Raw genomic sequence first — 144,179 nt, forward strand, 5'->3', positions numbered from 1 at the left:
ACTGAAAAATATCACCTTCACGGAAGCGACTGCCAGCAGGGTGTTTTTTACTCACCGCTGCAATTCATCACACCTTCATGTGTGTGGGAATGTGTCTAATTAGTGTTTATATGTCATGTGTACATTGGTGTGTTTACGTTAGAGTTTTGCCACTAAGCCCAAAGGGTCCTGACAAAGAATCACATTTCATGTCGAGTTTGTGCCTTTTTGTTGTCCAGGTCTGGTTATTTCCAAAGTGCTTTGAAACTTGTTTCCAATGCATTACATTTGTCAATAATGGATGAAATAAAGACAAAACTTTGAAAATGCTTCTTAAAATCCCCTAGTTATTCAGGAAAGGCTTCATTATTGGCATTATTAATATGCATCTCTTCTGGACTGTTTAAACCGTCAGGTAGAGGTGGGAAAGAATTTACCAACCACTTTATCTGGCCAATATTCAGAAACGGTGAAGCAGAGCTTGATATTGACTGACAGGTGAGTCAGATGGTTTATTATTATGAAACCCTATAGCATCATGCTGGTAATTAAGTATTAATGTTAATAAACATTAATAGTGTACATGAACAGATATTTGTAGCTGTTTGCATTTTTGTGAGTATGTGTGTGTGTGTATGTGTGTGTGTGTGTCACTGCGATCCACCATTGGCGGGCAGTAAAGTGGTGTTGCTGTATCGCAGTAGGCTGTTCAGCCTGCCCACTGAGGTGTGAGCAAGATGTCCGATGTTTTAACCTAGGATGGTTTATCTCTCTTAGCCAAGGTCACTTCTGGTCAGCCAGATGATGACGTGACCACCAGGAGTGACCTCCAGCTTTAGGGGAAAAAAAGACCTAAATTGCATTAGATTTCGTTGGAAACTATAATCTCAGTTATCCACAACTTGTATGTTATACTGTAACAGAGTGTAATGGCAAGAGCAATTAGTAGAAATAACTAAATCATTTTGCATAATACAATATATTCGTTTAATTCTATTAATATGATGGGAGAAACTGGAAATCTCTGCACTAAAAAAGACAGTGAATGTAAAAAGGACATTTGAGGCACACTGACAGAGTGAATGTAGGTAACAACTATGATCCCTTATTGTAAATGTATACCTATTACAAAGAAAGCGATGTATGGATTAAGGCAGCAATGATGAGTTAGAGGAAGTGTGTAAAGCTTTGAGATGGTTGAGACTAGATTCAGTATGAAGGGCTGCAACTCACTATCAGTCTTCAATATTTTGTACATGCAGTGTAGTAATAAAGATTAAAGGACAGCACCTAGCACCTACATGCTGTCATATTATATTTACTGGTTCATATATTCAAGAATTCAACACCCACTTCCTTTGAACTGAATTACAGTGTGTTGTTTTTACAATTATTACATTTAGTGTAGCAAATATACAATATAAAAAAAGTGTGGAAGAGTGATTCTTCATACCTTTCATACCAGTTCTTCTTGATTATAAAGAATTATAATAATAACTGTTAACCCTTTATTTATGGTGTGAATTTATATCCCTAAATAATATGTGGACATTTCTGTATGCATAGTCATGCATGTCTGTATACTGTATGTGCCATGTGTAAAATATAATATTTGTGAGTGTACCTGTGATACTGCGCCTGGAGGAACTGGAATTCCTCCTTGATGCGGTCCAGAGTTTCCAGGACTGTGAACTTGAAAGACTGGCCAGGCTGCAAGGGGACCTGCACCAGAAAAAAGAGAGAGAGGAGGAGAGAAAGAAAGGATGAAAAACGGATACTGAGGTGTGTGTGTGTGTGTGTGTGTGTGTGTGTGTGTGTGTGTGTGTGTGTGTGTGCCTGCTCAAGTGAAGAGATTGTATGCATGGTGCCTGTAATGTATTTGTGTAGGCACATGTACACCTGCATGCGCCATACATTTGAGTGTGTGTGCAGGCAAGCATGTGTGTGTGTGAGCCTCTGCACATGCGTGTGTCTGGGAGCAAGGCAAGGGGAGAAAAAAGCCAAGATGAAAGTGAGAGGGAAGGTCACTTCCTCTTCCCACACATCATAAAGCAGTGTCCTCTCTCTCTCTCTCTCTCTGTTCTCCTCCTCCTCTAATGACTCTGCCTCCTTCCCTCCACTGCCCCCATCCTTTCTTCCTCTCCTCTCCCTCTCCCTCTCTTCCACATTAGCATCCTCTCCACTCTGCCAGGTTGCTAATGTATTCCAGCCTACAAAGAGCTGAGAAGGGAGGAAACGTCAAATGAATAACTTATAGGGAATCACGGCACCGTCTCTCACCTGCTAAAAGCTAAAGAAGGCCCAACAAAACAAGCACCTCCCAGGGGTCCAACCACCCCCGCCCCCACCCCCACCCTCACCTCACTTCACCTCACCTCACCTCCACCTCCACCACCACCACCACCACCAACCCTCCACGTCTGTCTGAAGCACTTTCGACAGCCACCCTCCTTCTCCATGGTCTTCAGGAAGTTTTAGAAACAAGGGCAATGTGGATGTTTTTTGATGCTGCGGTTGTTTATGTTTGGGGATGGGGCTTAGTTTGTAGTCAGTAAAATCTACAGTAGAAAAAAAAGTGGCTGTGGGGTTGTTTTTTTGATATTATGGATTCTCAGAGGAGATTTTTATGTAAGAAGAAACCATCTTTTTTTTTGCCTTCTTCTCCCTTTTTCTACCAATTTGGACGGGCTGCTTTTCCCTGCACAGTGGGGCTCCCGCTGTTAGCCTGGGGAGGATGCAGACTGCCAGGTGTCTCTGACACATCTTATCACCTGTCAGTGATCAGCCTCAACAGGAGTATTGAGGTTCACACTATCCCACCTAGATCCCACCAACCTCTGCACTGCTAGTTCAGAAACGGACACCTCATCAGCATCCCACCCTACAAATGCTGCCCGCTGCATTGATAAGTGCATCCAGCCAAACCTGAAGCACCACAGCTGGGGACTGAACCCTGTGCCACCCTACACCCAACCTACACCAGTCTTTTCAGCCTGAATTACAAACTGATGCAGCAAGCTGAATAAACTGGGCTAATCTTACCCTGTTCAAGGTTACTGATGTCATAATACCTATTCTTGGCTACTGTGGTCCTCGAAATTAAGCTTCCTTTCACTGTGATTTGGCACTGGCAAACAGCCAAGACACAAAATGCAGCTTTTACATGAGCTAGGATAAAACTTCTCAAACAATGGAGGATGTGTTTTGGTTGGTATGGATGTACTCTGGTACCCAAGCTAACTATGAATCCATCCATCCACCCATTTGTTCATCTGTTCACATGTCCATCCATCCATACAAACTGAGCAGCACAGTGCAGTCGCTACAGTGCATCTGGGTGGCTATCGGCCCGCAGCTACGGCTAAAAGATTGGCGGTTTCAGTGGCGGGGCTTCATTAGTCTAGACAAGCACAATTCAATTAGATTTCAATTAGTCCGACGGTGGAGGTCAGAGACGCGGTGGGTTCCCTAGTAATTAATCCACGGAGCAGAGCTGAGCTGAGCTGAGCTAAACTGAGCTGAGACAGGCATAGCACGGCCATCTAGATGGCTGAATGGGCACAAACCCTCTGGGTGTGTGTGTGGGAGGGACGGATGCGGGGGGGTGGAGGGGGTGTCTGCCAACAGATCCCCACTGACCTTGATTCACACCACACACACTCAGTGGGGGAGGGGAGGAGGGGGGATAGCCAGTGATCTGGCACATGTAGATAGACACACACACGCCCACGTAGCCATGAGCGCATTGAAAAACACACAAACAAGCAAACACACACTATTGCACATGCAGATCCACACTTAAAGTACACACAAGCACACAGTGGGAGGGAGAGCAGGGATGGATGGAGGGATGGATTGACGAGGGGGAAAAAGAGAGATAGATACCTATCTGACAGACAGAGGGATGGATGGACTGAGGGATGGAGGGAGTGATAGACTAGGCTGACATCCTTACAGAGGAATGAAAGAACGAGCAGAGAGACAGATGATGAAAGAGCCGCGTGGCTGCTGACTGAGAGAGATAGCCAGCCATTCATCCGCCTGACACCGAGGGGATGGGAAGAAGACGAAGAGAAACAGAGAGAGAGAGAGAGAGAAACAGAGAGAGAGAGAGAGAGCGAGTCATGCTGTCTTTGGTGTAGTCAACACAGCCTGGTCGCTCTGCCCAGTGCACTGTCCATCGGTCTGTGGTAATACTGCTCCCACCATCTGCTGCCATGAACACATGAACACACAGACACATACTCATGCGGATGCACACAGACAAAGTGCTGCTGGCGGGTTACATCAGCAGCACTAAGTCATATAACAAAGCCCATAGTCACAGATCAGGATTATACAAGAGATCTGCGAGTGACAACCGTCAGTGTCAACATGACGTCCTCTGTAGTGTGCTGATGACAGAGACTTGAATTTCTTTCATCTGTCGGACAAAAACTCCAAAATGTCTTTCTTTTGATTTGCCCGTTGCACCTTTTTGAATGAGTTTCATGGACCCTGGAGCTATAAAACTTCTTATGAGCAAAAAGGAAATGAAAAATACACACACACAAAAAAAAGTTATAAAAAGGTCCTCAGGCAAAAGGAGAAATATTCCCTGTCAAGCTCTGTCAGGATAAAGAGACACGTATGGAGAGCCGGTATCAAATTACTTCATGCTTGTTATTAACAAGAGGAGACTCAGTAAAACTGAGCTATAAGTTATATAAGGGGATAAATGCATCCTTCTGCAGTGTTTACAAAGATGGAGGCATCATCAACTCATGCCGTATGTACACCAGAACAAACATTTGTTGTTGGAGTGTGTGTGTGTGTGTGTGTGTGTTTGGTCTCTCCTGTATTGTGACAGATGGCAGCCCAGACTGTTAGGGGTTCAATAGCGCGTCACGAAGGGCCAAAAAACAGCCTACCGCCTGTGTTATCGTGTGTGTAGATGTGTGTATATGTGTGTGTGAGCACCGTAGCAGCCAGCATAGGGGATCCTGAAACCCAAAACTGATCCGGTTAATCTAGGAGGGGGAGGTGGAGGAGGGGGGTAGGACGGGAGGAAAGGGTCACTTGTGCACAAACAAACACACACACACACACATAGACACCATGTGGGACGGCAGTCAATCACAATTTGGTCGAGCTGGCACGGGCAAGCAGAGAATTAGGAAGGATTATCTATTGGGGGGAGGGAGGGAAGCGAGGGGAGGAGTGGCGCGTGAAGCCCGTCGCGCTGTATCACATAACCCACTGGCCGTCACCATCACCTGTCTGTCAGTGTCTGTCTGCCTGACTGTCACAAGTGTGATTGTACATGTGATGAACTAGCAGTATAAGTGATGTGATCACATGAAAGCACATTGATATGATAAAAGGATAAAATGACATTAGATCAAAAATCAGCCACTGCCATCACCAGAATCTCATGTGGCTTTTACAAACTGTCATTCAGCAGCTGTAGCTTAGTTTCCATCCAAATGTAGCGCAAATCAGGAAAAAGCTAAATGAATGTACAAAATGAATGTTTCCATTCGCTACCAATAGGAGTTGGTTCGTTGGGAGAAACAGCTGTCTAGTCTAGTCTAAACCATTGCAGAAGAAGAGGGCACAACAAGATTATGTCATTAAATGAGCATCAGTCGACCATCAAACAGTGAAAAACAATCAAGAAAACACTATGAAGACATTGCATTTATGTTTATTTCATGTATTAATTTGAAGAATGTTACAGTCTCGTCGTCGCTCCATACAGAACTGATGTTTTTGTCTGGAACAGAAGCTTCAGGGGATGTTAAAGTCACATGCTTCATGTGCGACATTTTTTATTAGTCTGTTTCCATTACACTTTGGCACATTTTGTTTTTATCAATAAATCAACTTTTCCACCTAAGCCAAACGTACATTTTTTTTGCAATATTTTGAGATTTTTTTGAATTTTCTGCATTTCCATGCAGGCTTTTTTTTACTTGAAAATACACATAAAACAGGTGGATGGAAACCCACCTTGTGACTAGTCAGTGTCATTGGTCCTTAAATAGAACCAAACCGATACTGGATTTTGAAGCTGATAAAGATACTGACATTTGAGAGTTTAAAAAAATCAGATAACGATGTACTGGCTGATATTAATTTTTCAACATAAACACATAAATAAGCATTTTTGATGAGGAATTTGATTATTAAAGACCAGATATGTACTGCGTGGGACATTTTACAAAAGAAAAGTAAACTTGTCAGAGCTCTGCGGTGCACAACTATGTTATTACATATATGTTTGGTATTTCTGTATGGCAATTTCTTATTAGACTTTTATTAGGGAAGGCAAATTTATAGCATTAGGCTGGTATGGTATTTGGTTATGTATACCTAATTAACTGGCAACTGGGTGTATAAGCCAATAACAATATATTTGCAATAAGCTAACATCAGATTTATCAGTTGGGATCTAGTCACAACACTTGTATAGACATTAAAAGATATGCCCGGAGAGCACCCTGCTTCAAACTAAACTACTTGCTTAACACACATTTCTTGCACAAGTTGAAAAATTTGAAAAATGTAACCTTGAGAATTCGCCTCCTCGCCTCAATTAGCACCTCCAAGTGTCCAACAATTTTGTAGAATGACTTCATCCAGTGGCTTACGTTACTTATTTTCAGTCCCACTTCAGTTATTTTCCCCCCATCCTGTCTGGATATGAGGTCAGTCTGGTTCTATCTGTCTCTCCGTCAGCCTCTCTGCCTGCCTGCCTGCCTGCCTGCCTCTCTGCCTCTCTGCCTGTCTGTCTGTCTGTCACATGGAAGTCTTCTGTTCAAGCAGCTGCCTGTTTTTCCACCACTGGCAGCGGCTGCATGAGAGAGACAGCAACTGTGAAACAGATGCAGGTCTGGGAGTGATTGGGAAAGAAATGATTCTATCTGTCTGCTTGTCTTCTCCGTCTATCTGTTTAGCCCCTGGCACTCTTTCCACCAACACATGTGCATTCACACGGTATAAGCAGGCATGCCTATGCATGGATGCATTCATTTGAACAAAACACCCACAAACAAAACATTTTCTCTTTCTTGTGCCCTTCCTCTTGCTGCTCCGTCTCCTTCCCCCTCCCTTTTTCACTCCTTTCGTACTTTACTTCTCCCCCTTAGCCCCTTTGTTCTTCCTTTTGCCTGTGTGTCTCTGAGACATGCAGAGACACATTCAGAAAGTGCATGAAATAATAATTGGCTGGTGAAATATTTAGGTAAAAGGCACATGAATAGATGAGAAATACCAAGTGTGGCAGAGGAGTGTCAGTGCCCCTTGTGTACATGCTTGTGTGTGTGTGTGTGTGTGTGTGTCTGCTGAAATGAGCAGCAATGAACATAAGCAACAGCTCATTGGTTTGGACTGCGCCTGGATGACAGACTGAAGATGAGCTGCAGGGAAGAATGAGAATGTAACTTAAATATCAGCCATCTTTTTATGACGTCCTCACATTTTCCTCTTTCTTTCGACAGTTTTGTCTGCATTTCCGCAGACCACTCCAAAGGTTTTGATAGCGTAGAGAGCCAAACTGCCAGATTCCCGATAATATAAGCTCGTTTAGAGTTAGTGGCCCTCTCGTTGTGCTGAGAACCAGTAAATCTTTACCGCTCACACATTCTGCCATATAGTCAGTCAGTCAGCTGGCCAATCAGCCAGCAAACCAAAAGTCAGACAGTCAGTCAGTCCACTAGTTGACCAGTCAGCAAGTCTACCAGTCAGTCATTCAGAGAGCTAGTCAGTTAATGCTGCAGCTCACCAGTCAGCCACTAAGCCAGCGGTGGATTACAAATCAGGGAAAGATTGGCAGCCAGAAGAGTCTCTGGACTCCACCCAAGCCTCACTCTGATCATGTCTTTTAATGACAAAGAAAAGAACACAGAACGCAGGATTTGAAGAGAGAAAATAACCCTTTTTTTTTTTTTTGGATCAGAGTGCAGACTTTATCTGGGTGGCTGCTGATGTCTGACTAGAAGCTGTTGGTTGCTTGTACGACTTTTTGCTTGTTCTGCCGGTCGTCTCACTGCAGCTGTATTGTTGTTTCTTGACTTTTTGCCATTTTACGGGGTTGCCTTTGAAATGCTGAATGAAATTAAATGTAAACAAGATGAGGACAAAGGAAAGCAGGGGAGAATGTCATCCGTGGGAGGTGACAGAAATCCGCTGCGCTGTTTACCGTACATGGCTTTCATTACAGCCACAAATGTTGGGGAAAAACAAACAGCTAGATGCCACAAAAAAAAGGTCCAATGTGAAAGAAAGCAAATAGTGCACAGATGCATATCCAAAAATCTCTATATATACAAATTTGCAAGCCCTTACACAATTCAACACACAGTAATAAGACATTAAACATGTTCTGCCACTGCAACTACAAAATTAACTCACAAACCCCATCTCATGCAAATTAACACACAGACGCACATCAAAATCCAACTTTAAGACTCACACAAACACTCTTACAGTGGCTCTGCCCTCATTAATGGAGCATATGTGATTTATGCGGCCACATATTTGGCATGAGTTTGTTTACTTGGCCGTAAAAGTAAAGTGTTACCCTACTCATGGCCGAAGGAGAAGAAAGCCCTCCCCATGCACACTGTAACACACACACACACACACACACACAGATGATTATACATTTTGGTTGCAAAGATTTTCCAACAGTTACTTAGATTGTACCACACACACTGGCACACTTGTGTTCTCATTTCTTATTCTCTTTGTCCCCCAACACACGCATGCACACACACCGATAATAATTCAACAGATGCTTTGTCATGACATATATCCACAAAGCAGAAAGTGACTGAATGATGTAATGATAACGATCAGAGCAGATTTGATTATGTATCCACAGTGACATTTTGTCACATAGTACTGTTGCAACTGAGGGACACCAATCCACACCTTCAGCAGCTACACTGGAGCCAAGTCCAGCTTTCCCTCTCTTTCTCTTTCACACTCGCGCCGTCTCTCTTAGTCATACGCTTGCAGAATAAACTCTGTCTGATCTTCATCCTGTAGACCACAGCCACCACAACTCCTAGAGTTGGGGAAAATGTTGTAGTATACACAAAAACACACACACAGTGTCACACAACGACCAAACCTGTCTAGATCCTTGATTTTTAAGTAAATGTGCCAAGAGTACAACAGAAACCTGCATGTTTGAAAGGAGTTGTGTTTGCTTGTCAGGGTGTTAACACTTGAATGTATGTGTAAAATGATGTAAAATACGCATGTATGAGTGTGAGTCTTAGATTTGATCAGTCCTGTTTGCAGGCTAGCAGCTATAGACATCTTTCTTAACCATGAAAACACACAGTAAATCCTGTCTCTCACTCTCTCTCTCTCTCTCTCTCTGGGGTGTGGCAGCCAATCAAGGGCTTGTACATTCACAGCAACAGTCGAGGTCGGACTGGAACATTATTTATTGTTATTGTTGTTGGCTTCTCCCAGATCCAAACACACACAAGCACTTTTACAGGAACACAAGGACAAACACAAAAACGTGCATGGTACACACAAACACACACCAAGACATACATACACTTCTCACACACAAGGACACTTAACACTTAAGAGAAAATATACACATAAAACAAAACTGAACCTCATGCAGGAGATGAGCACACGGGCACACGCACACTTACACATATCTAAGTTAGCAAACAAGGCAACACACACTGTTGATACAAAAATGTATACACTCACAAAAGCACTAAAGAAACACATGCACATACAAATAAAATCACACACACGGCAAAAGCACGCACATTAACACACCTCCCTAATATCCACACACACACGCGCGTGCGCACATTCACATACTTCTGATAACGCTTGCCACAAAAATCCAGTGGAACCAATTACAGCTCTGCTCGACTGGCAAATCAGCCCTCAGTTTTTAACCTTTTCCTGCCAGAGAGCAACAAAGTCTGACTTCTTCTCTGATAAAAAAAAAAAAAAAAACAGCTCGAGCCTTGGATGTACATTTTATCTATTTATACTGAGGACACCTTCCTTATCGTTTCCAAAAAAAGGGACACAGAGGGGTTGGAAAGAGCGGCATTCGAGGAAGCTCTGTCCTCTCTGGCTGTCTGTCACTGACAGGAAGTAGACCATGATGTTTGACTGACACCAGAAATGATACATCAAGCCTGTTTACTGGGAAGTCACTTAAGTAACAGGTGTGTAGTTGTGTACTTACACAGTTCAATCAAAACGCTGTGAGAGATTGACTACAAATCACATATATTTGACATTACTGCTGATCATTTTTTAAGCTGATTTAAGCCAGTCAACTCGATTATGGTATGAAGATCAACTTGAAGAAACAAGTTGACAATCTATAACAACAATGAATGTGAACAATTCATCACTCCTGCTTTTCTGTTAAAGTCATAATCTTGTGTAAATGCAGTTGCAGGAAGAAACTTTTTTAAAGCATCATCAAGTCCACTGCTGAAAAGCACAATGCAACAAAGCCCATATTGCCTTTTTCGCAATGTCCAGGTGTGCAACATACATCAGCTCTAACATGCAATGCTTTCTAGCAGCCACCAATGTTTTTTGAAATATTGGATTTTCCTCGAATGCACCAGCAAGGAGAGTTTTGACAGAGGTTATACTCCAGCTGTGCTTAGTAAAGCAGATAGACTGAAAAAAAACTGGATGAACTGCATATTTTACAAGTAACCCTGTTCTGAATTTGAGGACAAATACACGCATGTGTCTGTAAATGTACATGCAGACATACGTACATACACAGTCTGTAACCACAAACACACACATGCATGCACACACACACACACACACACACACACATACACACATACAACTGTTCTTTGCGCCCTCACACCTCTCCACAGATCACATTTCATAGCAACACCAGAAATAAAGTTCCACTGGCAAAGGAGGGCCGCAGAGGAAGAGAGAAAAAAGACAGAGAGGGAGAAAAACAGAAGGAGAGAGATAGAGGCTATCGATCGGTTGGAGTTGGCTCAATCTGGCATTGAACTTTATCACAAACGCAGAACATCGCAGCAGGAAGCTCTCTGATATGCCTCTAAAGGAGAGAACAGAGGAATGTTCACACTCTATTCTTCCTTTGCATCTCTCATTCATTTTCATTTCTCTTTCCACCCCCGGCCGAGCCTTTTTAAAGAATTCTTTCTCTCTCTAGCTTTTTTTTTTTCTTTCTTTCTTGGCTCTTACATCTTTCACTTTCTCCCTTTGTTTTTCACTTCTCTCTTGTTTCTCTCAGCGTCTCTCTCTCTCCCTCCTATTCCAGCGGCTGGCTTATTAGCATTCTCTCTGTACATATAATTGATTCCTCATGCCTTCCTCTTGTGAAAATGTCATTCATAATTCTGTGTGATAGCTAGCTGGCTGGCTTGCCGGCTGACTGAGTGGTTGGCTGGCTGGCTGGCTGCGAGGCAAAGTGGCCACTGACCCATTTGTAGCAGATACAAAGAGACTGACAACCAAATCTGATTATAGCAACCGGACCAGGGCCCCTGTGAAACGAATGGCCTAAGCCCGACTGAGCCTAAGCTGCCATTCATCCTTCTGTGCTTTTTACTCTATGTGTTTAACCTTTATTTTACCCAGCCAGGTAAATTAACAGCAAATTCTCACTGATGATGAAGGGTGAAACTGAAGGAGGGAAGGGACTTTAAGGAGGTATTAAAGGGGAAGTGCTTGTGCACTCATGGCCTATCTTAGTAGTAATGGAAATGAATTAAGTGGAATTTAACTATTAATTAAAAGGTCTGTGTGTGTGCAAGTGTTTGCTTAGCAACAGAAATTAACCAATGGACAGCTGACAGTTGCACTGACCAATTTACACACACATTAATACAGACAGATGTCTTCTCACACGCATGCCACCGTGCACACAGTGTCACATACACACACACCCAGAGAAAACTAAACACTAATGGACACACACACACACAAGCTGAGAAGTGCAGATTCAGTTATATGCCACCAACACAGCTAACCATCATCAAGATCTCAAAGGCACCTGGTTGCAGCTGACAGGGAGGGAGGTGGTGTATGTGTGTGTGTGTGTGTGTGTGTGTGTGTGTGTGTGTGTGTACATAACAGGGAATCTCTTAGCCCAAACACCCTACTCCCCCCACGTCTCCCTCCTCATGTTACAGTACAGTACCTATAACTAAAACAAGAGAGAGGGACAACAGAGACGGGCTGAAAAAGACAGAAAGAAGGACAGAAAGACAAGAGATGAGAAAAGGCTTGAGCATAGACCTAAAAGCAGAGGGATATAAGGAGAGACCGAGAGGAAGTAAAAAGGAGGAAAAGCACAGGATAAGACAAGCAGAGACAAATGAGGAGACAGACAGCAAAAAGAGGACAGAGGGAGATATAAAGTGACAGGGTGAATCTGAGACATAAAAAGCGACAGAGAGATTGGAGTTGAGAGACGAACATGAGGAGAGACAGATAGAAGAAGAGTCAGACAGACAGGAGAAAGAGACATAAGGAGGTACTTACCGGATGCCTGCCCTGAGGGTACATGATCCCAGGAGAGGAGAGGCTGCCAGTCCGTTTGATGGCCAGGTTAGTCCCCTGGCCCTCCACTCCTCTGCCCTCCACCGGTTACACAGCCACACAAACACACACACACAAACCCCCACACACACACTCGGTAAGTCCAGTCCCTGCTCCTTAGCTGGGCTGAACACAGCAGTCTTTACTCTTCCAGAGTCTCTCTCCTGCTTTTCTTCCTAGCTCTCCCTCTCTCTCTGTCTTCTAAGGCGAATTCCTGTTGACACACAACTGAAGAGCGCTCAATCCGTTGGTTCGTTTATCCAACTATGTCATGATAAAACGGAGCACCAGACTTTACCTCCTTCTTCTCCTCCTTCTTCCTCTTTTCCCAGTAAAACCAAAGTCTCAGTTTCTCCTCCTCCTCTGTCTTTCTCTCCACCTCCTTGTCTTCCTCTCAGTGTCTCTCTTCCTTTTCCTCAACCTGTGATCAGTCAAGGTCCGCACGTAGTGACATGACACAGAGAATTTCATCCAGGCAGCCTCCCCTCTTCTTCTCTTCCTCCTCCTCCAACTCTGCTCCTCGTGCCCCTTCACCCAGCCGTCCAATGGCGAAACACACAAACATAAACACACACTCAGCTCTGTCCAAATAGTCTTCTACTGTGCTTTTTCCTCCTCTTCACCCTCTCTCTGACACACTGAAGCCTCTGCCTTGACTGCTGCCGCAGAAAAGAAGAAGAAGGATAAGGAGGAGGAGAAGAAGAAGGAGGAGGGAAGGGAGTAGGGAGAGAGAGAAAGAGAGAGAGAGAGAGAGTGAGAGCTTTGTTTTTAATCTAAATGTGGAAAAAAACGCGAGAGGAAAGCAGGAAAGAACAGCAGGTCAGTAGAGGATCCAGCGGGCTTTTCAGCAGCAAGCCCTAGACTGTAATATATTGTGCCTGTTGGCTTCAACACAAACACGACAGGCTGCTAAAGCTCCTCTTAAGGTGGAACTGAGTAGATAGAGACACCCAGTCACACAGACAGAGCGGGAGAGAGGCAGAGGGAGGAGAGAGAGGCAGAAGAGAGAGATGGATCCCTTTTCAGTTGTGGTCAGACAGACAAAGCAATCAGTCATGCACAAAGACTCAGGCTCAAACTGATATGAATCGAGATTCACACACACAAACGCTCCGACACTCATACACAAATTCATGACAGCGATGTGGACACACTTGTTACGCAGCACAAACACACACACACACACAGTTGCACATACACACATAATAGTTACTCAGAGTGATAAGTTTATTACCCACTTTACACGTTGCATTAAAAGGTGTCTTGGATGATTGGATAGCTTTCCAATCATGCTTAATCGCATATAAATCCAGGTGTAAACACACTTAGGATGCACTGACGAATGCTACTAATGCGATTGCTCAAACCTCCTCAGGAAGTGGTCTGAGACACATCGCATCCAGATGTTTGTCAAGTTTAAATGCATAGCCATGTCAAACCACGTATGTCAACTCGTAACTCCTCCCAAACAGAGAGATGCAACAGAGAAGTAACATCAGTCCCAGCTAATCCGGTTGTCTACATGACACATCAGCAGCACAACATAGGAGAAAGAAAATGGAGGCACATAATTGTGTTTGGGGTCGGTTTGCATGTTTTGCACAGATTACTTAAACTAAAACTCTAATCCACATCATACAGTTGTTTCTGTATAAAAACACCACAACGCATCCAGTTCATTGTGTGACCTTTCTGGTGCATGCACACACTGAAAACACTAAAACAAATCAGATGCACATGGCACAATTATTGGAAACATTGACAAATACATGGGTCTGTTAACCAGATGATGCTCCTTCAGATTGTGACCTGAATTCGGCTCATATAAACCAGTAACGAGTAAGAAACACTTCTTCCTGAACATCTCACAAGATTTCAGAGCGAGACTTCTGTTTCTGGTTAAACAATAAGGATCTTACTCTTTAACAAAAAGGTCTGTCTCTGTAGGGATACTTTCCATAATGTTGCCAGACAGAATAACAATCTGAGCCTGTCACTGACAAGAGCAAGTACTCATGTTGCAGCCATTGCAGCCCGTTCTACTGGACCAATTCCAAAACGTTTTGTACCCCAACATTTGTAAAACAAAATCAGGAACACTGACACATAGCTGTTGATCACACTTTTAACATAGGACAGTCTCTCTAAACAGTAGACTCTTCACCATCTTATACACACATATCCTAAACAAATGAGATACTTCCCAATATACTGAACCAAATGATACCAATACACAGTAAAAGTATTCATGATACATTTAAGTAAATACTAATGTTTTTTCTTGCTGCTCTCTATTGCCAGGTGATATGATACTACATTGATTTAACTCGTACCCTGCTCAGCTTTTACATTTGCTATTCTAACCGTCTGTTGGTAGGTGGTCTTTTAGGGGGAAACCACTTGACACACAGGAAGTGACTCATTTTACTTTTCCTTTAGCAGAAACAGTGGTTTGTTTGGTATAAACAGAGGAAACTGGGACGTCCTTCAACAGCCACCATATTGACATTAAAGTAGGGGCCACACATTGTGTAGTGATATCTGGCAAAACTGCAGTGCAGAAACACCACAGCAACGTCCACTTACCACCAAAGATGTCATCAAAATCAATAAGTCGAGTATCTTGAGGATTACCACCGCAACACCCCACAAATATCCCCACTACAGCAAGATAAAAATGTCTGCCTGCCTACTTTTGACTGCTGGCTCCGGTGCACATGTTATTTACAGGACTGCCCAGAATGGATCTGGACCAACTAAGACCTGGTATTTAAAGCCTTTCCATGTACAGTACACCAGTCTGGCCCGGCCGTCTTTTGGCGCTGTTTATAATGAGTTTATCCAGGGCAGCTCTGCCTTTGAACTTGATCAAACAGCCATTAATCCGACACTGTAAAATCGGACACAGTCAGTCTTGGCATCCGTGGAGGGTTTCCAGTAAGACAGAAACGGCATTTGATAACAAGCGGGTTAGCCAGAGGGCAGCCCCAAAGCCTCAATTAAGGTCACATACAGACATCCTATTATCCAATGCAGTCTATTACAAAACACTATAGATCCTTTTGGGGAAACCTGATGCTGGCTTATGTTAACCAATTAAAACTCCACAAAGTTTGTTTGAAATTTGTGACATATTTTAGCAATTTTCCCCCAATATCTGATCTGATGGTGCGTAACAATTGTTCTACTCTATGTATGTCAAACTTTGTCTGGATATTAGAGGCGAAGGGCGAGGGTGAGTAATTTTGGTTCATCTGGTACGCACATAAGTAATGTATACAATACTATATCACCTTGAGGTTGCGATGACAGTGATGAAGGCCTTGTATTAACAGCATCAGGTCACTGACACTAAGCAGGTTGAAACTATTACCCAGCAAGCAGGATTTTCATGAAACTACGGCGTACTACAGGAGGAGTAAGAGGCCGTCACATCCGAGAGTCAAGCACCTCCAGCTGGTGAGGATAGCACTATGCCAGGGACAACTGGTGGTGCCGTAAATGAGCGAATGAGTAAATGAAGGGCGTTGGACGGCAACGGGCCCCAGTGCATTCTGGTTGTTGTAGGTTTTCTACCTTTTGAGCAAAAGGGAATACGACAGCCCCTTTTCTCTCTTTTCTCTGGTCATGTAGCACCACTTTCAAATATAATTGTGTCTTTCTACGACATAAACAGCCCAGTTTTACAAAAAGACCAGACTTTCCAGCTGTGACTTCCAGACTACCACTACTATAGCAATTATTTTGCTGTGTAAAACATGTCACGTCGTCAGTTCACTCACTTTAAGATTTTTCTTCTTGTGCTGTCACACTGCATTCAAAGAAGTAGTCAAAAAGTTTGAGACATAGTGGAAATCATGTGTGGAGTCAGAAGCCAACAGCTGCCAAATATTAGTAGTAAATAGTACCACCATCTGCCTAAAATATCCGCTTACAAACATTGATCATCCAAACCATTTAGGGGTCATACAGGGCTAGAGCCTGCCTGAGCACACACTGGTCGAGAGGTGGACCCTGAACAGCCCACCAGAGCACCTTCACACAAGCAGTTTACGAGTTTGTAAGTTATCTGACCTGCATGTCTTCCGACTGTGGAAAGACATCCTCACAGACAGGGAGTGAACATGCTATCTTCTCAAAGAAAGGCACAGACTGTCCAAGATTCAAACCCAGGGGCTTCATGCTGTGAGGCAACAGTGCTAACAGTCACTTGCTCAAAAGAACCATTACAGCCTAATGGTGAGGAGATGTGCTTCCCAGTGGATGAATCTTTTCCATTGTGGACACTCTAAAAGACACACTTTTCACTTTGTCTCTCTCTCCCTCTTTCCTGCTCTTCTTCCCATCTGCTTTCATTGAAAACCTCTCTTTCTCACACGCGCGCACACCTACAGTCAACAGCGCCCCCACCACCAACCCCACCATTCCCCACGTATCCCATTGTACTAATCAGCATTATCTAATCGTCTAGAATGGATTATGCAGGTAATTATTCCCCTGACTACTCACACTGGGTTTCAGAGAGACAGATGGGCTGGCATACAAACACGCAGACAGACACACCAACATCAACACAGTCCAGAAGTTACATAGGTTCAAACTAATCCTACATATTATATTTACCACTAGCACTTGATCTATAGCATGTTTCCACAGCAACACAGTATGCGGTGAGCGGGTTTGTCAGGTCACACCTGCCCAAGTTGACTGTGTATTCAAGTAAAGTTTTTTTAGTATAGTACCTTTCACAGAGAACGGTCATAGCAAGCTTCACAATAATAAAATTGTTAAAAAATCAATATACAATAAAACATAAGCAACAACAGACACAAAATTACAAACACTGGACAGCACGAGGTGAGACAAAGGCCAGTTTGAATAAATTAGTCTTCGGCTGCTTTTCAAAAGGCGCCAACAGAGACCGCAGATCATATGTCCATGTCTTCAAAAGCACGACCGCCTTTTGTTTTCAGTCGAGCGCGAGGGACAACCACTCAGCTCTGGTCAGAAGACCTAGGTGACCTACTGGTGATAAAAGGATGAAGCATGTACACTGGCGACTGTCCATGCCGAGCTCTATGTGTGAAAACAGGAACCTTAAAACGAATCCTGAACTTGATGGGAAGCCAGGGTAAAGAAGATAATTTGTAGACGGCCCAGAGACGACTTGCTGAGGTAGGTGAAAAGGGAATTGCAGAAATGTGAATGCCAACTTCATCACCTGGTCCATCAACTATGTTTTCATTCATGTTTTATTTTCATAACCAACAGCAACAAGGTGACACCACTCCATTTTCCCCAAGAGATGCACAAAATCAGCAAATAAACTGCACTTTCTCTATAGCTTTTGAATGCATCAAAAAGATTGCCTTTTACTGACCTCTGCCTTGGTAATACATGAGGAGATTCAGGGTTACAGGCTGAGGGGATCCACAGAGGCGAGTCAGCACCTTCAGAGTGATGGTCAGCATCTAACACACAGAGGGACAGAATCGGCTGCCAGACAGTAAAGACACTGATCTCAGCTCTCATGGCCCTAAATAGCAGTACCAGATGAAATTAGCTTACTACTACAAAAAAAATAATACACAACAGCTAAAAACAGTGGTTAACATTTCTAGCAGAATATCAGCTCTCATTTGTGTCAGCAGTCAGGTCACATAACAAGTAGGCTAAATAACCCCAACTGGTCTTCATCAGGTGACAAGAACCATATTATATATTTGAGCAGCTCACATTGGTAACAGTTGCCAAACTGAGGAACGGGCTTACTATGAAAGGCCGTAGGCTGTAGGTTATTAAAAAATGGTTTACCAAAAGGGACTGCAGGTCTCATGTTTGACTGGGTCCATAAATGATAACTGGCAACCCTTGTTTAGTAGAGTTCACAAAAGGTCATGATAATTTTGTCAATTTTTGTCGTAAACTAAACTCACAGTACAGTAGCCTATTCTATTGTTTGTTTCCTAAACTTAGCCTACAGAATGAAATCCTTTAAGCTGACTGGTTTATAGACGAAATAAAAACAAAAACAAGAGATAAAGACAACCAGAGCAGCAACCTTAAAACAAGAAAGTAACGGTCACCGGAGGGACGACGTAACTTACGTTCAAACCAGGTCACCTGTCAGTTAGGTAACTGCGCGAGCATTTGTAGCCTACTTTTTCTTACAACAACAACAGGCTCTAAATAGGAGGGAAACTCAAGTTTAATGCGTACACATCTCAATTTAGACTGTTGAAAAGGGATACCAGCAACTCTTCGGTTCCACCTTAAAAGCTCTTCCTTGTCTGAGAGCTGTCTCTGCATTCTGATTGGCCGAAGGGATGCTTTGGTCTAACCAATCGTTCTAAGGGTACCCCACGTTGGGTCCTGATGTCAGGGGGGAATCAGGCCAATCGCGGGCCGACCCGGCCGCTGAATGGGTGTGGGCGGCGGCGGGGAGCTGAGGAGTCTGTGGGGATTGTGGGCATTGAAGTCCCAATTATTCTGCACACACACACACACACACACACACACACACAAGACACACACACACAAACAAACACACCCGCGCGCGCCCACGCACGCTGTCAGTCACGCTACATAAATGCTCAGTAAATTCCGCCGTTAATTTCAATCCCGCTAGTTCTACTGCGTGCACACTCACGCACACGCACATGCTACAGTACACACACACACACACACACACACAGGCTACAGTATACACGCACACACACACACACACACACACACACACACACAGTGGGTAAACACCTCACTTGTGAGTGAAGTCCAGATCGCAATTAAAGATTTTTTTTTTCTTTATTCTACTTCAAACACTGAAGTCAAAATAAGTAAATGGGTGGCCTTCACATGCCAAAATTAAAATAATGAGGCATATGGAACAACATAAATCATAACCTACAGGGATATAAGAAGTCAACTGTGACATGCAACCTGCAGTGTCTGCGTTTCTGTTTTGAAATGCTGCAGTCGATTTACTCCTGCTATTTACTTTTTTTCACATCTTTTCTTTCTTTTCTTTCTTTCATCCTTTCTTTGTCCGCAGCTCTGAATACACAGATACAAACTGCACACACACTCACAGTCAGAAACACACAAGCAATTGATTGTTCTGAAAGTCGTATACTTCATGTCTGCCTGTGTTCCCCTCTTTCTCAGTTTTTCTAGATGTAACACAAACACACACACTCTTCCTTGCTTGTTGCCTGCATCTCATTTCAGGGTGATAATGCGCATCGCCATGATAGTTCCCTCCATGAAGCACATTTTATAACACCGCTGCTGCTGCAGAATAAAAATAAAAACCTGCTGTCTTTACTTGTGTGAAAGGCTGATGTAAAGCTTTGTGGACAGGGTGCATGTACTTCCTATCCTCACAGAGGATACTGTCATATTCATGAATGTATGGTTGTGGAATGCAATATGCATGGTGGGGGAAGAGGTCCTGACTGTATCTACTTATGAAAGGAAACATCCATGCCGGGGCACGGTGAGATCATCGCAGACTGCGATGTTCAGCGTATGAATACGTAATTGGTATTTTCTGTGTACTGGTTCCTCCTCAACCTACCTCACCTGCCTTAAGAGCCCCTTGATGGTGATCATTGTAAGCACGAGTGTTTTTGACCCGAGAAGAAGTGAGTCTTTCACTGTGCTTAAACCACGTGTGGCTACGTTGCCTGCACGGTCTGTTGAGGCTGCTGTTAATGGAGAAACTAGCATTTCTGCCTCTTCTGCAGAAGGTTTTTCCCTGTTTGTTGTCTGGAAACAATCACTTGCTCTCTAACTGAAAAAGTCTGGCACCAAAACCACTGTTGTTTTAGATTCATGTAATATAAAAGTGCTTTGTAGCTTTGCATGACATTGAAGTTCTTTAGTTGTTTTGTTTGAAATGTTTCATATAAAAGCATACAGTCACACCGGACACTGACTCTATTGATTGTATTTATATGCCAATTAACTTTCCCTGTATCTTATGTTAAAATGAATCCTCTTGAATTCAGCTCTATTTTCTCCTGCCTTGTTGTATTTTATTCTATTCAATTGAGCGTGAAAGTGCATTTCTGACTTTGGAAATAGTTGTTTGAGAAAAACAGGTCCACTTGCTCGCTTTATCTGGACCTTTCAACCACATCTCATTGACGTTTGCGCAGTTGTAATTATTGATTGGATAAGTTGGTAAGGGTCAAAAGAAAGGTCAAGGAGGCCAAGCACATCTGCTGATGAAGACTGTGAGATGCGGTGGGGAAAAGCTAGTAAGTGGTTCTTGAGTTCAGCTTTATTAGACAAAAGATCTCTACTCTACTCTATTGTTGTCTTCTGCTTTGTTCTGTTCAGTTCAAGGAGATATGGACAGAAATCCATCACCAACTGACCTCCTCACACACACACACACACACACACACACACACACACAGTTGTCACTCAGTGGTCAGTCAGTAATAGGAAACAGCAGAGAGGGAAACCCTATCCCTATGATGTGGGACTCTGGATAAACTCTGGTCTGGTTTGATGCTGAATAAATAGACGCCTATTCACACAAACACAACTATACGCACACACATGCAGGCAAGCAAACACACACACACACACACACAGGGCGAATAAAACTGCCATGTGTATGTACCTGCGGTGTGTTACAAGTCCCTGAGCGCCTGCAAACACATGTGATCTCCTGACCTTGTAGTGCAAACATTTGGCTATTCTGTGTATGGATATATGTGCCTGTGTGTGTTTTCTTTTGTGTGCGTGTGTGTGTGTGTGTGTGTGTGTGTGCTTGTGCATGCTTTGACGTGTCTGGGTGTGATTGTGTATGTCTCTGCACCATCAGTGTGACATCCTGGCTGCGTGTGTAGTGGGTCCGTATGTGTGGGACATGTGCAGAAACACTCTGTGCCATATTTAGCTTCATCCAACTTATTTCCTGCTTCTGGCTGCAGTAAAGAACTGTGTCAGTCTTGTGCATATGTGTGTGGACACTACAGTGACATATTTCTGTGGTTTTGGCTCTGTATTCAGGCAGTGAACAGCATACGACTTGCAACTATATAAAAAAAATGTCGGAATTGAACGTAACAATTACAACTATTTTTTATATCCAATGCCAACGTTTGTAAAATAGTATATTTGCGCATGGCAACTGCAGTATGGGTTACATAACGGAAATATTGTTGTCATGGAAAATAGGCTTGGGCAACTAAAACAGTTGTTTAGGTTAGAAAAGATAATGGCTACTGTTACTAAAGGTTGGGTTAGCATTAATGTTTCGCAGGTCTGTGAGCGGAGGCAAACTTTGGTCTCCTGCATGAAAGTGACATCTGCTGCATGCCCATCGACCACCGCAACCCCCACACCCTCACTCTCCTCCTTGCTACATGAAGGGCACGCCATTTCTTGCATTGGACGTAAAACTGGGAGGTGCCAAATTGTGCAAAATGGACTTAATTCTAAGGATTGCACTTGTTGAAGACCAGACTGAAGGCATAAAGTGCCTAAAACAGGCAGGAAATGAAGTTGGCTTCAGCTCAGACCTGACAGAGGATCACTAGAGAACACACACAGTGTCTGCTGATGTATATGGATGCAAATAATCTTGCTTGTGCTACCAACTAGTGGGGACTACATGCTCTTTCTACACACAGTGGAGCTGTGTTGCACTATACTACACAAGTGCAACAGACCACACCTGTGATCATGCACATGGTCAGATGTTCAACAGGCCTATACCACTCAACCCATAGAGGTCAGTGCAGCGATGCTTTTCCTCCATACAATATCTAGTGTGGAGTTACTCTTAATTATTGTTAATTTGTCAAGTTAAGTTTGGCACCCTAAAACAAAAAGGGCTGCAATTTCTCAACTGTTAACCAGACGTGGATGTAAAAGCCCTTAAATTAGAGCTAACAGATAACACTGTAAGCTCATAGTCACATTGTTTGATTCCAAGTCCAATGTGTTGGAGTATGGAGCCACCAGAAAATGTGGTCCCATTCTGCTATTAATGAACTGTGACACATTGAGATTGAATCTTCAGGAAATAAGGCAAGTGTCCAACTGAGCATAATGAAGTCAGCGTCAGTCACTGTCTTGTCCCGACAGTAAAAGATGGGCGGGAAGAGAGAGAGAGAAACAGCTGCATGTTTGGTGCATGTGCATCCCAGTAGACTTGGCAATGGCATTTCTTTGTATGTGTGTTTACTGTGTATATGTGTGTTTGTGTTTTTTTCCTATATGTGATCTTGCACATAGAGCTCAACAGGTTCTTAAGTGCATATGGATGCCTGTACAGTATCTGTAAATGTACATCTGATGAGCTGTATTGTGTGTATTTGTATAAACTATAAATACATTGTAATCATTTTTCTACTTTTTTCTATTAGTTTTCTATACGTATCTTAGTATTAGTAAATTCATGTATTTTGTACTCTATGATATTCATGGTACCTTATAGAAATATATTTGCACTCATCCAATCTGTGGTATTGGAGATGGAATAGCCAGATTTTGTATGCAGACATTAATTGTATCTCATTATCTTATGGAAATGTAATATAATGTTGTCCGGTAGAATTATAGTTGTTTTTGAAGTGCATTTGTATTGAAGAACGTGAACCTGCTGGATTCTCTGCGAATCAGCACCTGCTTATACAGAGGTACACCCCATGGCAATTAAGCACAGAGCGAATCTGATGAAGCAACATGCAAAACACGTAGCTCGTTCTCTTCTTGTTTTTAATGTAACCTGTCAATAAAATAGTGTCCAGTATCCCGGTGTGAGCTGAAATATATTGTATACTTTTTGGTTTACTGTGGTTTGCCCTGCACCAGCTTCAGCCTTATGAATACATTGTATTGTGTTGTGCTGTGCACACTATGTTCGTGAGTAAATGAGGGTGAGTGTGTAAGTATGTGAGGATATGGTGTACGTAAACGTGTGTGTCATGAGTAAGTATTTGTGTGTGATGTATATTAGTATGAAAGTATGAGCTATTCTGTGTGCAGATACATGTACATGTGTGTGTGTGTGTACAGTACAGTATATATATGTGTGTGCAATTTCATGTGCATAATTTATGTGTGTGTGTGTGTGTGTGTGTGTGTGTGTGTGTGTGTGTGTGTGTGTGTGTAGAGTCCCTCCAGGCTGTCGTAGACTATGCTCAGCCTGCTTGGCACAAGCCAGTTGTATGACTAATTGGGACTGAGGCAGACTGCAGTGAATAAAACCTCCTCCTCTTCAATAACCATCATCATCATCTTCATCATCATCATCTCTCCCCCTCTCTCTGCTTGTATCTCTCTTGAATGAATATAACAATATTTAATTATTCACAAATACACATTCATGAACACACAAAGAGCATTAATATTTTCATTTGTCATTTATTATTAGTGCTGTGTTTTCAAAGTCAACAGCAAAAAACAGAAACCTACTGAGCTAATACTTTCAGCAGAACAACCACATTTAGTGTGTGTGTGTGTGTGTGTGTGTGTGTGTGTGTGTGAGCGAGAGTGAGAGAGAGAGACCTCATGTGCTACTTCATTTGTGCCTCAGTGTTTTTCTTTTCTTGATCATTTCCTCTGAAACCAGGCAAATAAATCCATGCAGCTCTTTTACTTTGTGATAGCCGGTCATTTATCCAGCGGCAGCCGCACACCACACAGTCGCTGTGTTTTGTTTTTCATCCCTGCATGTTGCTCTATACATCCCGCATACCAAACGCTTTCCCTCGATTTCTCTGACTTGCACTCTTCATCCGACTCTCAGGTCTTTCTCGAATTCAATACGCCTCATTGAAACTTGGAAGAAATGGCTTTATCAATATTACTAATCAAACAGGAATATCAATATCTTTCTGTGCCTCCTCCGCCCCTCACTTTGCTTTTTCTTTTTCCTTTCTTTTCCCTCCTCCTCCCTCTACCTGTCTCTCTTTTTAAACATTTTGACAGTCGAATGCATTATGTAAGTGTAAAATGTACTGGCAGAGGTTCTTGCGACCAGATGCAGAGTGCTCAGAAACACACAGAGGGGAAGAGAGAGAGGTGAGACAGACTGAAAGAGAGCAGATGCATGTATGCGTGTGAGGAATGCCGGATTGGTGTGTGTGTGTGTGTGTGTGTATGTGTATGTGTGTGTGTGTGTGTGTGTGTTGGCCAAGGTGCAGATGGCGGATGTCAGTGTTGAAAAATTCATGATGCCATGTTTGGAGATTCCTTGGGGATATCTTCCTGTTCAACTGGCCTTACAGAGCAGGCATGCACTGCAAACACACACACACACACACACACACACACACACACACACACACAAACACACTGGACTGTGAGTCCTGTTTCTGACTTAGCCTACCTTTGGGGACACATTTCAGACTAAAGACTAGTTAATTGGGGACGGCTTGTCCAACTGGGGACAAAAGCTGCATCCCCAACTGGGAAAAAGTTGTTAAGGTTAAGGTTGGGGTTATGGTAAGTGAATCCAGGAAATGAATGAAAGTCTATGTAATGTCCCCAAAAGTGCCCTAAGTAAACTTGTGTGTGTGCCTTAAAAGATATGGAATCAAAGAAAGCGTTAGATGGTAGAGAGACATGGAGACACACCGATGTAGATGCAGAGAAATGAAACATCTTTTTGTTATTTTGATTTTTGCTATCTGTTTTTTTCTTTTTCTTTTTGGAGATGTTTTCCTCTCTCGGGGATTTCTTTGTCTCACAGAGTTACCAGATCCATCTAACTGCCGAGTGAATATTTCGCAAAATTTTGTTATGTACATTTCCAACAGTTACAAATACATTGACCATTTTAACTTCAAACACAATCTATTCCCACAAAAGATCAGATCAAAAACATCAAGAGCAGCCAGGAGTTTATTAGTAATGGGGCAGTTGATCTTTCAGCTAATGTCGGTTATGTTTCATCCAGCACAAGGAAGTGACAGTAGGTATGACGTGTTTCATATTTCATAATCAAATTTCATAATGTTTAAAGTACCTTTTACAGCTGGAGTATACCACTGGAATAATTGCAGAATTATATGCTATATAAGTTGAATTATTAATTATATTTAAATCAGACTGTATCTCCATCCCGTAGCATGTTTTTATCAACAAGAAATGTTTTGAAATTCACTTTGAATGAGAGTAAACATTTTGAAATATCAGGAAATTAATTAACTAAATTAATCAAAGTGCGCCATATCCAGTCATCAACAAAGAGTCAACAGCCATGGTAGCTGCTCTGTGAGGCTGCACCTGCTAACATGTTCACAGTGACCAAGCTAACAGACTGAAAATCTGGACCTGCCTCTACATATACTACCTCAGTATTACTTATTCATAAATTTGTCAGTGCTATACATACATATATATTGCTGTTGTATATATTTTTTACTTATATTTTTCACTTAAATATTGTAAATGTGTATATTTTTATTTTCTATTTCTTATTTTTATATTTTGTACATACTTTTATTAATTTCTTTAATTTATGCTGCTTTCTAATCTTGAATGGGAGCACCAGTACTGTACAATTTCCCCCCGGGGATCAATAAAGTATTTCTGATTCTGATTCTGATTCTGAACATGCTGATGTTTTGCAGATATGATGTTTATCGTGTACATCTTAGTTTAGCATGTAAGCATGCGAAGATTTGCTAATTAGCATTCAATACAAAGTAAAGCCAAGTATTGGACAAATTTAAATTTTGACCTGATGATGGTGATAGATGAAAAATTCAGAGTATCACCAAAGTGATTACAACTCATCCACATTTTCCTGAAACCTGTGGTGCTAGAGTATGGTGACCAGACGTCCCGGTTTGTCTGGGATTTTCCCAGTTTCAAGCTGGGTGTCATGAGTCCCGACAAATATGTGCAAAACACCAAAATGTCCTGGTTTTCAACATTCACTACCAAATTGTCCCAGTTCTCATCAGAATTAAAATAATAATAATCATTATATTGTACTTGTTTTCAGAGCTTAGATAGACGTTTATAATGTTCTGTCCCACTAGTAATTACCTAACCCAATATAAAAACATAAATCATGCGTCTGATTTGTGTCAATCAATCAATGTGTTGTTGTCAAGGCTGTTGCTAAGCTATGAGTCATAGTTTGCTGCTCTTTCTGACAGAACCAGTATGCTGTCAGTGTGCTAACGGTTCATGCTGAAGAGAAAGTCGGTCTTTTCTAAAGAGTTCCAGGAGGCTTACTCCTTCCTTTGTAAAATAACCGGCAACGAAAATGCTGCGTTCATGGTGTCCACGGTTTTGAAAGGTGTGCTCAGAGGGTGTATTTAGCGCTGAAATACATGTGCCCGATCCTGATGAAAAGTCCTTTTATGGTAACCGCATACACGTGCGGTATATTTAAGGGTCCCGGTTTGGAGTTTGAAAATATGGTCACGCCGATGCTAGAGCAAAAGTCAGGGGATCACCAAAGTGAGTAGAATTCATCCTCGGGGCACCGTGAATGTCTGCACAAAATTTCATAGCAATCAATTGAGTAGTTGTTTAGAAATGTCAGTCTGGACCAAAGTGGTGGACCGACATTTCCATCACTAGAGCCGTGCTGCTAGCGTGGCTGAAAAGCTGCAAACAAACAAAGAAGGTACAGAGACAGAAATAGAGTGGAGCAAAAGCAAGACAGAGATGCTTTTCTTGCATAATGTAGAGGCTCAACGACTTTGAGCAATTTCTCATGACGTTTCAATGTTAGCAACATTTTTTTCCCCTCATGTGCAATGTTTGTATTTATATGCATGTAAAAGATAGAGAGCCAGTGAGAGAGAGAGCGATGGAAGCTGTGAGAACAGTGTACATGCTTTCCTTGTGTATGAACAAAGTGATCCTAAGTCCCCATTACACACATTACTCCATGGCTGCTCCCCTGACAGTGTTTGTTGAGTGAGGTGTACTACACATTAGCGTGCCAAGACCATTTGAGCAAACAGAGCACTCCAAGCCCAAGTGGGGCGGGTTCGGACTCTAGGTAATGGAAACTGGCAGCGACTGGCGTGACAAACCCAGAGCTCACACAGAGCTGAATATGAGCCCGAGTTCTCATTACAGCCCCATTTTACACTCTACTTCTACTTTTCTTAGTGAGCCACTGCAGCTGTGTGTGTTTAGACAGAGTTGTTTACAACAAGATGGCTCAATAGTACCATACAGAGGACAACATAATGTCTTTGGATCGAATGTGTCTTCTTGACTTCTTTATCTTGGTTCTCAATTCACAGATCATGATCAAGATCTTACATTCAACTGTTGTTTTACTTGCTTTAAGTTTAGTTTTTCAAAATGTACATTGGAGGTTCAGCAGGATGTTTTGTTTTGGTGTGAATCTATAAAAAGGCATTTTTATGATGATGTTTTGTCTTGGAAAAGAGAGGTGGGAATACTTGCTCACTTGTTTGGGGTTCTGGGATAAAAACTCCTCTAGAAATCAAGTCCGTCTGCCTCTCTCTGTTTTCTGTGCTGCCAGTGGAGGACAGTAACAGTCAGTACAGTAGCTAACAGTCTCAGTACCCTGTTTACAGGCACTGACACATCACCATTTCAGCTGACTTGCATACTGGGATCTCTCTGATCACCAGATCATTGCTGTGTTAAAGGCCTAATCCACTGTCTCTGTCCACAATCATTACAGTTCATGTGGTCTGCAATGCAGCTGAGTGTCGATGTCCATTTTTGAATGTCGGGGTGTGAGGGGCACAGTACACGCATCACAAATAGGGCTTTCAACCAAGCTGCCTCACCACATCTCATTCACACTTAAAAAGGAGACAAAACTGCCGCTGTGTGTCCTGTGACATCTTAAGTGGCATCCTGAAAGTTGAGTTTGTGTACATGTAAACATCTCTGTGAACCTAAGCAGAGAACACTATCCACAACACCCTTCTTGCAGAGCGGCCGACGTGCACACCTCCACATCTCAACAACACATTGTGCAGACCTGCGCATCAAGCAAGTTGACTGGTTGACCCAAATACTGTCAGGAGGCGGGTTTGTTGCAGAGAGGAAAAAAGTGTAAAACATTAGACATGTTGTACATACAAGTATCAAAGAAAACAGCCACACGAACACCTCAGATCGGCGCGTGTGCACTGGAGAAGTATATTTCAGCCTTTGGCCAATTCTGAAGCTCTTTTATACTTATTATCATTTTCTTTATGTGCAGAAACGTTCAAGCTCTCCTGCAGAGATAAAGACGTCAGATATTGTTCCTACTTGTGCTGCCTAGTGCCTTGATATACTCTGTCATGCATGTCTGCGCACACGGAGGCACACATAAGTGATCTACATGTATACACACAAACTCGCAGCACATATATGTGAATTTGCATACCTGCACACACACTAATACATGCACTTTACATATGCAAATAGAGGCACAAACACGTGCACTTGCAGACATGAAGACATATCTTTGTCATTGCAGGCAAATGTGCACACATCATTACACACATGAACTCACACACACACACACACACACACTTGGCACATTGCCTGGGCCATGTCATGCCAATTAGGTTCAGAAACTACAAGCGTTCCACCTGGGATTTCCACCCCAACCCACATTATTAACCCTGTCCTGAACTGAGACCAAACACACACACACATACACACACACAGTTTAACCCGCCAACAGAGTGACCTTAGCAACACTAACCATCTGACAGACAGATCCACACCATGCAAACTCACACAACTTACCTCCCCAAACACTAACCTAGTTTCTTTACAGATACCCCCCCCACACACCCTCCCACCACCCCGCCTCTCCTTCCTCACTCGCACCTCCCCTCCAACATTTCTGTTCTCCGTGGCAACCGTATCTGTGACAGGATGAAGTGAAAGGAGGAAATGGCATCATCAGGAGCTAACAGATATGACCTGAAAGGAACACGAACACAGAGGAGAAGGAGGTAGTCGGAGGTGAGAGGGGAAGGATGGTGACGGGGAGTGCAGGAGTTGAAAGGAAACGCTGGATGTTCAGTTTTCAGTTGACAGTGAGGTTTGTGGATTATCCAGAGCAACTGGGAATTTGTTTGTGGAAAGACACAGGCCTGTTTCTTTCCACAGCGTTGAGGATGAAATACTTTTGATAATTTGGGTGAAGTAACCCTTTAAATAACTTGTTAGAATTGACATTTTTTGAGGCAAGTGGAGCAGAGCAACCTTGTCTGGCCAAATGACACCATCTGGCAGGAAGCTGGGACAACACTGTCAGCCAGGGAATGTATGTGTGTGTGTGTGTGTGTGTGTCTGCATTATAAAAAGTGTGTCTGAAAGAGAAACAAGGTTAAGAAAGAGAGTTTATGTGTTAAAAAAGTGCATGTAAACATATATGTGTTTTTAAATGTGTGTGTGTGCGCATGTGACTTTGACAGAAAGCGATGCTGTGTGTCTGGCTGGATGAGTTTCTGGCAGCAGACGAGGGACATCCAGCTAAAGAAAAATGGTTGTGCAATATGTTCCACATCCATCACTTTGAAAAGGGAAACTATTAACAGATCTTAAAAGAGACGTAAACTTTGGATTTTGCTTTCAAATTGACTGGTAGCTTCTAGATTAAATCCACAGATAAAACATTACAACATACAGTATTATATTGTATTAATGTGTACGTGTACTATACAGCGTAAACTAGCAAAAAATTTGCCTCCATTTTATGACACATCGTCCTCAGTGACAGCAGCCTTCCCTGGGAGAGTAAATGTCATAGTGACATTGAGCGAGCATCAAGCCAGTCTGGGCTGTATGTGTGAGTGTGTGTGTGTGTGTGACCTAGTCTGAGTGTCCCCTGGGCCTGGAGCTGGCTGGCTGACTGTTCCCAAGCTGTCACCAGACATTGACTCAGAACGCTATACACTCACCATCGACACACTGACTCACCGAGCTCCATCCATCCATCTATCCATCAAAAACGTAAATACATTCAGAGGAACTTTGAATCCCGCACTGACCTGAATTGAATTGTTAGAAAGCAATATTTTTCAAATCTCTTACTTGTTACGCCTGGAATTGGATTTGTTTTCCAGAAATATTTGCTTATTGAACTCTCTACCAGGAAGCATTTGGTCCTATTAAGGTTTCAATGATTTCACTGGCAACATTGTGCATTCAAGCCACACTGCAGCACTGCTGTTCTCTCTGCCTGTTGTACTCATAGGGTTTCAGGGTAGAAGGGATGTTGTGTAACTCATACTAACTGTACTACAAACACTCATCATTAACAGCTAATATGCCCCAGATTCCGCTTTTTTTTCAGCCTCCTGTATGGCCTCTTGTTTTTATGTGGCAGTTCAGTTTTGTATAATTTCCCCCCGGAGATCAATAAAGTATTTCTGATTCTGATTCTGATTCTGTGAGTGACTGTGAGGGCCTCAGTATGCTTCAAATGAAGTGCTTGTTAGATTGTCTACAGGGTTCAGTATGCTTGAAATTACCTAGTTCGTACATTGGTCATCCAACCATGTCTAGAAAGCAAAATGGCTGCACTCGAAGGCGGAGTGAAAATCCATCCGGCTGGGGCTCAGGAAAATAGGGATAAGGGTACACACGGACTATTTTTCTCAAAAGCATTCATGGTAGTTTCACCTCCGCACACCCGGCCAATCACTGAGTAAAACTTGATGGTTTCGGAAAGTTTGAGAAATTGTCAGGGGGTTTTAGACACTGTTCGAGCTACTTTATGCTTCAAACAAAGTTCTTGTCGGATCGGCTAACAGCATACCAAGAACACCTTTGAAGAGATATTGTCTGAGAAGATGCGCCATTATCCCCATTTGAGCAATTCACTGTGTCAAGACAATAAAGACATACAGGAGACACAGAGCTCTGGGAGGGAGATGCAGCCTGTAGGAGGCTATGACAGCAGGTCTTTCACCCTGCCTTCAAATGTGGCTGTTCAGAACAGCAGTATACACATTTGCCTTTCAGACATGGTCAGATGACACTTAAGGAGTAATTTATTGTAGATAATCCAACGAGCACTTGGTTTGAAGAATACTGAGGCCCCCAGGGGCCTTTCAGAGGTTCATTTCAGTCCACTGTATTTAAAACTAAATGGGATATTTATATCACTTGGTGCACATTTCACTTGTCTATCACTGTACACAAAACTGCTGGACTTCTTACTACATAGTGTGTGTTTAAGTGTGAGCACCGAGTTCAAGGAGCAAACCAGGGACACGTGGATTCATTTGGTATCAGTGGCAATGGATAAAAACCATGAAACTGACAAACAGGGCCAATCTCCCCAAAAACTTGGGTGTATCCTTTTTAAAAGTGCTTTTCAGAGCCTAATCCCAGGCCTCCCGTTCTCCCAGAGATCTGTGTCGGTGTTGTTAAAACTCGGCAGACAGCACTGTACAAATATAGCTGAGTAACTAGGCCTACTGCAAATAGAACAGAACTGAATTTAATCAAATCAACACAGCATGCTCTATGTTCCAACATTCACCCTCTGGCTGCACCCCTCCTCCTGCTTCCTCTTCCTCTCTCCCTCTCTCCCTCTCTGTCTGCTCTCTGTCTGACTCGGTTTCTCCCTCTTGCCTCCTTGCACACGGCATGCACAAACACACACTTAAGCACAAAACATTACCTTATTACAGCACTTTTCCCCCCTGTCTTGCCCCAAAAACCTCTTACACTAACTTTCTTTCTTTCTGGATATAGTTGTTTCATTTCTTTGTTTCCTTCCTCTCTTTCTGCCTCCTTTTCCGTTGATCTCCTCTCCTTCTGTTCATTAATCGCTTCACCGTATGCAGATCTACCTGTCTAATAGCTACATGCAGCTAAACACACACTCTTACCCGCATAGACACTGACTGCGCCTTCAGCCTCTTACAAATATATCATGGTTCCCTTCAGCCAGACTAACACATGAAGTACCGTGAGTCACCACGTTAATCATTCTCAGCTTTATCACTGACCAGATTTCTGCAGGTTGCAATTATCGGATGATAAATGTTGTTTGGTTGTGAGTATTTAGACAACAGGGAGCATTAAGATGGAAACAGAGCAGCGACGGGACACTGATGGCTGGCCTGTGTTTCCAGTGACACACAAGGATAGTTTATGACAGGCTTGTGGTAGCGGTAGTGTGTATATGTGTGTGCATGCATTTGCGCTACCGCCTCAATTACGCAGCAGTCAGTCAGTCAACCATCCGGCCGGGCCTGCCAGGCAGCCAGCCTGGTCCAGACAGGGTGAAGCAGCAGGCTGGTAAGCAAAATGAACCGCAGCGGCAGTGCAAACAGACCACAGTCAGGCCACATCACAACCACACAGCACCCTGCCATTTACAGCGCTGCATATGGCTGTCTGCAGGGAGGGAGAGGAAGCAGTGAATAAAGATGGAAAGAAAGGAAGGAAGAGATTACAGCATGGAAGGGAAGGAGGACTGGTGGGATCGTGGTGGCGAAGGGCACAAGGTTGGTAGGAAGGGAGACAAAGTCAGGGAGGGAGGACAAGAGGTGGAGAGCTGGTGAGAGGGATGAAGTGGTGTTAAGAAGGTAAGAAGACTGTCCAGGGAGAAAAAAAGAAGGAAAGACAAGCAGAAACGCAAAGACAAAGACAAATGTTTTTACAGTCCAAGAGCCCAATTTAGACATTTTCAAAAAATGTAGCTTTCGATATTCATCCCGTCTGTGTGAAACCTGAAATATATTTACTACTGACAACTGAGTAATTCAGCTGACGGAGGGTTCACTGTGGATATTTATTCTAATAGCCACCTACATGCAGTCCTTACTGTTATATAGCGCAGGTAACCAGAGACAGCTAGCCACATGGGCATGCTACCAGTACATTCATTTTAGGATTTTCTCCTTTGGTCTCACATTGAAACTGTTTCAGGGAACACAAAAGAACCAAAAAGCGTTTTAGATTTGTTTTTTTATGGGTTTGTTTCTCTCCTGTGTATCTTTATTTAAATGAATCTTGAACTAGTTCTGTTCCAGTAATAAGAAAACCTCATTTAAAATGTAAAATTATATTCACATTTGTAACAATTCAAATTTCTATAAATCCAGCCATGGAAGATAATCTTACCAAACAGTGTGTCGATAACTTCACTCTGTTTGTGTTCTGCTCTGTTGTGTTAGATAAGGATATTACATTTTCATGAAAATGCAATGTCGTTATGTATTATATAATATTTCTGTTTTTAGCTCATTTTAACAAACACCATTTCCACTCTTTGACTAGTTCAGACATGGGAGTAACAGAGCACAGAAGGTTGACTGGTGTAAATGTATTTTTTGAAGAAGAGCTGTCAGCTGAAAAGTAATAAAGATGTAAATGGATATCATAGATAAGGGAAAACCCATAGACTGTATAAAAGAAGTGGACGTAGCCACTGTGACGTCACCCATTGGTTTGTGGGCTACCGTTTTGAAGGCTTGAGTTTGGCATTTTGACCATCGCCATGTTGGTTGGTAGAAGTGACCATATTTGGACGGGTGGACACTATGGCCTATGTGCCTCAACCAATAGATCACAGGGACGCCCAAAAAGTCAGGGGAACACCAAAGTTATATAATTCATCCTTTGGGCACCGTGGATATCTACAAACTTTCATGGCGATCCATCTAAGAGTTGTTGGATCAACCGACTGACCAACAGACAGACGTTGACATCCCTAGAGCCATGCCGTCAGCGGGGATAAAAACCAGTGTGAACAGACTCAAATGGATTTCTAACTGTTGGGATGTGGGCTGGCAAGTTAACACTGGGTAGCATGTCACAGATGACAGCTGAAAACACTTGTATCACAGAAGAATCAGCATTCCAGTAAAACCTAACATTTTACAGCCTGACAACCATGTATTTATGAAGTCATATAAAAGACTTCCCACAGACCATAACTGGCAAAAAAATATTCAAAAAACATTGAAAAGAAAATCTCCACATGTCTAAGTCTAAGTCTAAAAATCCAAACATGACTAAATGCCTTCCACTGCATGAGCAGCGGTTCAGTCTGTTTGTTACCTTGATCCCTGTGCAACAGCGCTGGAGAACAGTCATATAAATTTTTAATATGAACAACAAAGGAAAAAATAGAAAACCAACAAAATTAGAATTCTGAAGTACATGTTGGCAGGAATGTATTTGTGAAGCACCCAGATTTGCTGAGAGGATCTAACATTAGCATTACTGTGTTTAGGAGAGAAACTACAAACAGACCATTATCTTGTCATTGGCACTCATGATAATGCTTGCTTTTAGGGGCCAGGAGGATAAATGCGGCTAGAAAAGAAAAGCACAGAGGGAGGGAAAAAAGAAAGAGGTAAAAGAAAAGCAGAAAACAGAAACAGAGACACGCGATGAAGAGAAATTGAAGGAAAGAAGTGAGATAGAAGGATTTTTCTTTCAGGTGTATCAGAGGAAAAGAAAAGAAGCAGAGTGGGTTTCATGGCGTGAGGAGGAAGCCAGGCCACTATTGTAGTGAGTTAGCCCGAGGTGTTTTCATACTTGAGCTAGCGCTGATGGATGGAGGTCATAAGCGGATGAATTAGTGATGAGGATCAGGATGAAAGTGCTTTCCAGAAACTACAGGGCCGGCCAGACAGAGCCGAGGCACGTGGGATGGGTCCGCCCCGGGTGTGAGGCTGGAGTGATAGACGGGACAGGCCCGGCCGTGAACCCATGAACTGTCAGCGCATATCATACATGCCAACAACACTTCAGGACGATCTGTAGAGCTGTCAGCGTGAATGCTAGCTCATTTTAGTGCAATCTGTATTTCAGCTGCAATTTTTCCTTTCTTATGCTATCATATTCCTCGATTTAAGTTTTTCCTCCAAAGTTTTCAGCTTGATACTGGCAGTTTGGTGCTTTTGACAGTAGAGAAAACAAGTGAACCAAGCTCTAATGAATTAGTTGTAGTAGTGGCAGTGGCATGAAGGTGAGACATTGAATGCATGTAAAAAATAGAATCAATAAAAAATGCTAATGTAAAAACTCAAATCCTGGAATGAGTTTTAGAAGTGAAAAGTGCTCCTCGAGCAGGTCGTTCAAAAGAGCCCTGATGATGGCCTCTGGTTTTTAATCTTCAGTTTGGGGCTGGCAACCTGACCAGAGAGTCCTATCAGCCTCGCAGGGGCCCAAGAAAATAAACCCTTCTCCCAATTGTGCCTGATCTGACCATTGATGAGTTATGAGAGAGACAGAAATACAGAGAGATGAGTGTGAAGATACAGATACCAAAATATCTGTAATTTTACATGGAAGTTTAAAGCAAATATCCTTTATAATCTGTAACTATCACCAGATAGTCTGTAATATTATAACAATATCATTTGTGACTTTCAGATGATTCCAGGAGTTATTTTGGGATGAATATTTTGGTGTACTTCCTATGTTTCACAGAACACCCACAGACCAGACGAGAAGGTTCCTGCAAACTTGTTCTGGTGTGCATTTATCGCAGTTTTCTCAAAATGTATGAGGCTACATTGTGTTCTGCCTCTTCTATGATAAGTTCTCTTTGTATGATTGTTAAATATCGGCATCGACTGATGAGTTTTGACCTTGCTCATTGACTGTGCTCAGAGTCTGAGGTTTACTGTTGACGTTTCAGGCAGCTGAAAAGAAATTTGCTGTCAGACTTTGTAGCCACACTGGAAACGTGTGAAGGGGAGGTGTTGTTGTCTACACTCAGCCAGATATCTGCAAACAAAAGAAAAATGTAATATTACAGCAGCAACAAAAAAGGACCCGAGATGTTTTTTGCGTAATAATTGTTACACGTATAATTAATTTTATTCAGGTTTTTATTTTTATTTTTTTTACAGGTCCCCAATGGCAACATTTGCAGCAGCAAGACATAATAGGTTACTTCAAAGAACAAAAGGATATTTAAAGAGAACATAGATTATGGATGGTACAAAAATGCTCATTTCACAACTCACAAAATTTAGCTGGAGATATATTAATGAAAATGAGCAAACACACACCAACAAGCTAATGAATAATAACAAATCAAGAATCATATCACATGTAGCTGTGGTTGTATTTGTAGGAGCAGGACGCACTGAGGCAGTCTGCATTCATAAAGCACATTTTACAAACAGCACCAGTTGATCAAAGTGCATCACAATTTTCGAGGCTAAAAATCTGCTGCTGTGTAAGAAGCACAGATACACAACACACACTGAGACATAGCATGTAGTTATGCAGGTGCACAAGCCAAAGAATAAACATGGCTTTCATTGTGTGTGTGAAACAACTGCATAGTGTACAATAATACAAGGTATGCGGGAGTATAAATACATTTATCTACCTTGACAAACTCAAGGTCCTCTTACTTGCCTTTTTATGGAGCTCTCAACCACATCTCAGTGGAAAGAGTTTGCTCAGATGCAATAACGTAACCAAAATACATACATCCATGATAAGTGAGCAAACTCCATCCGTTGAGCAAGACCATGAGACACAGTTGAAAGCCTCAGATTTTGCTCGTAAGTACTTGAGTTATGATCTTTTACTGTTTCCAAGGTCAACAATGAACCTTCACACTCACTTTATTATATATAGTATATGTGTGTGTGTTTGAGTAAGAATTGTTTCATGTAACTGTCAGAAATACAGAGAGAAAAAAGAGTGGAAAGCAAAGAAAAAAGACAGAGAAAGATATAAACATGTGAGAGAAGCCAGGAGACGAAGAGGAAGAGGAAGAGGAGGAGGAGGGGAGGAGGGGGAGCAGTGTGGCAGGCTGCAAATAGAGCTGGAGAGAGAGAGAGAGAGAGAGAGAGAGAGAGAGAGAGAGAGAGAGAGAGCGCTAAATGAATTTGGCTTTCAGCAATGGGGAGTCTACTCCACTGCTGTGTTGGTAATGTGTGTGTGTGTGTGTGTGCAGGCATATGTGCTTGTATGTTCATATCCTCACATGTACCCATGTATGACTGCCAGCGTGTGTTGTTCAAGTGTTGCCTCTGAGTGTGTGTGTGTGTGTGTGTGTGTGTGTGTGTCTGTCTCCCTGCATGTGTGTCATCATCTACAGCTGTGTGTGTGCCTCTGTATGTCTGTGTGTGTATTTGTGTGTGTATCTTAATACACAAATGGTTTTGCAAGTATGTGCGTGAAAAACATTAGCGTGCGTGTTTATGCATATCTTTTGGACAGGCGACTGCATAATGTTCCTAAACGATGGTGTGTCAGAAAAAGACAAGGCAAGGGTGTGTGTGTGTGTGTGTGTGTGTGTGTGTGTGTGTGTGTGTGTGTGTGTGTGTGTTGTCACCAGGATTGGAAGTGACAGGCAGGAAGTATCAGAGGCAGCTGGGTAACAGCCCACTAACCACACAGGGGAGGGCTCTACACTGAACAACATTACCAGTGGGGGTAGAGAGACTATGGAGAGAGAGGGGGAGGGGGAGACAGAGAGAGAGAGAGAGAGAGAGAGAGAGAGAGAGAGAGAGAGAGAGAGAGAGAGAGAGAGAGAGAGAGAGAGAGAGAGAGAGAGATCAAAAATAAAATCAAATAGAAAGAAAAAAAGAGGATAGAGGAGTACAAAGGAAATTTGTTTTGCTGTTATAAAACCAACAGATCAGATCATCCAAACATGTTCTTAATACAGGACTGTTGGGTTAAAGGAGTAGTTAGAATGAACTGACTCTTTTAAAGATACCTTTTATTTATTTGACATGTTTGGAAATACGTCTGTAAGGTAAATATTAGGCTGAAGCCACCAGCCAGTTGGCAAGTTTTGGTACCATTGTGCCTGTACGGTCACCAAAACCAAGCACCTGTGCTCATCAACTGTATCTGACAATCCATGCTACAGCGGGAGATGCTACACAGACGTACAGGGCGGAAGGATAAACCAGAAACTATTGTCTTTTCATTTCTGTTCATGTACAGGTTAAACCAACAAGACGTTAAGTCAATTTTAAAGATGCTCGCAGGTGTATTTTTTTTTACTTTGAAGAGAGCGAGGCTAGCTGTTTCTTCCTGTTTTTCATCTTTATGCTAAGCTAAGCTACGCTAGGCTAAACATGCCTTGGCTCCAGTTCCATGCTTAAAGCACGGATATGAGGGTGGTATCGATCGTCTCATCTTACTCTCGGAGAGAAATCGAATATACGTATGTCTCAATCGATTGATCAATTCTTCTACCAAGATTTTCTAAGCCAATGCTCAAGAAAGAAAGAAAGAAAGAAAAGGAAAGCGATGAGGCATTGGTTGAAGAAGGCAAAGTCATTAGGCAGCAGAACAAGAAAGATTCAGAGACAGAAACAAGTGACAGAGATAGATGGTGAGTAATAGCGATAAGGCGAGAGCTGTTATGAGTCAAACATGAAGACGGGACGGGAGATGAAAAGACAAAACTAAAAAGGAGGAGGGAGAGGAATGGGGTGATGATGAAGAGAATAAAAAATGAGGGAGGAGGAGAGAGAAGACGAGCAAAGAGGAGGGAGAACAGAGGAGAGACAGAAGGTTAGAGCGAATAAAAAAAAAAAGACGATGAAAATATCAGAGGACAGGGAGAGAAAGAGAGACGGAGGGAGATGAGGAAGGTCAGCGAAGGAGAGAAGAGGACAGACAGAACGTGAAGGAGGGAGAGAGAGGCTGTTTGTATCTCATATGACTCCATTAAAGTTTGAATAGTTCTCATCTCTCTTTCTGTTTCCTGCTGCTGGAGGAAACCAGCTGCACACACACACACACACACACACACACACACACACACACACACACACACACACACACACACACACACACACACACACACACACACACACACACACACACACACACACACACACACACACACACACACACACACACACACACACAGGGGTATCTACATGCCCACACACAAACGTTCAAATACAAAATGCACAAGTTTTCACACACGTGCACACGCAAGCATGCATGCACACATACATGCATATGCCTCACAAACACATAAACAAACACACACTGAGGATGACATGTGAGTGTTCATGTGTGTGTGTGTGTGTGTGTGTGTGTGTCCAATGGGGGAGCTGCATGGAGAGAAGACGAGATTAGAAAAGCAGGCCAAGAGACAGTTTCCCATGGTGCATCTCTGGAAGCATCTGTATTAAACCGGGTTGTGTCAACACTGACTGCTCCTCCAGCTGAGGCCGAGAGAGAGGGAGAGAGACACAGAAGCAGACAGAGACAGAGAGAGAGAGAGAGAGAGAGAGAGAGAGAGAGAGAGAGAGAGAGAGAGAGAGAGAGAGAGAATGGGAAGTAAAATTTGTATGTTTGCTTTTTTCTCCCATTTCTGTGAGTGTGGCTGACAGACACACAGGGAACGACAGATCACTCTGAATTGCAGAGGAGGAAAAAGATGAATAGAGGAAGCATTTAAACAGAGAACGAGAGAAAATGTATATATAAAAGAGTCTCAAAGAGGCAGGAACGGGTGAGACAGAGAGGAAAAAGAGGAAGGAGATTAAAAAAGAGTGACAGTGATGGATGGGAGAGATAGATGGATGGATGGAGGGATAGATGAAGGGACGGGCGGTGGGTTAGAGGATGGAGAGGCGGCAGACGGAGATTGACAGCCTCCTTTCCTGGGGACGGATGAATAAACGGGCGCAGCGGGCGGGGAGGGGGTGGTGGTGGTGGGGGGCGACGGAAGGAGAGAGAGAGAGAAAAGATGGAGAAAGGGAGTGAGGGATGGAGGAGGGGAGGTAATGAGAGATAGAGTACGTCTCCGTAATCAAGCCATAAAGGAGAGCGGGAGCGAGGGAGCGAGGGGTAAAAGACGAGTGGGCTCTGAATGAGTCAATCATGATTAATCAAGACGCTTCTCGCTCTCCGTCGCTCTCTCCCTCCCTCTCTTTTTGCTCAGACTCATCATCATCACCATCACACACAAAACCTTGTTTCCCGGTGCAGCCCCCCTGTGCATTCCTATCAGGACTGTGTACACATACTCTGTGCACATGCATTCATGTATTTTCAGTGTCTTTAAAGCAGTGGTTTGTTGCCTTGTAGTCCTTTAAAATGAGGTACAATCAGCCAGCTCACATTGAATGGGTTGTGATATTATAGTAGAATATGTAGAGCATTGATATTTGGTGTCTAGGCTCTGACCTCACCGCTACCCACAAGGAAGCAGCAGCCTCGGCACAGCAGGGAGTGGGGAGTGACAATAACACTCAGAGCCGACAGGTGGATGGATGCTGCTGGGAGCGTTGACAGCAAGTGACAGCATGGCTTTCAGGTGAGTGGTGTGAAGTGCATGGTGGGAAAAGAGTGAGCAGAGTGCACACCGCCGTTATTAAAAGGGGAGAGTGAGGAGAATAGGCCGTGTGAGGGTGGAGGCTGACTCAAGTTGACTGCCTGAACTAGATTTTGAGGCCCGAAGAAGTTATAGATATTATCAGAGAGATTTTTAGAAAGATTTTTTCTTTCTTATCAGTTTAATCATCTGGTGACTCAGATTTATCTTGTTGTACCTTGTCTCAGAGGATAGGGCTGGCCTTACTTTTTATTAATAATGTTCAAAGTTCAATTTATTCGTCCATAAAAACATGGAAATTACAGCACTCCCATCCTGATCAACCAACGTTCATTACCTAAATAAAGGAAAAAAATACCCATAAAATTACACCATACATAAAAACAACATAAGACTATTACTATGACAACAAAACCCACAAAAAGAGCAAAACCAACAATGTGTCAGTCCGTCTCTCAGATATGTATTCTTACTCAAGACGTCAATCTTTAAAAATTAGTCACAGACATATACTTTAATTTAAAAAATAGTAAATAAGTAGTTTCCTGAAACAGGTGGGCACTGTAGTTTTTAGCAAATGTTAGTATGGCAGGATGGTGTACGCAAGACTGACTCAATATAAACTACAGTGCCCACATTCATAGGATTAATTCATATGTGAGGTTTGGTCTTTTCATGGGATTTGTTGACAATAAGACAAATACATAATATCATCAGCGTTATCCTTTAAGGTACCAAATTAAACAACTTGAGTGCAATTGAGGCACTATATTTTTTTCCCCACAGGCTCTGATGTGCTCCATAGAAAAAGACTGGAAGAGAGAAAGCCTCCTCTCTGCTGCCTCTGCGCCGCAGCTTGTGAGGAGTACGTGAATCCTCAGACAGAAAGAGATAAAATAGGGCACTTTCATATTTATTCAAGTGTCAGATCCAGAGCTGTCTGTAGGGAGGGAGGAAGAGAGAGGAAGGGAGGAAGAGAGGAAGGAGGGCTGCAACCACAGGAACTCTGAGGTTTCACAAGCCTTCCTCTTTCTCTTTTCTATCTCTGAAGACACACACACACACACACACACACACACACACACACACACACAGTCAGGCATGCACACTCATCTGCCTGCATGGACACACAGGGGGGAAAGGCAAACAGAAGGAGGGAGTGACGGGGAGGGGAAGAAAAAGAAAGTGAGAGGGAGATAAAGGAGGAAGTTTAGAAGAAAAGCAAGGATGTGCTGTCATTCACACACACAAAAAACACCCACTGCATGTGCATCAAGCTGCCAGCTATATGTGTGTGTGAATGAGGAGGAGCTGTGAATGCAACAAACCAAGTTATGTCTCATGGTTTAATAGACAGGGTATCTAAATGAAGATTATGCGCAGGTGCCAAACAGGCCGTGATCCGCCGTCTCCGAGATGTCACATCAATTCTGGGTACATGTGGCGCTGAATATATAAACCTTCATCAACGCAGCCAAAAGAACAGGAAGCTCCCCGTCCAACGTGACACAAACACCGAAGCACATGTGAGAATACCTCAGAGCAATTACCTGCTGGTGTCACCTCAGCCGCTAAACGTAAATCAACACTTCCTCCTGGTGGATCTGCTGTGAACTACAGGAACCCTCAGGCAGGCAGAAGGCAGCAGATCCTGTCTGACTTTCAGTATCTATTAAATAAAAACAGTGAAATCATGGCAACTCTGTCCTTTATAATATGTTATTTGTTGGGTGTTGCGTCCTAAAGAAGGTGGACTAACAGATGTAGGATGGGGATACTCAGTCAGCAAGAATCCAAGTACGATCCAATGCCACTTCTTGCATCTTGCAAACTCATGTTTATGCTCTAAGATTTAAGAAAATCAGACTTATAAATCAGTCTTCAGTATCATGCTGTGATTTTAATGTCTGTCAGTGGTTTTGCATGTTTTACATCACCAACTACAAACGGTACCGACCATTTTCAAAAGTATACTTTAAACTGAGATTAAAGTTACTTCTTCCAGCATGGACGAGAAGCCCTTAAAGTGCTAAGAAAAACAAAACATCTCCTACCCTCCGGGCAGCCTTTGGTTTCCAGTCATTTGGGATTTTTGTCAAAGCTGATCCTGAAATGGATAAGCAGGCATAAATAACGACTGGTAGTACGTAGTAGTTGTTGTATGGTGATTCAATCGTTTTGCAAAACTAAAACAAAACATTACAAGCAAACATGGGTGAAGAGAGAAGGACAATGTGAATTTGGTTGTTTCCAGCATTACTGAGGCGGCCAGCCAACTCTATCTAAGATGTTGGACTGTCTTGAACACACTGACATAGAAAGTTTCCCTGCTGTCTCTGCTAAAAACTAAATCACCATGCGCTTACTATCCACTGCATTAAGATCCTGCAACTTCGACAAGAAAGGAACAATAATAAATGCTTACTGCGATCGCTGAGCTCAATCAAGTTTTAGATCTCTGCAAGTTGATTTTCACACCTTGATGAGATGAACTGGAATCAATGACGACCTTAAAGGTATGATATTTAATAAAATCTTATTTGGCCCACTTTGGAAAAAATATAAATGAGTTAAGACATGCAGAGGCAGTCACGCTCGGGCCTGGGCCTTCTGCTTGGACAATCACCCGAATAAAGTTCACCATAGTAACTTTAAATGAATCACTGGACAAAAAAACGCTGTTGTTTCATTATTCAGTCACAGTAAAGGCTTTCTCACCACCAAGCCATCCCCCCCAATCAAGAGACAATCTGAAGTTTGTCAAATTAAAGATTTACACACGGAGATATTCAAAAACAGTCAGAGAAGAGCAGGAACGTTTCTTATGATTGACTTTATTTGTAAGGCACCAGAAGTCCTTCCTTACTGCAGAACATTTCATATTATTTATAGTAAATGTTGTACTTTTTTTATAGTTTCTTTTTTTTTTGTTTCAATGAAGCTATGATTTCAGACACAAAACTTTTTTTTTTGCCAAAGTACACACTTTCAGGTTTTACATTATGCACAAAATAAGTATTTAAAAAAAGACCTTTACAAAGCTCAAAACGCTTACAATGCTTCACGCTATGGGGGCAAAAAGTTGGGAAGGTAGGATATGGCAAGGGACTAAAGGGGACTGGGTGGGGGGCAGAGAAGAAGAAAGGGGTCAAAGGGCAAAAGGTCAATGTACTGCAGTTTCCCCCCTGGTGTCACATCAGTTTTGTAACACAATAGCACAAGAATCATCCAGGACAGACAAGAAAGATGCAGCTATATACACATAAAGCTTTCTATGTATAACTGTATACAGAGGCAAGCGCCTCCAACTACTTTAACAAATACATAGAATTTCATTTGTATGTTTATAACGTCAGCTTTGTAATTCTCGCTCTAGTTCATATCGATTAATATTCAAAAACAAAGAAAAATAAACAAACAAGTGCATTGATCACAGAAAGTTTGGACCAAACAGAAAGAAATCAATCTCGGTTCCCCCGCAGACATGCATGCATTGATGTGTGTGTGTGTGTGTGTGTGTGTGTGTGTGTGTGTGTGTGTGTGTGTGTGTGTGTGTGTGTGTCTCGCTTTGTCTACACGCTCTGCATATCACTACGACAAGTACAGTATGTAGCTAGATACATACAGTATGTGGCTAGATGGGAGGACGATGTGCTGCGAGCTTAATTCACAAGCAGGATAGCATGTTAGCTTCAGTTGCAGTAAGAACGGGAACGCATCTCAAATCTGTGGTTTATCGTCGACGACCAAACCTGTACAACTGTTTATACACACCTTGTTTATGTATCCACGTACATACACAACAATGGGCATCACTGAAGGAGTCACCAACAGCACGTCAGCAGTTTATACTTTTACTTTCTGAATGACTCCAAATTAACTTAATTCCAATTCATTCTCACAGTGTGGCCATTAAAACAGAGAGAGGAGGCTAAGAAAGCGTGCGTGTGTGTGTGTGTGTGTGTGTGTCTATGTGTGTGGGGTTTGTATAAAACAATTTCATACACGGGCTGTCTTCAAATTAACACTCAGACAAACACAGGCCGCTACCATCGACTTGTAGTCGATCAAATCATCTCTGTGGACCGACAGTGCCTCTGCTGGAAACCTGTGTGACATTTAAAAAGGGGCCATTTTGGCTGCTACTAGACCCGTTGAAGCAACACACGTAGTCCACCCACACTGGTGTTTTCACTAATGTTGCCCGGTTAGACCTCTTCTTAGGACTGAGTACAAACTGTGCTTGACTGACATCTCCCACACTCTTCTAGTGGTAATTAGGATTGGGAAGCTCAAAGCTCTGATTTATCTGACTCGGCCCTTAATAACACATTAGTGCCTGAAAGCCAAGCGAACATGAATGCCTCACGTCAGCCAAAGTTCATCATTAAGTAATTAAACCCCAGGAATTAAATGGGGCATTAGCCTGCAACAAACTGGGGGCGTTTCTACCACTGAGCCACCAGGACGCCCTGAATTTGGTGACATCACATTATTCGAAGCATAGTTTCACCCAACTTCCACCTGACTAGAGGTCTAATCGGACAAGGTAAATGAAAACAGTAGTTTTCGGTGTGCAGGGCCTGTGAAGCTGCGGGGGAGTTTGGGTTTTTTTTACTCGTCAGAGCAGCTGTGGAGGCCACTTGTGCTTCATCTGTGTGATCTGCACTGATTTAAACTTTGTTAGGTCATGGAGATTTCCCACTCAGTGTTGTATGTAGGTGTTAAATCATATGTATGATGTAGTGTTAGCCCGACCTGTATATGTACAGTGAATCAAAATGTACAGTATTTAAATCTGAATTTACAGACAGGATCAAAAGCACAGGGTCCATTTGTGTTTCTGTCTCACGCTTCCTTAAAATAGACCAAGGACCATTTCTCAAGAACTGGATCATGACAGAGACCGGGACTGACTGCATGCAGAGATTAATGTCACCAGTCTAGTCTCTGTATATTAAGTTTGTTCACACAGAGTGGATAAAAAAGCCATTCCCCTTGTGACACAGCCTGCACTCTGTCAATGTCCTGCCCTTGTTTTTGCTCAGGCCTGAACCCAGTGAGGAGGGATTCCTCAAAGACACACACTGCCCTCTGCTGTCAAACACACAACATGCACACTTCTCTCCCCCTCTGTGCCTGCTCTAATATTAATGCACTGTTAAAGATGAAAAAGGTGGTGGGAGGGTGCAGGAGTCAAATGGCATCTCTGTTAACTCTCTCATTTAACTACTGATGAAAACCTTTCAGTTAAGGTGCTGGGCGGATTTATCTAACGTACCTCACAGGGTCAGGCAAGGATCGTAAGTAGGGGGGGATTACTTACTAAGATGGGTTTGTTATCCAGTCTGACAGCCCTCAGCATGAAGTTTGCTCTAAGAAGGTGCTTTTCCTTTCTCCATATAAATTTAGGATTATACACAACATCTAGTTTGTCTTCTCATTACAATGACTCTGCAGCTGGTAAGGATGTGTGTGTAGCTTCAGGGACGTTTCTCTCTTTAGCCGGGGCATGAGGGCACTAAAGACTTGATCTGCTCTGATCCATAACAATCCACCGTTTAAACTCGAAGCCAAACTTTTCGCTTGGAATGAATGCATGCAATCTGAACTGCCAAAAAATATCAACGCTACTGATCTCTGGCAAGTCCTCTTTCTTAGGAAAATTACGTTTGTAGGAATCCTGTGTTGTGTCTGACAAGTTTCGCAGCCTGCCAAAGAATCCCTGTGTTTAACATTTAACCTGTTAAACGCGCCATACCTACAGTACGGTGCGTTCAGTCTCACAGATCAGTCCTGCATAACAAGGACCCGCTTAGAAACAGAGGCGAGAGGTGGAAGGAAGAGAGGAATGGAGGAGGGGGAAAAAAACAGAAACTAAACAGGAATAAGAGCTGAGAGACAGAACGACAGGGAGGCAGGAAGGAACAGAAATAGAAAGTAGTCCTGATAAAAAAATAAACACAAAAAAAACTGAAGCTTAATCACATACAAAAAGAGACAGTATCTGAAGAAGAGACACAGGATACAGAAGAGAGAGGATAAAGAAACAACCCAAGTATGGTAAATATGAAGAGATCAGGACTAGTCTGACATGAGGGGCAGGTGTCAAAGCTCTCCTAATAATGGGAGTTGGTAGGGGGTCGGTAGCTGGAGCTGTGGTGATGGGATTGAAGCCCATGTTAGCTAAGGTCAGAGAGAGGGAGACCAGGGGAGAGGCTGTAGGCCAAAGGGGGCTCAGATCTGGGGATTCAGGTCTCTGGATAAAAACAGAGCTGAATGGGGACACCATCTAATCAGACTTGTCTCCGTCCTCCTCGCGGTGGCTGTCAACTCCGTCACGTGATGCTTTCTCCTCCTTGGCCAGCTGGGCTTGGGAGGCCAGCAGGGAGGAGAGGGAGAAGAGACCGGAGGAGGTGGTGACGGCGGGGAGGGTTGGCTGGCTCAGGCCCAGCGGCAGAGGGGTCATGGGCAGGGCCAGGCCCTGGAGCTGAGACAGCTGGTGAGCCTGGAGCTGCTGCTGCATGGAAGACAACCAGACACAACTTAGACACAGCAGGATAGAGCCAGCACACAAATCACTGCAAAACACTGAGGAAAATGCAAAATCTGCAATGCATAGCCTATTATACATCGCAAAGGATGTTTAATATATAACCCCTGAGGCACAGTGCTAATAGCTCAGGCACAATAGGATAGATGGAGGGCACATATCATAGCTAAAATACATGCTCGGAAGGAGATGGAAAATCTGCAGCACACATAACTTATTTATAACAGATGCAGTTTTCAATACATACAACCCCAAGAAAACTAGCAAGAGGGGAGAACAAAATAATGCAACAATGGAAGAACTGTCTTACAGGGGACAGACGTGGTCCAAAATAAAACCTAAAAAATACCATGGGATACACATACATTTAATTTGAATGTATAGAAGGACAAATAGTAACAACCAAGACTGTGGATTTTTCATCACTCCATGCTGCTCACACACTCAACATGATGACACATCAGTGGGTTGATTTTATGACAATCTGACTTCTCATAAACAGCGCTGCTTTACATTCACAACCAGAGCTTAAATGTCCTTTAAGTATAAATGATGTATAAAGTATGATATTAGTGGCTATCAAAGTTAGATACTGATCATCAGAAAATGGACCAAATTGTGTGGGTCCCTGGTCCAGTCCTAAAAACAGGCCTGTGTAGACCAGTGTCCCCTGTATCTAAAGCAGTAGACACTAAGACAAAGGCAAAGCTCCTCTTTGAATCATGCATCACAGTGATGGAGTGGCTAAGCTAGCTAACACTAGACCCATGGTAGAATGATGGAGTGGCTCGTCTAGCTAATACTAAACCTCTGGTAAAATGATGGAGTAGCTAAGCTAGCTAGTACAGGGGCTTATAATGATAAAGTGTAGCTGGCTAACATTAAAGCCACAGAGATGAAGGATTGCGGCTAGCTGGCTAATGCCCCATCCATATTGATTCAGTATTTTAGCAAGCTAGCTAATCTTACTATTCTAATTATCAAAATTGTGCCCATGTAGGGGAGGGTGGAGGGTATCGTTCCATCTATCCCATAGATGGGAGTAATTACTACTTTGACACTCAATAATAACTTAAAAACAACAAAACAAAAGAAATTTAAAGAGGCAGTATACTTATTTTACACATGAAAACCAGCACTACTATAATGTCTTCTGTGGGTCTGGAGGAAAATAACCCTGATGATGTCATTTTGTTGTGGGTTTTTTCAATATTGCATTGTTTATAAAAAAAAAAACTGAAGATTGTACCCACCTTTTAATTAACCACTAAATTAATGATTATAGCTAAAGAAGCAGGGTAAACTTAATTTGTATAGCCAATTTATTTTTATGAAAACGCTAATATATATAAAGCCAATAAATAATGGCAATTAGAGGAAACTAGAATTAATGATAATGATCAATAATTGCGCTTTCTAGCCATCACAAGACCCTCAGGCGGGGCTGGGGGCTGGAACATCATACCCTTATGATGGAGTTCATCTCTGGGGGGGTGACCTGCTTGGCCCTCTCTATGGCCGCCAGGACCTGCTGCTGGTGCTGGAGAGGGTGAGTGAGGGGTGAGGGGTGGGGGGTGGGGGTGGGGGCGGGGGGGGGTGAAGACGAGGGAAGGAAAGTGAGAGAGACAATAAAAGCGAGACATAAACAAGGGGAGGAGAGTTTGGGGAGAGAGAGGTGGAGAGGTTAGATCAATATCAATAGTCCCAGCAGAGACCTGACAACCCTCTCTGGTGATGCACCCCCCCCTCTGGCCATCCAGCTATTCATCCAGTCATATTCTCACACACACACACACACACACACACACACACACACACACACACACACACACACACACACACACACACACACACACACACACACACACACACAAAAGCCTTGTGTGACACTCGGTGAATGGATGGTTGGCTGGTGTGCTGTAATGGGTGGAGGTCAACGCCCTGGTGGGCAGATAAGAGCATGGCTTATCTGAATCACACAACCATTTATTACGCTGACACACACACACACACACACACATATATATATATATATATATATATAAAAGGAAAAGAGGAGTGGGATGGAGGAGGGAGGGATGAAGGGATGAAAGGAAGCAGGGGAGTGTAGGAGGGGGAGGGAAAGCTGGGAGGACAGATTGAATATGGCAGGAGGAGAGTGGGGGAGGGAGGGATGAAGCGAAAGTGAGGTGGAAAAGGAACACGGGAAGTGAGTGATGATGAACGACAGGAGGAGGGAAGTGGAGAGGAGAGGAGAGGAGGGAGGGATGCTGAGCGAGGGGTCACCGAGGTGGAGAGGTAATGAGGCGGGAATGAGGGTGATCTCATTCCAGGATGTAAGGAATAAGGCTGAGGGTCAGAGGGGCAGTGACGTCTTTGTGTCAGTGTGTGTGTGTGTGTGTGTGTGTGTGTGCTTACCTCCTGAGACAGATAGGGGAGGACTTGTGCGCAGATCCCGTTCAATCTCTTCACTATCTCAGCCTGCGGATGGAGAGAGAGTTTTTAGTTAAAGCATAATACTATATTCAGAAATGAATGAATACACCTTTGGTGTTACAGCAGCAGGACGATGTACGAGGGACTGACTCAAAATAAACTGCAGTGCCCATGTTTTCACTGATGTTCCCTGATGAGACCTCATCTCAGGACTACGTGGGTGTGCACAGACTGTGCTTGATTGACGACCCCCTCACTCTCTTGTAAGATTTGTTGCACCATTATCACTGAGGGTGGGGAAAAACCAACGACATGCCACATTAAGAAAAGCACGCGCTTTGGCCACATTGACTTGTTAGTGGATCAATTCGTTGTTGGTTTTGGTCTTTAGGTGGGATTTGTTGGAGGAAAAGAAATATAGAATACCACCAGAGTTATCCTTTAAAGCCTTGTGATTCTAACCACACTCTCATCGGTATGGGAAACATCTGCTACGACCTTCCAAAACTGGGGCACACATGCAGTATCTTACATCTCACACACACACACACACACATACATATCAGCTCCCTTTATTCACCTCATTAATTAAGTTGCTTGTACTTAATACTCTCTGAAAACTCTTGGACACACATGCAATTACACACACGGTAACAATCACCCCATGCATCTCTCACTCACACACACACACACACACACACACACACACACACACACACACACACACACACACACACACACACACACACACACACACACACACACAACCTTTCCTCTTCCTCGTCATGCACATTCCCTATCTTTCTCACATACAGGTCTATTATCACATTTGGTTGGTAATCATCCAATCCATCTGAGATATGCAAAGCAGCAGTAATTGTGTTAGAGCCTAATTCGTGGCGCGATGAGGAGAGAGGGGCCCTCCTAACAGTCATTAGGCATGCAGAGCACAGCTCCCCATCAAGCGCTGCACTCCTATCCGCTCATCATTACACATACACACTCCCTGACATATCTAAAATGTCTCTGCGGGACTCGCTCCATGCTAACTATGGCTCTTCCTCTTTTTCTGTGCCCTTTATGCCATTTCTCTCCCTCTTTTTTTTTTCCCCAACCAAGCTTCTGTCTCGTCTTTTATCTGTGCTCTCTATTATCCTCCTCTCTGTGTCTGTCCCTTGGCTTTTTTCTATCTGAACGCTTCTTTCTCTCTTTTGTCCTCTCTTTACGTTTCACTCACTCTTTCTAGCTTTCCTCAAGTGCTACTGGAGCACACATTCACTGACAAGAGCCCTGTACGTGTGCAAATAAAACATACGTAATATAAAACTGGGCTAGGACACTGGACAAACACATCAAGGATCTACAACAGACTGGATTCATTGCTGTTGGAGATGTCTTTGCTGCTTTTTGCCAATTTAAATAAGCTTTATCTTTTGTAATTTGAAAATGTAGACGCAAAAGGGAAAGCAAACACAGTGACAAAAATGTATTCAAGTTGATTTAAAATGTGCTTCAAGGAAGCATGGAAGGCAGCCTAAACAAACCGAACATTTCACAGACTTCCTCAGGGTGTCCTGCTTTTGTCCCCGAATGAGCTTCACTATTTGAGTGTCTTGTATTACTGCTTTTTGCCAGGAATACAACTGGACATGACAGAATCAAGTCTGACACAAATCTGACAAGCAGTGCTAGAAATTAATCATGTACATTTACTCAAGTACTGTTCTTAAGGTCAGTTACTTGAAGTATTTACTTTTTGTGCTCCTTTATACATCTACTCCACTACATTTCAGAAGGAAATAGAGTAAAATTCACTTGAACTTCACTTGTCTGGTCAATAAAATGTCACAAAATAGCGAAAAATGGCCATCAAATGTCTTATAATCTTATTTTGTGTGATTGAAGAGTCCAAAACCCAAATATATTTAGTTTACGATCGCAGCAAATCCTCACAATTGAGAAACTGGGCAAAAAACATGGGAATGAAAAAATGACTAACTAATAATCAATTATCAAAACAGCTGCGATTAATTTTCTGTCGTTCGAGTGATCAATTATCATTATTTCAGCTCTACTACTTTTACTCAAAAGTATCTAGATACTTCTTCCACCGTGCCTTACAAGAGTAACTAGCTCAGAGGACTCCCCTCAGCATAGATGAATATGTTAGGAATTGGCTGTACTGTACAATCTGTGTAATGACGGCTGCTTGACAAGGGGATGTACATTATTTAGACACACAATGAAAGCGCCTACTCTTTATATACACTACATACGAGTTATGTTGTCAGGCGGGCAACACATTCAAGACTAAACGTAGGGGAAGAAAAACATGGTGAGAAAACAGAACAATAGAAAGACAAAAAGGACCCAGCAACAATACGGCTCCATTCAACATATTCCCAGTTCAATCCACAACGCAACCTTGCTTCTCTTCATCAAGACAAAACACAGAGAGAGAGAGAGAGAGAGAGAGAGAGAGAGAGAGAGAGAGAGAGAGAGAGAGAGAGAGAGAGCGAGCAGAATGAGTGGAGAGGCATTTTTTGAATTGAGTAGGACAGAGTGATCAAGAGGGAGCAATTGAATGTGTGAGAGTGAGAGAGAGAGAGAGAGAGAGAGAGAGAGAGGGAAATAGAGACAGAGGTGGAGAGGGAGGAGGAGCAGAGGAGGAGGAGGAGGATGAGGAGGAGGGACTGGCTGTGCACAATAGGCCTAGACATGAATGCTCCTCGACACTCGTTTCCACACATCCCCTTCAATTTCAACTCTCTAATGGAACTGCAGATTCTCTGCACCCACTCACACTGTGCACAAAGAAAGCACGCACGCACACGCACACGCACACACACACACACATAGAGTAACAGGGGCACACATGAACAGAAACACACAACTGCTTTTGAACACGTGCCACTAACACACACACACACAAATATACAAGCATATGCGCTAACAGAGGGGGACAGGTGCACATACACACACACACACACGCTTGTGCAGGCAGTCTCAACCCACACATACACATCTTTTTTTAAATTGTAGACAGCCAATAATAAAGCACATGAGCAAATGTACAATATCACACACACACACACACACACAACCACACTTGTGACTGTGAATTTCATCCCTGTCAGATAAAGGAAAAGGGTGTGATGAACTGCACATACACATACGGCTCCGTGTTTGTGTGTGCTTGCCTGTAACAGTCTGTGTGTGTGTGTGTGTGTGTGTGTGTGTGTGTGTGTGTGTGTGTGTGTGTTTTACCCACATGCATCACAGTGCCTGTCTTGTGCTTCCTACCTCAGAGTGTGTGTGGGTGCATATATGTGAAGGTCTTTAAATCATGGAAGCTGCTACTTCTGTGTGTGTGTGTGTGTGTGTGTGTGTGTGTGTGTCCATTTGTCAAAGCACACTCGCTTCTCCCAATATGGCTGTCAGCGTGCGCCGTCAATCATAAGACAGTGTGTGTGTGTGTGTGTGTGTGTGTGTTTGTGTGTGTGGACGGGTAGCGCCAGACGAGGTCACCGATAAGGGCTGGTCCTTCGGAGGCCCATCGCTCTCTCCCTCCTACAGGCTGAGCATAAATTACTCCCTCAGCTTCAGCCACACAAACTGATGTATGGATATCGGCTCCTCAACCCCTCCCCTGCCTGAACGAGGGCTTCCTTTTCTTTTCTTTTTCAAAATGGCCAACTGATTCTAACCTCACTGTCTCCACTGGATTTGAAGATTTAGGGAGGCTGCTCCTGCGATTTTCTGCTGATAAACGTTGAAGCTGTTGCAGATGTTATCGCTATATAACTAAGGATTTGTCGCCACATCAATATCCACGTTGTGTGAAATGACTGCACGGTCAAAACTATAATGAGGACCAAACTTTCCACGACTTGGAAATGATAAAATTCACTTCCTTATCCACATCTCCATGCTCGCTATCACCATGAAATACAGTGGTCAGAGTGAACTAAAACTGATTTGGCAACAGCACGAAAGCTAACCCCTCGGCATCTGCATTTTACACAGAGCCCCAGGTGACATCATTCAAATGCCTCTGAACACTCCCAACGTGATGGGAGATTATCTCTGCAATTCACACCTGCCAATCAGTGAGCTGCAGGTGTGCGGTGGGGGAATTGGGAATGCACAGCTGTGTCTGCATCAACAGAGTAACAAAGTATGAGGAGTTATTTTCGAAGTACAAGGTTCTGCTTGCATAGACAATGTTAGGTGACTGGCAGCTGAAACACCTCCAAGGTTTTGATGGCCATGAAACTCTCCCAGTTGAATCATCAGTACAAACAACAAGCAACTGCTATGAAGGACTGTTAGACCTTGAGACTTCATCCAATCACCAAGTTTAAAATGATGCTGTCTGAACCACTAATGATGGACAGAAGTAAACAAGAAACAAAAAACAAAATAACTCACATCTACATTAATGCTAGATGAATTTAAAAAAAATGGTGTGGTGCTTTGTTTCTGATTGTGACAACAAATTGTTCTGAAATCGCTGCAGCTTTTACGCACACCTGGTGGGCAGGTGTGTAGGAGGATTAAGTTATGCAAAAGAAAGAATTCCCTGCTCACTGTCAGCACCAAGTTTAGTGAAAAAGCAATGTTTTCACTCATAAGCCCCTTTCACACATAAAAATATACTATTTTATTTTGTGGAAAGATCCACAGTCTACGCTGGTACACAGAGCACGAGGACAAGAGGCCAAGAGCCTCGACTAGAGCAACATGAACACCTTTAACACATAAACACCAGAGGATTGCGATATTCATTTCTCTGGCCTTGCTCCATAAACATGCATGCCCCCTTAGTTTGAGTCCAGCCTGTCCCATGAGAAAAAAATGCATCCTTTTTTTGCACAAGCAATTTGCTATTCATGGACAGTTTTATATGTTATGTTATGGGAACTGGAGTTTCTTTTTCTAGAAAGATTAAATGTAGACTCACCTGTTTGTGCATCTCAATATTGAGCCCGTAGGACATCTCATAGTACTGGAGAGGAGGAGAGAAGAAGACAAGAAGAAAATGTGAGAACTACACAGGCATCAAATACCTGTAACTGTTCCCAGGAAATTGTCTGCACAGGAAACACTTCATTATACACCATTGACTGTGTGTGTCATGTGCATTTGGATAATACTGTAATGGGAAATGGGACTTTCTGGCATTCTTAAAAAAAATAAAAGTCTGATTTAGTAATTGCTCACTGTTGTTAATTAACACAACCAGAATTGTGCATCATAATTCACAATACAAATATATACTGTATATATAAAACAACAAATATTTTTTGTATAAAACTATAAATATTTCTAGAACTATAAATATGTGGCACAGTTTTGAAGATTTTCAATCATGAAGCTAAAATCTAGGTAATAAAAGCCCAGGCTGAAATAAACAAAATGATCCGACCCTCAACCCAACATGACAGGTCTTTGACATCTTAACGACTTCCAAGATCCCAGACTTCTACAACCGTAGTCGCACCCATAAAAACGCCTGCATGCACTCATACAAAGAGAAGAGAAGACACACGACCGCAAATAGGAAAAGGAACTGAGAGAGAAAAGGAGAGACAGTAGAGAAAGAGCTTCTGTTGTGTCTGTGTGTGTGTGTGTGTGTGTGTTCAGTGTTAATGAGAGGGCCACCCTCTAGGCGTCAACCCTGTTAATCACCCACTCTGTCTGCAGGGGGACTGGCTCTGTCACTGGAAAACAAACAACACACAGATCTCTCACATAAATGTGCACACACACACACACACACACACACGCACACATTTCTGTAACTCGCTTTCTCTCACTCACACGCACACACCATTGTTGTTTTCCATTCGATCTCACACTGACACCTTGTGCGTGAATGCACGTGCGCGCACAGAGAAGACCGAGCACACACACACACACACACACACACACACACACACACACACACACACACACACACACACACACACACACACACACACACACACACACACACACACACACACACACACACACACACACTTTTTTGTGTAGCTGCTCGGGCCCACGTGGAAGCTCCCTAAAGTAATTACAGCACTGGGGAAATGGAGGTGCTGCCGCTGGTCGGGGGAGTGGGGCAACCTGATATGCTATTAGAGGAGGAGTGGGGGAGGGGTGGGGGAAGGGAGGGGGAGGGTCGTTGTGGGGATACAAGGCCGGGCCTGCCACTGATAGAGTGGAAGTGCGATTGAAAGTGTGCGCGTGTATGTTTGTGTATGCATAATGAGTGTGTGTGTGTGTGTGTGTAAGAGTGAAGGAGGGGGGGATCAGCAATATTGCATTCATAGTTCAATTTTATGGCAACATTTTGATCTGAATCTGAAACCCCATGTATTTCAGAGGAAAACATAAACAACAATGCACATGAAAGATTTGATGACCCAAGCTAAAGCAAGCGTCCATGCACAATTTGATTAAAACTATAGTAACACCTGGTTTAGTTGAGTTGAATTATCACATTCCCAATTAGGGCTGTCACTTAAAAAAAGTGATAAGTCTGAACAAACGCAGTACACACAGCCTAATCATAAAATACGTTGCAGAATTGATGTGGTGCCCTTAATTTGGGTTGCCCCCGCTGCCTCATGGAGTGACAACCTAACAGATTACTTCAGATTTGTTGTCATGGTAACCATGCCGCAGGCAGTTGCATTTTTGAGAGGCAGCAAACAGTGTCACCTTTATCCACGAGTTTTCCATGTCTGGTTTTAAATCCAAAATGCTTCTACACATTAGTTCTCAGATGGTTTGGTAGCATAATTATTGGTTTAGCATAGCTCATTAGAAGAAGACAACTGGCCCCTTTACTGTCCTCGGGTTCTCAGTCAGATCCATAGACTGGATCGCTCCTCCCCAGCTCCACCCTCTCGCCCAAACATGGTCACTTCTGGCTCCAAAAAACTAAGATGGCGATGGCCAAAATGCCAAACTCAAGGGTTCAAAACGTTAGTCCACAAACTTCTTAATACAGTCTATGCATGTATACGGCTTAGTCTGGTTTCTGTCAGTGTTTTGATTTGGCACACACACACCCATTAAGTCACAGAACTGGAAGCAAAGCAGTGTTCTTAAAAAGCAAATAACTAGCAGCAAGAAAAACAAAACAGCTGCAAGCAGCAGTGAACTTTGTGGTGCACTACAAACTAATCAATACAAATACCAAACCATAATGAAAATCCTTCATTTTCTTTTCCTTCCTGTGATGATAATATCAGCCTGCAGGCCACCACACATCCTGCTGGACATTTACCCTACCATCAAAGAAATCATGTAAACTTGGGTAATTGGGCAAACTATTAGCTTACAGTAATTAAACATATTTAATTGCAAAAGAAAATTCATTTAATTGTGAATGTCAGGGGTTAGCTATTACAACAGCTATTTTGTATATTCTTTGAACATTTCTGAATCTAAAAAAATTGTGTCATCATGTTTTCATTACGTCTGTTGGCAGGATTGTGATTTTCTGCCAGAATGTGTGTGTGCGGCTGCTATCAGGCTGACAATGCCTGAGTGTATGTGTGTGTGATTGTATGCACTCAAGCCCTGAAACACACAGCGAGGAAGTGTGTATGCGAGTGTGTGCATATTTGTGTGCCTGCTGGCTGATGGTGGAGAGAGCAGTGCGGCGGCACAGATTAGATGAGATTAAAGCCAGTCAGAGGATCAATTAGAGGCAAAACATCAGACGGCTACACAGCCACGGCCAGCAACAATGAGATTAGCCCTGAGGTGGAGCAGAGAGCGGGCACACATCTGTGTGTGTGTGTGTGTGTGTGTGAGAATGTGTACGTGTGGCGAGACATGGGGGAAAGAGAGGAAATGAAGGGGGTTGGGGAGAGAGGAATAACACATATAGTTCCTCCAGAAACACAAAGGAAGTGAATAATCAAGCACACTTGGGTGGGGGTGGGGGATTCTTATCTTCAACAATTCTGAATAAATTCACACATTAAAACTGACTTTTACACAACATTTATTACGTTGTAGCTTCTCTTTGCTATGTTGACGGAATGAAAACCGGTTTAACCAACAAGTTCTCTAAATCAAACAACAAAATACGTCATTTGTAACTTCCCCACCAGGACATCGCACGGAAACCTTCTCTGACGCGACGCCACGTCAACAGGACGACGGTACTTGTGCGTACTTTCCAAAACCGTTACTGTTACGATCTCGTGACACTATTATTAAGGTTTAGTTAGGTTTAAGCACAAGTGGGTTGGCTTAAAAGAAACCAACTTTGACTGTTGATTGGAGACATAAATCAGCGGTCTCCTGTAGCAAAGTCCCACGCTTCCCTCTGCAGACTTTGTGGCTCTATAATAACATCACCGACTTCCTTCTATGCTCCCGATGGACAACGGCCATCATTCCTAGACTGGCCGCGAGAGGGCTTCATCACTTGAACGTAAACAAATGTGGTTTTGTGAAAAAAGGACCGATGCTGTCGTTTTTCTTGGGTGGACAGTCTCGGCGTAACTGTGTCGCGAAATTACACTTTCATTTCACTATTCCCATACAGGCAGAAGACTGTAGCACACTTACAAACCATTTTGAACTTTTTCAAATAAAAAAAAAGATGTATACTATTAGACACTTTTCCCCCCTTCTCTATTTACTGAATCAATAATCAATTTTAAATTGAGTATCGACTGTGAATCGAATCATGACACCAAGAATCAAAAGTGAATTGTCAGATTCCCATCCCTATTGGTTAACCCTTTGGATTTGTTTAAAACATGCACGCTTGTCTGACAGCTCGTATTTCCTGCAAAGTCAGACTTGTGTTTAGCAGTGTCACCGAATTGTAAGACCTCAGAACATTTCTGAGTACATAGAACAGATGGCCAAACCTATGAAAATAAGATCTGATACCTTTTAAGAGAGAAATTTCAAAAATGAGCAGCAAGAAAAGAGACATGAGAGAACAAATGCACTGCAAAGGGAAGGTGGTGGAGGAGGAGTGTTAATTAACAGAGAGGGTGAAAACATCTGACGCGCTGTATTTGCCACAACAAAAAGGGAATTTACATAAGAATCAAATATTACATTGGTCAAACATACTTTGGCAAAATTACATTTTAGGATACACAACACACACACACACACACACACACACACACACACACACACACACACACACACACACACACACACACACACACAGCTTTACTCACCATGATATAGTGGCGCTGCATCTCTGACTTCTCACTGGCCAACTTGTCACACTCAAGCTTCAAACTGGGGAGAGAGGGAGAGGAGAGGAGCACTGAGTCAGACCTTGTTAGTCAGCTCGACAGTCTTCCTTCTAAAGTGCTGACAGGTGACTTCTACCCCCTTCATCATCATTACCTCCGCTTTCACCAACAGCACTGTCATCAATTTCATCATCACTTCAACCCTCATCACTGCCTCCACCTTCACCGTCATCAGCACCACCTCCATTGTCAATCTCAGCTACCATTACCATCTTTATCATCATCGCCACCTCCACCATCACCGTACCGCCATCACCATCTTCACCTTTACTATTCGTGGCGGTGTTTGCACCGAGCTCGACGAGGTGTCGATTGACAGGAGGAGGTCAAACTCATTCTGAACTCCAGAGATGTGTCTGGCCAAAATGTCTTGCTTTCTAAATCAGAGAAGAGGCAGCGAAGTAAAAAGTCTAAATATAGTGTTGGAGCGACCCAGTCCCCGCGACAGCCATTAGCTGTAATCATGTCAGTGCTGATGTCACGCGAGGCGACAGGACAAAGGAGGACGCGTCAACAAGTCACCCTGATCGTCGAATGAAAAAGACAGATGGGAAAAAAGGGAAAAGAATTCCCCTCGATGCCTTTGATTGAAGCAGCCAGTTACGACTTGCCAGTCTCGGGAGGCCTCATCCGATGTGAGGACTGGATAAGACTCAGATCAAATAAAGATATGCGCAGGCACAAGGTGGATAGTTTCAGATTTAGGATAAGTCTGAAACCTGTTTGATGGTGTGTGTATATTTATGCTGGGATGTTCTCCTCAGCTGTCTGCTGGAATGACAGCTCGATTACAGCGAGCGCTGGCTGAATCTTCATCGCTGTTAGTCTTAACTGGCAGACTGAACACAGTGTTACACAGGGCCAATAATGTGAGCTTACTCATACACACAGTATTGTGCTTCTGCTATAATTATCGCAGCAGCTGCAGTTTTAGCTGGAGTTAACTTCAGTCTTGGTTGAGTGTTTATCCTTGTTTGACTTCAGGTTATGTTATTGATGGACATTATAACACGGACACATATACAATTAAGCATCTTATTGGATGTATAAAGATGATTCCAGTGGGTGTTTTTTTGACATATTATAATGGCTGTTTTTACTTCCTTCTATCTTATTTGTTCTTGAGTGCATAGTGAAATAATTAATCCATCTATTTTCTATCCCCACAGAGGTACTGGAACCTAATTCAGCATGCATTGTGCAAAAGGCAGGGAACACCTTTGAGGTTGCCAGTTCATTGCAGGGACAACACAACGCAAACACATTCACATCAAGGGACAATTTATCAGACAACCTGGGAATCCCTCCATAAAACCTCCAAACACATACTTGCTGCAAGGTGCCACCATGTCACCCAGTTTGCTGGGCAGATTTATTCAGAAAAAGAGCACACAGAAATCAGACATGTAATGACCCAGAATCTGTCTTTCTGTCTGCTCTCATGGTGCTCCCAAAAACACTCATTATTCAGTACACTCTCCTTCCAAATGCAAAAGTTAATAGCCTAATATCATCATCCTGATGTCACTGTGATCAATTACCTTCCCAGGAGTTGTTTTTATACCTTCTGAAATTGAATGAGGGCGAGCGATAGCCTCATACTATGAAATTATCTTTAACTGCGATACATTATAGTAAAAAAATGATTTTAACAATCTAAAATGATGCTGTAATTATTCCACCTAGCAGCAACACACAAAATACTTTTTAAAACGTAAAAAGTGGTAATGTTGTTTTTAAGATGTTATTGCTGTGATGTTTCTGCACTGCACTTACCAGAGATGACTTGGCAATAAAGGAATTGGTATTGTGACATATTTATATATCATACTCTGTCGTGGATTCATGAGGCTATTACAGCTGATGCAAACTGCCTATTTCTCTCGGTTGATTTCAATCAAACAGTTCTTGATGCTGCTGAAAAGTGTTGTTCACTGTGTAGGCATGAGAATGTTTCCTAAGAAACACCTAATACTTCATGCATAAGTAATCTAAAGAAGCAGTGAACCACTGAAAGGATTTTACTGGAAATCAACAACACAAATTGTTGACTCAGTCACCGTAGCTAGCATCTAACGGCTAACTCCTTTTTCAACTGTATCTACATCTAGATAAGGATCAGCTGTCGATAATGCCAGGAAGGTAGGGAGAACAGATGCTGCTAGAACTCAACTAGTTTGATGAAGACGTGCAGGTCGCTTGGACGAGGCCCTGAAGTCCAATACATTATCAAGGGGAGGATGTGTTCTGCTGTATGTAAACAGTTAGTCCACTTTACTGGATGGTCATGGTTTCTTACACCACGGCACGCAACAGATATCCAACCTAATCAAGTGTGTATGAGCAGTCTCCACATATCCAAAACGCTCCCCCTTCCCTCCTACATAAAACCCTTCCTGCTATCACTGTGTACATGCGTAGGCTGTGTGGTGGGTTGTCATGACGACAGGCCTCCCTGCTGCCAGCCTACCTGGGATTGGCTTTGTGCCTCCTCTGATTGGTGCTCAGCAGCCCCCGGGCCTGCACCGCTGCTCTCAAACGACACTTTGATGGAGTTTTATTGCCGATTCTTCCGTCTCTAAATCGCTCCTGCTGTCATCTTTATTTTGATTTATGTATTCCCTGATCTATTTATGCATGTGAACGAGGGGAGGGGAGAAGAGGTGGGAGACGAGGAGGGGGGTTGAAAGAGGAAGACAACGACAGCTACAATGCTTGCTACTATACCCGGGGGAACGCCTGCGGTACATTTGCCTTTTAAAGGCTTCAGCAACAGACAAGCACAGCGCAGCAGCAGAGCGCTACAAAGCCTCGTCTGTGGCTCCCAAGCCCCCCGCCCCATCCCAGCCCCCCTCCTGAGTCAATAGGGACTGTATGCATGTTCTGTATGCTCAGACAAAAAAGGTTTTCTTTCAACTGCGCCCTGGCTCTCTGAAGAGGGTTAAACGGTGCTGCTCACCGTTGTGGGAATTACAAAAACCAAAAGGCGAGGAAAAAGACGCGCAGGGTGTTATTGCTGCTTCAGAATCCTCTGCAAACAAGCGATCAGACCAGAGCAGGGATTTTTGCACACAATTTGCCAGGCTTTCATCTGCCTTCGCCTGTCTCTGTAAGCGGCAGAGGCAAGCCTCTGGAAGGTTCTGGGAGAACAGGTACAGAGGAACAAACCAACCTCCTCAGGAAGGAAGGCGGGCTTCAAAGACTCCACTCTCACAAAGAGAGGATCTCTCGCTGAGATGCAGACCCCGTGGCGTCCCCCTTCTTTATAACTGCTATCAAACAGATCAGCTGAGGTCGAACCAGGCACTTTCGAAGTGCCTCAGACTTCTCGCACTGTAGCGGTATTTAAGCAGTAAAGGGAGATCAATAGCCTAGGGTAAACGAGATTGATTTAGGTATGAGTCAATAAAGGATGTTTCCTCAGTGCGCAGTGTGGTGGTAGAGTTGAGGAGTATCGGAACAAAGACAGACACCTTCATTTTATCACAGTTGACTACTGAGGTGTCACTCAAATTCAAGCTACGTTTTCCTGCAAAGCTGTATTTTATGTTATTTCCTCATAATTTCCAAATAACTTCTTTTTTTGGAAAGAACTAACACAATTTGGTATACAAATAGGGGAAATTGAGACTAAATTCTGAGACATTTTCACCTCAGTTATTTAGTTGTTTTGAGTTAAAAAGCAACTATTGTTTATCAGATTTCCTTGAAAGAACTGCTCCATTGCCTGTAGACATTTAGACATTTCTTGTTCATCTGAGCTGCAGTGCACTGACCAAAAGTTACAGTAGCTTAGCGGCTAACAACAATGTATTAATTAGAAGTGTACCATTTAAACAGTCTCTATTTCATCTATAATTGATGCCAAATTATACATTTCTTTCCAGGGAACTTCCTATACGTGTAACATTTGTTCCTGTATCTGTATGTGAAAAAAATATGTGAAATCAAGTAAATAAATTAAAATTAAAAGGCCATACATTTACACCAAAACCCATTTCTGGCAAAGACATTGCAGGTTCTTACTGCAGCTCAATGTTGTAGCTGCTGTTACAAAAACGTTTTCAATAAAGAAAAACACTAAGTGATGCATGTATAGCCTGGAGATATACTCCTTAATACATCAGGCTGTCGTATGCCACTACCTCTCTTTTGTATTTGTGTGTCTGTGTGTCTGTGTGCATGGGAGTGTTTCTGTTTGCACCTGTGGTATTGTGCTTGGAGGAACTGGAACTCATCCTTGATCCTGTCACAGGAGTCAGAGGTTGTGAATTTCAGCTGCTGCGAAGAAGCCTGCCAAAGAGAAAAACACAAGAGAAGACAAGGTAAGAAACGAGTGGAAGGAGAAAGCGTAAGAAAGATGAGGAGGGGTGAGCGACAGAAAGAGAGAGCAGAGCGAGATAAATAATTAAAAACATGAACATGAAATCAAGCAGTTTTCAATTTGACGCAGTCCAACGGGTACGACGTTACTAAGAAATTGGTTGCCAAGTATGTTTCCACACACATGGGGACGAATGCATAAAAGAATGAGTGGATTCAAGACTAAAACTGTGCAAAAACATTGTGCCAGATTTTATGCACTGTTCTGTTATATATCTCAATCACTATGAAATTATGCGCCTGCACACGAGCTTAACCCACACAGCCACAATTAGCTATAAATTAATGGCGACACACCCCTATTTAACCTTCCATAGACATAACCCAGACTCTTTCTGTCCTTGCTCTGGCACCGGCAGCGTCTTTACAGTGCCGAAGCAACCTTTAAGAGTTATTACCCACGGCCATTATGTACAATAGCATATGTTGTGAGCCATAACGGCCTGTTGTGTTGATTGATGACACTTGACTGAGTCAAACTTATAATCCAATGCGTGTTATTATTCCAACAGTCCTTATTGTTATTCCAACATTCAATTAGGGTGACAATACGTAAACCTACTTACTCATGCTAGAATAAATCTTGCTAGTATAAATAATGATGGTAACACACATTTATAAATATTATTATGGGGAACTTGGTTGAGACTGTGTTCAGTCCTTTGAGGTGTTGAAAAGATTAAGCTCCAAATAAAAAGTCTCTTAAATTCCTTCACTGATGTCACCCTCTTCTTTGCCACATTGCATCACACTCAACTGTTCACTCATAGAAGTACGCATGTTGTAAAGCATGTGTGGAGTAGAGCTAGGTCATATGGATAAAGTCTTCTATCACAGGACATATAAATTCAAATTGTGGTAGCGATGTACAGTATATTATGTTGAAAGTCAATTAAAACATTTTACAGTTGAAATAACAAAAGATTAAAATGTTTGTGGCTAATCAAGTGAATCAAATACCTGACAAATGTTATTTTTGTAAATATGCAATATTAATACATGTGGCTCCTGAAACTGGCCTTTTTGATTGGCAGACATGCCGCAAGCACAACAAAATAAACATATATTATAAGAAGCAATGCACACAAAGACAAATAGTCCTTTTCGACTACAGGATCTTCACAACATGTCACATAACATGTGCCCTGGATTTAGCTTAAATGTGAAAGAAAATCATATCCCACCTCTTCCGCTCTCATCCCACAATTACTTCGAGATTGGTTCCACAGTTCGCAAAATACAATGAAAACACAGGAAGAACCAGCTGCCAGAGCCTTGCAAGGTTCATGTTATGGGAAGCTGCAGAGGAAAAGCCCTATAAGGCTACCTATCTGCACTGACAATGTATGGTCTTCCCCCAAAACATTGTCACTATGTGACACTAGCCTAGTCAGGGTTAGTTGTTAATTTCATAATTTGGCCTGCCTTTCTATAAATGTTCACTGAAAGGCACTTTGGATAAAACTGTGCACCAAATGCCACCCACGTCATGTCAAAAAGACTTGGGCGTCATACAGCAAGCTACATCATCGTTCTTTCACCTAGCCTGGATGTTGCTATTAGCCCTTATTGTAATTCTGTCCACACTACATTCCCCAGGCAGTGGCGGATGGCCTGGTTGTGTGTTAGAGCACAGCAAGCATCAAAACCAAATAGGGACAAAATCTCATTATTTCTCAGCAGGCTGCATAATGGGTCAGGTGGGGGGAGAAAAAAAAAATCGACATTTTCCCACTACGATTGAGCAGGCATAAAAAACCATCAGAAATCTGATTGCAGCACTTACTGGAAGCTAGCCCGCCGCTGTAGGGAATGACCTGACGCTTTGTAGCCTGCTCCCCACGGCATGTCGCTCAGCTTCATTTTTAACTACAAATAGGCCGCTTCGCATTCACAGAACCATGGCCAGAGAATATGCTAAGCAACAGGATTGCTCCAGGTTGTAGAAATAGACCTTCTTGCTTCAAAGGGTGATTTATTTTTTTACTTTGCAGCATAGCAGGTAGCGCCTGGCTCTACGAGTTGGGGATGAATTCTTACTAAAGCCTCCCAGGGTAAAAATATATATAGTCATTGTATTATATCAGTTTGGACATTAAATTAAATATTCTAGAATATGCACACACAAAAACTATTAACACCAACATCTGACACATTTAGAAGCACTAATGTTGGAAGAGAAAGACAGACAGGAGGTCATTCAAAAAAAAAAAAAAACAAGAAAAACACACAGTCCTGCAAAACAGTGAAGAGCACAGTGACCCCAGCCATTACACTTTCAAATGTCATGAGAAGTGCTGACATTATCATGCTGCCGCCACACACAGAAATCCCCAATCCACACAAACCAAGCCGCTGCTCGGAGACAGAGGCTCCGGCTGTAAAGCAGAATAACCTTTTCCATTATCTCTCCAGCCAGTATGGCATGGACCAAACTCAGCAAACAACAGCTCGGCTATATGGGTCTGTGCCACGCAGAGCCTGTGTCAACACAAGGCACTTAGCTACAGGCAGCAATGCAACTCACACGGCAATGACTGTTCCCTGCACTGGCATGGTTTCTGAACACTGTGTGTGTGTGTGTGTGTGTGTGTGTGTGTGTGTGTGTGTGTGTGTGTGTGTGTGTATGTTTGTGTGTGTGTCTGCCTACAGGTTACCCCATGTGCCTGAGGCTAGAGTTGATGCCCTAGATCTGATTTCCTCCCTGTGTAGCGCAGTATGCAAACGTTTAGAATACCAAAGTTTCTCTCAGTCAACAGCCCCAGGTAGGGCATCCTGCTCCACAGGGAATACAGAGGGAGACAAAGACAAGGGAAAAGAAAGCAAGAAAAGGAGAGCAAGAACTTTTGAAAGCCAGAACATCATAAAAACCAAACAAACAAAGACAAGGAGGGGCATATTATGACTTTTATGGCTTAGCAGTATAACTTTATCTGAGTAACTTCCCCAACACGACAAGTTCCATATGTACTTAGGCACAGCAGTCCCTTCAGCTAATGCTAACATCAGCATGCTAACATGCTTACAATGCAATGTTTATCATCTTAGTTTAATGTGTTAGCATGCTAACATTTGCCAATTAGCACATAACACAAAGTACAGCTGAGGCTGATGGGAGTGTCATTACTTTTGCAAGTCACAAACGTAAGTGTTAGATATTTTGACATGATGATGGCACCAGATGAAAGGTCAGGAGTTTTTTACTAATCATCCTGAGGGCAACATGAATGTCTAAACCAAATTTAATGGCAGTCCATCCAAAAATTGTTGAGATAGTAGTTTGTTATAGTTTGTTGTGATCTTTATAGGCATCATTATAGTTTGTAACAGGCCTTTATATCCTGGGGGGGAGTTGTAGAAACCATAACACTAAGCAGGGTCCAACAATAAGTTTCACAACTGGCAACCATCGGTTTTTGGGTGCTTAAGGTGACAGACAGAATGGCTACAAAACTTTAAATGATGTATAACCGGAGTGATGATAGACCTGTGTATATAGTCAAACATGTTATATAACACAAGATTATTTTTGGTTCTGTCTTTGTTACTAGCACACACACACACACACACAGTCTGCAAAATAGGGATTTCACTAAAAAGAATTAATTTAACTAATCCAGCAAACAACATTAACTGTGATTGACACACACTAACATGCTAAATTTAGATTTTATCTTTGCAAAGTAATGTGTTAGTAGGGTACATTACATTTCTGCAAGCCCAACCAGGTCTGTAGTTTGTCAATTCTGTCAAATCAGAGCCGTCTTAGATTTTTTTTCTGGAGATGCAGTGAACAAATCAAAACTGAAAATTATTTTCTTTCAGGAGACTGAATTGCTTTATTTATTTTCAGACATGTTGCCCATTGTGTACTTGCTGCTTATCAGCCCTACTTTGACTCCAAACCTTTCATGACGTTTGCTGTGGTTGAGCTTATTTAGTATAAGTAGTTCTGTCTCTTTAATTATGAATGCTCATCAGTTGTCATTTGGGCTTACTTCATTCTCTCACTTTAGTTTTCAGTTTGGAATAAATCATTGTGACAGCAACACTCTCATTCAGGCAGAAGAGTCTACACTAAGGGCACTGCATACAGGGAATTTCTTAATGTGGAATAATGGTTGCCAACAGGGGCAACCAGACTAAAGAAAGTGGTTGGCAGTGGCCAACATCTGGTTGCCTGGGGCAACAAGATAACTGTTACACTTCACCTTCAACTTGAAATGTTTCACAGATTTCAAACATAGATCAGAACTCGACAGCGAAAGGTATGTATTTACTGACCCCAGCTGAAATGTGGCCATATTTGGCTGTCGGCTGGCAATAATTTGAAAGCTTGGCTGGAGGTGATGGTAATGTAGACGCTAGCTTACGACCCTGCTATCAGGACAGGAAGGGAACCAGGGCGATTCAAGCCATGGTTTTGTTATTAAAAACCACATCAAATACAGAACCCCTGCACCCAGGAGAAAAGACAGTCTTTCCTAATGTGTAACACACACAACTGGCGGCACAAGAATTAGAACAGATTGAACAAATTGTTTTGTTTCGCTAATGACGTAAACGATTTCACTGAGTACAGTCTACCAGTAATTCTCAAACACAAAATAGTCTAAATCCAGGATAAAACGTCCAGCAAAGAGCAGGAGTTTGAATTACGATTCTCACAGTGCTGCCCTGATACTTTTGCCACTACACAACCACAGTATGCGGGCCTCTCCCGGCTCCGTGCAATATACACAGCTAACAATGTTTATTATCTCTCTCTCTGTCAGTGACCAAAACAAGGTGCTCTATGGGGGCCTGAGAGCCCACAACAGATGGATGCCCATAATGTTAATGAAATACTGCCGTAATATTGTGACACATGCCATCTGCTGTGACAAAAAAAAAGGTACCTACACGCTGAGAGTGAAAATGTGTTTGTGCAAGAGAGAGGCTAGGCTAACGTGTGTGTGTGTGTGTGTGTGTGTGTGCGCACGCATTTGTTTGTGTGACAGAGGAATAGCCTAGACAGTGTGAATGTGACAGAGAAAGATATGTGTGTTAGAGCAAAACAGAGAGCCTTAACATTGAATAGGTGTGTGTGAGGGACAGATTTGATGTGTGTGTGTGTGTGTGTGTGTGTGTGTGTGTGTGTGTGTGTGTGTGTGTGTGTGTGTGTGTGTGTGTGTACATCTGTGTGTGGGGTGTGATAAGCCTCTGTGTATGATGCTTGGCTGCCGGGGGAACAAATATTCACTGCCACGAATCACACACAAAGATACAGCAGCCCACACACACTCTCCCTCACATGTAAAATTTGCATAGCACACACACACACACATGCACGCACACACATGCACCTAAATGTAGGACAATCTCTAATTTGATTCTGCCCTGCTCCTTTGAGACGTAATTAAAGCATTAAAAAGCTTTGTGCGCTGGTGAGGCAATTGAGACAGTCTTCAGCAAATAAATGGGATTCATCGTTTCAGGAAATTGCTGCCCCACCCCCATCCACCAACCCAAAGCCCACTCATAGTCACCCCCCACACACCCGCCCTTCCTGGCCTCATCATCTGGTCCAATCCATGTGAAATCTACTGTGAACCATAATGTCTATTTTAAATAAGAATCAGGCTAAGGCTGTTTCTGCTCCATAGATCAGTTGACAAAAGCGATGGGAAGGGGTGGAGATTACAGGGGGGCTGGGGGCTCAGCTTCTCTCACACACACACACACACACACACTACAGAGATTAGACACACCAACAATACATGAATACAGTACATATATCCAGTAGAGTATTTGGACACACAAGCAGACACATACACAAATACAATACACAAAGACACACAATAACAGCAGGATACATTGGAAAACATCCTGCTCAGTATAAATCATGCCTGAGGGTAGTGGCAGTGTGGGGATTGTATTTCCTGGAGCACTGCCTGACTGTTTACATCTCAGTTGGAGTGTATTTGTGTGTGGTATATGTGTGTGTGTGTGTCTGTGTTGGGGGCAGGGATGGAGCCTTGGCATTGTAATCACTCACTAATGACTGGATGTTATCTCGCTCCCTCTTTTAAATGAATGCAGAAGATCTACACCGACGAACAGTTGGCCTATTTCTCAACGCCAGGCTGTCTGTTTGCTCCATAGCAACAGTCCCAAGGATGCCATTTGAGCCATCCACCTCCTCTGTCCATCACAGACTCCCATTGCCCAGTTTGAGTGCGGAGGATAGCAGACACATTATTTCACCAAGATAACACAATGACTGAAAAGAAGGGAAAGTATTTCTGTTGAAAGCAAAATAATCATTATCCTTTTTCAGTTGAGTTTGGTGGCGAGATTAGAAATTGTGGGGTAAATTAAAGCCTAGATGTGAGTGGAGTATGTGGTTTAGAAAAATGCCTTTGTGATAAGTGCGAGCAGGTACAGAAAGTGGTGTTTAGACGTGATGCATTATTGCGATACATTTAGAGTAATTCAACACAACATGTCGACTCTCCGAAGATATTCCCATTTTCTGGGCCCCATTTCCTCTAAAATATAAGTTTCTACACGGAGCATTCACTCTACTGAAGGGGATAATTATGTCTCGCTGTGTGTATTGATGAGTACAACAGGTGGAGTATGTGTTTAACATGTAGGCAAACCTCTCAGCAAAAATCCATCATGACATGATTCACAGAGCCAGACGTTGAGGGCTTAAGCCTTTTGCTAATACACCAGCACCAAACAAGATCACATCCTCCATCTAAGAATAGCTCCAACCAAACAATTCCATCTAAATATCCCAGATTAGTGTTTGGACTAAAGCGTATGTGCCCAGTGATCTGAGAGAGGGCCAGGGCTAACTGGCCTGCATCCAAGCTCACCCCGGCCAACTCTGTCTGGGCCAAGCGAGCCTTGCTATGTTAGCTGCTTGGTGTGTGTGTGTGTGTGTGTGAGGGAGAGAGGAGGCTGAGGAATAGGATTGTGTCTTCAGCCGCTCTGGACAGGAGCTTTAGAGCGCGGGGAGAGCCTAATCCTGTTTGGGCCAGGAATTTGATTTTGATTATTATCTCTCACGAACCAAGCCAAGGCTTACCCCCATTTCTGCAGCGTTATCCCCACAACACACACACACAAACACACACACACACACACACACCTCCCCCTTGCAGCCCAACAGATTTGACCTCGTTAAGACGCTTTAAAGGGGATTATTCTACTTTTATCACTTCGAGTGAAGTGCCCTTGCAAACATAGGCTTGGCATGGCTCGGCCTCCCTCCACACTCTGCAGAACTATCTTGACCCCCAGTGCAAGGCCAGCCAAGCGTGCAGTACAAACACACACAAGCATGACACTTAAAGCACACTGCCTTGCAAACACAGACGCACAAAAATGTAGACTTTACCCACAAACACACACACACACACACACACACACACACACACACAGGCATGTACACAAACATAGCAGACACAACGTGGGGACAGGCATACTAAAACACAACACACACACACACAGGAAAATAGTGCAGAGATTGCAAAGCCAAGGGAAATGGGCAATTTGTCAAGAGTGGGGAAAGTGGTGAGGCCGACAGGGCTGTGGGTTTGGAGACCATGGCTGAGATTAAAGCCAGCCTCGCAGAAGGGGGGCTTTAAGATTACACCCAGTACGGTTGTGCAGATGATTGATGCCTGCTTGTAAAAACCAAGGTTATTACTTACAACAGCCGGCGAAGGAGGGAAGACAGGGAGGGAGGAAAGGAAGATTAGTCCCATAGTTCGCAACGAATAAGTGGACAATGAAAGCAGAAAGCTGGAGTGCCGGCATGTGGCTGACACCAGGGAACTTCTGTTTCATCTGCTCAACTGAGGCGCCGGCACTAAAGTTCTGATGTGCGCTCATGTTAAAACTTTTAAAAAGGTAGAGCTATTTTTTCCCCTGACTCCAATCAGTCATTTAATTCTGAGTATCTGCTAATGAGTCCCAATCTAACCTTTATATTATCCAACATTATAATGAAATTTCCGCATGTCTTAGGCCACATTAAGACAATATTACAGTGTCAAAAAAAAACACAAGCCCCTCATTCATTTCAGTGTGCTCACTGTGTGTTAAGGCTTTAGTATGCTTCAACCAAAGGGCTTGTCAGATAGTTGAACAGCGCCTGAAGCCCTCTCCCCCTACCCCTTTCCAAGTGGAGAAAATGTGTTCAACACTTTCCGAAACCAACAATCCAACAAACAAGTCCACTTCACAGTTACTGGCCAGGGGTGCAGAGGTGAAAAAGTTTCCAGGATTTTACCTCACTCATATTCTACTTCTGTCACTTTTTGTATGTACAAACGAGGGCCACAGTATGAATGCCTTAAAGAAAGTCCCAATGTGTGTGCAGTTATCCCCATATTTGAACGATTATCACGTCTCGCCTCTCTCTATGACAGCAGGCTTTTCACCCTTCCTACGAGTGTGGCCCGTTGGAACAACTATAAAGACTCTTGCCTTCAGACATGGTTGGACAACACATTGTAGAAACAAATTTGTTTCAAGTATACCCATGCCTTAAGTGTCCCACTCTTCTGCCAGTGACAACACTAATGCTGATGGCCAGAAAAACACAGGATCATCTGACAAAAAGCTGAACCTGGTTCAACTTTTGCAACAAAACAACGCCACTTCATCCAGCGACACATTCAAGTACACATTCCTGGTGGAATACTTTGGGACTTGAAAAGCGTAATTCTACCGTTTCCCTCTTGATTACTCGCTCTCTACAAAGTGATGGTCACCATGGTAACTTTCCAACTTTCCAGTCGTAAAACGTCTTGGAGTATTGTATACCGCTGTCCAGTGTTTCGGAGTCCGATAATCCTTCAAACTAATCAATGACTAAATCTGGACTTCCTGGATCTACCTGGTCTCACAGGTAGCTGCAGCAAAATTCCCACAACATGCAGCCCTTAGTGGTCATTTAAACACATTTTCAGCCTGAATCCTCGCTTTCACTAAGAACATTTCACTAGCCCGAGTGACACAAATGACAGGGTTGCAAATATCAAGCATGTTTAATAAGGCTGGGACTACCTGCCAACATGTATTCTGAACACAACATGATAGAAACCTGGACTCAGAGTGGACGTCTGTCCTCGCCAACTCCCCCCTCCTTGACAAACACACTGAACCAGGGAGGTTTTCATTGCCTTGCTGTGAATCCTCATGGTGTCTGAATGAGATCTTGGGGGAGATGAGGTGGCATATTGTTCCAGTCCGGGCCTTACTGCTCTTAGGCACACAAACAGAGCAGCTAATTCTCTTAGGCTGAACTGGTGCAGTGCCTTGCATTTTGGCAGGTCTATGGGCCTTGGCCGGGCCAATCAAGCGCCCCCCCGTCGAGCGGCTTTGTTCCAGCCCATCGCACTGTTCTGCTCCGAGGAAGGGCTGCCCCGCCCACCACCACCAACATCATCACCCTCCCTCCCTCCTTCCCACCTCCCACACACTCCTGATAGGGAGCAACTGCTGAATACTGATGCAGCCGCTCCACTCCACACCCCCCCCCCCCACCTTCACTCCCACACAAAAACACACACACACACACCACCCGATGAGCTCTCAACTGCATGTGTGAATGTGCATGTAAACACACACAAGCACAAACTCATTACCATTCTACTTTTTTCTCTTCACGCACAACATCCTTCACTACATACACGGACAGACACACATACACAAATCTGCACATGCACATACATACATAAATGCTGCAGAAACACACACACACATTCACGTGAGTAGCTACTGCAGACTTGAGCAAAACCAAAAACAGGGTACGACTCAGTTGACATCTGTTTTTATTTATATTCAGGTTCTTTCTGGTGAATTTGCTGCGGTACATTATGTATAGCGAAGCGGCCCAAGCTGACAAAGAGGTACAGATACAGTTCAGCTTGTAAACCCTATTTTCATCAACGTTTAGCAGGGAAGCCCTAGTTTCTATACTATAATGGTAAAATGAAATACCTTGACATGACATTTTGTGTCTATCCTATGATCCTTGTTCTAGTTTTTCTCAAAAAACATCAATTTAAACCAAAATAGATGGAGTGTTATTTAACTTTTTCTGAAAACACAGCTTGGTCATTTTTTAGTTTATCTGATGACAGCAATAAACCACACAATAAGCTGTGTTGTATAGTCTTGGCCTTGGTTGTTTCCTTCTGAATGCCCCACTGCTTGTTTATATCGTCTTGTAATCTGTAAATAAAATTTAGTTTGTACATTTCTTAAGTATCTACATAGATTCTTCTTCAGTTGTTTCTGTCCAAGGCAATAAATAACCAGTGCTGTAACTGATTGGCCCAGCAGGGGACTGCATCATTCATAGATTGGTGACATGTTTTCTGTCGCCTTGATTCAGTATTTCCATCAAACCAGAGGCTGCTCTGGCATATGCTGTGAACTCCAAAGGGATGGTGCAAAAAGTGAGTGTGTGTTTGCTTTAACTGTATTCACTGTATTCAAGTGCAATGGAAACAGACTTAGCTGATAAATGATGATGTACATGAAGCATGTGACTTAAATGTCCACTCAAGCTTCTGCTCCACTGAAGAGACAAAAGATTGGGGCAGACAAAAACATCAGATCAGTGTGGAGCGATGAGGAGGCTGCAACATTCGTTTGAGGTTTGACTGGCGTTCTTTTAATTACGTCACCTCGTTGCACCCTCTTCTTCTGCAATAATTTAATGGCACCCGACTGGAAAATTAGTGCCACCCATTGTTGATCTGCAATAAACACTCTAGTTCTTACCGTGGTACGGTCCGAATCTGCAGTGAGAGGCTGCCTGAACACTTGCTTTCCAGTCTGGTTTTTCTCGTTCCGCTAATCAACACATTCAGGAGATGCCGTCGTAGATGTCATGTTTGAAGTTTCCACAGACAGACCTGACTTCCGTTGAACAATGTCGGCATACAGTTTGACACTAATTGTCCATTTTCGCTGTAACAAAATGGGAAACTAAATAGGAAACCTCCTCTGGTCTCTCATTTTGGAGGCAGCAACACTTCATGAGCTTGACTAACCAGGCTAACCAGACTAGCATGCTACAGCTGATAGACAACTGGTGCACTGCCAAAAACGTAAACTCTCGAATTTCTGTTCTGCGCGTGCAGGTATTCGTAGTAGTAACTATTTTGACATGAGGATTTGGCCTTGGTTTCAGAACTGTTGCATCCCTAGTAGGGGATGGCATTTTGTTTTGGTTTAAGTTTATGGTTAAAATTTACGCAAAATTCAGATGCAAACTTGACCAGTGATGACAGTCTCATGTATGAAATTTCCATACAAACAGGTTGAAAGTACATATATCTGGGGCACCCTGTGTTTTAGGTGTTAATTTTCAGATACTGACCATGAACCACAACATCCCTGGTTTGAGTCTGACAGGGGACCTTTGTTGTATTTCTCTCTCCCACATTTCCTGTCATCTCTCTATTGGCATTATCTAATGAAAGGCATAAAATTCGCAAAAAATAATTTTAAAAGAAAGTGCGCATATTACGGTGTACATGTCTTCTGTATAAAGGGGGGATAAGTCAGTGTACTTGAATGTGATTTCACATGCATCTCCTCTGCCTACTCGAGTCCAAGTCAGTGTGTGTGTGTGTGTGTGTGTGTGTGTGTGTGTGTGTGTGTGTGTGTTTAAGGAGAGAAGGGCCAGTCTACACCCCTCCCTTTCAACCAACCCCAAAGCATTTTGACAATAAACCACTGTGGCCCTTCACAAAAATCAACATCACCTGTGACCCATGGCCTCAAATCGGCCACTCAAAAAGCAGGGCCTCCTGCAGGGTGCAGGGTGTGTGGGGGGGCTGCAGGACTCTGTTTGTCATGCTAATCAGCTGGCCTAACCTTAACGACCCAGACATCTGCTGCCCTGCATGTGTCAAGCCCCACATTCAATTTGTTCCCCAGATACAAAAAGCAGGTAAGACCCTTGAGGCTGGTAAGAATGTCTATGTTTATGTGTGTGTGTCTGTCTGTGTGTGTGTCCTTGATGTTGATGTTGTATGGGTGAGAGGGAAAAATCCTTTTAATTCTATGCATGTACTAGAGCAATAATTACCAGCAGGGAAGAGAGCTAAAGTGTATGTTCGTGTGTTCAATGCCGTACTCGTGCTTTCTTCTGTGTGTATATGTGTGTGCACGCTTTACTGTCCAGTACCCCCCTCCAACAAACACACACAGCCAGGCTTGTTGCTCTCACACACACACACACACACACACACAGGAACACGTGTGTGTGTGTGTGTGTGTGTGTGTGTGTGTGTGTGTGTGTGTGTGCAGCAGAGCGATAGAGCAGGGGTGGGGGGAGTTTGTTTAATGGGCGAGACAGGGGACCATGGGGATTAAGCTCCCCCCAGCTGGAGGCTTTAGAGGAAAGGCTGGGGGCTGTCCTGTTAATTCAAGTGGGCTTAATAATGCCTGTGCACCCTCTGCCCCTGACCCTCCCACCACTACATCAGATCTGGGAGGAAACGCATGATAAAGGGAGACAAGCAGGAGGAGGGGGAGTGTGTCTGTGTGTGCATGTGTGTGTGTGTGTGTGTGTGTGTGTGTGTGTGTGTGTGTGTGTGTGTGTGTGTGTGTGTGTGTGTGTATACAACCTGTGGCCATCTCTACAGTCGAGCGTGGGCTCAGGGGACTAGAGAGATTTCGCCTCCATATTACTTGCGCTACTCTCTGGCTTTGGCACCAGGCCTTTCTGTTGCTCCACTTTCACGCCACAGCCAGCTTTGTTGAAGCTGCATTAGGATTAATCAACACCCAAACAATATGGCAAATGCTATCAACTGGGTCAGGCAGTGTGCCACTATCAAATGAGGCTTTTTCCTCTTAAACCAATGAACTGTGCCCATGACCTGTGACAGTGGATTAAAATGCGCCCACTGACATTAAAAAAGACACAGGAATCCGGGTTAAACGTTGATCTTCTATTGTATTTAAATGGGACAACTATCTGAAATAAACAAAATCATTGTTTATCATTTCTGTTTTCCAGATGTGTAAGAAAATAAATCCTGGTAAATCTCTAAAAAAGAAAGCCCTTCCACTGGGCTAAGTTTGCACCCATATCACCAAAACTAAATGTTAAACTGTGGAAGATGGCAGTGAACCGAGTTCACTAGCATGTCTGGAAAGAAATCAACAATTATCCAAATGGGGGAAAAATTACCTGGCCAAGTGTTAAAATCTTTCTCTTGTGTTGAAATATAAAACAGCTAAAAGCTGATTATCCTCTCCCATACATTAACAAAATAAATTGCATGCAGTCAAAGGCAACATCTTCTATGATTCACACAGGAAACGCTGTAACATTACTTTAATGCAATGTGACCACACATCACTGCCACCACCAATACAGCTTCCTCTGCTGCTTTAAATTAGACGCATCATACATGGGAGGATCCTCGATCGTGCATATCCACATAACGCTTTTGTTCACATCATATGCCAGTATGGGACTTTAACGCTAATGTTACTACAGGGTGAACAAAGGAAAATAAAAGGAGAGCAGATTGGCTGGTGAGCGAGTCAGTTTGAGCGATCCATCATCTGTCATTATGAGGCAGTGCTGTTACTCTCTCATCCTCCAGCTCCTTATCTTTGACACTCATATCTATATGGGTGTCACACACTCTCCCCATCCTCGGGGCCCCTGTGACAGCAGCGGCAGCAGCTGAGGAGAAAGAGGATTTGAAGAGGGAAGACGTGTGTGTGTGTGTCTATAATATATTTATGTATAAAGCCACAGTAGAAGGTGGGGGGTAAGTACACAGGTGTATTTGTGGGGGGGGGGGGTTGGATTGGAAATGACTTGCTGTAGCAGGTTAAGAACCAGCCGCAGCATCGGTGAAGAGACATGCTAAATTCCCAAACCCAAATTTTTAATCCTGTGTGCTGGGCCTTAATACTCCAATCAAGCAGCATAAGGGCACTCAATTGGATTAGAAAAATAACCTCGTATCAGGCAGGCAGGCAGGTGGGAGTGGAGTGGCCCAGCTGCTCTCACCTTGGAAAAGGTGACTGAGTTCTCACCCCATCAGGAGGTGACTGCTTCAACACTTCACCCAGGGGAAGGAAGGTGGTTTGAAAGCAGGGCTCTAAAGTGACATCTTGTCCCTGTAATTCCCTGAAATTAAGTGGAGGTAAGTATTATCTGAACATCATTACGAATGGGCATCCAGTCCATGATTTTAGTTTTAGGATGTTACAAAAATTGCAGCCCTACTGTACAGCCTGACTAAGAGGTTTCCTCTTAATGGGCAACTGTATGAAGTATGAAAAGCACAAAATGGAGTCCCTGAAGTCTTTTGTATCCCAACTGTGTGTTTTCCCTTTCTATTTAAAAAAGGAGCCATGATAAAATTGTATTCAATATAGTGACATATTTGATTGAGGATACGTCTACAGAGAACACAGCCAAGACTATAGTGCATCTTTTTTTATTTGCACTTGAAATGGTTCTTTAAAAAAACATTGTTTCAGATCGTCAGTTTCAGAAGACGTAAGTTGAACTTGGTGGGGCGCATCACTTCTACAGGATTTCACTCATCTGACAAGCCAGGCTGCGACCAGAGGTTCCCAAATCCTCACATCCTGCTCCCTAGTCTGCGAACACACATCAGCAGGCTCACATCAGTACCACAGCGCAGCACAATCACGCTGCCACACAGACTGACTGCCAAAGGGCAAACCATTCATGTCACAAAAGACATTCAGGTTCTAGCTTCAGCAAACAACTCTTCCCCTTTCAGCAGCAAAAGGACGAGTGGAGGCGACAAGACGTTGCCAGGGAAAAGCAGAGGGCACGGTCCCTGGCAACACAACAGTCTCCTTGCGGTTGTGTTTACCTGCGCCTGCACTTACACGAATGCCTTTTTGTCATATTTGCCCTTGCTAGGGCAAAGTGAAATGGCAACCAAAACTGGAAGGTGGAAATACAAGAAGGCCACCAAATTTGGGCGTCAGGCAGGTTGACTGTGGTACCATGAGAAGCCAATTGAAATGGATTCTATTATCAATTTGAGTCTGGGTCCCAGCCAGAAACACAATTATTTAATTTGAGCCCTTGGCTGAAAGAATCACCGCTACAAAGCAGTGCTGACACAACTGGATATTTCTACTTTGACAAGTACCACAGTTCTGCCAGTCACTTAACATAAATGTTTGACCAATGGGTTGAGAGCCCTCATCACTGATGAATGCATGCCCTGGACTGAGTTTCTGTTACCATGGAAACTTGAGATTTAGGGGAACAGAGGAGATGTGCGCTTTTTCCAGTCACAAAAAACACCCACCTGCACATGATAGTGTACAGTGAATTCTGAGTGGTTCAGTGGCCACACAATGACAGCAACGACACCACTTCTATTTCGCTCGCCTTCCTTAGAAACATCATAACAGGACTAACAGCTAATAAATATCTGGTTTTGGCATTTTGGAGAATGCAGTCAATTGAAAATAAGACACAGGAGTGCAAAAATCATATGGTATTGAAATATCACAGCTTTCATTGGAGCTGTCTGATTTGGAGGATGACTTCAATGCCATCATCTGGAAAAAGAGTTTCAAGCCCAAATACAAAAGACTTTCTCTCCCATCGTGTCATGTCTCTGCAACCCCCAATCACACATATCTTCTGCAGAACTTACCAGAACTAAACACTGCAGTTATAAACCAACGTTACTACGGTTTAAACACCCACTGTCTCTTTTAATACCTCTATTTAAATTACAACGCGCTGTCAAAAAACAAGTTGCATGCATAATTTCCCTACTTAACTAACCTGCCAGGGTAAAATCACTTCGTGCTGACTGTGGAGCGAGTGTCTAATTTCTGAACGAATATCAAATTAAAAACCACTTACTGAGTGTCTTGATTGTGGAAACATCATGTCAATTCCTTGTTTGTTGCTTTCCTTCCCAAACACGATCAACTGAGTGCCCTGTGTTTATATTTTTCCTGGCGTTGGTCCTTTGTCCAAAGCTAGCCCAGCCTTAAACAGGAGCTGTCCAGCGTTAGCAGGATGACTAGCTAACGGTAGCTAGCGACCCCCCCTAAAAAAATATAAGGAATATAAGTAATGCACTTTTCCGCTGTTAGCGAGGTGAAGGAGTCGGTGTCTTGTCTGGGTGATTCAAGACAATTCAGCTGTACCTGTCCCGACCCCGTATTTACTGTGTCTGTGAACAGAAAACCACCATCAGTGCTGGCTCTTCGCTGGGCTAAGCTAGCTAATTCTTCAAAAGCTGTCAGTCACAATGATCCATCGCTGTTGCAAGCTTTCCGCTTTAACGCACACACGGCAGCGGCGGCGACGATGCAAGCTCAACGCAAGTAAATTAATAACGTTACACACACACGGGTGTTTGGATGTAGCTAGTCAGCGGAGGGTAATGGCTTCTTCCTTCGCCTTGTGGTGGTCCTTCAAAGCCTTCAGTTCGCTCCCTTCAGCCAGCTGCGCGGTGAAAAAGTATGAGGGGGGGAAAAAAACGGCGTAATTCTCAGAAATAACAAAATGTCTGCGGGTTCGTGTAAGTTGAATCCCGTTTCGTCCAACGGCAACAAATAAGTCGCGCGAGTGAGAGAAAAATAAACACCAGATATTTGTTGTCGCTCGGGCGGCAAAACCAACTTGACATTAAAATGATCCCAGGCTTGAGTTAAACTCGGAACGTTTATCCCCGGGACCGAAGAGTGGTGGAGAAACAGAGTGGATTTGTCGGCGGTGGTGAAGCTAGAAAGTCAGTCCATTCCCGGAGCTGATAGGTAGGCGCGACGCTGCTGAGCCGTACGCCCCACATAGAAACACGGCGGCTAGATGAGCCGTGAGCGCCGCGCAGATCTACACACCGCAGATCTACCTGATCAGCCGGCTGATGTCTGAGCGAGTAGCGCCTCGTGTGGACAGGTCAGCACACAGTCACAGCCCGGGTGATGTGAGTCTATCAGTGCACTGGTTGACATGCAGGGCAGTTGTGGTCGTAACTTCACCCCAACCTCTGAAAGCAGGTCCCAAGTCACTACAGTTTACCAACATTAACAACTATTCGTGTACCACGTAGCCCTTTTCACAGTTTATGGTTGTAAAAGACTGTAATGCGTCAGGGCACCTTTTTAACAAGTCATGCTGTTTTGTTATTTAAAAGAAATCAGACACTTCACATTTATGAATTCTGTTTGCTTTTGCTGTAAATTTTAATAACCCTACATCATGGGCTAAATGTTGCTTGTTTCAAAGTCTATGCTGCCAGGTAAAATATTCTGGTAGGGAATACTAAATCCATTTTTATTTTGATTTATTTCGTTCACTTTTGAAGATATTTAGCATGATATATATCATATATATATATATATATATATATATATATATACACACACATATATATACACACACACACACACATATATATATATATACATACATACATATATATATATATACACACACACACACACACACATATATACATGTATATAGATAGTAAAGACTACCTTTCAAGCAGCCACCAGGCATTATGGACATCGCATCTGTCTGTTTTTTTGTCAAAGTTCTGTTATTGTTGCATGATAATTGTCTTAATCTTAATATTGTCCTGAAATGAATAAAACCAACAGCTCACTGGAAGGCAGGGAAATGCCTTCAGAAATCTAAAACATTATGGAATAGTCTGAAATCATGTAAAGCATACACGACTTTGGACATAAAAAGTGGTATGGTCCTTTAATCACAATATGTAAGAAAACGATTTCCCACTCCAAAAGGAAATGTACAAGGATGCAATAAGAGAGTATAGGAACATATTTTATTCCAATTTAAAACATTTAAAGGAGAAGGCTATGAAAATCATTTTCATGTTTGAATGAGGTTCAGGCAACAGTGGTTGAAATGAAACATACAAAAGAGAAATATGGCTAAAATACTGTAAATCAATAACCATTAGGACCCTTTTCATGAGGGCGTTGCATGAATACAGTATCTCACCCACCCACTCCCTCCCCAACCTGACAAACACATGCAATTAAAATGACATTTATCTTAAAAACAGCAGTTCATCATTAATCTTAAATATAGAATAAAACTGTCCTTTTTTTTAGTTAATTAATCACATATTTAAGTGTTTATTTGTTTTAAAAACTGGACCATGAAATTCACAGGTCCTCTGATTTTTCACAACATTGGCACTTGTTAAGAATCTGGCTTTACAAAGAAAGGGGATTGGCACACTCATTGTACATAATTTACATTTGGTATACTTAAAAAAAGAAGAAAAAAATCAAACAAAAATACATTACTTTCAATTTGTACACCACTACACAAAGTTTATTTGAACTCTTTTAAAAAAGTCTGTCATCTTAAGTGGTCCTAAATACACGTGTTAAGGTGTGTCAACCTTACAAAAGAAACAAAAAAAAAAGATGCAAAGATAGCTTTTAATATCACTGTATGTCCATCCCTCTAATCAGAATGGATCTCAAGCATAAGCAATAGCCATCAAAAGTGTACACACACACACACACACACACACACACACACACACACACACACACACACACACACACACACACACACACACACCTCAGAGTACCAACGAGCTCGCTTGAACGAACATCTAAGTTGCATGAATGCAGGCCCATTGCAGTGGTGCAGTTTCAGTGCCTTTGACCCAGGGAAAGAATGCACAGTCCAATCAAGTAAGGGGGGGGGGGGCAGAGAGAGAGCGGAGAATGGCGGACATGTAAACACAGCATATTCATTCACCAAAATATTATAATGGCCATTTCAGTACCTTCACTTGGCAAGTCTTTCAATAAATACATTAATACTGAGGCTTAACACACAGCTTCATTTGGGGAAAAAAGAAACCATAATGAAAAAGTTTTACCACAGAGATCTGGGTCAGGTTACTTCAACTACTTGTGAATTTTTGATATCTTTTCTGTGGCAGATTGATTTTGTGTGGCACGGTGTTTTGTCGTACAAACTTTCTCCAAAAATGCATTCTATGCAGAATAAAGAAAAACAGCACAAATCAATGGGAAAGGATTTTAAATAACCGACCCAACTCTGCTGCTGGTTCTAATCACTGGTAGTGTAGCCATGTGACTTTTTCTGTTGGTTCTGCGGCTGCTAAACCAGACAAGGCATGAAGTACACACACACACACACACACACACACACACACACACACACACACACACACACACACACACACACACACACACACACACACACACACACACACACACACACACACACACACACACACACACCGTCAGCATGTGAAAACTGATACAACAAAGAGTACACCATCATGCCAACATTGGTCCCTGGAGTGTAAGAGACCACCTGCCCTTAAGGTGGTAAGCCACAGTTCATGGGAATGTGCTTCCTGAAAGCCAAGCTGAGGATTTTAAACACACAGAAAGACGTCACCATGTTGTCCCAGCAGTGAAGCAGAACACAATATTCTTTTCAAAACTCGGCTACTTTATTTATCCACATATCAAAATACATAAGCTCTTAATTTAAAGTGTGCTGAATTGCGGCACCCACAAAATGAACTTCTGTAAGCGAGTCAGTGTGAAAAGCATTGCTCTATACATGGGACAACCTGGTCAAGAAAAGGCCTTTAAATGTTGGCTGAAGCACCAAAGGTGAACCCATTACCAATACATGCTGGAAAAACAAGATCACAGCCAAAATAACTTGACTTGTCAAAGTCAGAGCATTGCAACATCTCCAATATTGTTTCAACTCATAACAAAATGGTGGCACTTAGCATGAATATACATGTCCCTTCTTCATTAAGAGTGTCTGTAAGTCTAAACTAACAAGATAATGGCTTCATCAACACAATGTACACATCCGCACCAGAGATGTGAAGATTACTCTCACTGGGTGCATGTGACTAAAATCAAGGCTAAGTAATAAACAGGGTAAGTAAATTCCCCTAAAACTGCGCAGAGCGTACTGCTTTTCTGTAGAAAATCAAGACCTGTAAACCTTTTGGCAAACAATTTAAGATACACAGGAAGTTTGACAGGCTCTGTAATCCTTTCTCTGATGTTAATCTGACCCTTCCAGCTCTTTCAATGTGCAGAAAAAGGTCAAAATGTCCTAAACACTCCCTTTTTTTCTGACTCCAACACAGCCAATGGAAACACTACCAATGAGAAGTTAAACCAAATATGCAAAACCACATAGTGGAAAATATTACAAAGCCAAAAAGATTAGCACATAATTAGAGGACAAATAACAAAGAGGATGGTTAGGTACGACAGGCAGGACACTAAAAGTGTGCTACTGCACCTTGGGAAACCCCACTTCCTTTGACGTTAGCCATTCTCCTCCTCTGAAGGCAAATAGATAGTGAACAAAGAGCCAAACAGCCGCCAGAGCATCTGTGGACTGCTGCATTCCTCCCTCACCGAACCTGCAGCCATCACCCTCAACAGGATGTCAACACACTCTTGATTCATAGCCCCCCCCTCCCGCCCCTCGTTAATTAATTGCACCTTTTGCTCTATGCCGTCCATAGAGTCCTTTCATTTCTACCAAAGCTGCTAGTAGTAGCCCTTGTGATGAAAAAGTTATGAAAACTTACCTGAATTACATTGTGAAGACAAAAAGAGCCATCTATCAATTTTCAGCTTAATGGAATATTTAAACAACTATCAGGCCGGAGACACGATATGGGATTGGTACCAATAGCCAACACATATCCTTAAAAATTACAAAAAAATGCAAGCATCCTTGAACAGTAAATATTCAACCACTAAGTTTTTTGTCTTGTTTTCATTTTCCTATTTGCATAAAGCACAAACCTGACATGGAAAACAGTATCTTCCATTGCCAAGCATTTCAAAACAGAACCGCAACAACTAAATATATGATGTATCATTAGAAAGATAGAACACTTGTCCATAAAATAGTTTTGATATTTTACAGCAGTATAAAATCTCCCCCCGTCTCCTAGGTTGGAAAAACTTTGAGCCGACACTAGGGAGGAAGTCTCATTTACTGTATCAACAAAACGTAGATCTGATTGATAAATTAGACATACAAAAAAGAACTATTTACTCTCTTGCTATCCATTACAGTTTATCAAATGTTGGCCGAATAATATGGCAAAATAAAGTTGATTACGAAGAGAAGCCATATGGATGATCGAGACCAACTTGTGACTTAAGCTAACTGGCAGCGCAAAAGCTTTATTTCATCTACAACCGACTATTGCACTGTACTAATCTGGTATTATCATCCGCACGCGGTGTACAGGAAGATTATTCACACCGCCAAAGCAAACAAAGAAAATAAATCACAGTACTAATACACGTGTGATTCAGACAGAACAGTCCACATGAAAAAATGCCACACAAAATGAGTTGTTATGCCATCAACATCTGAAAGATCCGTCACGAGAGAAAATTTAATTTTGGCAATACCGGTTTCCAAATGTGTTTTTGTTAGTATCTGAAACATTTTAGGGATGAACAGTATACTGGCAACATAATTAAATTTTTTACAGAAAAAAAAAAAGTGCGTGGTTTTAAGTTGGCAATGTGATACAAAATGAAAGGGGAGTTGATACAGTACATGAATAACGGTAGTGTTGTCTATTATTTTCTTTTGTTTCATGATGTATGCTGACACTTTAAAAGGAGGAATAGTGTAAAAGGAACATATTGTGACTCTTTTCTGGTGCGCTGCATTCCTTTGAGTAGTCATCTTCAATTCACTTTTAATCGGAGAACAATAGCAGTAATAATATAACCAAGAAGTTAACATAGCTGAAAATATTTAAAGTCTACAGAGAGTGTGTAGTCTTCTCTGTCTAGCCCTCACTGTCTGTGAGCAGCACGAAAACTTTATTTACATTCAACCAGAGCTTCTGTGCTCTGGTTTGGGGCAGGGGTGACAAAAAGAAAAATTCAAATACACAATTCAAGACCCAGGGGAACCAAGTACCTCACTGCACCCCAGCACTGCCTGATAATATATTCCTATCATCATAATTAGTTACCCTTTGCAGATGAGCAAAGTCCAGGGTCTGCAGCCTGGCCTCATGCCCTCATGCTGTAGTGTATAGCATGCATGGGTTAAATAAGAAGGGGGAGAGAGCCCTTTGTCCAAAAAAGCTTAAGTCTACCCAGAGAAGGCCCTCTACCCACCTCGAACACACAAGCACTGGTGATAATGTAGTGTAAAGAAAGAAATAATGTGAGGCACACCCAGGGCCGAACGAGGGCCGAACGAGGGCCAAGAGGAGCCCCAGAGCTGACTAAAACCCCAAGAGAGGGGGACAAATGGAGGGAGTGTTATATTTGAGTGTTTCATGTGTGTTTGTACGAGAGGAGCAATTATTAGAACCACAAAACAGATAACCATTCGTTTAAAAAATGGGCAAACCAACAACCAAGGAGTTAAGTGGACAGTAGAGACAGAACATGGATAGTGTTGGTCTGGTAAAGTATGAAGCAACGCTTTACTCTTTGAGCAGCAGTGTGTTTCATGCAGATGTGTGTGTTTCTAGAAGTGGACTCTGCATTGTGTGTGTGTGGGGCTGCAGGTCTCTTTCTTGCTCTCTCTCCCTCTCCCTCTCTTTCCATTTCTCTCTTCACACCAGGTTGTATTCTTTCAGGTTGAGCTGCAGGATGGTGTCTTTGACAGCTGCGAAGACAAAGCGGATGTTCTCCGTGTCGGTGGCGCATGTGAAATGGGAGTAGATGATCTTGTCACTGTCTGGGTTCAAGTCCACAAACATCTTCAAGATGAACTCGCGACCAGCTTGGGCGTCCCGCTGGGGACCTGGGAGAAGAACAGACCATTAGTATTAGCTTCTATAAAGCATCATCTTAGCATCATTGAACCTTTATTGTTCTTTAGTGTCATTTTATCATTATTTAAATTCACAAATTCTCACTATGAGTTAAAATATTAGCATTCTAGATAAGACTGATGTGACGGGTGAATGGGCATTGCTTCATTCACACCACCATGTTCAGTCAAGTACCAGTTTGCATTGTAGTAGTACAGCCTTATAACCACAGGGTGTCACTGTACAATCAAAAATATAAGCGAAAGGTTCCTGCCTAGATGAAGTTATAGATTGAGAGTGAAGAAAAAAAAAAAAATCACCCTGTGTGTAAATAATGATACTGATACTTTCACTGTTAAGCAGCAGTTTGACGTTCATAACAGTAATAGGCCTTTAAAAATGGAAGTTACTAGCTAAAGGTAGACTGAAGAAAAAAAATGACACAGACAGAGCATTACTGACAGAGTTTGACTGATGGCTCAATGGCAAATCCTGGAATTTCATTCACTGCTGAGGCGCAGGTCACAGCATGGTCCTACACTACACAACCATTCAGGGATAAGCACACTATATGAAATGTATGTTGTAGTTAAGATGTGTAATAAATTATAAGGGCAAAACAAAAAAAAAACAACAGGTTTTTATGAAAATAAAAATCACCGTCAAACTCTGGGAAGTAGTCAACCAGGTGGGAATACATGATCTTCTCCTCCAGCAGGTCCTTCTTGTTGAGAAAGAGGATGACGGACGAGTTTTGGAACCAGGGATATGTGATGATGGTCCTGAACAGAGCTTTACTCTCCTCCATACGATTCTAACAGAGAGAGACGGCATAGGAAAACAAAAACAGGGTTGGGATACATTCAGAACACAAGACTTCTCAAATTCTGCTCAATTCACTCTTTACTGTGAATGAAATCATTAAACAGAGCCTGAGGGTTTTTAATGTCTGATGCTATTATTAATATCAATATTACAAGGTACACATTAGATATTCAGGATTATCCCTAAAAGCTTTTTGGCTTTCGTTCAACTAGCAGCTCCAACACTGAACACACCTTTGTGTGTCTCTAAAACGCTGCCAAGGCGTTAGTGGTGGTGAGTCTGTTAATGTGAGAAAGTACAGCCCATCCTAGCTGCTACCCTCGGGGGGAATAACCTCAACTTTGTTTGCTAATTACCTACATCTATATTTTATGAAACTTTAAAGACTTAGCTGAATACAGCTAATGGCAATGTTCAACATAACTGAGTGATTTCCAGTGCAATAAACTTCACTATGGACAGTATTTTTGTTGTCTTCTGTTTGGACTTGTGCCATTAACAGGACTTAATTCAAAAATACTGCCAAGGATAATAAAAATGCAGCTAATTGAAACTAACATTCAGTTTCTCTTCAAAGACAAATACATGACAAAACAAAAGAGCAGTTACTGAGTGTTGATTTACCCAAACCTGCAATAACATGTTACTTTCTCTTATTATATGGTTGTTTTGTCTAACCCTTCATGACAGCACAAAAAATAAGTAATTGTTAGGTTATAATTTGACACTGTGTTTACATTTGTCAAACACAAAACATTAGCTTGCTAACAGTGATGGACTGTAGTTGGATGGTCGTCATGATGTGGTAGTTGGAAAGTAGAATTTACAGTGAATACAGGTTATTGTAGTAACGGATGAGAAACACTCGAGATTGTCAAAACAACCACAAAAATGACAATGTTATGTTAATTGAGACACGTTCCCCATTCAAGATTTAATCCTCCAAACAAAACTGTCTAGCAAACATGAAAAGTGGAGCAATTGGAGTTGGAAACCTACTCATACAAACTATTAAAAGCTAAGCGCTGTCGTCAAACATGAGTCTTCTAGTCTGTCTGATCTCAACTCCTTGCCAGCTTCCCTCCCACAGTTTAGTCTTGGTGAGTCATAATATGATCCTGGCACGACGAAATCAAAGATGTTTGGAAACAATCTCGTCAGGCTCTGACTGGTCTTAAGGGTCAAAGTCTCAGTCTTGAGTCTGTCAACACGACCAGATAATCTCTGCAGACTAAAGCCTAAACGCTGCCCGGCCTTGTCTTATCCGTCAACCATTTAGAAACAGAGCTCAGTAACAGTATCAAAATTGTCTAATGTGGCCTACCACCTGTGACCATGTACACGCTACAAGCAGGAAAAGCAAATAAACAGCAACCTGCAAAAATGAAAACATATTCCTGTCCTTGTGTGTTTAATAAGGCCTCACACCTGAGCAGGCCCAGTGAAGATAAAGTACAGTATGTGTGTGTAGTTAACAAACTGCTGCCACAGTGGACAAACATGGACCCTGGTAAGCTGCAGTGATGTACAGCAGATATAGTGAGTCAAGCTGGCAGGTGGCTCTGGTTTATGAAATCCAGTTGTCATATGACCAGGTCAGAGAAAGGGTTTCTTGTCAGCAGGGGAGCAGAGGGCATGCAGGGGCTGATCACATTAGCTTTATTAGCGTTAATTCTGAACAGTCAGAGCGAGTAAAGAGATAGAAGACCTCCTTTGTGTTCGTTGTGACTCAATAAACATGACTGTGGGTGTACATGCGGGGGTACCCCCAAAGACATCCAATCCAAGTGACATATGGCAGTTAAATAGAATACATAAATCAGATAATTGCATTTAAACTACATAATGGTCGCTCCTAAACCATGAATTTCAAACTTGCATTAATTGATTTTTGGACCACATGGGGGCGAGTTGTAAATACAACATTGGCATATTATGACCTTATAAAGTTGATATGGTGAACGTGTTAGCAAACAGTTGCTTATTTACACATCTAGCAGACACAGAGCAACATTATAATTCATTTGAAGTCCATGTTTCTGTCCACCTGACATAAATAAGTCCAATATTCATTCTGCTTTTAGTGGAGCAGACAATTAACCATATATACTTACCTGTACTTCAGATTTGATATTGTGCATATAAAGCTATATGCCACTTCTCATACAAATGTATATGTAACTCAACAAGAATTATCCTTACCATTAACCTGTTTATACTTTTGGCATTGTGTATATTTTGGATTTGCACGCTTTCCCACTTTGTACTGCAACTGCAGCATTTTCCTCTGGATAAATATAGAAAAATTAAATTCCATCTTATCTTAATATCCCATTCTAGCTGTATGGAAGCTAAATAATTTGCTCACAAACCAGAGCGAAAAACCTGCAAATGTCATGTGATAGCTTGTCAAAGTACAACAAGTCTTGAAGCCTCATTAAGAATATAGTGTGATAAAATATTGCGTACGCACTCAACAATTCAGAAATCGCAACCATTTCTGCGTCTCTGTCTCACCTCGTTGTCCGACTCCACCAGGACCTGGTCGTACTCGCTGAGCGCCACCAGAAACATGATAGAAGTGACGTTCTCAAAGCAGTGGATCCACTTCCTCCTCTCTGACCTTTGACCCCCCACATCCACCATCCTGATTGGAACATGATGGAATGAGATGGAGAGCCACCAAACGGAGGGCACACAGAATCACATAGCAGAGAATAAGTTACAATTAGCTCTAAATCTATCAGGTCAGCATGCATTTCAAACAATCGCCTAACGAGAGTTAAATCCTTGGAACTAAAATGAGTGTCAAACAAATCAAATTTGAACCACAGAAAATCAGAATGCACATGCCCCAAATCAATTTAATATTTATTACTTTTCATTTAAATTACTTTAAAATTCGTAACAGAAGCACCAGAGGAAACCCTGAAGTGACTCGGCTGAGGCCATGAGCCAACGATTTGAGTCACTTCAGGACAAGAATATCAGTGCAAAGAGGCATTCACCTTGTAAAATGTTGCCTATATTTTTCATTTTCATTTACACTAAGCTTTATATCCAGTGGTGGCCAATAAATATATTTCAAGGCCAGTATAGTCAGACTATTACTACTGCTTTAACATAATATCTAATGAGTGTAGTGTAGTTCAAGTCAAACACCCCTTTTGCACCGAGAATATGAACAGAAGAAACGTGAACCGAAGAATCTGCAGCGTGAACCACAGAGAGGACAGAGCAAACCTTCCCTGCGGTGAACCAAAATGACTACAAGGAAGTGTGTGTGCGTTTATTAACAATGCCATCCTTCTCTCCTTTCTCCACAAAGTAGATGCAGGAGAGTCCATGCAAAAGATAGAAAGTAGTACAAAACGCTTTCTTGTTAGGAGTGCCTACAAGGGTGCTTAGTGTGAGGGCAACAGATAGAGGTCGGAGGAGGACAAGGGGAGTGGTCTAAGGGAAAGAGATCAGGAAAAATCAGGAAGAAACATTGAAGAATGCGAGAGTTTTTTTCCCTCAAATTAGTACTAAAACCAAGAAAAGGGAAATTAATCTAATTAAATTAGACTGAAGACCTAATGCTGCCAGATAAGAAAGGAGGAGGGGCAGAAAGGGCACAAGTCAGATTGTTTGAGTGCCCATTTAAACAAATTAAATTAAGAAAGCTCAATAATTATGCTCTTCTTCCAATAAAACTTGAAACCTCACTTAAATTCCCACTTCATATTTGTATTTTCAGTCTCTTAACACAAAACTGATGTCATTGAAAGCATGTAATGATTCACCATCAGCAGCACAGCCAAGCAGAGTAGAGCCTATCGGATAGCTGCAGCAGGGCTGCTGGGAACCTCTTCAGCACAACCTCATTGCAAGCAGAGTTATTTCTAGTCTTGCCAAGCGTAGGAGGGGGCTGACATGATGGCTTCCTATCGATTTGCACTCTTCTGTAATCGCTCTTGTTCCCTGGGCCCATCTCTATCTCCTCATCTTCTCTCTTTTTTTGTTAGAGGAGGAGGAAGGGAAGCTGCTCTACGTACTGGTGGCGGGTCCTAAGACGGTCTCTGTGCCAAGTCCTGGAAGCTGTGTCTCCACAGAACTAAACTAGGAAGGATTTTTACATAAAAATACTGCCTTTATGAACCTCCCAGTTTCTAAACACATACACTAGGGAATATTTGGTATTTTTATGATGTTTAAGATTTTCATGAAATCAAACCCCATCTTTGATACTATTCATGGTCTGCATTTTTCCTGCACTAGTCATTTATCTAATTCAAATTCAGTAATTACCTATCAATTAAGTACTGTTTATGGTTAGGGGCAGAGTCCGCCATTCCAGTGCTGGATTCAGATTGCCTGCCTATGTATAACGGATTGACAGGAAACGATGCATGCACATACTCAATTTTATCTCATTGATATCAGCCTCACTGTTTACTGTTAGATGAAGTCTTAAGGATAACGCCTTTAAATGGTTAATCAATTATTAAAAGAGTAGCAGATACATTTTCTGTACATCAACTAATTGATTCACTATGTGTTTAAACTCTTAACTTAGAATCTACTGTAATGTTGCACATTGAATGTACTGCATATAACAGAATGGATTGGGGACATATTAAGACAAAATGGGGACATAAAACATGTTGGAGGTGATGTTGACTGAGACTTGGCCTTTTAGACTAAACAGAACACTATTAGGGTACAAAAGCGGGGTTAGTCAAAGAAGTGTAGTTCTTCTTCTACCTGAAAATGATGCTTTGCAAGTCGAAAGGGTATTCTATGATCCCAGTGGTTGGGATTCGAACCCTAAGCACGTCCTGTTGGGTTGGTAGATAGGACGGTTCAGCAATACGATCCAGATCACTTAGATAGCTAGAGACAGGAAGGACAACAAGAGACAGAAAGAGGGAGGAAAGAGAAAGTGAAGCATAACAGCAGATACAGCACACCCCCTCCAAAAGCAAGTGGATCAGTCCAGATGTAACCACAGAAAACCATTCCCAAGAGTTATGAGGGGATTAGGTGACGCTTTGTACCTCTACCCCCAGATTTTCTCTTAGAAATTCAGCTTGATCCTTGATGGCAGCTCCCAAAGACAAAACATTCCTAAATTCTATCCTCTGCTCCCCCTCAAAGTGCACACTGTGAAGGTTTAGGGAAGCAGGAGCTTTTAACTTGACTCCAAAAAGATGATTTAGCACTCCAGAGGCCAACTTTGACAGCCTGGGTGAAAATAAAAATGATGCTCTTGAGGCCAGTCTTTGAGAGTGTACCATCGGGGATGTGTTAAAGTGCTGAGCCCTGCTGTGCAGCACAGGGTAGATGGAGATAGCGGCATCGACGGGTTTCCAACTGGCTGACCAACTGTCGAACAGCTAGCCAACCAATGACATCATGGGCAGCACTTGACACCAGTACCTGAAGATAATATTCTCCAGGTCAAATGGGTACTCAATGATGCCTGTGGTCGGCACTCGAACCCGCAGCACGTCCTGCTGAGTGGGCACGTACCCTGATGAGGCTATTCGTTCTACATCGCTAAGGTAACTGTGGAAGGGGAGGGGGACATATGACAGAGATGCACATGTAGGCAAACCACCAGTCTCAGCAGTATGAGACCACATGTATATATAAACGTCAGACGCAAACAATTGCTTTCTGTCAAAAATGCATACAATTACAAAACAAGTCAAACAAATATGCATATAGCCAGCAGTAGTTCATAAAAAAGAAAATACACAAATACATCTATGCATAAGCTCAACTTTTTAAAAGGAGCTACATTAGTCTGAAATGGATTAATGCAGGTTGGAATTAGCCCTGATATTATTAGCAGTCGTTTATAAACCTGCCAACATCCCCCCCCCCCCCCCCCCAACTCTCCCCATCTGCCCTTCCTTCTTCCAGTCGAGTGCATGTCAACACAGATAGGAAACTGCTGAAAAAGGCTTATTAACATCTGGCAACTTCATTTTATGTGTCTGTCATTCCATTACTCATGGACTGAATAGAGCTGTCACTTTTCATTCAAAATTCAAACACTCACTCAAAGGTGGGGGGAAAAGTTGATACTTGAACTGTTCAAAATGTAGAGTCTATAAGCACAACAGACCGTTTGAAGTGGTTTGCCTTGTGAAGCAGTAGAGAGCTCTAGAAACTGACTATCAGCTTGACCTATTGCATGCCCTATTGACCTATCATTGAACTAAGGTAGTAATGTTATGTTGTTTGCTATGAAAATAGAGGACACCAGCGAGCAAAGCCGTCCCCAGTGGACAATCATGACATCAAAGCATTTGAGAAGCAGTGTGTGGAACTACTTGGGGTTCTACACCGTAGATGGCAAAGTAACTAACAAAGATAAGCCTGTTTGTCGACTTTGTACAAAGCAGCTGCCTTACTCTACAACGACAACAAATCTGCGGACTCACCTGTTAGCTTGCCATGCAAGCGAGGCAGTGGAGGCACCACAGACGAGTGGAGCAAAGTTAATAAAATTACGAAAATACTGTTGTCAACGTACATTTGAATTCATTGGAATTAATTATGTGACATTTCAAATTCGTTTGAACTTGATGTTTTCAAAAAAAAGTGACTGAATAACTGTTATTTACTAATTTCGTCACATTGTATTAGATATGTTGGATGTCAAAGTTGCACTGTGTTACTACTTCTCCACTTTTTAAACAAAGTAAATAATCATTCTAGTAGATTTATAGATTGCAGACGTACTATTTGGTTGAGTCAGAGAGCTGGTACTCTCTCCTGCGATCATAGGCCTCCTGGATGCCAGGGTCAGCCCACAGCATCTTTATCGCACCGATGTACGGCTGATCGAATGAGGAAATCTTCTCCACGTCCACCTCACGCACCACCTGGGCATTATTCTGGGAGAACAAAAAAACAAAGCAAAAAAAGTACACTTTTAACAACATGTCAATTTAGTAACTGTGGATTTTATACAACTTAAATTCATGAGTGAAATTCCTAAGTGATCTCAAAGTGGGTGGTGACAGGTGATTTCTTAGTAACTCACGACTTCCAAGGAAATATCATGTCTTTCTATATTGGCCACATTTACTACCTTAGTAGTAGCACTTTTAAATTGCCCTTCTCTAGAACAAAGTACGTGGCCTGGATTCAGTTATAGTGATAAGATACCAAAGGGCACAGTTCACTCTAGAAGAGGAGTTTATTTTACTTTATATCGTATCTTACTGCTAGATTTATGATCTACTTGAATGTCGCCTGCATGAGATTAACTGTGTTGGACTGAGCAAGCGAGCACACTGATTACAGGCCGTGCTGACAACAGTGGCCAGACATTTCATAGGAGATTGAATGAGAATTCACACCAAGACAGAGTGGCCTCTGTTGCTTGGATGAAGTCATTTGTGTTCATGACCATGACAATGACAATGAACTTCTACGGGTTCACCAATAATAATTCAAAAATAAGAGTCAGCTAAATGTCAGAAACGTAAATGAAACTAGCAATAACGTTACGACAGATCAAATCGATGCAGCAGGACCAGAGATAGCATTTTGTTCCAGGCATTTTTCCTCCTTATCAAAATCTGACACCTACATTACCCACAATGCATGTCAACCACAGACAGTTCAGTCGGAGATTCAGTGCGTTATGCTAGTAGCGGCTAATGTAGCCTTGAGGCTCAAGCAGAGATGTGGAGCAGGCTACAGAGGTCTGGTAAACTCTTTCAAACTCCACATCCCCAGAGTTTTATTTTTATATTTAAATTTTAAAATTTTTCTGCCCCAACCAACTCTGACTCAAGTGACATCACTTCCTCTGGAGCCACAAAAGGCATAGAACTTTTTTCACCTATGCAGTAGTACTCCAAACTGTAAACAGAGTTTGATGAGTACAATCGTTGGAGTTCCCCTTTAAATCACATCAGCTAATCAGGTTGCATCTTAAAGCCCCTGAGAATATCGGAGAGAAAAAGCTGATTGAGAACATAGTTTTCAGTCTTTAAATATTTCTATAATTGAGTTTAGGAATTTGTATGGAGCCATGTTTCATTCTCTCTGTAGCTGCTCAGTAATGTATGTGCCTCACAAACAAGTATAACAAAGTGTTTGGATGTGGATATCCATTTTAACACCACATCACACAACAATATTTGACACTTTTGACAGTACGCACCTTGTTCTGTTCGTACTTGAACGGGATCTTAAGGTTCTCAGTTGCACGGATCATGGCCTGCATCGAGGTGAAGATGTTCTGGTAGACCAGTTTGGTGAAGCCCTTCTTATCTTCATCTGTGTAGCCTGACCCATGGATTATTCTCATCTGCTTGATGAAGGTGCTCTTGCCACTCTCTCCAGTACCTGAGAGGAAGACAAGAAGACACAGGAGGTTAGCCAATAACTGAAAAAGGGTCAAAAATAGATGCCAACAGTTTTCTTCCCACCCTTGACTTAACCCAGGAACAAAATAGAAAGTTATAGTATCCTACAGTGTTGGGAAAGAAAGCCAACTAGAAAGGAACAGTGATGATAAGTATGAGAGTAATGTATTCAAACATTTGTTTGGGTATTGACAATTTTTTTTAAAGACAAGCTGTAATCCATCCACGATACGATATTATGTAGTAGCTCTTTCACAGTAATGTAGTCAGCAAATGTATTTCTGCTGCTCTAAGAGCAAAAAAGACCTGTGAGTGTTCTCTGCAGAGTCAACAAAGCATAATTTTACTTGGTAAAATTGTATCCTTTTTATATAACTCAAATTTCTGTGGCAATTAACTGGCAGGTCCTTGCATCAGGCTGACCTTGACTGTCCACTTACACCCTGGTGCTGATACACAAGGCTGTGAAGGAATCCGCACTATCATGCCCCCAGGCAGTGGTCCAGACCTCAATGCCAACTCAGTTAGTCAGTGTTTTACCAATACGTGCTGTTTAGCTGAACTGGTCATTCATCCACATGGTGTCAGCTCCTAGTTCACTTCTTGTTAAAATACATTTTCTTACCATTAAGTATCCTCAAGTGCTAATTACTAATGTTTTTTTTTTGGTAATTCTGGATTACGAAATGTGACATGTGAGAGTTACAAGTGATTATATAGAGACAGATGTTTCTGGGCCTAATTGCGGTCTAGCCAGCGTTTCTCTTGTCATCTTGGTTCTAATGTCCTGAGATGTGCAATGTAACAATGCAATGCAATCATTGTTTTAGCGGTGGTTACCACAGAGGCTCAAATGACAGTCTGAGTAAGTGGAGCAGCCCAGAGTAACCACATGAGGGCTGCACGGCTCACCTCAGCTCAAGAAAGAGCTGGGTAAACCGAGTTCACTCCTCCAATTTTGTATCACAGTGACCGTGCATATGCACACATGCATAAACACACAGAGAGACCTAGTCATAGAGACAGAAACTTGCTCGCACACGCAGAAAAAGAAAGAAACAGAACTTCACAGATCCCTCTCTCACACACACACTCACACACACACACACACACACACACACACACACACACACACCAACTTCTCTTTGAGAGGTTCCACAGCAGGTTCTGTATCTTAATGTGGGCATCTGCAGTGAGAAAACTACCACTCACGAGACACCAAAGTCAACATGGAAGCATCCAAATTTTGTATACTGTGGTCATCAACCAAAGAGGAACATTCAAAAGGCAGGTAGCGGTCTAACCCAAACTCAACCTCTAGCTTCACTATGCAACTCTCTCTCTCTCAGCAGAGCAATCCTCCTCTCTTCCACCCCCATTCCACCATCTATTTTCTTCCTCTACAACCCTGCCCGAGCTCTCCACCACTCATCTCTCCATCTCACTTCTCCCAACATTCAAGTCTGAGTCACCGCAGTTACAGCTACATGTATACTCTCTAGTCTCTACCTTTCACTCTCGTCTTTATTCTACTGATCTCAACCAGCGCTGCAACTGACAATTATTTTCATTATGGATCTATGGATGACTTTCAAATTGCAGGCAGCATGTTGTTTGAACAGTCACAAAAACCTAAGCATCTTTAATTTACATATGACAAGCTGTAACTAGGTTTGCTATTTCTTATGGAAGCTTTATGTAACACAACATGGATATAAATGCCCAAATCTAAATTATGCCATAATACTTTTACTCTTTGCCATATGGAAAAGACATGCACAAGGGTGATTGACACACATTAAGAATGGTGATGTTGCATGGCCTGCTTTTGCCTGTTTTTTTCCCCCTGAAAAGAATCAATCAACATCAATATAATGCTCCCACAGACCAAAAGACTGCAGCCTGAAGATTGAATAAGTAGTTTCTGAACATATTTCATGCAAATTAGTTAATTTACACAAAAGGTACTACCTTCTGTGTCGACATAGCTGTGACTGTCCTCAGTGTTTATTTTGTCTTACACTGTGTCTACACAGGAGGCGTAGCACGGTAGCAGAGCAGCAGCAGTAGCCTCAGTGCTCCGTCTGTGTCTACATAGGATGCGTTCAGGCACAGTATTGAGTTGTAGGTTACCTGTGTTTTGGCAGCGCTCAGAGCCCAATACACAATCACAGACTTGGAAAAATACGCTCCTGGTTGTTTCGGCCCACTGCTGATGCTTCTCATTGGCAAGTGAAACAGGACTAAGAGTCTACAGTCATGCTAGCGGCTCTGAGGCTACACGTAGGCCCATTTTTTTGTGCTAAATGCTAACGTCAGCATGCTAATATGCTCACAATGACAATACTAACATGCTGATGTTGAGCAGGTATAATGTTTACTATGTTGACGATTTTAGTTTAGCATGTTAGCATGCTAACACTCGCTAATTAGCACCAAAGTACAGCTCAGGTTCAAAGGAATGTGGTTAGTTGTGCAGGTATTTAGTCATAAACCAAAGTACTGGACAAATAAAATTTTCCGTTATCCATCAAACAGTTGTTGAGACATTTAACTCAAAGCCACAAATATCAAATTCATGGATGTCAAGTCAGGGGATCGAGAAAGTCATTAGGATTCATCACCTGGGAACAATGAACATCTGTACAAAATTTCACGGCAATCCATCCAATAGTTAAGATATTTCTGGGCTGAAGCAGTAGACCAACCGACACTGAGGTCCATAGAGGCACACTGACGGTAAGGACAAGAAAGAGATATGACACTGTATCTATTGAAGGGGATGCGCTGTAGTTTACAGCCTCCTTGGACCAACAGTGGGAGATAGCAGTGAAAGATAAAGTTGCACATCGGGAATTAGCAAAATACCAAACTAGGGGGAAAAAACGAAACACTAGTGACACTGATAATGTTTACAGCTACATTGTCCAGCAGAACTTGGAATGTCCTTTGTGTTATATAGTGCAGCTGGTATTCCCAAGGCAAAGCCGACATGTCTTCCAAGGATGATGAGAGTCAAGTTTGACGGTTGCTGACTGAAGAGCACAGTGGAGTGTACAGTGAAGGAGTCTCCCGAGCGCTGCCTGCCCTCTAACCAGACAGGATCTTTCACAGTGGAAAGCAGGTCAGGCAACATTGGAGTTTCCCCCTCAGACAGAGTATGTCTTTGAGAGAGGGACATAAATAGTAATTGTCAAGACGCAGGACTAGAGAGTTCACTTTCTCATTGACTAGAGCTGATAGTTACTGGGATGTGAGGGAGTAAGAAAAGAAAAACACAGAATTTTCTCGGCTTTCCTTTTCCTTAAATTGGTGTTACTGAGAACATAGAGGCAAGTTTAAAACTGACGAGCAGATAAATGAAGGGAGTGGACATGGTATAGATAGATCAGCTTTGTTGGTTAATTGAGTGTGTGTGTGTATTCATGTGTATTTAAACTATCGAACACACACAACCAGAGAAGAGGGGCATGTCTTGCAGGCATGATCAGCTTAATTCAACAGATCCCATTGTGCTCCTGCCTAACTGGAAAACCCAGCAGAAGCATTTCTCACGGACAAGCTACTGTACGTTCACTGGAGCTACTCCTGAGGGGTAATGCTAGTTCCCATGGCAACTCCTGCACTGGACTCATAAATACAAGGCAGAAAACACCAGCTGATAGGCCCAGCTGATAGGCTGACTCCACAGAGCCCAGTCAAACATGCAACTTTAGCGTTTTAACATTTCTTAATCCCACAATGTCCTCAGCCAGCACTCTATGGGAATTAAAAAGTTATGGAAGCAAATAACAGACAGATTTTAATCTTATGAGCATCTTATTGTCCTCTGAAAGTACTTTATATATATATATATATATATATATATACTTATATACAGTCATTTGCTAGTTTGTCAGGTACACTGAGCTAAAACTAATTCAGCCCTGTGATAAACTGTTATGAAGGTTATAATGTTCAGTTTTTGTTTGGTCTACCCTCTTCAATTTAAATGGGATGGAAAAAATGTCAGAAACACATCTCTGTTTAACACAAAACTATTCAACAGCACCACAAACTGCAGCCTCCAAAATGATCATACAATTGAATCAACACCTTTATAAAACAACAAAAACTGAACATTATTACCTTCATGAAGGAAAGATTTGTTACAGAGCTGTTGTATTGGACTGCATATCATTTTATTTACACTTTGTGCTCTATATGGTATTTTCACCCATATACGTTTTATGTATGAAAGGTATGTAGGCACTTGTCAATGTAAAAACAACAGCACAATCATCTTGGCTAGAAATGTCACAGTTCACAATATTCTAATTATTTACAAAACAATTGTTTTAACAAATTAATGTACAGCTTACTTAAAGGTCATTTATAAGTATTAGTATTGTATTTCCAGTAAGTTGGGGGATAAAGAGTGATCTAAATCAAAGCAGAAACTCTGCTGAACCAAGATATCCTAACTTTTAGTACCGAGTACGGGTTAAGATCCAAAAACGCTGGATCCTACATCTGTTCATTAGATCCTTCCTGTTTGGTAAAATTCCCACGTCTTTCAAACTCCATGTCTAACAGCTTGTAATGCAAGCTTTCTTACTAATTTGTAGTCTCCAAATTGAGATGATCCCTGAAGATGAGAGTTTCTCTTTAAAACACAAACTACTATCTAAAGTCTAACACCGATGCACATTTTTAGAAAACGGGTTTCTCCACAATTAAAAAGGGTTATCATGTCATTTTGAAATGAGTCAAAATTGAACATCATGTCTCATATCATGTTTTCACCAAGAAAAAAACCATTCTCCCTTCATGGTCATATCTCATTATTAAAAGAACTAGAGGTGAAATGATTAATCAATTAGATTATCTGCAACTATTTTGATAGTCAATTAATTGTTTCAATAATTTTTCAAGCAAAATTGCCCAAAAATTCCGGTTGCATCTTCTCATTTGTGAAGATTTTTACTGCTTTTCTTTGCCTCAAGTGACAGTGACCAAATATCTTTGGGTTTTTGACTGTCGGTCAAAAAAAAAAACAAGACCATATTGAGATGGACAATTTTTACTATCCTATGACATTTTAAAAGGCCCAACGATTAACAGATTAATCAATATAATAATGGGCAGAATGAAAACAATCCTTAGTTGCAGCTCTTAAAACAACAACTTAATATTGAAGTTGTGGTGGTGTGACGAATCCCATTACAAAGCATATGAAAGATACGTCAGACAAAATCCACATGACTTTATATGTTGTAAGCTGATAAATTAGAAGCTTCACAACATTAGGGTTCTGAGACCAATACAGGCTCACTAGACAACTGAGCAGTTTTGAAATCCCAAACACAGCAAAGCCAGAGAGGGCAGGGTGAGGAGAAGCCCAATAATCACACAGCCATGACCAGTAACCGCAGCAGAACTATGTCACTCTGCCCGCATCGAGCACTGACCAGGGTATTAGTCATTCCGGTTCTAAATAACCATTAACTTAACAAAGAACAGCAAAAAAAAATAGTTGAAACAGATCCGTTTCATTGGGTCGGGCCAGCTGGAGGCCACAACAGACATTTCAGCTACGGTTTACATGAAGAGTAATAACTCGAAGCAGAGTTTGGCATCCACGTTGAAAGGGAAAGAACAAAAGAGAGTCAAGGAGACGAGCGTGAAAGGAAGGAGGTGCAAAGTGTGACAGAGCGGAGGAGAAGGGCGCTCCAAGTAAATCATTCCTTAAAACTTCCCCAAGCACATCAAACAGGAAGCTATGTCCACTTCAGCTCAGTGTTGGGAAAGGCTTGCTGAAGGCCTGTCTGACTGTACAGGAACTCAATGACTGAAAGGCTGTCTGCCCTTTTCGCATGCAGGAACTTCTCCAGAAACATTTTTAGGAACTTATCCTGGGCTTAGCTCCTGGGTCATAGTTCCTGCATCCCAAAAGGTCCCTGCTGACTACCTGGTTCTATTGGACCAGGAACTATTGGGGTTAACTTTACCATTCTGAGCACACTGATTTGACAAACACAAGTTTCACGACTGCTGCAACTCAGAAAGCACTAACTGAGATATATATATATATATAATGCAAAGGTGGAAAGTAACAACATACATTTACTGTACTTAAACACAATATTGAGGTACTTGTACTTTACTTGAGTATTTCCATGTTTTGTTATGTTATACTTCTAACCCACAACATTTCAAGGGAACATATTGTACTTTTCATTTCACTGCACAGCTGCAGTTACTTTGCAGATTAAGATCTTACACAGTAAACCTACAATGAGCTTATAAAATGAGTTTACATGATGCACAGTCATAGATTAAACTACCCAACAGTCTACAGTACTTAAAACTGGCTCCACCTTCACCAGCGGCAAGTGCTCCTTAGGTTGTAATGAATGACAGACGCCATACTGCTTAATAATGAGTACTTTTAATTTTGTAACTATGAACTAGTTAGTTAGGCTGTTAATACTTCTGTACTTAATACTTTAGCAAGATTTTGAATGCAGGACAAAAAAAAAAAAAAAAGAGTGAGACAGTATCAGTGAGAGAAAAGAAACTTCTTAGTAAGGTGTTGGACCACTATAAGCTGAGCCACGAACAGCTTCAATGCTCCTTTGCGTAGATTCTCCAAGTCTCTGGACTTCTAGCAAACACCATTTTTCCAAAAGAAATGTCCTTATTTAGTGTTTTGTTGGCGCAGTCAAACACATGAGACAAAAATCTCCCACGAGTGTTCAACTGGGTTGAGATCTGGTGACTGCAAAGGCTGTAACATATGTTACACATCATTTTCATTCTCAAACCATTTAGTGACTCCTTGTGACCTGTATGGAAGCGTCTGTTATGTTTCTACACTAATTTATTCTGATTTTTCCTTTAACTTGTCATCTATCAGCATGTTTGATTCAATGCAATTACGTATGTCATTAAAACAGAAAGATGGAGTGAGAAGAAATGCAGCAGGTTCTTGCTAAAAAGTGAACAGGTGTTATCTCCTTAATCTAAACATCACATTTGCACAACAGTGAGTCACAAAACACAACATAAATCCCTTATGAAACAAAGTTGTCGCTAATCCATCGTCGGTCTAATTTGCCTAATCTTTATGGTTCTTGAGATGTGGTGGAAACACAAATGCACTTCAGGAACTTTTACATCCCTGGGCTACTTAGCATCGGCCGACCAAAAACACAATTCGCCCAACTTTACCGTCTGAGCATGGACTTCCTGAATGGCAGCGTCACTGTAATACTTGGATTGCCATATTAACAGATGCTACAGTGCACAGCTGCTATGGACATAGTAACTCCTGCGTGCTTCAGAAGAGTATGTGTGTGTGTGCGTGTGTGTGTGTGTGAGAGATAAAAATTGTTTCATATTCGTTTCCCATGTCACTGTTCCCTGTCACAAGATGGAACCCCTTCACCAAAATATCCCGCCTCTGGTACATATCTTTGGCCCATGTCATCATCTTTAGAAAAGAAAAAACTTAATTTGTCCTTAAAATTAAAAACACATCCATCTCTTTGTTTAAGATGAAGAAGATGCACCAGGCGCTGACGAGACACCTGCCAGGCCAACTAATCGTCCTCATCATGGCATTTACAGCTACATCTACTCACTTCAAAGACTGTCTGAATGATGGTGAGAGGGACGAGGACCAGAGTCTCTCCTGCACTGCATTTGGATGTTTGAAATGTGTCTGCACGGGGCAAATGGACTGTAAGTCTAGATCTATGCTGCGAGAAAGAATGACAAGGAAACAGAGAGTAGGGCAACAAGCGCAGGATCTCTGTTCCAGTTTTGAGAACATTCCTGGCATACTTTCCTTCTAAAAAGGACTTTGATGTCAATTTAATCATTTTGCCTATTTTGGTTCCCATTTAATCAAAACGCGTGGTGTACTGGCACAGCAGTATTTCCCACTGGACAGAGGTTTTGCCTCAACTAATTGTGATCCATCTTGAACTTCACTTCCTTCTTCCTTGTCCAAGACTTATCTGAACTTGCCCTCTGCAAGTGTGTAAACATTCAAAAGAACTTTGAAGCTTTTGTCTTTTTAGGTATTCAGACCTGTTTGATTTTCATATGCACACATGTGCATACACACACACACACACACACACACACACGCACACGCACAGGCACTCAACTGATAAAACAAGTGTTACAACTTATGGATGTCATTCATATGGTATTAACATCAGGTCATTAGTATGTAAGTCAACAAACGGAAAAAAGCCACAGTTGCTGGTTGATTCAACAGCTCAGTCTTTTTCATAAGTTTCAAGTCGTCCCTCTGCCATAGACCTCAGACATAAATGAAGACATTAAGTGATATGATGTTTTAATAATGGGGCCATACGTTTCAGTAATAACAAGCCAGACAGGCAGTGACATGAGAAGTACTGGGCAGTCTTTCACAGCCCCGACTGCCATATAACTGACAAAACTCTGGGTGTGTCAACATCAGTTTGCTCAACCAACAGAGCCGCCAGACAAACAGTGCAGAACTACGAACACCTACCTGTCTTGCCTTCGTACCACACTGTGAAACTCAATTTTTCATCTACGGGGCATAGAAGCTTAGGACTGCATACATAAATGGTTGGGATGGCTGATGCAGTACAGGTATTTTTACGCCACCCATTCTCAAAGCGGACCAACAAGTCCTTCATATACGTTACCGCACTAATGGATCATAGGCTCTACTCTGGCTGCCTATAACATTAAGCTATAGTCACAACTAATACCAATAGAGCAGAAAAATTACAAAAAACACTTCTTAGTAAAATGCAATGCCATTCAACAGCAACACACATTACAGACACAAAACACAACTAAATAGTCTGGAGCTCTGGAGCTGGAGGACGACAAAAACAGAAATGTCCAAGCTTGCATTTTGACCTCTACATACTGTACTGTATAGAAATCCAGACCAAATTAGAGTTGCAACTGATCATTTTAAATTAAAGTAATACTTAATACTTTCATTAAAGTATTAAATTAAAATGAATATGTTTGGACAGTTGGTTGAAATTACAGACATCACAGTGGGCTTGGAGAAATTGTAAATGGCCTTTTTCCACACAAATTTTCAACATTTCATAGACTAAACAATTAATTGAGAAAATGATTAATTAGCAGATTAAATCAGTCATGAAGCAATACACAGGATGACAACTATATACCCCTAATGCCCAGCAAAATAAATACATTTGACCACCATTGACTGGCAATGCTTCCTGTTGAGAGGAAAAAGGTGCCACACAAGTCATATTGGGTAAAGAAATAAATAGATGTCCTTGCTGTAATTTATTGAGCAGTGTAATGAAAATGTATTCTGTATTCCACTGGTAGCGGTGACGTACAGCCAGGATAACTGGTTGAAAGGATTTGATCTGTTTAGACACAATTAACTGCTAAGCGGAACAGAGCAGAGAGTGCATGTGACTTTCATGGTGGATTGTGGATGGTGGAAATATTTCAATATAAACCAAAACGCATTTGGCTAAACTAACCGGCAGTTAGTTGGCACAGCCACACCAGAGCGCCAGGTCAGGCTGCATGAGTCTAGCAATTTGAGATTTCTGGGAAATAAGCTCACGTGGGTGATGATTAGCATTATCAACCTTGGCTGAGAGTCAGTCAGTGCTGTTAGACATACAGTTGTGGGAGTAAGGATGCAGGAAGGCATCTGCCAGCTCTGCCTTCAGCAGTGCTATTGTGCCTGTGAGGATGGCTGGGATACCACAGGGCAGCCCTGTGATGGCCCACGATGCTACTGTACATACATACACACACACTCTCACAAAGTCTCTTTTGGGTTATTTTATCCTGTGTGTGGGTTGTTCATCTGTACTGTCTGCAATTATGTTCCCCACCGTGCCTATCATTACCTGGGCAGCAGCTAACAGAGATCCAAATAAATATGGCTAACACAGGGCTAATCTGCTTGGCTTACTGCAAGACTTACTAAGAGAGAGCATAATAGGCGTAGGTAGGGCCCATGCAAGAGACATCCTTGGGTGTTGCCAAAAAACAAACACTCATTAACCCAGATACTACTGACCTGTTTGACTGGTGTGCACATTGACAGATGAAGTGTGTGCTCAGTGTGTGTGTATATATACAGTATCCTGACTCCCATTTCAATTATGAGTTCAGGTAAATATCCTGTGCTGCATGGGGCCTCCGCTCGTTCAGGTGTACAGAGTTAGGTGTAGTAGGCGCTCTCTTTCCCTGCCGTTCTTCATAGGGAGCTTTCACATAACAAGCGCTGTGTTTAACACTCAGACAGGCAGCGACTACACACAAGAGGGGTCGAATCTAGGTAACCATGTTTGAAAAGGTGAATGACAAAACTAGATCAAAGTTCAAACTAATTTCGCTCAGAGCTAAAAGTTTTTCGGGAGTGGTTTCCTGTACTAGACATAGTATTGCTGCCGAGTCCTGCATCAACAATCCCTCCTTAAAAATATATAAATGTACGTAATGTTTTACATGACAAGTTATTTGATGCTGATCAAATAAAAACTTAATTAATACTTAATTAACGTTTTTTAATGACTCAAAATGCCTATATATGTGTATGTTGAACCTGTGGTGACATAGCATAAAGTTTAATGCAAATGAAGCCAACATATTGAACTGATTGTCATGACAGAGCAAAAGCTAAGTTGCAAGATTCTATTCCCATTTTGAGTGTATTGTTTTTATATTACAGTGGCTATAATCAATATTTTTATATTAACAATGGTCTCCAATAATGTCTCATCGTTCTCAGAGTGTCATTTTTGGCCACAGCAGGCAGCCATTGTCTAAGTGAAAAAGCTGTAAAGCTGACTAACTTCAAACAGCAGACAGACACAGTTAGCGACTAGCTGGTGCACATAGTGCAGTATTTAGCAGCTAATGAGCCAGATATATCAAGAAACATGACTCCAAATTATTGCTAATGTGTCATAACTGTTTTCTAACAAACAAGAAGGAAATTCTCCATCATAAGGATTATCTTTAATAAAAGAGGAACCTTGTATCCAAAGTTTCTGGTAGTTGTATTCTGTGGAAACATTATGGATAAAGGAGGACTTTGTTTAGTTGCCTTAGAAAACCCCACCGACGTCATCTGTAAGCTGTCAAGCAGAATATCAATCTACAACATAGTTAAGAATCAGGATACGTGGGATGTGTTCATATTCATTCAAACATATTAACAGTTAGTTTTCGTACATTTGCACGTATCTTTTTTAAAAGGTGAAAACCCTTGTGCATGCTCATACAATAAATGATGGAAATTAATGTGTCGTTTCAGCCAAGCATTTTCAGTATTGTTTCAGCCACTCTGAACAAAATATGTCAAAAATATGATGCCAATTTGCCAAAATGTAAACAAATATAGGCTGCAAAAACGTGGAGCCCACAGCTTAACTCACTGAATCCATGGCAACATTATGCTTCCTCTTTACATCCCCCAAAGCGTCATGGGAACTGTAGTTTCAAAACATTTTTGTACCCCAAGTAGAAGACAAAGAATAATAATGTGACAAAAATCCATTAATATTAACGTTTTTTGTGTTGCACTATGAATATTTGTTTGACAGTCCTAAAGCAGAGGGTGTTGTTGGAGGGCTGCAGATGTCTCAATTTTGGGAGGGGCTCACAGTGTCTGGTCTAGACATTCAATATATACGTACATTTATGGCTTTTGCTGTGTTATCTGACACATTTGCTTTTTTAGTTTTATTTCTTCTGACATTAGCATGGGCGTCTTCATTTCAGGCGAGGTGACACACCTCTGCTATGATGCTCTGCTGGAAAGCCTGTATTTGTCTGGTGGCCTGATGTAACAGTGTTTCTTAAAAGCTCTGGCTGACTGTGATCTAAAGGCAATATTTGGTCATGATGGTTAGAAAATGATGAGACAACAATTAATTTGTCAGAGACTGGTCTCAAACGTACACAATGCTGACATGACAATTTTAGATTTAGTAAGGAGAAGAGAGAGATGGTACAACATCTTATTTCGCTTGTAAAACGCATTACTACTGAATACTACTGAATCAAATGTTCCTGACTTGTCTGCTTTGTGACAGGTTTGCACAATATGAATACACTTCCACAGAAGAAGAAAACCGACGTGGCATTTGTGCAGTACTGCAGTACTGCATTAGTACGTGTTTTACAGGTTTTTCATCCGTACGACTGACTTAACCTTCAGTCAACAGTGGATCCATGTTGGAAAAGTGAAAGTCGCTGTTTGCACACTGCCACAATGTGTAACATATGCTTTTCGTTTTCTAGCACTACCTTTTTTCTCAGTATATGATACTTTCATGTTATTATAACATTGGTACGTAGTTACGTTTCTTGGTATGACATAATCCCGAGAAAAATATATCACAAGAACATGAAAATATATCCTGTTAACGAGAAATAAAGAGGAGTTTTTATAGAAACTGATCAAATTCAAGATCAAGAGGAAATGAGCTGACCTATTACTGATAACTGTCAGAGCCTTGCCATTGCACAGGAACCTAACTTATCATCAGATCTCCTGTATACTTTAGTGTGCATCTTCCAAGTTCAGTCAGTGAAGATACCAATGTGAAAATCAACATCAGCAGTTTGACACAATCACACTAACAAACACAGTCATTCCCACATTTTGGAAAAAAAAGGACCTATTTACTGAGGAAAGCTCAAACTGGTGTTGTTACTGCAGCTCCCTGGGCTCCGGCTGTACACATTTAATTACTTGTGACTTTCATTAACTACAGAGCAGGCGGCAGAGCACTCCTCTGACCCTGGCTCTTCCTCAGCCTGCATGTCTACCATGCACTAGCTAACACCACCACTGAGGAAAGCCAGTCTGTTGCTGATAAACAGCTGGAATAATTGCCTCCGCTTAAAACATCAGACAAAACCACCAATGCTCCTTATAGGTCGCAGATTAAGTATTTCATACTGCATCAACCTAAACTTCAGACAACTATAACCATTTAAATAAAATACTGTGAGCTACATAGGCAATTTAGAACTGTGTAATCAACAAATGTGAGTCAGAAATGCCATGGTTGAATATTTTCTGATGAGAACTGAAATATTTTGTTACAGCTGCAAGGTTTAACAGCAACATTAGCAGGCAAATCATCAAAACTTTCTTTGATATTTTTGTCACAGATAGGGGAAAAAATAATGGTGAATTTAAGAAGTCACAAGCCACTGTAGATAAAAGATTCAAGACATGACACATATGCAACCAAAAACATAATAAAAAGCTACATTATGTGTGAAGGTCTATAAAAAGGATCAAAGAGGTCCATAATAGGTTCCAAATGAAGTGAGACAACCAGAGTGCACTATAACTCACACAGTAGCTAGATAGTGCTTAGATCCTTTTCACACAAGCTTAAATAATGTGACAGCAGACTCCCACCACAATGTAAAAAACAAAAATGGCCATTTGTACTTTAACATTTTCATCAAAACATTCGGGTTGCGAGGACAGAAAAGGGACGTCTTCCAAATCCATCTCTTTCAATGAGTCACCATCCCAGCATCTCATCTGTGAGCAGGACAATAACAATATGTTTCTCCGCCAACAACACTTTTATATATTTCTAATCAATGTTTGGAAATATGTTGGCCAACTGAACCAACAGATGCCTTTTGTGTTTTGCCAACCATGAACTCACAAGAAAGGCCATTTTACAAGTAGAGAAGTGCTTTAATATCACTGAATATCCACAGATTCCAGTAGTTTGATATCTCTTATTTTATATTGGTTACAGAGCTGAGCATATATACATCTGGTTTATTATACACATACTGACCATGACATAGGAACTGGTGGTTAGCAACATTCAAATATCAATATTGGTATTGGCCTCAAAAATCCAGTATCTGTCAGGCTGTAGTAGCATCTAACAATCCTCTAATCAAAGACCGCATCTACACTTTACAATTGCAGTTTAATATGCTTTTCTTTACACTTAGCCACACATAGGTGTATAGCCAGATCACAAATCCGACTGCATTTGTCTTGGTTTTCCCAGGCGACATGCATCTGAAGCTCCTTGGTAATGGCTAAAAACGCTAAAATAAGAATAACTTTTGCACTTTGGCAGATTCAACATGCAATTTTAATTTTATTGTCCCTAAGGGGAAATTTGCCTCGCAAGTAAAAACAGACTTTAACATAAAACCTAATAAATACATAAGACATGTTTAAAAATATGTAAAGATGTATACTTACAAAAAAAACTATGCAGCTCACATTCTCACTTTTAATTACAAGAGTTTTGCTAAGTAGTTGCAACTATTCATAAACTAAAACAAACACATGAAATGCAATGATCAATTATGAGTAAGTGATAATAATAGTTTTGCTCGTCCTCTCTCGCTCTCATCACTTCAGCGCTGATCAGGAATCAGATACAACAGCTCGTTGCACATTCTGTATGACCATATGTTTGGATACCGCTGGAGCCACTTTCTTCCCGACGCTTTAATGAGAGAGGGAGAATGATGGCTAATTTCAGTGTATTCCCGTTTCATTTCAGCTTCCATATACCACTTAATGATGTAGTTAAAGTTGAAGGGAGTGAAGATTACGTATGCGCCTTGGACTCAGGCTAGATTGCTCAAACCACCTCCCGAACTATCCAATCGGCGACCATCTCCAGACTAGTTGTTGTTGAAACCGATGCCCTGCTAGTTCTAGTTATGCTGTTCTGTAGCTAACCCTAAACTTGAACTTTAACTGGAGAGTGGAATAAACATAAGAATAGCTTCCTCCGTCAATATAACATTACATCAAAGCGCACAATGGCTCTGCTACTCTTCTTTAAACATGGAAATTAGTCTGTGGATGGCACGGCCCATTCTCTGGAGAACTGTTATTTCCCAGAGAGGGCCACCTAGACCAGATACCAAGAGAGTGCAGTCTCCCTTGTAGCAGAGTTAATTAAAACCAACTCTTTTTCATTATTTAAGCCATGTTTTACAGGCAGATAAAACTATGGTAATATGACTACAGGAAGGGTATTAATAAGAGGAGACTGTTGACAGCTGGTTGTGAAAAGCTTTACTTATGCCTGAGTGTTTAGCTAAGGAAAGCAACCTATGCAATTCAGAATTACTCCTATGGTTTTGACTGACTACTAACATACACTAGGCTAACCATGTGGATTTCTATGACTTCAAACAGAAGAGTTGATTGACAGAAATAGAACCAATGTTAAAACCCATTTTCTAATGTAGTTGTGTGTCTTGCCTGTATAAAAACAATGTCTAGTTGTGTTTTGCGAGTTGTAGCAGAGGCACACCATAGCCAAAGAGAAGCCTGAATAACCGTCACATAACTAGGCTGAAAAGGCTGACATGAAGCCAAATACCCTCAAAGCAACATAGCTACATGCTAATAAAAGGAGAGTCACCAGGTAGTGAAGACAAGCTCCTGTTATCTTATGAGTAGTCGTCTAACTTGTCTTGTTTATAAGCCTGTCATCAACCAGACAGTCAATGTCAAAGGGCTTTCATATATTGGAGGTAAAAGAGAAGCCACCCAAAACTGTGACACAAGCTGTGATCTAATCATTAGCTGAAGAGTTGTATCCCATCTTTTCCTGTGAACTTCTGTGACCCAAGATAGTAGCTTTGAGGAAACCCTACAGACACGATGTTGGTGTAAACTTCCTTTAGTCATATATATATATATATATATATATATACACACATACATACATATTAATAAACGTGCTCAAATTCCTGGGTCCAATGGCTGCTCTTACGTCTCCCATTACTACCTCCATTAGACTAGAAACACCATGTGAACCACATTTGACTTTTGGTTTGCATATCGCATCACAGACAAATCCTGTGGTGACCAGGGTAATGTGGCTCGTGCAATTGTGGGTGCAGTGTTTTGCATGCAAAACCTTTACAGTACAATCAAATCAGCAGCTTAGGCACTATCTTGGTTTGTGTGTGTATCAGAGGTAGATATGAAGTGTCCGGCCGTGCCAATGTTTAGATCATGAAGGCTTACCCAGCAGAAGAAGCTTCAGCTCCCGTCTTGCATCTCTCTTGTCTCGCCGGAGTTGTTTCTCGATCTCAGCGTTGATTCGTTTGGACTCCTTCGCCTCCTCACTCAGGCAACAAGCCATCATGGAGTCTAAAGTCATCACCGCATGAGCTGAAAAGCCCGTCTGACAAGGGGCGCCGGGCTACACCTCACACAAAGTCTCAAATAAATGAAAACCCCTCTGAGCAACAGTCCCTTTTCAACAAGTTATATCCAGACGCTGATAATCGAGCTTGATAGGCTTGCTGCAGAATCTGGCCTTCCTTGTTGATCGGACAACTGCTGTCAAGTGTCAAATATTTGACACCTTAGTCAAAGTCTTGTGCAAATCCTCAGGCTACAGGGACTGACAGCTGATCACAGAAATGTTGCAATGCAACATGTACGCAAACATATTAGATGACCGTCGAAGGTGCAAATAACCATTTTATTTGATGCACTTTCCAAAAGAGCTGAAATTAGTTTGGGTTATGTTAACTCGCTGGCTAGCTTGTAAGCTAAAGGCTGCTAACGTTATAACCAAGCTAACGTGACAAGTTGATGAATTTTCAATGTGCCAACACTTTTTAATCCCTTCCCCGCGAGGCTGGTTAGCACGTAAGCCTACAACTCATTAAAAATCCGGTTTTTATGTCAAACTACCAACTTCGGTCCCAGAGACAGTGGGACACTACTGGCTGCCACTGCCACATTTGTACGATCCCTCCGCTGGTTGCCCGGCCGAGTACAAGCCTAGCCGCCCCGAAACCAACACTGTACGCCCGCGCAGTGACAATGAGCGCCCGTCAAACTGTCCATCTACTGAACAAACACATAGGCTAGCCCACTGTCTCAAGAGCTCGACGAACGATAACCCTTCGTAACAATCCGAATTAAACTACCGCTTTACAATTGCGCTCAGATCAGTTATCCTCTTGCAGACCGAGGCACCCAGTGACCAGTGTAGCTAAATGGGCAGGCTAATTGTTAGCTAGCTAGGTTAGCTCAGCTAGCCATCCCTGGAATTGCAGCCAACTGGCTAAAAACCAGAAAGCTCGGCCTGACAGAGGACCTTCATTGTACCAAGCTAACGTTCTCCAAAACCTCGCCAGGACCAAACCCTCGAAATGCGAAAAAGACTAACTGACAGTCAAATGGACCCTTGTAGTCCGTGCATTTTATCGCTCCTGGTATTTTTTTTTTTCCTGGTGGTGGTGATTGCTCTTCGTCACCCACTCCTCAGCCCCGGTGTGGCGCTGCTGCTGACGTCGCTTGGGATATAATTGATTGACAGACAGGCAGAGCGAATGAAAACAGAGCTTGTGAGCGTTTTAGGCGGGTCTTTGCTGGATGGTTAACTTCTCAAGTTTGCTTGAGAGGAAGTCTTCCTTTCGGAGGCGTGTCAGCGAAAGCAACTGACATTTGGCTGGACGGGCAACGCCCATCTCCTGTCAAAGACCAGCACACTGTGTATTCATCCCGACTGTTACAGCTGTTTGTTTCTGTTGGTCTTTACAGAATATATCACTTCGAAAAATATTCAAATATCTGCCTGCAAGCAGTGGTGTAAAGCAGATTTTCTCAAGTACTGTACTAGTAGCCTACTAAATGGCCTACTTTGTTGTTTCCATTTTATGCTACTTCATATTCTTCGGAGGGAAATATTGTACTTTTTACTCCACTACATTTATCTGACAGCCGTAGCTACTTGTCAGATAAAGATTTAACATTTTTAAATGGTAATTTATAATAAACGCGTCAAATACAAATGCATTGCTAATGATTAAACCAGTGGTTTCCAACCTTTTTGGCTTGTGATCCCAAAAAGTCAGTGTCTAGTTGGGACCCGTTGTCACGTTTCAGGTGTCTAACTGAAGCCCAAAGAGATAAAAATATCATCCAGTATTTCAAATTAACACAAATTTGTGTTGCAGAAATTATTTCTTTATTTGTCCCTACGCGTACGTAATCTTTTTGATACTTAAAGTAGCTAACTAAACTTCTGTTATTACACTATTAAGTGGGATTTTGAATGCATTAATATTTTAACATTGTTATATTAGTACTTTTACTTAAGTAAAAGATCTTTAATATTTCTTCCACTACTGTCTGCAGCACAGACCATGACGCAACATTTCATACCCAAAGGGCACCAAAATCAGCAAAAAAAACACTGCAAAAATGTAAAAAAGTATATACTTCTACCACAATATCAGCTCTGGCTTTCACCCAAACAGAACACCATGTCAACAAACAAAACAGGTAGCAGCATAGCTACTGTCAGTATTTGATGTGGCTTTCCTTCCTTTTGCTCTGGGTGATAGGATCAGTAAAGTGTCTTTGTGTTTTCCAGTAAACTTGGTATCACAAAACAAAAAGTCTCATATTTACTTTGTAATGTGACACATACAATACAAGATCAAGTCAAAGAAACTGTATATCAATTACAAATTACATAACAGAACAATTTCTTAGTTGTTTTCCTTTGAACAGATGGTCATGACCCCGAGTCATTTAACACCCTGGTAGCTATGTACCCTCAACTGTAATCAGCTCAAACTCTATAAGTGTTTTTTGTGGTTTTGATGAAATTGATTAGTAACAGTGGTGGAAGAAGTATTCAGATCCTTTAGTAAAAGTCCTGCATTCAACATTTTACTTAAGTGAATGTAATGTTATTAGCAAAATGGGCTCAAGTGTCAAAAGTTATGTAATGGAGTAAAACGTATAATATTTCCCTCTGAATTGTAATGGAGTAGATATAATACAGCAGAATTGAAGTAATGTCCTCAGTTAATTCCCACAACTCAATTGCATAGCAGGCCGTAGAATATCCTGTTGTGGTGGTGGTTCAGCTTTAGTGAGTAGTCATTTGGAGAATTTCAAAATCAGTTCATGGAACACATTTTGTGTCAAATCTGTGAGGAAAAAAAAAGAATCATCCATGGTTTGGTCCACACAGAAGTATTCAGACCCTTTACTCAAGTAAAAGTACTAATACCACAAGCTAAATATACTAAGTAAAAGTCTTGCAATTAAAAGTATTAACAGTAAAATGTACTTTCAATATCAAAAGTAAAAAATATGCATTATGCAGAAATGTACCTTATAGAGTATTATTTCATTATATATATTCTATTATTGGCATAAACTGAGCTAACAGGGTGCCATCCCTGGAATTTGATGCCACCCCAACATTTCTGGCCTCCCTGCAGGGCAGAAACTTCAGGTTTCTTACAAAGTTGTTCTTACTATTGTGTTTGTGTGGATATATCAAAGCTGAGACAAAAACCAAGATGCAGTGAACTGATTGTGTGCCATGTGCACGCGAACCAAAATAGGTGTCCACCCTCATATAAAACTCCGACCTACGAGCCCTGGAAGGGTCACCTGATTCCCCTCATCCATACGACCAGTTAGTGTGTTGGTCCAGCCCAGTTATAATACACTGCCAGTTCAGGGAAATGTGCTGCAGATACTGCAGAAAAGAGAAATGATGTGATAAATACATTTATTGCTCATTACTCCTTTTGAAAGGCCGAGCTCCAACAGTATACAGCCACTGGCTTTTACCACAGCTGCAGCTGCTCTGCCTGGCTGTGGTGGATGGCAGCCATAATCATAACAACCAAAGCACAGCCATGGCCACAGCCACAATCAGCACCGGCCAAAGCTCTGTCATCCCACGGCCAAAGTCATTATCACGGCCACAGTCCGTCTCAATCAACCTCAGCAGCAGTCGGTTAGAGAGCTAGGTTAACTAGCTCCGCTAATTATCTAGCTAGCTGCAATAATACAGACGTGCCTGAGCCAGCCACAGCCACTCATGCTGTGGTCCCAACCAGCGGTGGTCTACGACATAATACTTAATACTGTATCATAATACATAGTCTTTCTCTATGGATCAGAGGGAATGTAAAACCTATTGTGAGGTAACGCAAAACAATTTCAGAAAAGAAATTCCCATCATGACCTTTTGGGGGTCCTGTACAGCTCCGCCATGGCCACCCTATTTTAGAAATCGTGGAGCTGCCACTGATTATTGTATTATCATTACTGATGCGTTAACATAATGCAGCATTTTATTTTATTGCTGGTGAAAGTAGAGTTCATTTTCACAACTTTATATATGTTGGGAAGTTTAACATATTTTTAATTTATATAAATATTTTGTATATAAAATCTTAACCTTCACAGTAACTAGTGACTACAGCTGTCAAATAAATATAGTAAAATGTATAAAATTTCCATCTCAAATGTATTGAAAAAAAATGGTAAAGTAACAGAAAATGAGGACAGCATAAGTACCTAAAATTGTACTTGAGTGCAGTACTTGAGTCAATGTAGTTACTTTACTTTGTTACTTTCCACCACTGCAGTTGAGAGTTGTAACTGTGAATGAGAAGGTGAAAATACTCCTCTTGTAGCTTTTTAGGCTCCTACGTCAGTTAATGACTTATTATACATCACTCTGTGACTAAATCCTTTAGTGTGAATGTTGTTGAGCCAAGTGACATCTTGTGGACATGAGATGTAGTTGCAAGAGTGAAGTTCACTAAAACACATATTTTAGGAATCTGAGGAAATAAGTTGAAAGGTTTTAATGCCTTGCATAAATGACAAGTGCTCTCTGTGTTTGACCTCTATCAGAAGTTTCTCACCTAAATATCTGGAATCTTACTTCATCCAAATGAATTCCTTGATGCTCAAATCACATTCAAATCTTAATTCACAGACATTTATTTAAATATGTGGAGTGCATTAGTACATTGAGGTGTGGCTACTACAGAAACGAAAGCAATCAAATGAATTCAACTACCCTTAAACATTTCAATAATTCAATTAAAAAACAGATTAAAGTTTAAAGTTGGTTAAAGTGGCTGGTAGTTTCTTGCAAGACTAAAGACTCATAATGCAACCTAAAATAATGAAGTGTATCAGATGTCACAACAGTGTTGTAGTTGTTATGCTTAGTATTAGTTGGTATGCTCGGTATGATGAGGACGATCTTCAGTCGTGATTCATGACATTACAGCATGACCTGCACAATCACTGGGAGTGAACTCGGCCTGCAACTCATGCCACAAGCCCACAGAAATGACTTGAAACTTTTATTCATTCACTTGAACTATCTGCTGTGTCATTCAACCAACCAACGCTTACTTTTTACATATTTTATGGACAGTGTTCATAAAACTTCCCCAACCTAGGGGTCTCAAGATAAATCTGAAACAGGAAAGAACTCTACTCTTTGCTCTTTTGTTGTGAATTTTTTTGATGTCAGGACAGTCACTCTTTGGTGGAACTGCACACAGTTCATGTGTATGTAACCTGAGGGGTCGCAAGGGGTCACATATATATATAGTTTAGTATAGTGAACAATCAAAGATCATTTACTCCAGGTGGAACTAAGAAGTGTAGGAAGTGCAGAGACTTATGTTTTGGGGATTTTTCAAATGAAAATAACCCAAACTATTTTGTGGTTGACATTTAAATGTAATCTCATGAGCAAGTTAAACCTCTTGAAAAATGTTAATGCGTTCTTAGTGCGTTCCCCAAAACCAATAATGCTTTCAAATATTAGAACAATAGTGTTTCAATGATTACTCTTGCTGAACAACAGTTTGCATAATTTGAAAATTCATAGTTTGAAGTAAGGAAACAGACTGCGGTGCATCGTCTCCAGTGTGTCACAGTGTCTGATGGTTGTTGTCAGATTAATCATTGATCATCCTCTGTTTCCCACAGCAGCCAGTGACAGGGGACAAAGTCTCATCTCCTCACGCTCTCCTTCTCCTTCCTGTCTCTCTGCTACTGTGGCTGCCTGTAAGGATTCATCCACCAGATGATACAAGGCCGACAGAGCCGACCTTATTACACAATGTGTTGTATGATGTCTTCTGCCATCAGGTGAACACTACAGATATCTAACTTCCTGAAACTGAACGTTTCCTGTTACTGTCAGTCCACACCCACTTTCTATGCAGGATACACCATGACCCCCCCCCCCCCCCGTGTCTTATTTGTGTGTATCTCTGTATCACACACACATATATTATTTCTATCAACTGACTTTCTATCAACCAAATACATGTAATGTTATATGTTATATGTTATATCTTATTTGTCCTTAGTGCCATTTACACATATGTAACTTGTGTACTAACTTAAACTACATGTAGGTTATCTCAAATATCAAACACACACACACACACACACACACACAAATTCTCCATAAGCCACAAACCATATTACAAGTATCTCAAAGGGTGTAAAATAATGTTCATCACGTGCAGTGCCATATACATGTAGTGGGTTTGTATTAAACCTTTAAACACCTACAATATAACACTAACAAGACCCCTCCATACACACCTCTCTTGCTCTTTCACCTCACCTTGTTCCCATGGCAATGCAGAGCTCAGGTGATCTCAATATCTGAGACCATGAAAGCCTGGACCAACCGGTTCTGCTAGCTGAGACAAAAGATTAACATCCAAATAGCTGCCAAGGAGGAGTGAAATACCTGTTATACACTTCATCTCTGCTCGGAAAACACTTGCAGGGTGATTCGTAATCTGCTGCTCTCATCACTGTGATATCCCTGTATGATTCCTACAGACACTTATGATGTGTTTGTACACTCAGCAATGAGTTTATAGAGACTTTGTTGTATTTACTTGCATACTGTGTGTCTATCACTATATATATTTTTTTTTTGATCACATGTAATGAGTGTATCATTTAGCTGTCAGTGTTTTTACATTGTTATATTTCTTCAAATTCTTCAGATGAAAGTTGAATATTTAAAATTAAGATCAACAAGTTAAGTTTCCAAATTTACAGTAAGGACAAAAAAAAAGTCAGATCAAATGTAAAATTGAAACTTTCAGCATATAATAAAAATAAATTCAAGAAAACTTCTGTGTCCGTGATTTCACTCCAGCTCAGCTGAAACATGAAGCACGGGAGCCTCTGCAGCAGCCGAAACTTTATCCGCAGCGCAGCGCACTCATTCATGCTGCTGTCAAATCCAACGAATGAAAGAAGATTAACTTCCGGTTTGACCTTTTCAAAGTAATGCTGTTTTCTGACCAGGCCCAGCGTTTTGATGGAGCCTCATACAAAACACCAAAGTAAGTAAATTAAACACCAAAGTTAGACAGTTCTACAGAGACAATCTTTATTTTAAACAAAAATGATCTTAAAACGTTTCATTGATTCATGAGTACTTTTATAAAACATTTGAATGGGTTGTATTCTACCCAGAATCTCTTTATCCATCCAAGTGCAAAATGTGTTTGACATCCTTTTACTTTTAATTATTTTCTTCTTTTGTTTTCTTTTAAATTATACTTGTGCAAAGACTTTCACACATACATATACAGGAACAGAATAATTGATACCACATGCAAATAAAAACATGAACAGTTAGCATCCGCCATTTGACTTGTTAGACTTTATAACCTAAAAGAACAGACTCATCCTAAGGATTCAGATGATTCTTCCATGGTTTAAGATTTAGCCAGCTACACTCAAAAGTCCATCATCTATGTCATTATTTAAGTCAGAAATAAATCCATGACCCAAAAACTATACATATTGTTGAGAGTCTCTTAAATCTGAATGATATAGTATCAGTATAGTTTCATTATACCGGAGTTTTCATGTCAGTGTTAAACATCAAAGACAACATTAACCGGGCCTGAGGTCATCCTGTAACACTCAGCTATTATATAAAATTTGCTGTCAACACATGTAGCAGTTTTGGCTGCGCAGCGTTGTCTTTTCTGTCATATCTGTTCATGTCATGCATGAACCCAGCTGTAAGACTTACGACCAGCTTATTTATTTAATAATAAGGTTGACTCATGAGTACTTTTCAACAATGAATCACATACTGTCAACTGCTGCACTGGAACTACTGGAAGAAGTATTCATGTCTCTTTGCAAAAGGGAAAGTAGTAATAACACAAAGTAAAAATGCTCTCTTAAGTAGAAGTAAATCATTCAAAATGTTACTTGTATAAAAGTATTTCATTATTTTACGCAAAAAGGAACTTTAAGTATCAAAAGAGAGTAATACTAGAGTGGTTAATGATAGCTGTTGTACTGGAGTAAAAGCACATTATTTCCCATAAAATGGCAATACTCAGGTAAAGTACAAGAATTATGAAACTGGATTTATGCATACACACTTGTGTAATGTATAATTAAGTGGGCTATATTTTACAACTACTTCAATATGATGGTTTTTTAAAAACTATATTCCGTTTTTTACAATTGGTAAAACCCAGCAGCATAAGTACAACTTTTTTCATCATCTAAATGTTTCTTTTATGTTAACAATGTAAAATAGGAACATCATGCTCTTATTTTATAAGCGCAGTGCTCTAACTTCCGGCGCTGCTGCGGTACTTTGCCGCTCTCTTTGCCGCAGCGCCGCCCTGAGCGCATTCCTGCTACAGAGAGTTTTGAGCGGACCACAGAGGCTGCACATTCCTCTGTAGGCGCGGTGGACTTTCCCGAACCACAGGTTGTTTCGTGTGAACTGGGAAAAAAACTATTTTAACTCCGTATCGGGCTAATGACGCTTGTTTGTGCGCTTCAGCGATAGTAGCTGTTAGCTGTTAGCCGCAGGTGGAGTGGACAGGGGACACTGTGGGAAATGGACCGCGAGAAGCAATCAGAGCCTGTACCTGCTCGTTTTCAGGGAGTGTGACAGACTGATCGGAGGTAAGGAGCTTTATTGTTGTTGTATTGTTGTATTATTGTTTCCTGATTATAACGTCCAAACTACACTTGAACAAACGTCTGTGGTCACAGCAGCCGGAGTTGATTGAAAATGACTGAACCAGGTGAATATTTCAGAGACACAGAAGTAGTAGTCTTTATATTGATAGCGTCGCTCCTGCTACACTGTAAAAGTGTGAAACACCATTTCAAGTTAACCGCTGAAGCAGGGGTGTGTTAGAATAAATCATGACAGGTCTAATGAGTCACGCAGAAAATAAATCACTATTGGGCATCAAATTGACACTGGGCCGCCCGACAACCAGTTCATTTTCAGTCCGTATCGGCTCATTACTGCTGATTATTCATTAACAGTTTCATTTCAGTGTGTTTTTGACCATGGCGGGCTGCTGGCAGTGGTGCCGCCGCACCTGCCTGTGCTGTCTGACCGAGGAGGAGAAGAAGACCATCGCTGTGGACAAAGAGATCAAGAGGATCCTCAAGCAGCAGAAGAAGAAGGAGAGGAAGGAAATTAAAATCCTCCTGCTGGGTCAGTGACTGTACGCACACACACACACACACACACACACACACACACACACACACACACACACACACACACACACACACACACAGCTGTTTGTTCATCTTTCACAGTAATGATGGCACTATGAGGCCCTGTAAGAGCACACTGATGCTAAATATATTTATCAAGCAAATAAAATGAATGAAACTGACAGTGATTGAGCTGAGAAGACCCGATAAGGAACACCCTGCATACAAATTAAAACTGCCTGGCCTGTTTGGTAGCCTGCAGCCAAGTGAGAAAACTATGGAAAGCATGTGTCACAATGCTAGTATGTAAAGAATGGGCCAGATTGGGATTGGCCTGCACCTGACAATCACAGCCCAGAAACCTGCAGGCCTACTTCACAGCTGGTTTGATGACTTTAGACCTGATTGGTGGATATGCCCAGCTGCCAGACAGGGAGTATTAACAGGTGGTAAAGTTGGATTAAGGGGACATAATGCTGACGTTACAGCTGAAACTGTTTGTTGATTAATCTAGAAAAAGTATTGACAACTAGTTTGATGACTGATTAACAATCACACACACACACACACACACACACACACAAAAAGCCAAACATTACGTAGTTCCATCGTCTCAGTTGGAAGGACTTTTCTTTGCCTTTATGATTTTACTGTTTTATAGACCAAACAATTAATAGATTCATTGAGAAAAGAATTGATAAGGAACAGTCTCATTTTTGTTGTTTAGTCATTAACACTGGAGGTACAGAAAGATGCATTTTTCACTGAATGGCATTGGCTGATATTGTAAAATAAATGTTTCCATGTAGTCTTACTTCAGGGCAACATGGACAAAAGTTATATATAGATCTTGGGGGCTTACCACCTCTACTAAACAATTTCCTGGGGGAAACCCTGCAATGATATGGACGCACTGTAAACAATAATATTGAATTATTGCCCAGTCTTACTTCCTCTCTGAATGACAGAAAACAAATGTTTGTGTTCGGGAACAGGACTGTCAATAAAACATATTCAGCAGTTTCCTTCAACACAGTCTGATTGGAGGATCAGATGCGATTCCTTGAAAGCAGCGTTGAGAAATAACAAGAAAGCGTTTGGCAGAACAAGAAGCTGAAAGTTTGAGCTTCCTCTCGCAGACGGCCAATTTAATGATACACGTCCAAAGAGCACCAGATAGCACTCTCGAGCAGCTTAATTACGACTTGAGGTGGTGTCACTCTGCAGCATGTCGTCCGCCTCGCCTCTCCATACATGTGTGAGGAGCAATATACCAAACAGACAACTTGTTATGAAATACAGAAATACCGATACAATTAAGAGTGCTGTAAAATGTCAAGTACGGTGTTCATTAAAATGAGGCTATCAAAGAAAATAAATCAGGTTTCAGGTTTATTTCTAATCCAGGCACTTCCTTTGAATTTGACTTCAATCTCTGAGGCTGAAACTGAACAGCGAAGAGAAAATGTGCATCTATTAGAGTAACTTCCGGTTCAACAGTGTCAGTCAGTCACCTTGTTCTTCTGTTGTGGTTTACTGGTTTTCCTTTTAGGGCTTCTGAGCTTTACATCCCTCAACTGCACATGTAGCTGAGAAACAATGCTGTCAATAACTCACAGTATTGTCCTGTTGAAATTCAGCTTTTGGCAACTTGCTATTCTTTGAAGTGAATTAATCATTTAATAGCTGCGGGAGGGTTTTACACATATTTTTTAAAAGATTAGTCCTCACTTGCCATAACAGGAAACGCACAGGTGGAACGATGGCTTGTTATTGTTGTTAATGAACTTGTGCTTTTCCTGTTGTGACATCTCAAAATGTCTCGTGAAAAAAATCAACTGCATCAAGCTTTTTTATATTCTAAGGTTGAATCTTTCTTCTGGCTGAGACACAAAGGTGTAACTCAATGCCTTCTACATCACATTAAATGTGTATGTGTATTGAGAGTTATTTATCTGATACTTTAAAGCTGCTGTAAACACAACATGGGCCTGTTGTTGTGGTGAACATGTTAAAAAAAACAGTTGCTTATTTATACATCCAACAGACACAGAGTACGAATAACATTTATTTGGAGTCCGGTATTTACTCTCCTTTTAGCTCTGTTTCTCTAACTGTCTGCTTTTTGGTGCTGGGCAGGTAGCGTACAGTGTGTTTGTCACAGCTGTCTGCTGCTGCTGGAAACAATGTTGATGACAGTGATGAGACTGAATCAAAACAGGGAAGTTGCGGGCCTTAAAACCAAAACAGTGAGCTGAAAAATGAAAATGCTGAGCTGAGGGGAATTGCAGAGTGTTAAAGTTAATTCTCTGTGTCACTGTGAGCTGAATCCAGTTAGTATTTCAGACCATATAGCCCCGTTAAAAACTGGAACCTAAAATATTAAATCACCTTTATCTGTCTGTTTCGTAAACCACTTATCGAGTTGAGGGTCTTCGGACAAACACATTTAGAGTTTTCAGGTCACCGGACCTGCATGCATTTGGACTGGGGAAGTAACGACACGGAAAGAACATGAACAGACAAAGGCCCAAACCAACAAACAGGCAGGTTCAAACCGTGGACCTGAATGCAATGAGGAACCGGTGGTAACATCTGAGCTGTTGATAGACTCGTACTTTACATAATAATTGTTGGTAATTTATTATTTCTCCCATTTGTTGCCTCAGGTACTGGGGAGAGCGGAAAAACCACCTTCATCCGACAGATGAGAATCATCCACGGACGAGGCTTCTCAGAGGAGGAGAGGAAGTCCTTCACCAAATGCATCTTCCAGAACATCTTCACAGCCATGAAGGCCATGACGGGAGCCATGACCACACTCAAAATCCCCTACTCCAACCCAGAGAACGAGGTAGACTCGCATGTACACGAACCTCCACCAGAATGAACACACATGGACGCGCCAAGTTACACATGAACACACTCAAAAACACGACGTCAAGTGTGCGGGCGTCAGGGCGAGTGCACTCACTGGTGCCCACATTAAACAAGAGGCTTCAAACACACACATGCAGTGTGTTGTTGCCTATAAATAGAAGCTGGCAGTGTCACCATGAACACACACAATCCTTGGGTAAGGCAGATGTTGGAGGACGAATCACACAGTGAACCTGCAACCTCCCTCTGCTTTAATAGACAGTTATCAGGTACAGAGTTTTGTTAAACTTCAGTACAGCACAAAATCCCCTAATACGCCAAGTCTCTCGCTGTCTTTCAGATCTACGCCAAGTGGCTGCAGGATGTAAACATAGTGCAGATCACCCAGCTGGAGCGGGGCTACGTTGACGCGATCCGCCGCCTCTGGGCAGACTCGGGTATCCGGGTGTGTTACAGCCGTCGCTGCAAGTACCAGCTCCTGGACTCCACAGAGTAGTGAGTAGCTGTATTTCTCAGCACTGTACCACACCCTGAGTCAGGGAACCAGAGGGTATGACATGATAAAACACTGTTGCAGCAAGTTGCCAGCAATGATATCACGATACAGGAATCTACGATAGACAGCAGCGTCGTGCAAGACAGGGCATCACAACATCTGTGAAAAAAGAAGAAAACGCACCTCTAAAACTGATCAAAACGCAGAAAGGATCTTCTACTGATTGTATTTACTGCACACTTTAAAGTACAACATGTATACTTCAGAGACGTCTGAGATTAAACAATTTGTAAGTGCAAAGAGTTTTAGTTGTTTAAAAGGGTATATTATATTATTTTTATAACTATTCAGACTAGGACTGCAATTAACGTTCATTTTCGTTATGGGTTAATCTGCAGATTCTTCTTTTTATTTCACGGACTTCATAGATTGAATGATTAATCTATGAAATGTCAAAAATCTCCCAAGGTAGCGCCTTCAAATTGGTTGTTTTGTCCAAAACTCAAAGATATTTAATTTACAATCATTTAAGACAAAGAAAACCAGAAAATTCTCACTTTTGAGAAGCTGGAACCAGAAAATTTTTCACATTTGTGCTTGACAAATATTTGAAACGATTAAAAGATGATGAAAATTGTTGACGATAAGTCTTTGACAAATATCTGCATGGCCCGATCGCACAAGGAGTGAGACGTTTGAACACAAACGGCAATGTGTCATTGTTCTAATTTCAAACAGGCATAAACCCAACAATCAGAACATGAGAAAAATGTCTGTATTATACCGCTACAAGTACAACTACAGTGATACGACACAATCTGTGTGCCAGCTAATGTGTCACAAGAGAACGCGTGGCAACATATTATTGTATTGTTTGTTTATGCCACATCTGACCTTTGTACCAAAACTCACAAGTGGAGACACAGAAAGAAAAGGCTGTTTAGACAAGTTGTTTTAAGCTTCTATTACTGCAGAATGTTTTAATGAAAAGGTGTGGAGGGCCGGTGAAGCTGTGCGTGCTCATTAGTTCCCATTTTTTGTATTTTCATATTCTCATTCTCATCTTTTTCATTTTGTGATAAATAAAACAAAAAATCTTTTTTTTTCATACAACATAAAATAATGGATGCTTTTTTTTCTTGGCATATCCACATTTGTTTCTACCTGTAAATATATTTCAGACCACTTTCAGATTTTCAAACAAATCACATTATTAATGTGTGTAATTCATTTTTCAGCTTTGTTTCAGCCCCACATACTTGCTCGTCATTGTAGAGACCACTGGAGGGGGCTGGTTCTTTACGGACTGTACTGTAACCTGACAGCCATGTTGAACCACCAGTTGATCAAAGAGTATTTGAGGGAAACAGCCAACTGTCTTGTGAGATCATCTTTTAAACAGAAACCTTCAGAAGTCCTCGCACAGAGCGCCACAGAGTTACCCTCAGCCTGTGTCTATGTAATCACCATGAACAGATTCAACATGCAGCAGTAGGTGTGAGCCTCACCCTCCAAGTATCTGATGTGTCACAGAACAAAGGCTCGGCTCAGCCTGCCTCTGTTTTCTCTCTTTTTCTATTGCTGTTCTGTTCTGTGTTTACCCAGCAGCTCAATCATCACGGTGTGTGCATGATAAGAGACAGGCAGTCAACATTAGCTAATGACAGCTTGTATCAACACGAGCTATAAAGCCGTCATCTGTACACAGGCTGATATGGACTCACTCTACTCCCTTGTATTTTTATAATCACTGTGTTTTTTTTAATCATCACAGTTCATCATATATCTTCTGTCACTTCAGTTTGTTTTGCCGCGGCTGGATGGGATGTAAACAGAGGCAATATGTTTCACAAGAGGTCAGGAACCGTTGTAAAACCTTTTTCTTCTTCTTCTCTCTTTCAGCTACATGAGTAACCTGGACCGCATCTCCGCCCCAGACTACATCCCCACAGAACAGGACGTGCTGCGAGTTCGATTCCCCACCACGGGCATCCACGACTATTCCTTCACCATCAAGACAATCACGCTAAGGTAACCGGTCTTTGGGTTACCAGCCTGTCAGAGGCACAGATCTAATGCTGGCACTATTCACTGCACTGTGGAACAGAAATACTATTGACTCTCGCAGAGGCTTTGCCTGTTTGGACGCAGTAGGATCAAATGTCTCACTGCGTTTGTACAAAGCCTCTGCCGGGAAGTGAGGTGTCACTCTCTGGGTTTATTTTGAACATGTGTTGGTGTTGTTTCTTTCTGAGACCAGAGGAGAGGGAGGGTCTGACTGCAGCTAAGCAGACAAAGATCAGCGTTCGCGAACATCGTGTTCCCAAATGAAATGACACCTGCAGAATGAAAACAACCTAAACTGAGGAAAAGGTTTATGTCGGTTCTTCGATGACACAGTTGGCAAACTTCAACGCATCAAAATTAAACAATCATTCCAAATTGTTTTTCACTGTTTAATGTCTCGGTATTGTTGAGACATTAAACACTTTAACTTTAAAGCTCTCACTTTTAGTTTAATTTGAGGTTGTTTCTGAATGAATTCCATCCTTCCTGACAGGATTGTGGATGTGGGCGGTCAGAAGTCGGAGCGCCGGAAGTGGATTCACTGTTTTGAAAACGTCACCTCCCTCATCTTCCTGGCCTCCCTCAGCGAGTACGACCAAGTCCTGGAGGAGAGAGAAACCATTGTAAGAGCACCGTGTGTGTACTTGTGTTTCCACAAATGCGTCTATGTGTCCCTCACTTGGTCTGCAACTGCAGAAGGTGGACAAAACAATAGAAACAACCTAATGAAAAGGGACTTTCAAAGTTAAGAGGAGTTAGTAAACAAGCTGCCCTTCATAAAGGCATCTATCAATCTATTGATCTATCAGAGCTAAGTACAGTACAGTATTGTCAGTCAAATGTACTTACAGTATCACTAGTAAAAGTACTCATTATGCAGAATGGCATAAATGTGTATGATAAAATTCAAAATCAGTACCATCCATCCATCGTCTCATCCGAGCCTTTTCTCAGTGTCTTGCTCTCTTCTGTCATTTCATTCGACCACCAGCAGGTTTCACTCTTGCACAAGAAAACCTCCCCTCTCTCTCTCTGTCTCTCTCTTTGTCTCTCCTCAGCCTCTCCAGCCCTCTGTCGCCGTCTGTCTGTTCCTCCCTCCCATCCTGTCACTAAGCCGTTTATCTCTCCCAGCCACTTTACAGTCTGCCAACACATTCATTAACCTCCACAGTGGCCCGTGTGCTCCAGACCCCCCCCCCATAAACTCCCCCCTCCTCTCTCTTGCTTCTTCTCCGTTTCATCCTAAACCATACAAATCCTTCTTGCCATCCCTGAGAATTCGTGTTTTTCTCTCTCTTCAAGTCAAAATCATCTCTCGAAAACTCATTGTTGCAATTCTTTTATCTACGACAAAATCTTGCCCACCTGTATTGAGCTGAAGTGCTGCAGCCTCCAGTATGGTACCTGACGCTGTTTCTTCCCTCAGAACCGTATGCATGAGAGTCTGGCTCTGTTCTACACCACCATCCACTCTCCCTGGTTCCTCAGCACCTCCATCATCCTCTTCCTCAACAAGACTGATATCCTGGCTGACAAAGTCCAGACCTCTGATCTGCAGAAATACTTCCCCAGCTTCACAGGTAAGCTGTGGATGCATGTGTGTAGTGAGGTTATTTTAAACTAATAGCAACTGTTGGATTAAAAATGGTGAAATGATTAGTCCATCATACGAATAGTTGATGAAGAAATTAATGAACCAAAGTTCTGATAAGAGCTCATTTAGTCGTTCGTAAACATTCCAGCTTCTCAAATGTGGGGATTTCGTGGGTTGGTTAAAAAAATGATCAGTAGATCAATCAATGAGGAAAAAACTTGCTAGTGTTGAGGCGTGTGTGTGTGTGTGTATGGAAGTGTTTATGAGTCTGTGAGGACCTGCCTCTTTGTGATCATGGTGTAAACACAATAAACCAGGTTTGCAATGTACAAGTAAGGGTTCAGACTTTCAAACAAGAAATTACAGCAGAATTCGAGGGAAGGCCTGAGGACGCAGCCTCGTCAGCAGCAGATTTCACCGCCATCAACAACCACAATTGCAGCTAGTCGTCCGCAGGTGTGTTTTCTCATCACAATGTGGACAGAGTCTTGTCCGAGACCAAAAAGGGTTGTGATGTTGTTTTTCCCCATGTCCAATTTGCTTTGGGCTTGCAGCTATCTCATCACATCCTACTGCACCTGGATGGAAATAATGTATCATTTCAAATAAATAATTTGCAAGTGATTTCAGTCCCAGAGCGTCCCTGACTCTGAACTGGAAAGGGTCTCCCTCCATCGCTGTGTTGGGGTCAGCAAAGTCAGCAATCAAGCTTTTTTTTTTTGCAAGCATTATTTCTTTCTTTCTTTCGGTCTCTCCACAAACATGCACACACACACACACACACACACACAGTTGCAAATGAGTCACTTCCAGGTACTTGGTGTGCTTAATGATGTGGCTGCAGCCTGTAACTCTGCTGGTGTGAAAGGCTGTAGAGCATTGCCCTAACAGCCCCTCCCCCCCACACACACTACCCTCTCTCCCTCTGTTACCCATGGCAACCACAGACAGATACTGTGCTTCCCGCAAGCCCTGCACCCCTCACACACCCCCAGGGTGTACACGTGTGAGGTGTGTGTGTGCACAAGGCGGGACTTACTGGCTGCAAGCGATTATTTGTGCGTGTGTGTGTGTATCTGCAGTGCGCCCACTGTGTTTTACCATCAGCATTAGCAGGGTAAAATAATGACTCATACAGGGTCAAGCTCCTTGATGTCAATTTAACCTCAACGACAACTCTGAGCAGTTCCCACCACAGGCAGCTATTTGCTGCCGTTTTCCTGTGTGGAGACTGAGGTGTTTTACTGCTGCTGTAACCACATGTGAAGGCTACTGTTGTTAAGTAGCCCTGCAGTCCTACAGCATGAGAAACTTAAACTAGGGCTGAAATTATCTATGAAATAGTATATTGACATAAAACAGTAATTTCCAGCAATCAAGCAAATTCAAACAATCATGGCTTCCAGCTTTTCAGTTTCAATACTTTCATTGAATTGGCTATAAAATGCTGCTAAATTTCCTACAGCGCAGGGAAATCTATCTATAGCTTGTTTTATTCAACCACCATGTTGGGTTTATTATCATATATCAAAAAGAAAAGTGTCAAATCCTGAAATTTGAGAAGCTGCAACCAGCAAGTGCCATTTTTGAGTAAAATGATTGATTATCAAAATAATTGCTGTTTTTTTGATTGACTAAATTGACGTCACTGTGGACCCTAGGAACTTTTGCACATTACATAAATTAAAGGATTACTTGAAAGTATGATGGACTTAAATGATAATAAAATGTCCTCATGTCTTGCCTTCCAGGGCTGCAACTAACAATTATTTTCATTATTGATAAATCTACATATTATTGTGAAAAATGTGAAAATTTCCTAAAGCACTTATGGATTATTAATAGTATAAAAAACCCAAGCTATTGATTCACTATCACATAAGACAAAGAAAAGGCTAGAACGAGGGATCATTTGATAGTTTTGCTTGAATTATTTTTTGCCTTTTTTGTTGTTCACTCCCATCCCTCATGTCCGTCTCTCACCTCTGTGACAGGTAAGAGGCAAGACCCTGAGGATGCCAAGAACTACATCTGCAAGTTGTACGAGCAGCAGGCCATCAACCGCGACAAGAGGGAGGAGTGGAAGACTCTCTACCCGCACTTCACCTGCGCCACAGACACCAACAACATCCGCAGGGTCTTCAGCGACGTCAAGGACACGGTGCTGCTCAAGTCTCTCAGGGACTATGGGGTCATCTGAGCGTTTACAAACAGGAGGAAAGCGTTGGTTCTGGTCTCTTACTTGTATGAGAGAAGGACCTGATGAAGATGTCGCTTCTCTCCTCTCTCCTCCTCTTCCTCTCACTGACGTTTTGGGAGATTGGGAGACACAACAAGACTGAGTGACTTCTGATCAGCGAGCGAGAACCTTATTTCTCTCAGCCAGCAGCTTTTTTTCTCTCCATTTTCATTTTGTTCGTTTGTTTTTTTAAGGTGAAGAAGTGTTTGGGTCATGCAGTGACTGAATTGATCCATAATTGAAGCAGGAGCAGAGATGCTATGAAGTGCTGTGCTGCCATTAACGGAGTAATGACTTTCACAAGTGGAGATGGGGTCATGCTTGGGTACACCACCCTGTCACACGTTTTAAAAGGCTTTATTTGAATTCACCAGGTACATTCAGGTATAGCAGATGCTCGCACACACTGAAAACACACAGTTATGTACCATAAATGGCAATACATTAATTAAAATCTACTACGCCTTTTATTATTAGACATCCTGAATCATTGGATTTTCTCTGTGATTAATGTCACCTCAGAGTCTTTGATCGTTTCACAAACACTGCGCTCCTGTCAGAGCACCAAAATCCCTATTGATTACAGTTATCTCACACAGGCAACATTTCTTACATATTATCTTATTCAACACATCTGTTTTTATCAGTTATCACGTGCAGAAAGATTGTGTAACTGCAGTATGTGATGCCATCCTTACATTCACCTCCAGTCTTGTGCTCTTTCTATGTGATTATGCAACCCCCTGTGATACGCAGGGATACAATACAACCTGTGTCCAGAAAAGAGAAGAACACAACAGGAGAGTGAATCTTTATTGGAAATTGCTCCACCGCCAGTCCATGCAGGGAGTCACACAAAAACAAAGACAGAATCACAATGAATGTGATGTGTAAGAAAGAAAAGTTCGAATAGTTTAAACACTGAAGAAGCATTTAGTTAGAAACCAAATGCTTCAACGAATGAATTTCTAGCTTCTCTTTGCATAGGTTAAAGCACAATTTCTTCCACTTTTTGAAGTAATTTTCCCCCCTAACAAATGAATTTGCATTTCTTGGTCAAACACCAATTAAACTGCGCAGTACAGCAGCTGAGCACTGGGTGAGGAGGCAGGTATGATGTGTGTTTTAGGGTGGTTATTAGCGGATCCACCTGTTTTGCTGAAGTGCGCTTATGCAAGACACAGAATCCTGACCCGGTCCAGTGGTGCTTTTAAGTTTTACCGCCAGCAAAACTCTTATGGATGCACAGTAAAGGGCAAAGTCCAGACCATCAGATCCGTTAACAGTCTCCAATATGTTCATTACTGATATCTTATTGAGGGGAAAGACAAACACATGGAGATTTGGATGGTTTAGGTCCCAAAAAAACTGGGGGAAAAAGAAAAATACAATTGGTCTCTGAAATGTGCCATTTATACTTTTCAACATTCAGTTTCCACACAGCAATAAAGCAGCTTTCTAACAGTGCTAACACGAGCTGAGCCGAGTCACGGCTAAACACCTGGTTGAGGAGATTCTTCATCTGCATCTTCAACTGTCTTCATTCAACATTTCCGTCGGCTCAACACAATTAATGCACTTCATTACAATCAATGGGGTCAATTTCAGCACAAATCACAGTTGGGGGCCGACAAGTTTTAAAAGGTCACAAGTGAAGGAAGTGTTTGTCTAGTGAGGAAACAGATCGATTTACACTGATGAAAAAAAAAAAAATCCAACAGGCAATCTGCTGGGTAAAGAATATTAATATGAGGTGGCAGTGTGAACTCTGTGTGTCGTATTTATATCAGTGTGTGAAGAGGGGCATATCATAACATTGATTAGAAGCGTGAGTTCTACCCCCCCCCCCCCCCCCCCCCCCCCACTCCGTGTGCGTCACTGAGTGTTGAGTGTGTGTAGTGGAAAATGAAATTCATTACATTACCTGACCTTGATGGGAAGCTAACATTAGCTCACAATGTGTCTGTTGTGTGGTTTCGGCTGCTGTTTTGTTAATTGTACATCAAGTGTTTTGATCTCGTCACAGTGCTACACTTTGCTTCCAGATGTGGTAGCTAACGTTGTTGAATCTTTTTGATGCCTTCAAACACAAATGTATAGATTTACTGTACATTTACTGATGACTACTATACTTATGATTGATTTTTAACTGCTGTGTTTTTTAATATTGTTTACTGACAGCACATAAACTGTGACTAGAGAGTGTGTTTGCTAGTGAACTACTTTTCCTGCATTGGGAGACCTCGTCTCATACGGTGACAGTGAATTATTTTGTGTAGCCTCGGGTGGAGGAAGTGGGCAAATATATTTTTTTCTAGTTAATATTAAAAACAAACTTTTGAACACACACACCCCTCTGCTTGCTTTTTGTTTGTCTTCTCTGGCAGATATGGCCAGAGAAAGTCTCCTCGTCTGTCTGTGTGATGTGTTTTCTCGTCACCGCACTCTCTGTCACCAGGACAAATATGGTTCTCGCCGTGACTTGCAGTTTGTAGATAAAACACAGCAGGATTTGAACCAGACTGACACATGGGTTTTTTTCACATCGCACTCATTTCCATAAACCATCATGTAGACAATCATCTGTAAAAACAGCTGTCACATGTATTAAGGAGGAAACATTCTCCGTGTTCAGAGTCTGAAAATGCAGATTTGACAGTTGAGGGCAGTTCAGGCTTTACACAGTCAGATGGAGGTTGTTTAAGCTGTCTTCTTCCTCCTTCCAAAGTACTTCCTCATTAATAAATCGCTTCTCCAAACAAAATTCAGTCACAGAGCGGGAATCCAAGTCACTGTGATGATCCACCAACAACAAAAGTATGCTCTGTGCACGCCACATGATGCACGTTTACATAACATAATATTATTAATATACATTCATTAATTAATATTATACAGATTGACAGATAGTGAAGCCTGTCTCTAATTTCGCCATAATACACACAAATGAACATGCGCACACACACATACACTCTGGCTGGTAGTGGCTGTCAGAGCACTGCAGGAGTGTGAGAGTGTGATCCTGTGGCCCAGGTGACTGTCAGTCTCATCCAGACGACAAAGAGTGTGTGTTTGAGTGTGTGTGATAGAGAGAGACAGCGAGCGGTCAGGTTGTGTCTGGGTGTACATGTGCTTGTGCATCTGTGCGTACAAGACTGTGTGTGTCAGTATGGCTGCAGCCTTGTGTACATCTGTGTCTGTCAAGTGTGTGTGTTTCTGAGTGTGTGTGTGTGTGTGTGTGTGTGTGTGTGTGTGTGTGTGTGAAAACCTCTCAGGCAGCGACAGGGCCACGGCGGTCCTTCTGTCTCAGTCTCGCAGCTCTGTCAGCAGTGAAGGTGCCTTGTTACTGCGGTCTCATCGCTCCAACACCTGAAGCCTCGTCCACAATTTCCATATTACTATACTAGAGATAAAGGAAACCAGTAAAATTACTTTAGAGTCTGTAGAATTTGTATGTGACACTCATCCTCGTATTTCCCAAACTTTTTTTCTAGGCTAAATTACATGCCACATGTTGGACATCTGTCGGCTAACATGAATACAACACAGGATTTAACAAGCATTATCTGCAGAGGATTATGAAAAGATAACACCTGTTTGTGATTTGTTTTTTCTGAAATATTAAAGCGTTATACATGTGTTTTTTTCCCTCACCAGTTTCTGTGCAAAACTATCCTTATTGAAATACAGGGCACTAGATGCTAATAGATCATTTTGCACTCTGAGCTAACAGGGATGTTTGCATGCTTTACTTTTTTTCTACCCCCAATCTGTACATGCATCTCACGTGATGTCATTCAACCTGCAAGATTAAGAAGAACTCTGCAGCAGCTGTGAAGTGAGCACATGAAAGTTGGGACTTAAAGCAGGATTTGTTTTGGTCTCTTTTGTTGTGCACAGTCTTTTGTTCTTTGTTCATCTTACTTAGTCTGAAAAAAAAAAAAAGATTAGTTTCTGCCTACAGGAAGCCACCATGACTGCCTCGAATCCTCTGCATAAGCCCACAGAATGGGCTCCAGTTTGGGACACAATTTTGCATGGCTGACATTTAAAATGATTGATTCCCTTTGGGACTGTGTGTGCGAGTCTCCCCGCTGAAGAAGACGAGGGGATTTGACAACAGGTAGGAAGCCCGGGCCTCAGTGGCCTTTGCTGATAATGAGGGATTTGTTTATGTAAATCTCAAACGACGTACCCACATGCAGCTACTCCCTCAGAATCCACCGCTGCTGCTGCTGTTCTGCAGCATGAGCATACATGTGCTCAGCTCCCCTGGGTGCTGAGCGACGACAGGTGAGAAGTCTAGCAGCTTGTGTGATCTCCTGAGCAGAAGCAGCGCTGAGATGTGCAGTGCAGGTTAGCTCTTGGGCTTTTTAAAAACCTATTTTGCTGCCTGGTTTGTTGCTATGGACTGCCTGTTGCTGATAAGAGCCGGTCAAAGCCTTTTTCCATTTCCACCAATGTTCCTCAAAGCAGATACACACCTGCTGTGCACTTATCAAACAGACGCTCCACATATACAGATACACACACAGATTCTACCGCAGCTGCAATCATAACAAATAACCTGTCAAGATTAGTGTGTAAAAATAGCTCCAACAATGTAAACATCTGTAGAGCACAATGAGACCTAATACAAAACCTGCGGCTTATAATGCTCAGAGAGGTGCAGATTTAACTGTGTGGTGATTGTTGAAGCTTTAGTTTGTGATGTTGAATTGGATTGCATCTCTGTATATTGTAAGATGTAGCTATTATTGTGTACCCCCCCTGTACCTTTTCACTGTGGCAAGGGAGACGTGTCTTTTCAACAGGTCTTTTCAAAGCCATCGCAGCATATGGGCACAGAGAAAGAAAGGTGCTTATCAGGAGAAGAAATGAATCAATTTGCCAGCATGAATCACCACTCGGTTTCCTAAAACAGCTCCAGCATTTGCAATGGCAGCTGGCCCTTTGTAGCCCTGAATCTCCCTCACTGTGTGCGGTTTCACACACATTGCTCAACTCAGGGGGTGCAGGGGTCTGTCTGAATGCTGTGCATCAATAAATCCCACAAGATCTTGACCTGGTTTAACACAGCTGAGAGTCGCTCAGAACTGGAAACCATTTAAAAAGCACCATTAAGTTTTTTACTCAGTAATACAATCCAAAGTAATGTTGCTGTTTACCTCTGTTCATGATCCATCACTATTATGTTTATGGGACTGTTGTTTGTTGTTGGAAATATTACAGTTATCAGTTCAGCTGCAGAAAATGATATGATGATGAGATAAATGATGGCAATGATGATAATGGTGAAAATGACAAGGACGAAGAGATGTCAAATATAAAGATGAAGGAGCAGGAAAGTATCTTAATGTGTTCTCTGTTCAGCAACACCTGGCTCGGACTGCGTCTTGTGCATTAATGACTTTTGAGAAACTGCTGTAGGGCTTTGGTTTATTAATGTGGAGGAGGGAGCAACACAAAATGTTCCCAATTAAAATGAAGATGAATTACAGCAGCAAGTCCCCTGCTGTGGCTCTACTTTTATCTCCAAATCTCTGCCATACAGACAGATCATTAAGCACTGAAGGCTGCTCTGGTCCCGCGGCGTTGCAGCCTGAACACACCACATCCCTCCCTGTGTTCTGTACACCAGAGCCACGAAGCTGTGCAGGGCGGAGGAGGACGAGAACGAGGAGGCTCAGATAGACTGAACTCATCAGGACCATGGGATGTGCATCAATTCAATTTAAAGAGTCTTAACGATGTGCTGCACTGTGACAATTTGTATTTCAGGAACCCCTTCTTTTAATTTTCATAAGACCAAAGGAGGATAATTTTCTTAACTTACAGAGGAAAATCTATTCAATTAAACTGAAATAGAAGAACAGGGTTTCCACCACATCAAATTGTCCTGATCATGCTGCACAATTTCCTAAAAAATTCAAAGAAGTTTCCGGGAAAGACCATACCTGATTTGGTTCGACTGGTACACTTCTACTTTTCCAATGAATTGCTTAAGAGAGTCTTTTAGTGCCCAGCAGGTCACCTGAGCAGTCAAACATGTAAAATGTGTCTACAAGCAAGCATATAATTCAACACAGTATTAAATTACATAGTTCATTCCAGAAATAAGTTTTAGTGTGTGACGTGAGGCGTTATGATATACAGAGGTTGCTCATCACAAAGCAAAGTCATTTGGAAGTAAGTAAAGTAAATAGTATTTATACAGCAGCTTTCTAGATGTGACAAAGTGCTTCACAATAAAAGACAAAAGAAAGACAGAAAATAGAGACACAACATAAAATGAACTATATTCAGCATGACAACATCAAAAATTATTATATTCAACCAGTAATAATAATACTAAACTGTATTTGCATTGCACTTTACAAAGTGCTTCAAAGAGGTAAAAAGAAACAATATAAATAAAAAAAAGAAAAAGTGTTTTGATCCATGCAGAATGTCCCAAATTAATCAAATGAATCAAAAACAGCGAGGCGCTGACAGGAAGTCACCGAGGTAGAAGCAAGGTGAATTTAAACTCTGATGGAGGCTGAGCCAGAGGAGCCGAGACAGACAATGCACGATCTTCTAACTTTTATGATCTGAAGACGGATAGTTTTGCTGCAGGATCTGCATGCAAATGCAAGGCAGGTGATGGAATGCTTTATGAGTAAAATCTTGATTTTATTTCTAAAACCAACCAATGCAAAGAGGATCAAACCATATGTGCATCAGATCCTTAATTCATGCAAATTTTTTGCTGCTTCATCTACTTGCTGTTTGGCTTGAGATTCGATAAAATAAAGCAATGATTAACAGTGACCCACCATCACCAGTTGCATATGTCTATAGGTTATGTCTATATGGCTATGACTTAAGAGATAAATTCTCAGTGTCAATGTTTCTTTCGGTAGTCCTGTCCTGTTAGTTGTCTTGTGACCCCTCATATTAATATTACAACCTGCACTGCAGTGCTTCAGGTGCTATTTCACTCTATTTAATACTTGAAAGTCTGATGTGATAATCTGATGCTGAAGTGATTTGATCGTTGTCACTCAGCCGTCAGTTGCTCCTAACAGCTCAAACATGTCTGATATATTTTCATATAATGACTAACAAAGTTCTGTTCTGCCGCTGTGATGTCTTTGTGCATCGCAAGAGCCTTTTGTGTCGCCTTCTTCCTCTTTTCTTTGTCACTCTGCGTGGCGCCACTCTGATCACTTCATCTAATGGAGCACAAAGCAAAAGGAAGGGAGAGACTGCCGATCATCTGTTCTTATCTCCCTTGGGGCTTAATGTTACAGCATGACACACACACACACACACATTGCTATCCATTCTGTATACACAGAAACGTATCTAAAGTCTCCCCCTCCTCTCCTCCTCCCACGCAAATACTTAACAGAAAAGTTTCCAAAAAAGTTATTTTTTCCAGTCGGCCAGACACTCAGTGAGCTATGCGCTGTTTACCCCATTACCGTCCCTGACCACTGACACCAAATCAAATAGAAAAGTACACACACATATATTTGTAGCCGGGGGAGACGCTGGCGAGATATGAGATCCACATCAGGTCAGCAGCTTGGCGCAGCTAACTGGAGAGGTTTTGTCTCGGTGGCCCACTCCTCTCCCTGAGGGAATGCATTGTCTGGTCTGGTCTGGTTTAGAGCAGCAGTTCAGTCTGTAAAATGCTTTAAAAGCTCCTAGTTGCAGTAGTCTGAAGGGAGTAACCCGGTTTGTCTGTAGTGATGGTGGGGAGACAGTGTGTAGATTTTTTTTTTACAGGATACAGAAGCTTCATAGAACTAGAGAGGTCTTTTGTGTTTAGCCTGTAAATGTATTATAGTTTCTAGATGATGAACAAAGGCTTCTTAGCTCAAATGTCTCCAAGACTCATCATCATTTTTAATATTCATGCACTCAGTCTTTTTATAAGACATTTTGCCGTTAGCAAAACTCTGCCCCCCTTAGTTATGGTCAAGCTTTCATTCTCGCACTGCACATAATGCAAGTTTACAATGATAACGGTGCAGATTAACCATAAAAATTCTCAGTTATCTTCTAAACAACAGGTCCTTCTATTCAAAGCCAGACAAAAGCAGCCCTTTCATTTCCAGGCGGCTAATATATTCATTATATTATATATTTTATCTGCTATAGCTAGCTAATTAAGCTAACTCAATGAGAGGGTTGAAATCGCAGTCTCCAGCTGACATTTTTCTTTACCAGCCGTCTCATTTTTAAATGAGAACCCTGTAAAAGAGGTCTGAAATATGAACTTGATGACTATGAACGTGGTAGTGAGTTAAAAGACTGAAGTTAAAGCTGCATGTGCCAGGCAAAACATTAGCATCCTCACCAATTAATAAACCAAATAGAAGACATGGAAATACAGAAACAGCATTTTTCTTGTGTAGAGCTACTTTGTCTTAGTATTTTAAGTATGATCAGGAAAAATTTAAGATTGGACTCTTATTTCATTTTAACATAACCCTGTTTGCTGCTAATCCTTGTTTGTATTTTGTAACAGCACATTTCTCTTTTAACGTTACAAAAGAAAAGGCTTTAAGTTGAGGGCTTAGTGATGTTTTAGGCGTACAGTGACACTGTCTTTGGTAATAAGTTTGGCTGGGATTGAGTCCCCAAATCCAACAAAGAGCAGGACAGAGCTGCTAACGTTAGCCTAAACACTAATAGCATCTAGGGCCGGCTTCCACACAGTGCGAAGGTACTTAACAGTGAATCAGAATCAGAATCAGAATCAGAAACTGTTTATTGCCAAGTAACATACATTACAAGGAATTTGCTGTGGTCTGAAGGTGCTATTGTTTTGATAACAAATAAGTAGAATATAAAAAGTAAAATAAGAATAAGAATAAAAATAAGATAAGATAAGATAAATAACAACATTGCAGTGACCAGAATAAAGTAAAGTGTCCAGGTAAAGTGTCCAGTAGGGGGTGGGTGCGTTAATGTAACGCAGGGGGGACAGGGGTGATGTACGTTAATATAACGTATAACTAGTGTTTGTGTTCGGGGGGGGGGGGGGGGGGGGGGTCAATGTAAGTTTGTCAGGTTGACTGCAGAGGGGAAGAAACTGTTTTTGTGGCGGGAGGTTTTGGTCCTGATGGACCGCAGCCTCCTGCCAGAGGGGAGGGGGTCAAACAGATGGTGTCCGGGGTGGGAGGGGTCAGCAGCGATCTTCCCTGCTCTCCTCAGGGTCCTGGAGGAGTACAGGTCCTGAAGAGATTGGGAGGTTGCAGCCAATCACCCTCTCTGCAGAGATGATACGCTGCAGTCTGCTTCTGTCCTTGGTGGAGGCAGCAGCGTACCAGACGGTGATGGAGGAGGTGAGGATGGACTCTATGATGGCGGTGTAGAAGTGAACCAGCATTGTTTGTGGCAGGTTAAACTTCCTCAGCTGCCTCAGGAAGTACATCCTCTGTTGGGCTTTCTTGATGAGGGAGCTGATGTTCAGCTCCCACCGGAGGTCCTGGCTGATGATGGAGCCCAGGAAACGGAAGGACTCCACAGTGTCCACTGGAGAGTCACACAGGGTGATGGGGGCGGGTGGATGTGCTGATCGTGAACCGGTGTTTCTCATTGTAACCTGTACCCCACAAAATAATGTAGTTAGTTATTGATGTGCTTGTTTGTCTTGGAAGTAGTGCTCGGTTATCATAGGCAGTAAGCTAGGTACTGTAGCCGGACATGCTAACGAGTGCAGCTAACATTAGCACAAACAAATGTGAAACTGTTCAATTAATTCCTTTCACTTCTGATCTTGTGTTTTTGGATCTCTCTACGTATTGCTGTTACTACAGCTCCTGTTACTTAATGCATACACTTATGTGAATGCATTCATGTGATTTGCCTGTGTGTGATTGACTGGCAAAGCTGTTGAGGAGAAGTGAAACCTCTCCACGTGTGAGTGCTGCGCAGGGTCCTGAAATATGATAGAAGTAATTATGGCATTCAGCAGTGCATGTAGAAAATGCAGATAATGCCGGCTCTCTGAGAGAACACAATGGCTTTGTCTGTCCGTCCTGCACAATTACAGGCTGAAGAGAGTGTGACACTTCAGCAAACCACTTCAAAATACGTAACTACTTCTGGCTCCTCACAGATGCATCTTGTACCTTGGTACTCATATTTAATTTACAGAAAAAGAAGGGATAATACATTCTAAGGGGAAACAAATACAAGTCTTGTGCAGCCAGTAACAAAACATTTTCACATTTACTTTCACTGTTTTACCTTCAGTATTTTTATAACCTAATTACTTCTAAAACCTCTTCTAAAAGTCTGTAATTACTCATCATTTTGCACTCGCACAGGCAGTTTTGCATCCTCTTTGTAGATACATGGCGTCATATTCATTTGTTGTAATTAGTACAATTAAGCCACTGCCACTGGGCTTTTAGCTGACGTTCTCTTCCAACAGCTGATTAGGCTTAAATTCTCAAAAGCACCCAGTACTTTCATGTTTGTTATGTTTTGGGAGTTTGGTCACACGATTCCTGATTAGAAGAGACCAGCTGCTCTTTGTGTGTGCAGTAGATTGATTTATGTGTTTATTATTTTATTCATATAGCCCAATATCACAAATCACAAATTTGCCTCAGGGGGTTTTACAATCTGTTCAGTTCTCAACAACCTTTGTTGTTAAACCCTTGAGTAGCTTAACCTATAATGATATATCATAATGTATTCGTTTATTTATACTTTGTATTAACAATGATCTAAATCTACAAACTAGTAACTAAAGCCATCAAATAAATGTAGTGGAGTAAAAATTACAATATTTGTTGTGGAGTAGAAGTATAAAGCAGCATGGAAATAGTCAAGTAAAGTATAAGTGCCTCAAAATTGTAATTAAGTTAAGTACTTGAGTAAATGTACTTAAGTTACTTTCCACCACTGTAAGTAAGTAACACTGGCTAACTTGCATCGACCAAAGAAGGAGGTTTTAGTATTTTTTCATATGCTTATCACCTTGCATGTGCTGTTAACCCTCTTCTCACTTACTGTCTAAAATCAGAAAGTTGAAAAGAAAAGTTCAACATTTAGAGAAAACATGAAGTTAGAGCCAAGAGACAGTTAGCTTAGTTTAGCACACTAAAAGCAGGGGGGAACAGCTAACCCGGCCTGAGCCAGGTTTAAAAAAATCTGCTACTGGCACCTCTAAATTTTTACAAAGAAAGTCATTATAGAGAGATTAAACAAAGTATAACATGTTAATTAATGAGGTTTGGAGGTGCTGATTGGCGAATTATGTTGCTTTTGGCCAGAGCCACGCTACCTGTTTCCAGTCTTTATGCTAAGCTAAGCTAACTGTTGCCTGGCTGTAGCTACTTATTTAATGTACAGAGATGAGTGAGAGTGGTATGGATCATTTCATTTAACTCTCAACAAGAGTTTTTTCAAAAATGCTTAAGTATATCTTTAAATGTGTACTTTGTGTACTAAGTAGCCAGACTTTTGAGCTCCACAAGTTCCCTTGTTCTTCTTCGTCACCTCGGGTCACTTAACATATGCTAAGTATTAACAAGAGCTTTAGCCAGTTATTTGCAAGACTTGCAGGAACCTTGATATAAATCCTCAGATATAACAGTCAAAATGTCAACGTAGACCTTTTAAGTGTGCAGAGTTGAAACAGGAGAAAGACAGCAAAGAAGGAATCCAATGAATTTGTCAGTAAGTCAGTTACTCATCCAGTATGTGTTATTTCTGCCAGCCAGCTAGTGTGTGACTGCTTATTTAGCCTCAAAGCTGGAGGGAGTTAGCAAGAGTTCTGGGTTTCCTTTCTGAGGGGAGTAATGAGAATTACAGAGACAGATGGTGTGGCCAATGTTTCTACCAGCATATTCGACCACCTGGGAACCACAAAAAGCGCGAGTGCCACAAACTTTGGATCCCCGGATAACAATTTTCCCGAGCATCACATTATTGCACTGTGCCAAGGCACACTCGTGGGCTCCTCATGTAGCAGAAAATGAAGATGATTCAAGTCGCCAAAATATTCACCACAAGCATATTGCATGCAGAGATAGCGAGAGAGAGGTTTTAATGTTTAATGAAAATCTGATGTCCAGAGTGTTTAATATCTTGGCTCTTTCCTCCTCTCCTTCTCTTTTCCCTTTGAAGTTCATTTTGTCATTTCAAACATTACAGATACTGCTGAACTATTGTTTCTCTTTTAATTGTTCATTTTCATGACGACGTTCGTGTGTGTATTTGTATGGATGAGTATTTTGTGATACAGTATATTTTTCATACTGACTTAATATTCATGTGTAGAGGAACTAAGGCTCCTTTAGCTTCCTGTTCAAACTGGTTCATCAGGTTTATCTGGTCATCTCACCAGTTATCGTCAGTCTAATACATATACTGTTGTACTTGTAAATGTGTAATGTGTAATGTTTAAAAGTGTTTATTTCTTGCAATATTCCACAGACATCATATTATGATGATATTAAAATGAATACTCCAGTGATAAAATAATAACCTCCAACAGCAACAACGAACGTGATAACAACCAATCCCCTAAACTTAATTAAAACAGAACAAGAACAGAGGTGAACAGCTACATTACTTTGGATTTTATAACTGAAACAAAAATGGCTGGCAGACACACAGGCGTAGAGTAAGGATCCCTTAATAACATATAAGGAAATTAAATAACGGTTGTATTTTGTGTTACACGTGTTTTATGTTGTTTTGGCGGATACGGTATGAAGATCAGTTTGTCAAAGTAAATTATTGTATCAAACGAGAAAGCATAAATCATACAAACGATCTCCCCACGACCACGGTAGTACAGGGAAGCAGCAATGAAATTATCAGCACTGCGTCACCTGGTCTGAGGGCGGGCCCCTAATCTTAGCTGCACAGCAGCCGTCAGAATAATAAGTTGCACCCACACAGAGCCTTTGTTCTTGTCCTTTGTCTGGGTCCAGAGCCGAAGGGGGAAAGGCGTTATGGAATGACGGAGCTCTGCACCGGTGCGACTTCACCAGTCAGAGTCCAGCACGCTAAATGATGCGTCATTACAGCGATTCCATAATGGCGCTGTAATTGGACCCGGGCAGCACGGCAGTAGCGTTTCATGTCAATCATTTCTTTTTCTGGTGCTCGCTCTTTCTCTGGCTGTCCGTCCTGCCCTACCTCCACTGGCTTTCCTTTCAGTCGTTCTGCGCCTGGCTCCCTCAGAGTTTTCATTCTTCCATTTTTCTGTCTGTCTTCATCTCTGTTTTTGTGTGTCTTCCTCTTCTCGGCCTCCTCCACTTTCTCAATCTTGCTGCATTCATGAATGAGGAAGAACAACGGACGTGTTTCTCAGTGCATGAGACTCAGGTGAAACCATTGTGCTTTTAATGATAGAATCTGTAGTGGTAGGATTAGAAGGCGGCTGGAATATGTGCACAATGACAATCACAACCCTTCATTCATACTGTCCTCCTACACAGTGTGATGCACACACACACTCACACGGAGGTGAGTCAAAGGCTACTAAGCAGCGCTGGTTACACGAACGCCTCTTAGCTTTTTTCCACCGTGTGTCAGCAAAGAGAAGAGCATCTCTGATATTAAGATCAACCAAAACAACAACATCATGGACTCATCTACATATACAGTAGATAGTAAAGTTTTTACATTAAATGGAAATCATTCATCACTACATACTGTAAATTGCACTATTGTACAGAGGATTGTTTGCATTCAAAATTGGCCTTAAAATGGAAATAGAAAATGAAATGGATGTGTATGACCATATATTTTAAAATTACAAAACGTGATGCAATGACATGTCAGGTCAACTCAAGCCAATCCTCAGAACCGCTCCATCTTAACTGGGTGCAGACAATTTAAAAGTCTTCACTGCCACTGCCTCTTCTGACTGTGATGAAGATGCTTTTTGTTGCTGCACCTACTCAAAATGCTGTACACTATGACCGTGTGCTTTCAGACCTCATCATCCCAGATCCTGGGAGATTTCCTAATCCTCAAGTCAAGACATATCACTT

The 144,179-nt window shown here is 41.9% G+C and overlaps 4 protein-coding genes across 7 annotated transcripts in view; 1 reads left to right on the forward strand and 3 right to left on the reverse strand.

The window, feature by feature from the left end:
• The window catches only part of tle2b (TLE family member 2, transcriptional corepressor b), a 70,118-nt gene extending 57,553 nt beyond the window's left edge, over positions 1 to 12,565 (reverse strand). Inside the window, exons 1-2 of the mRNA XM_070908952.1 lie at positions 12,508 to 12,565; positions 1,604 to 1,701 (exon numbers count right to left, since the gene is read on the reverse strand). Of these exons, the coding sequence (XP_070765053.1) occupies positions 1,604 to 1,701; positions 12,508 to 12,531 (122 nt within the window). The 5' untranslated portion in view covers positions 12,532 to 12,565. The remainder of the gene's footprint in view (positions 1 to 1,603; positions 1,702 to 12,507) is intronic.
• Positions 12,566 to 43,607: 31,042 nt separating this feature from the next.
• Positions 43,608 to 80,187, reverse strand: tle5 (TLE family member 5, transcriptional modulator). 2 transcript variants are annotated; one of them, XM_070908568.1, is made up of 7 exons: positions 79,374 to 80,187; positions 63,285 to 63,373; positions 59,000 to 59,063; positions 54,742 to 54,786; positions 49,761 to 49,823; positions 48,808 to 48,882; positions 43,608 to 47,306 (listed from the first exon to the last, which is right to left on the reverse strand). In XM_070908568.1, exons 1-7 carry the CDS (start codon positions 79,398 to 79,400, stop codon positions 47,082 to 47,084), a joined length of 588 nt encoding a protein of 195 aa, XP_070764669.1. In that variant the 5' UTR covers positions 79,401 to 80,187; the 3' UTR covers positions 43,608 to 47,081. The 2 variants fall into 2 exon arrangements, with proteins under 2 accessions (XP_070764669.1, XP_070764668.1); XM_070908567.1 differs by having other exon boundaries at positions 43,608 to 47,309.
• A 3,884-nt stretch (positions 80,188 to 84,071) lies between these two features.
• Positions 84,072 to 111,892, reverse strand: LOC139287981 (guanine nucleotide-binding protein G(q) subunit alpha). Of its 3 annotated transcripts, none has more exons than XM_070909208.1 (7): positions 111,583 to 111,892; positions 95,324 to 95,508; positions 93,889 to 94,043; positions 91,900 to 92,028; positions 89,671 to 89,800; positions 86,989 to 87,142; positions 84,072 to 86,318 (listed from the first exon to the last, which is right to left on the reverse strand). In XM_070909208.1, exons 1-7 carry the CDS (start codon positions 111,716 to 111,718, stop codon positions 86,128 to 86,130), a joined length of 1,080 nt encoding a protein of 359 aa, XP_070765309.1. In that variant the 5' UTR covers positions 111,719 to 111,892; the 3' UTR covers positions 84,072 to 86,127. The 3 variants fall into 3 exon arrangements, with proteins under 3 accessions (XP_070765309.1, XP_070765310.1, XP_070765311.1); XM_070909209.1 differs by lacking the exon at positions 91,900 to 92,028 and adding an exon at positions 92,575 to 92,703; XM_070909210.1 differs by lacking the exon at positions 111,583 to 111,892 and adding an exon at positions 99,064 to 99,076.
• Positions 111,893 to 120,183: 8,291 nt separating this feature from the next.
• On the forward strand, positions 120,184 to 130,958 carry LOC139287825 (guanine nucleotide-binding protein subunit alpha-14-like). Its single transcript, XM_070909006.1, has 8 exons — positions 120,184 to 120,333; positions 120,717 to 120,880; positions 123,555 to 123,739; positions 124,106 to 124,260; positions 126,164 to 126,292; positions 126,822 to 126,951; positions 127,755 to 127,908; positions 129,917 to 130,958. Exons 2-8 carry the CDS (start codon positions 120,730 to 120,732, stop codon positions 130,120 to 130,122), a joined length of 1,110 nt encoding a protein of 369 aa, XP_070765107.1. The 5' UTR covers positions 120,184 to 120,333; positions 120,717 to 120,729; the 3' UTR covers positions 130,123 to 130,958.
• Positions 130,959 to 144,179: the final 13,221 nt, after the last annotated feature.

The sequence above is a fragment of the Enoplosus armatus genome, chromosome 7 (genome assembly GCF_043641665.1).
Source record: "Enoplosus armatus isolate fEnoArm2 chromosome 7, fEnoArm2.hap1, whole genome shotgun sequence".
In the NCBI taxonomy this organism is placed as follows: Eukaryota; Metazoa; Chordata; class Actinopteri; order Centrarchiformes; family Enoplosidae; genus Enoplosus; species Enoplosus armatus.

Bases quoted from the DNA above. Each gene is read 5' to 3' on its own strand.
- tle5 (XM_070908567.1), bottom strand. From the start codon at position 79,400: ATGATGTTTCCACAATCAAGACACTCA. The intron at 63,374-79,373 runs GTAAGTGGTTTT...TCTCTTTGGCAG, and splicing joins TTCCACAATCAAGACACTCA to GCTTCTTCGCAGCAGCTGAA. The intron at 48,883-49,760 runs GTAAGCACACAC...CACCCTCTCCAG, and splicing joins TCCCCTATCTGTCTCAGGAG to CACCAGCAGCAGGTCCTGGC.
- LOC139287981 (XM_070909208.1), bottom strand. From the start codon at position 111,718: ATGACTTTAGACTCCATGATGGCTTGTTGCCTGAGTGAGGAGGCGAAG. The intron at 95,509-111,582 runs GTAAGCCTTCAT...TCTTCCTCTCAG, and splicing joins GCTGAAGCTTCTTCTGCTGG to GTACTGGAGAGAGTGGCAAG. The intron at 92,029-93,888 runs GTACGTCTGCAA...TCCTGTCTCTAG, and splicing joins CTCTCTGACTCAACCAAATA to CTATCTAAGTGATCTGGATC.
- LOC139287825 (XM_070909006.1), top strand. From the start codon at position 120,730: ATGGCGGGCTGCTGGCAGTGGTGCCGCCGCACCTGCCTGTGCTGTCTG. The intron at 123,740-124,105 runs GTAGACTCGCAT...GCTGTCTTTCAG, and splicing joins ACTCCAACCCAGAGAACGAG to ATCTACGCCAAGTGGCTGCA. The intron at 124,261-126,163 runs GTGAGTAGCTGT...TCTCTCTTTCAG, and splicing joins CTCCTGGACTCCACAGAGTA to CTACATGAGTAACCTGGACC.